The 144179-nt window shown below is 40.0% G+C and overlaps 6 protein-coding genes and 2 long non-coding RNA genes across 13 annotated transcripts in view; 2 read left to right on the top strand and 6 right to left on the bottom strand.

Moving 5' to 3' along the window:
• Positions 1–11244: 11244 nt before the first annotated feature.
• Positions 11245–43602, bottom strand: hace1 (HECT domain and ankyrin repeat containing E3 ubiquitin protein ligase 1). The gene is made up of 24 exons (XM_023331271.1): positions 43319–43602; positions 39204–39258; positions 38959–39048; positions 37585–37689; positions 37198–37273; positions 36945–37076; positions 36147–36229; positions 34739–34835; positions 34545–34646; positions 33895–34001; positions 33007–33157; positions 26469–26746; positions 25628–25696; positions 25383–25470; positions 22376–22487; positions 20731–20828; positions 19954–20041; positions 19724–19873; positions 18865–19061; positions 17508–17639; positions 15859–15957; positions 14326–14396; positions 14135–14248; positions 11245–11691 (listed from the first exon to the last, which is right to left on the bottom strand). Exons 1-24 carry the CDS (start codon positions 43407–43409, stop codon positions 11589–11591), a joined length of 2688 nt encoding a protein of 895 aa, XP_023187039.1. The 5' UTR covers positions 43410–43602; the 3' UTR covers positions 11245–11588.
• LOC111608148 lies at positions 27954–29668 on the top strand. The gene is made up of 3 exons (XR_002752561.1): positions 27954–27995; positions 28860–29078; positions 29327–29668. It is a non-coding gene; the product is annotated as an uncharacterized LOC111608148 (long non-coding RNA).
• LOC111608149 lies at positions 29766–32388 on the bottom strand. Of its 2 annotated transcripts, XR_002752563.1 has the most exons (7): positions 32347–32388; positions 31871–32030; positions 31596–31699; positions 31191–31504; positions 30509–30681; positions 29957–30171; positions 29766–29880 (listed from the first exon to the last, which is right to left on the bottom strand). It is a non-coding gene; the product is annotated as an uncharacterized LOC111608149 (long non-coding RNA). The 2 variants fall into 2 exon arrangements; XR_002752562.1 differs by lacking the exon at positions 32347–32388 and having other exon boundaries at positions 31871–32330.
• Positions 43603–45702: 2100 nt separating the features above from the next.
• bves (blood vessel epicardial substance) lies at positions 45703–72580 on the bottom strand. 4 transcript variants are annotated; one of them, XM_023331419.1, is made up of 9 exons: positions 72459–72579; positions 71557–71814; positions 65885–66009; positions 65279–65466; positions 64868–64976; positions 63164–63331; positions 62936–63077; positions 52567–52608; positions 46417–46479 (listed from the first exon to the last, which is right to left on the bottom strand). In XM_023331419.1, coding segments are annotated over exons 2-9 (999 nt in total). In that variant the 5' UTR covers positions 71780–71814; positions 72459–72579; the 3' UTR covers positions 46417–46477. The 4 variants fall into 4 exon arrangements, 3 of the variants coding, with proteins under 3 accessions (XP_023187185.1, XP_023187187.1, XP_023187186.1); XR_002752570.1 differs by lacking the exons at positions 46417–46479; positions 52567–52608 and adding exons at positions 52980–53125; positions 53202–53447 and having other exon boundaries at positions 72459–72580; XM_023331417.1 differs by lacking the exon at positions 52567–52608 and having other exon boundaries at positions 45703–46479; positions 72459–72577.
• A 4573-nt stretch (positions 72581–77153) lies between these two features.
• Positions 77154–79859, bottom strand: popdc3 (popeye domain containing 3). Its single transcript, XM_005815321.2, has 3 exons — positions 79182–79859; positions 78084–78192; positions 77154–77451 (listed from the first exon to the last, which is right to left on the bottom strand). Exons 1-3 carry the CDS (start codon positions 79685–79687, stop codon positions 77173–77175), a joined length of 894 nt encoding a protein of 297 aa, XP_005815378.1. The 5' UTR covers positions 79688–79859; the 3' UTR covers positions 77154–77172.
• A 12748-nt stretch (positions 79860–92607) lies between these two features.
• LOC102216620 (dysbindin-A-like) lies at positions 92608–103369 on the top strand. Its single transcript, XM_023331251.1, has 10 exons — positions 92608–92842; positions 94276–94329; positions 96346–96396; positions 96608–96668; positions 97876–98008; positions 99475–99607; positions 101628–101650; positions 102403–102549; positions 102711–102839; positions 102986–103369. Exons 1-10 carry the CDS (start codon positions 92787–92789, stop codon positions 103213–103215), a joined length of 1017 nt encoding a protein of 338 aa, XP_023187019.1. The 5' UTR covers positions 92608–92786; the 3' UTR covers positions 103216–103369.
• A 1430-nt stretch (positions 103370–104799) lies between these two features.
• Positions 104800–119227, bottom strand: LOC111608083. Its single transcript, XM_023330571.1, has 8 exons — positions 117730–119227; positions 114037–114149; positions 111342–111445; positions 110664–110838; positions 110484–110592; positions 109073–109158; positions 108119–108189; positions 104800–108008 (listed from the first exon to the last, which is right to left on the bottom strand). The coding sequence occupies exons 1-8, from the start codon at positions 118180–118182 to the stop codon at positions 106819–106821; spliced, it is 2301 nt and encodes a 766-aa protein (XP_023186339.1). The 5' UTR covers positions 118183–119227; the 3' UTR covers positions 104800–106818.
• A 1738-nt stretch (positions 119228–120965) lies between these two features.
• Positions 120966–144179, bottom strand: part of aldh2 (aldehyde dehydrogenase 2 family (mitochondrial)) — an 87871-nt gene continuing 64657 nt past the window's right edge. Inside the window, exons 2-13 of one of the 2 annotated variants that reach the window (XM_023330572.1) lie at positions 143563–143667; positions 142489–142629; positions 141075–141154; positions 139520–139631; positions 138154–138282; positions 137651–137764; positions 136443–136545; positions 136076–136260; positions 130955–131119; positions 129325–129482; positions 123194–123308; positions 120966–121123 (exon numbers count right to left, since the gene is read on the bottom strand). In XM_023330572.1, the coding sequence (XP_023186340.1) occupies positions 121091–121123; positions 123194–123308; positions 129325–129482; positions 130955–131119; positions 136076–136260; positions 136443–136545; positions 137651–137764; positions 138154–138282; positions 139520–139631; positions 141075–141154; positions 142489–142629; positions 143563–143667 (1440 nt within the window). In that variant the 3' untranslated portion in view covers positions 120966–121090. The remainder of the gene's footprint in view (positions 121124–123193; positions 123309–129324; positions 129483–130954; positions 131120–136075; positions 136261–136442; positions 136546–137650; positions 137765–138153; positions 138283–139519; positions 139632–141074; positions 141155–142488; positions 142630–143562; positions 143668–144179) is intronic. The other variant, XR_002752526.1, reaches the window with a different exon arrangement.

Consider the following 144179-nt stretch of genomic DNA (forward strand, 5'->3'; position numbering starts at 1 on the left):
TGTGATGGGTGGCGGCCGAGGGAGGGGGCCCTGGCAGTCTGATCCTCGGTTGCAGAAACTGGCTCTTGGGACGTGGAATGTCACCTCTCTGGTGGGGAAGGAGCCAGAGTTGGTGTGTGAGGTTGAGAGGTTCCGGCTAGAAATAGTCGGTCTCACCTCGACGCATGGCTCTGGTTCTGGAACCAGTCTCCTTGAGAGGGGCTGGACATACTTTCACTCTGGAGTTGCCCATGGTGAGAGGCGTCGGGCTGGAGGGGGCATACTTGTTGCTCCCCATCTTGGCGCCTGTACGTTGGGTTTTACCCCGGTGAATGAGAGGGTAGCCTCCCCCTGCCTACGGGTGGGAGGACGGGTCCTGACTGTTGTTTGTGCTTATGGGCCAAACAACAGTTCAGATTACCCACCCTTCTTGGAGTCTTTGGAGGGGGTACTGGAGAGTGCCCCTCGTGGTGACTCCCTTGTTCTGCTGGGGGACTTCAACGCTCACGTGAGCAATGCCAGTGAGACCTGGAGGGGCATGGTTGGGGGGAACACCATCCCCCGATCTGATTTCAAGTGATGTTCTGTTGTTGGACTTCTGTGCTCATCATGGATTGTCCATAACAAACACCATGTTCAGGCATAAGGGTGTCCATACTTGCACTTGGCACCAGGACACCCTAGGCCGCAGTTCAATGATCGACAAAGTTTCATTGGATCTGCGGCCGTGTGTCTTGGACAATCAGGTGAAGAGAGGTGCGGAGCTGTCCATTCACCACTACCTGGTGGTGAGTTGGCTCCGGTGGTGGGGGAGGATGCCGGTCAGACCTGGCAGGCCCAAACGTGTTGTGAGGGTCTGCTGGGAACGTCTCGTGGAATCCCCTGTGAGACTGAGCTTTAACTCCCATCTCCGGCAAAACTTTGAACACGTTCCGGGGGAGGTGGGGGCCATGGAGTCTGAGTGGACCATTTTAGGTGCCTCCATTATGGATACGGCTTATCGGAGCTGTGGCCGCAAGGTTGTCGGTGCCTGTCGCGGTGGGCAACCCTCGAACCCGTTGGTAGACGCCTTCGGTGAGGGATGCCGTCAGGCTGAAGAAGGAGTTCTATCGGGTCTTTTTGGCTTGTGGGACTCCAAAAGCAGCTGATGGGTACCGGCGGACGAAGTGGCATGCGGCTTGGGTGGTTGCTGAGGCAAAAACCCGGGCATGGGAGGAGTTTGGATAGGCCATGGAGAAAGACTAATGTACGGCTTTGAGGCGATTCTGGTCCACCATCCAGCGTCTCAGGAGGGACAAGCAGTACAGCACTAACACTGTTCATAGTGGGGATGGTGTGCTGCTGACCTCAACTTGGGACATTGTGGGCCGGTGGGCAGAATACTTCGAAAACCACCTCAATCCCACCAACTTGCCTTCCATTGAGGAAGCTGAGCCTGGGGACTCTGGGTTGGGCTCTCCAATCTCTGGGGACGAGGTCGCTGAGGTGGTTAAAAATTCCTCGGTGGCAGGGCCCCCGGGGTGGATGGGATCCGCCCGGAGTTCCTTAAAGCTCTGGATGTTGCAGGGTTGTGTTGGCTGACACGACTCTGCAATATTGTTTGGACATCGGGGGCAGTTCCCCTGGATTGGCAGACTGGGGTGGTGGTCCCCCTGTTCAAAAAGGGGGCCAAAAAAGGGGAGGGTGTGCTCCAATTACAGGGGGGTCACACTCTTAAGCCTCCCTGGCAAGGTCTATTCAGGGGTCCTGGAGAGGAAGGTCCGTCAGATAGTCGAACCTCAGATTCAGGAAGAGCAGTGTGGTTTTCGTCCTGGTCGTGGAACACTGGACCAGCTCTACACCCTCAGCAGGGTCCTGGAGGGTGCATGGGAGTTTGCCCAACCAGTCTACATGTGTTTTGTGGACTTGGAGAAGGTGTTTGACCGTGTCCCTCAGGGAGCCCTGTGAGGGGTTCTCTGGGAGTATGGGGTCCTGGGCCCTTTGATAAGACTGTCAGGTCCCTGTACGACCGGTGTCAGAGTCTGGTCCGCATTGCCAGCAGTAAGTCGGACTTGTTTCTGGTGAGAGTTGGACTCCGCCAGGGCTGACCTTTGTTACCAATTCTGTTCATTACTTTCATGGACAGAATTTCTAGGCGCAGCCAAGGTGTTGAGGGGATCCGTTTTGGTGGCCTTAGGATCGCATCTCTGCTTTGTGCAAATGATGTGGTCCTATTGGCTTCATCAGGTTGTGATCTGCAGCTCTTGCTGGAGCGGTTCGCAGCCAAGTGTGAAGCGGCTGGGATAAGGATCAGTGCCTCCAAATTTGAGGCCATGGTCTTGAGCTGGAACAGGGTAGAGTGCCCCCACCCCCACCCGCACCCCCACCCCGGGTGGGGGTGGGGGTTATCCTGCCTCAAATGGAGGAGTTCAAGTATCTCGGGATCTTGTTCTAGAATGAGGGAAGAAGGGAGCGGGAGATCGACAGGTGGATTGGTGCAGCGTCTGCAGTGAAGCGGCGCTGTACCGGTCTGTCGTGGTGAAGAGAGAGCTGAGTCAAAAAGCGAAGCTCTCGATTTACCAGTCGATCTACGTTCCCACCCTCATCTATGATCATGAGCTTTGGGTCATGACCGAAAGAATGAGATCGCGGATACAAGCAGCCGAAATGGGTTTTCTCTGTAGGGTGGCTGGGCTCTCCCTTAGAGATAGGGTGAGAAACTCGGTCATCCGGGAGGGACTCAGAATAGAGCCGCTGCTCCTTCACATCGAGAGGAGCCAGTTGAGGTGGCTCGGGCATCTGGTCAGGATGTCTCCTGGACGCCTCCCTGGTGAGGAGTTCCGGGCATGTCCCACCGGGAGGAGGCCCTGGGGAAGACCCAGGACACGCTGGAGGGACTATGTCTCTCGGCTGGCCTGGGAACGCCTCGGGATTCCCCCGGAAGAGCTGGAAGAAGTGGCTGGGAAGAGGGAAGTCTGGGCCTCCCTTCTGAAGCTGCTACCCCTGTGACCCGACCCCGGATAAAGATGGATGGACGGACGGACGGACAGACCTGGCTTTCATTAAGCTGCTGTATTACTTCATATTTTTACTTTACATGACAGGCAGCTTATAAACGGCTTTAGTTTGCCATCTGCAAAGTCGTTACTACCGTAAACAAGTCATTGTTTGGCAGTTAATCAGGACAAAATATGTTGTTTTTTGGGCTATTTTGTCCCTATATTTTAAAATTTAGTTTAATTACACTCTTTTTTATTAAACTTTGCTAAATAGACGTTGGTAGCGATGTTATGTAGGATTGAAGCTGTGTAATAGCCATGTAATATTAGTGTATATTAAGTATATCCAATCATTTCAGGAACACAATAATCTGCGCAGTTCGGTGGACACATTGTGGCTGCGCTACATTTGATAAGAAACATGCAAAGTATTAATGCGCAAAAAAAAGTTGTGGTGATCTGTATTTGTCTTTTTAATTTAATTCCAATAAAAACGTGTTTCCCCTGTCCGATAATGTTTTATTCTTACAAACACCTTTGTATCTAAAATATTTTTAACAGGTAGAATATTCTAGTAAAAGGATTAGTGCATACATCTATAGCTTTTCATTTTAACCGGGTAGAATATTCAGATAAAGGAAGTGATCTTCTATTGTTTTTGTCATGTATATAAATTGTTTCAATGCTAAGCTAAGCATAACTCCTAAGCTTCCACTTCAGTCCCGTCGCTCAAATAATGTTATCCAATGTATTTAACATTAATACAACCTGCTCTAGTTTTCTGTTTGTAAACATGACGGTAGCAGTTTTGGACGTGTAGCACTAACAGATAGACTTAGCTATCTATCCGTACTACGGTAGGAAAATCTGACGAGGTAGCACAGATAAACAGAACTGTGCGGCTAGAAAGGGGATTTTTGCTTCTCAGCCTGGATCGCATCTGTGGTCGTCGCCCACCATATCAGCTTTCCTCTTCCTTCTGCCCAAGCTCGTTTTATGTGGCTTCAATTACTCTCTGCCAACACCTGTATGAGCAGCAATTACTGCGCTCCACCTCATTATTAGACGACCAGTTCAGAGAGTCTTTGAGGTGTTAGAGAAAACAAAAATACAAAATGCAAAAATACAACCAAATATCAAAAATCACATTTTCCACTGTGTAACATGTGCACAAGATTGACATGACACTGTCACATATACAGTACATGACATAACACCTGTAATGAACACGAAGTCGTACATGTTTAGGACTGTTGTCATTGTCAGTCGGTAAATAACGACAATGCAAAGTTGACATTGTTTCAAATGTCTTTGTTATGACGACTTGCCATTAACTAAGAAAACATTTTCTTTGATAAATATAACAGGTATAATTATCAAACTTTGAAAAGTTATGTAGCTTTATGTATTGATATTAAATTACTCTGTCATTTGTTGTTAAGTTTTAAAGTGATCCAAGATCAGTTAAACATATTGTCCTAAATATGTTGTAATTTTCCTGCTAACTAAAAAATTGCTCTTTGTGATTCACCAGAACTCATAATTACTTCTGTACTGGAATGTACAGAGTAAACACAGGAAGGCTAGTTTTACCTGAGTTGTTCATCATATTGCGTTTGACCTGTGTAATTTTAGTCACTGTTGACTGTAATTAAAAAACAAAACAGTGAGGTGAATCTGGATCACTTCCCACATGAAAAAAGAAGAGCTCAGTGGACGAGAGCTGAACACAACTTCTGAAGGACCTATTTGAGCATTTCTCGCCAGAACACTTTGAGTCATTTGTGCGAGCAAAACTGAGGAAGGCTCTAGGAGGTGATCGTTGCCTTAAATTAAAAACAAAAGCTGTGTCGACAGTTTTTATCCACAAATGCCTAAACCTCGCCGCCACCTGATAGAGAATGAAAAACACTAGGAGAAACATGAGAAACATGCAGCACTGGAAGCTCTTCTAAATGCTAGTGTAGCGTAGTTGACTGTGCGTTGTGTCTTGTGGGAAATAACAGCCAGACAACAGCTGATCTGAAGGCACTTTTAATGCTCCTGCATTCAAGTAGAAAATAGTAGTCAAAAACAGGCTTTTTCTCATCACAGTGTTCCACAGCGCCTGTTTAACCATGAACAATACTATTTTCAGCACATGGATGTAGCATTTTCATTAGCAATGTTTCATGTAGCATAAGAGCAGCTAAATAACTGCTAACACAGATCTATCGCCGTTTAACAAAGTGCTCCAAAGCATATTACTTTACAAGAACAGTAATCAAACTGTCACTTATTGTTCTTAAAATACACATATTGAACACAGAAAACAAAACTTCATACCATCTCCCACAGAATCTGAACAGAAATAGCCCGACGGAGAGCCTGGGAAAACCCTTCACAGACTATAAAGGTATGATCCGTTAATTTGTCTTTTTAAACCCCGAACTGACACTCAAAACAACAATCCATGAACTCAGTATGTTCAACAGTAAAGATAATAATTTACATTTTCAGTCGCAACACATTAAATTTGAATAAAAATAATTTTGAAACTGGAAGTTACCTGCTGTTTTGCAATGGATATGTCGTATTTTCAAAATAAAGGCTGCCGGTGCTCATATGATTTCCTACCGGAATAGCTTCTCACTTGACAATCTAGTGCAGGGGTCCCCAAACTTTCTCCTGTGAGGGCCACATAACTTGTCCCTTCTCTGATGGGGGGCCGGGGTCAGTTTGTAACAGAAAAAGTGTGACGATTGTAAGAGTGCTAAACATAAAAATGTATTGTTTTTCAGAAAGCACAATCAAATAACCTTTTCTGGATTCTTCAGAGAACAAAAGTCAGGAAATAACACTATTTATGAAATAAATAATAACCAAATAACACTGGGTTCTCCACATAAAAAAAAAGGGTTAGGGTCAATTATATGCATGTATAAAACAGTTACTAACTAGTAGTTAATAATAAATAAAGTTCATTACTAAGGAACATTTATTTTATTGCAAAAGTCCAACTTATCAAATAAAAATGCACATATATGAAAATACTCTGGTATTGTTCAGGGGGCCGGACCAAATGTGGAGGCGGGCCGCATCTGGCCCGCGGGCCGTAGTTTGGGGACCACTGATCTAGTGTAATAACATCAGACTGCTACACTAACAGAGCTATTGGCTCTTTGCACCTGCCGCGCTGACGTCACAACCGCATGTGCAAATGCGGCTCTCTTTTTTCCGCTTTAAGTTACCATGACAGCTAGAAAAGACAAAGTCTTATTTCAGATGCAAATCAAACAATACTATGAACATTATTGTCTTCCTAATATAAAGGGCTTTTAAGTTTTCATGGATTTCCAAACGATCCTGAATTAAGAAGACAATGGCTTGTAAATATTCGTTGCTACCAGTTAAAGCTAACGCCGCACAGCAAAGTTTACAGCCTTCACTTCACTCCAGATCAGCTTCTTCAGCCTAAAGAAGAAGGTAAAAGAGCCTCCTGTGTTATTTCCATGGAATCACTTCTGTATTCAGCCTGAAAGAGAGTTTATGGGAACGAGAGAACAGACCAGAGCCAGACAGCCGAGCTACTGATCCGCCTGTACACACTGCTGTAAACACCGTCCTGCTTCACAAGAAACATGCAAAACTAATAAAGTGAAATAACACAGAGACCTTAAGGAACACGGCCATATTTTTCTAAAAGCAACAACTTTGAACCTGAACCGTCAGCTGAACTAGAACTCCGACACCAGAGCTGCTCTACTGTTAAGCTATGGGCTTGTTGTTCCTCAGGCTTCAGAAGCAAAAAGCCTGAACCGTAAAATCCCCGTTACTTGGTCTCTGACACTAACGACAATAAACGCACGTAATATACTTGAACATAAGGTAAAAACATTGTCTGTTAATGAATAATGAAAAATGTTTAGATACTTAAATAGCACATTTTTACAAGAAAAATGTCTAGCGTAAGCTAAAGCTAATGTTAGCCACAAAGTTTAAAGAAAGTAAAACTCACCTTCGTATCTGTGAATGTATAACGAGGCGAACATCTTAAAACCTTTCTCCAGCTTATTGTCGGGGCATCGGCTCAATGTACATCATTAATTGTTACCTTGGACAAGCCCTGCAAATACCCAGTGTAAAGAGCCTTTTGCAATAGATCGGAAAAGATTGAGCCACTTTTTCCTGAACGCAGAAGCTGAGGTGCAAAGAGCCCATTGCTATTGCCTCTAGTGCTGAATGTGAAACTACAGACCAACATCAGACTAAAGGCCAGAACCTAAACAGCTGTTACTGGACACAGAGCTATAGAAGTACTTAATGTATCACGCAGTGGACCAGAGGTAAGTGTCAGTCATTGTTTCATTTACGAAGCTGAAGGTAGCAGCAAACACCACCTCCTATCTCTGTCCTCTTCCTCTACTGTTTTGTTCCTCCTCACCTTCATCACCTCTTGTGATTTCTACATTCCCATTGACTTCAATGTGCTCCTGTTCAATTTGAAAAGGCTTAATGACATTACTTATTGCTGTTTTGGCTGGACGGAGCTAGTGCAGTTGAACCACGTAGATGTCATTTACCCACAATGCATTGCAGCATGAACAACAGGGCGACGTTCATGTTATTAAAATGTATATAAACTAAACAGCCTACAGTATTGTTATTGTATAGTTTTTACATCTAAAATAAATATTTCTCAAATAAGGTCTATTGTCACAACTAATCATGGATCCCTTTGACTTTCTTCATTCTACAGTCTTACAGCAAGAGGCCTACAAAGCACTTATAAACGTTGCATTTGAAACATTACCTAAGGCAGTACTTCTGAAATAATGGGGCGCGGCTCCCCGGGGGGCATGGTGAGCTGCCAGGAGGGACGTGAGAAGCACGACCCTATAATTGTCTTTATTCACAAGCCTCATAAGAACCAATCAGTCACACGATGCGGTGTTATGTGTTAGGAAAACGGTTCTGCCTTAAATACAAGGCCACACACACGCACTATTCTTATCTTTGCAAGGCATTTGCACTGACATCCATTTGGGCCCCATAGAAAGCAGCGAGTCATCACAATGTAATTTATTTGTTGGAAAAAAATGGGCCTTACAAGATGAGAAAGGCTAAAACTCTCTCTCTCACACACACACACACACACACACACACACCTACACACACAATCATGCTTGTGGACAAAGAAACTAGTAGGTATGGTTTTGAACTGTGGGACAAACAAGGATTATGTAGAGAAAACCCCATAAATAGACTGGGACACAGTCCAAACAAAATGCCTGGATGGGTTTTATCATTTAAGCTATTCATAAATATAATAATGGAACATGATCCATAACAAAATTCTCAAGTGTTTTACTTAAGGTAAGTCATAAAATGACAGGATAATAAAGACAGCTTAACTATGAACACCAGTTTGGTTTTCTTACCACTGAATTTTGGGCTCCAATAAGAACATTTGATATGAGCAGGTGTCCATGTTAGATGTAAACCTGAGAGAATGAATACAGAGGATATATTATGACTGGGAGTGGGAGCAAAAGCACAGGATGGGAGTTTGAAGAAATAAAGTGTTTTTGAGCCACAGCAGTGTGCATTCCTGAGAGAGGACAGTGTTGAACAGATGCAATCAGCAAGTGTGAAAGCAGAGGCAATAACTCCACATGGCAAAAGGTGGAGAAGTGAATCTGTCTCTGTCAAGAAGGTGTGGAAAGTATGAAAAATGAAAACTAAGCCAGCTGATAAGGAAGCAAGAGGTGAAGTACAGAATATTGAGAGCAGGAAGTAGGTATTAACACAGGTATATGACTGCACTCTCGAAAAATACACAGTACTTCAACATCTGTAAAGGTTCAATAACTAGTTACACATCCCACCTCCGACCATTTTTTTAAAGCCTACATCATACCTCAGCACAAACATGAGCTCCACTTGTTTAATATTATATAAATATTAGATTTAAAATTAGAAACTGATTAAACGGACAAGTTACAATAAGTCAGTTGAATGAATTTATTTGAAAAATGTATGAACTTGGAAACTATAAGGTTGTAAGTTGCAGCTAATTCTAAAACCGACTGAGGCGCAGGGATATATAGTTATAACTAGTAAATTAGAATGCATTGTCACATTGAAACATGTATGAAAAACATATTTTTAAGCCCACATTTGTGCATTAAGAATGTTTTTTATAGCTCTGATGCAACACTGTAATCTTAAATATCATGTTTTCATTAGCAAGGGAATAATGATCAAAGTTGTGGCTGACATAGAAAGTCATGTCACTTCTTTCAACCATTCAGAAAATATGATTTTTTTTTTTTTAATTAATAAAATGTATTTCTCTATACCATGCTCAGTTACATAAAACATTTTTCTTTAACTCTACAAAATATAAAGGAAATTTTGTTCAGTTAAAGAAAAAAAAAGCTCTGCATGAAGTCTGGATGGTTACTCTGAATGTCAGAGCTGAGGGAACTCATGGGAATTGAAATCTGAATCTTTCACATGTCGGCCTTCCAGGTGTAATAATAGACTAATGCTATGAATATACTGTATGTACCTTTCAGTAACTGATATTCCAGCATCATCTTCCTCTGCATCTGATACTGTCAATATTCATGTTCAAAAATCTAAATGTTATTTTGAAATAAACTACACTGCGGAACGACTAAGAGAGCACAAATCTCTTTGCTTCCAAAGTGTCATTTTTAAAATAAATGATCTGTTCCTGCTCTGTTGAATTACTGTCTCAGGGAGTTGTTGCCAAATCATTTCCTTTATTTCAGGAAATCTAAGTACAAGTATTTTAAAGTAAAATACATAATTTTCTGCTGAAGAAATGTACAGTACAATATTTATAAAAACTCCTGTTACAACATCCTCAGTTTCTATCAGCATTTCTGGCAAGAACTGAAAACAACACAAACACATGAACCGGTATATTAATGGATGTCTTAATTCCCTTTAGAGAGAAAACAAGGATGTGTCATATTCACAACATCCTCTCCACACTTTCAGGAGGATTTTGTACCAACAACAATAACAGAGATGGAAGAGGTTTCAGTGTTTTGGCACTGCAAGCCAAATGTTTGGGCAAGTACAAACAAAAGACTTTCACTTAGAATATTGGTCTTCATTTCAGACAAAGGCAATAGTCTGAGTCGGCACAGTCAATCACATGACATGATGAGAGAGCCCCAGCAGCTGTGACAACAAATGGAAAACACTTTGGATTCATCAACACAGGTCAGTTCAGCTCTTCTTCAGCACAGGAAAATGAAATCCTTAAAACGGCCACAAGATTTTCAACCAGAGATAAACCAAGAACATGACATGACACTCTGTTTATGGGTGGATGTTTGTGGGCTAAATGTAGACAGCAACCGCACCTCCTGCTTTCAAGTTTAATTGTAGACATGTACAGTAGTTTGATCAGAGCAGTCAGTGCTGATATGGTTTTATAGGTGGTATTGAGTTTTTAAATTGCTGTTGGGAGAATGACTGAATTACTTTTTGAGGAGGAAACAGTTGAATTCTACACAGATGCACCTAAATGAAAATGTCCTTGAATCCTTTTTATGCTCCCAGTGATAATCCTCCTGTGGGAGAGCACAGCCAGTTCACATCCATTCAGACACAACAGGTGAATGGATGTTTTGATAGGCGCTGACAAATAAAACTTGTTAAAATATTTATTCCATGGAATTTTTCGTGATTATATGGTAAAAAAAAAACAAAATTTGATTTCTTTGTGTGGAACAACTCGAATGTTCAGCATCATTTTGGTTTCCTCTAATAGGTCTCATCCTCAGGGGTTCATGTACCATGACAAGCTTTCTATTTCTTCAGACACTTGACATGGGAGCTGAACTCAAGATCAGTGATGAACACACCAATACATGGTTTTTATTAGAAGCAAACCAGTACATGGAGAATAAAGTTGAGTTGGAAATGCTTTCTGACATCAGGAACATGACATTATCAGCTTTTCCATGAGGTTTTGGTGAAAGTTGGTCATGTAGTGCCCGACTTTTTCAGGTAGGAAATGGTTCCATGGAATTTGTGGTGCCAAGAATTCATCAATTTACACACACTTGATGGGCATTTTGTATTTGCTCAGTGGATGTTTCAAAATCAGGATTCAATATATCACGTGGTTGGCTTCTGCCTGCAAACATCTTTACATTCAGCCCACAGTACAGTATAACACCACAGTCAGTGCAAAAACTTACAGATGTGTGGGAATTTATATATATATATATATATATATATATATATATATATATATATATATAATGGTTGCGGCTGGAACCTGAGAAAGCTCCTCAAACTCTGATATGGAATGTTCAGCATTCCCATTGATTCCTACCATTTTTGTGTATCTTATGCAGAAAGTCTTTAAACGTAAACAGCAATGATTGACCAGTAAATTATATGATGAAATATTAAATATTTACATTAACTACCATTTTGCTGATGCAATGCCTAAAACAACTAAAAGTGTGCAGAACCTGTGGTTCAACAGTTTTCCCAGCATTATATTAAAAAATAAGAACAATAACAATGATGATGACAACAACAACAACAACCTCTATTAGCAACTGTGCAGAAGTGGAGGCCCTGACAGCAGCAGAGTGTTCAGGCCATGGTGTATCCATAGCTCCCACAGTGCAGAGCTACCAGCAGTCGGTCTCGGAGAATCTCCTGGGTCGGATATTCTGGCAGTTTCAGCATGTTGATGCTAAAAAATGAAGGAAAAACTGACAGTTAGCAGGTTGATTGTCATGGTAACAGGTGTGGCTCAAAAGAAGTCATGAGGGAAGCTATGGATTGTCAATCCCTCCCAGACATCTTTGAGTGTTTTAAAAAGAGCTGTTTGATTTACTATTATTATGATGATGATGATGATGATGATGATGAAGATCTGCACCAAAGAAAAATCCTCTGTCCACCAAACTGAAACCCCTCCCTATTCTTGGAGGTGTTTGATCAAGCGCTTGCAGACTGTTCAGACCAACAAGCAGAGCAGAGACAGCAGATCTCTTCAGCTGAGCATCAAGTTTAAAGGTATTTCATGGATGTCAGATTTGTGGAAGTAATATTCTTCCACATCCCCAAATTTTTTTTTTTTTACCCCTCCAGGGGGTCTTTTTGTGGGCTCTATTGTCCCTTTTATGAAAGTAGGCTGACAGGAATGGGGAAGGAGAGGAGGGAAGACATGCGGCAAATGTCGCCGGGTCCGGGAGTCGAACCTGCGACAGCTGCGTCGAGGACTCAAGGCCTCCAAATATGGGTCGCGCTAACCACTACTCCACCACGGCACGCCCCACATCCCCAATTTTATTGAGTTATAAACTAATTAGATCTAGAAACCACATGCAAAAATATTTGGTTCTTATTTGCACCAAGCCTTTAGTGATGTGCAGCATGACTTCAGTGTTTGTAATTTAATAAGCGTCTTATTTTACTTGAGGATAGGTAAAAGATGCGGACGCACTTAAAACCTCTCCCATACTAATTCTTACCTATGTTCTTATTTAATAACAATTATTAAAACGTTGATTCAGTATTTTGTTTGTCTAAGGAATTGATTGTTAAATTGGCTTAACTGCCTTTTAGGACAAATTTAGGCTTTTTTGTACTGTAGATACATTTGTTTTATTATTCCATTACTGAATTACAAACAAGTGCTGGCTTTACTGAAAATACCAACGTAAGCTCAGTGGGTCTAAAGGCTCTGGAGAGACGGGTGACCTCTGACCTTTTTCTATAACACTGAGTCTCTCCATTGTGTTGAATTTTCTCATGCAGAGAACAGAAGGTCTCACTAAACAAACCCTAATAATTTACTGGTTGACCTACACCAGTCAATCTGCAACTAAGTTGCAGATTGCTTTAAAAATAATAATACAAATAAAGCTCAGAGGGGCGAGCTACTTTTCTGTGTTATTGTTTGTGCCTCCGAGATTCAGGTCTGGAAGGCAGAGAAACAAAATATATTCATGAGATCTTATCCTTCTCAAGATCAAGAAAAACTAGATGGTATGTTTAGTTTTATCGTGTTGATACTGTAACAGTCTTCACAGGTCTGCCTGAAACGTCAGATAGCTGCAGCTGATCCAAAACGTTGCTAGTCCCGTTCTAAACCTGGAAAATGTTCTGTCATATGAAATGGTTTTCTTTAACACCAATAGCAGGCCTAAATTGTTGTTTACAAAAAGTATACTTTAAAAAAAAATTCTTGGCCACATTTTAATAGTTGGAAGGCCCAGTTTTGTCTTGCCTTTACCATGATAAGAAACACACAGCATAATCATTTCACTTCATAATGTGCATCTCGGAGGTCATAGGTTAAAAGTAACCATGGAACTGACAGAAGTCAGAATAGTTTAGCCATTTTTGTTTTAAAAATAGTTATTGTTGAGGGGCATAGACAGGGTTACACACACCCAAAGAAAAAAAGCCCTAACCTTGGCTGCTTGGGAAAGGAGGAAAGGGAAAGAGGCAGGAGTTCAAGCCCCTGTGTACATCTCTGCTGTGCAGCCATTAGAAACAATTATACAATATAGAATAACACTGATAAATAATCTTACACAATGATAGCAGGACTCTTACAGTTTTCTTAAGAGGGTTCGCCTTCATTAGCAAGGACACTCCTTAACACAACAACCACCAGAATAACTCTGCCTGCTAAACAGGCATAAACAGATAAGACAGGCTAGTCAGCTAGCATTAGCTTTCGTCAACTATAAGCTGCTGGCAGATAGCGGCAGCCATGTAAATAAAGTAGGTTACTACAATATTTTAACTGAATATCAAGCTATAGAAATAATCTGTTTCACCAAGAACACTATGCATTCAAACCATGTGCGACTTACCTCCTGTTGGTCTGCAACGCTGCTGTCCTAACTCAGCAAATCCCCCTCTTCATCTTCCTCTTCGCCCAATCACACATGAACAGGGAATGCAGCTAATCATGTCCAGTGATAGAAGACTGGCCGGATCCGCCCACTTAACCCCGAACGAGCAGAAGCAGGAGACGGCGAGCAAACGGAGACATCCTGCGCGCGCGTGCGTCCATATGTTCTCAATCTCAATTCCGCTCGTTTGGGGTCTCATTTACTTTCTCGACTTTCGGCATAATAATGACACCATAAAGGAAGAGTGAATAAAATGTCACTCACCAGGTGCTGGAAGTAGGCAGCAAGTTGGAGGTATATGGCACTGCAGCAATGGTGAACTTCTGCAAACCACTGCCACCCATGAGAAAGGCAAAGCCACCATGAGGAACCCTGGAACTGATTCAGATCATATACATGTTTTATTTTTTTACTGAAAGATAATCACTCTGTAATCAGAACCACAGCAGACCAACCTTCCAGTGACAAACTGCAGCAATAAGACACGTTCCTCCTGGGTGAGACTCCTCACCACCTTCCAAAACCACTGCAGACATGGAGACAGATTAGCTGCTTGTTAAACAGGAAGTGAAGCCAACCAGAGCCAGCCCAAGGCATAAGCAAACTAAGCAGCTACTTGGGGCCCCAGGGAAACTAAGGGGCCCCCTCAGTGAAGCTGATATTTTCTTTAGTAACAATTTCTATGTTATAATAACAAAAACACACACTTTCATTATGAAGTGATTTGTTTTCACAATAATACATATTTTATAATGTATGCAGAAATCATTATTTTACGGACAAAAAGAAAACAATTGCTCATGGGGGGATATTTTGTTTGTTGCTGATCATTTATGTGGTTGAAACAAACATTATTTTTACATCAACTTCTAAGTTATGTGAAACTTCTGTTAAAATCATTTGAAGGCTCAGAATCAGTTCGGTACCGGTACCGGTCCACATTCTCAGGGGAGAAAGACTCACCTGGTATAAATTACATTTTTAGCTATTGGAGCTACGCATAAGATACATTTATTTAATGAAAGAATGTCATGAATATGTGTGTATGTATTCCATGTTAAGTTGGGCTGCACCGATTGCAGTTTTCTGGCCGATCCCTGGTTACTGATCTTTAAAAAGCCTGACCTGCTGATTTTGATTTTGACTGATAGGAATTTTTTCTGTCAGTCAAACCTCTCACTGCAGAGCAGAAGAGGACAGAGACGGATTTTTAAACCTTTGCTGACTAAGATAAGATTTGTTTCACATGTAAGTATCAGCAGATCACGATCCCCCAAAATTAAGGAAATTGGCTCCCAGAAATCAACTGGCTGATAAATGTATCCTATACTGTACATGCATAGGACATAAAGTAAACAGCACTATCAGAGATGCAAAAAGTTTATAATACATGTGTGAATGATCTAATTGTCTAACTGTTGAGTCCAGCAATCCACATTGTTAGCAAAAATAGAGGGCCCCAAAACCAAATTCCACTTAGGGCCCCATGGAGGCTTGGGCTGGCCCTGAAGTCAATATCACCGTGACTTCAATGTTCAATGTTACCATTGCTGTAAAGTTATATTTTCAGGAAACTGAGACAGTACCTGTGTTTAAGACCTTTAATAGGTTTAAGACCTATTAAAGGTCTTAAACACAGAAGGCTATTAACATCTCATATCTTCTATACTACAACAGTTGGGCGACCTTGTAAAAATCAATATTTGCTTTTATTTTTTCTGCTTTTAAAAAATCAGTGCCTGGAACCAAATATTTATCTGTGTAGTAATAGTTTATGCATTGAATTTTATGTAATAAGATAGCCATGGCTTCCTCTATCAATGATCACAGTGTTTTGATCGATTTTGGCATGATCATGTTGAAAATTGGAAGGTCAGTCAAAAAGGTAATTCTGTAATAAATAATAACATTATGTGACATTGATCCTGAAAGGCATGCATGTTATGTGTCAACATGGTGAAGTTAGCTGAGCGGACAGAGCAGGCCACCTGGATCACAGGATCTTCAGTGTCATAGCCGCTGGTGTACTCAGTGTTTCTGCACCAATCCTCCACATCCATCTCTGGCATCCCTGATAGTAGAAGCTCCTGTAGATACACACACACACACATTTGTGGTTTTGTATCTTGTATATTCATTTTCTACAGCCTAACCCTGACCCTTACAGTAATCATAACCCTAACCAAAAGTCAATTCATATCTTAGCCCTAAACCTAACCCTATAACAGCATTTCCTCTCATGGGGACCAAGAAAATGTCCCCACCAGGAGCAGTGGTCTCCACAATCCCACATCGTAGATAGATGTAGGTCCCCACAAGGATATAAGAACCTGGTTCACGCACACCCACACACATTTATAGTCACCACTCACTAAGTAGCCAGCCACTGCCTCAGCCCTGGGCTAGAGGCCGTTTAGTTTTATCTCAGAGAGGCCAACTTTCTCCTATCTGGATTTGATACAGTTGGGGCTCCCACACTTCCTGTGTCTTCCTATATCTGCCCCCTCTGTCCCTCACACTTTTTTCAGCTGTTACAACATTTTAATCCATTGCTAATATGTTGTAACGTGTTTTCTAACATTAAGCGTTAAGACACTCACACCAATTTTACACCCGTGAGGCAGCAAAGAGCTGCTGTGCGAAGCGGCACCAGTGTGTGGTGGAACCATGACAGTAACCCAGCAAAAGGGAAAGTACTTTGCACAGTTTTTTTCCCAAACATGTCGAGTAAATATCTGGATGCAGATAATATTAGCTAAACGATGACTAGCTTATCCATGACAACATGTCACTTAAGGTTGTTAACAATAGGCTACTAATTTTGTTATGTATGTTCAGAGGTTGGTAGTGCTCTATTTCAATGTAATAATAATAATAATAATAATATTGAGTAATATTAGAATCAACTGCTCTTTTCATTTGAGTAAATTGATTTTGCATTTGTAGAAATAGATTTCAGAGATTGGAAACTTTTGATTCTTAGACCTCTGCGACATGCGAGTTTAAACATAATTACTCAGTATTTTCTACATGTTGCTGTTTAGATAATTATTATTTTTCTGCATTAATAAACAACATGGTTATTTTATTTGACGCATGGCCTTAGGTCAGTATTTGAACACAGGAATCCACATAAAACTATTAGAAACTTTAAATTATATTACATATTTTTGTCATGTTGGAAATATGACACTATGTGTTTATATGAATCATTTATGTTTTGTCTTATATTCATGGAAAAACAATTGTAACAGAAAAGATGTTTTAGCTGCAAAACAAAAACCCCTCACTTCACATTCTGAGCAGCATCTCAGTGCCAAAAGCAGTCAGCCAAAGGGAAAATGGAAAAGCTGTTACCACTAAATTGACTGTTGAGTTGACCTGAAAACATGGCACCATGAAGATATTCCAGGTTAGAGAGTTGCGCTGCACACTGATCCATGCATGATGTGAAATTTTCCAAAAGGAAATAAAAAAAAGAGCCTAATGGAGTTGAAGAGAATTGGGTTCCAAGGTGACACCAGCCGCCCCTCTCCTCCTGGCAAAGCAATCCTTCATCAGATGTGAGGGGTGGCACACAGAGGGGAACAGTAAAAGGTGATACATGAGAGCAGAGAGGGGGAGGAGAAACACGTACCAATTCATATTCATCAAAAAGCTGGATGAGCGACGGGGGGATGAAGGTGTGGAATCCTTGCAAGAAGGCGTTTATCTGAGGCTGGATGGCTCGTGTCATCCTCAACTCCGTCACCAGCTGGACGTACTCCGCCTGAGAAAAACATTCACTCCCTGATCAAAGTCCTTCACAAATACAGACGGACAAGAGAAGGACGGAGTTCATGCATAGTTATTCTTTCCTCAGGAGGCTTTTCAAAGCCTTACAAGACAGTACCACCTACAGGAGAACTGCAGAACTACACGAGGAGGTATCAACCAAAAACAACAATCTTTTGGCTGATGGTAGACATACTGTATGTACTATAACTGATTTGAAAAGTCACTATAATCAGATTCAACCACAATAAATATTATCAAGTTTTAACACTGGAGGAAAAACTCATCAGATCCAAGTGATTCTAGTTTGTTAAAAAAATAATGCAAGAAGCAGGCAGGTCTGGTTGTCTACGAGAGAATGTATTAAATGTTGTGTATTGACCGTCACATGCCAGCAAAGTTTTAACCTGAATACACATTCAGCAAAACAAGAACAGTCAAGCAATAGTTCCAAGAACAGAGGAGAGATACTGTCTGTATACTTTAAATTCTATCACATCAGCCATGTTTACTGAGTGTCCATGTGATCATTAAACAGCTCATGGAACAAGAACAAAAGCCACAAAAATGTATCCCGAATTATTAAACGAACTGAATTAGCTTCTTCCACAGAATTCCTATGGGATTCAACTGGACTGCTCCAAAACATTAATGTTATTTCTTTCAGAAGAAACATGGTAGCTAAATTAAAACATTTTTGTAAACCTACATTTGCCAGTGGTATGAATTATTTTTGGGTTTTCACGACTTTTAATACAAGTCTGCTCATTTTATAACAAGTCAACAGCCAATTAAATCTTACATTTTTGCAAAAGAACCACAGTAACCTTTTATTTGACGGGTTGTGAATAAGACTGTCATGAAACCGTCATAAACATGACATAACGCCTGTCATGAACATGAGTAAGTCTTCATGAATATTTATGACTGTTGTCATAAAGTGTCATTCTGTAAACCATGACACTTTTAATACAAAGTTGACATTATTCAAAATGTCTTTGTTATGACAACTTGACATTAACCCAGAAATCTTGATCTGACATAAATTTGTTATTAAAGTATTATTGATTAAACTTTAGCTTTAATAACATAAAGCGTCAAGTAAAGTGTTACCAGAACCACTTACCTCTTCACACCTTTACAGTGTGCATCACATACAGTAATGGAAACACACGTATTGCAAGATACCAGAGCTAAAGATGTGTTTAGTGGTGACTAACCTTGTTGTCTTGAGTGACCAGGATGCTGCTCCCTCCAGGTTTGAGTGGCACTTCCTCCATGGCTCCAAACACATCTGTCTCCACAGAAAAGGTCAGCTCCAGACCCAGGTCACTGATGTCATTATCCAAGATCCACTGCAGGTTTTTAGCATACTCTGGATCGATAGATGACACATCCTGATAATTCACTGGAATACCTGGCAACCAAAAGAAAATACATAATCAGGATTAGCAAGAGAAATATTTTGCTTTGAAAACAGTATTTGATGCTCCATGATAAAGCTTTATAGATTTTGAATCCTTAATAAATCATATTCTCATTTAAAAGACAGAATTTTCTACTTAATCAAGTTATCTTTGTATATTTAAATTTGTTAGATGATCTGAAACATTTAAAAAATAATAATAATAATAATAAAAGTAAATGAAAAGTATTCTACAATGGTAATATGAAGTTTTTCCCAATAGTTTCATTTGGATGTTTTTTTTCTTTTTTTTTGCCTTCTTCCATCTTGCCTTTTCTGTATGTGTTTGTACCTCACAGGATGGAAGGTCAGCCTGTCCTTCAAGGGAAGTTGGCAGCTGACTTATCAACCTGTTTTGGTTTTGCTAACTATACAGAAAAAGTTGATAAATGAGGAAAACAGTTGAGTTGATCAACTTGAACAAAAGATTCCCAAGAAAACAAATTTCAATCCCCTTTTTTACTTTCAACTGACTGAACAGGAATAGACTTTTACAAAACTGATGCAACTGGGTGCTAATTTAAACACATATGGTTACAAATAACCATATGTTATTTACAAATACAAATATCATGAACCTTTGACTAACATCTAGATATATTTGTGTTTTCTACCCAGTATGTGTTTGTAGAAGGAGCGGGTGAAGTAGATGTTGACCAGCTGCCGGTGGTAGAGAGCCAGACCCAAAATCTGACCCGCAAACTGGAAGTAGTTCAGATGGTCTGGATTCACAGAGGAGTTGCTGTTGGGCTGGAAGGTTGTACCTATGCAGAAGGAAAGCACACCGCACTCCAGTTCAGCTCTTGCCATTTGACGTTATCACTGTAGGTAATTTGCTGTATACCATCAGCTGACTGGGTGAACAGAGCGTAGTCAGGGTTGATGATTTCATTAGACAGGATATCAAACCATTCCCGAACCACACCCTGGCCCTGAAACACACACACCCAACACAACTCACCATGCTGATCAGAGTGCAGCAGACAATGGACTCTTTTTATTCCTCCAAAAGGTGCTGACAAACGGACAAAGTGTCAGAACCAACTATCTACCATCCAGATTTTCTTCCAGCTATTACCCAAACCGGTCTGTCTAAAGGACAGATATGTTTGTTAACACTTTCCTGTTTTAGTGAAACTGAATGTAGGAAGGCTCTAAAAAAACTTTATAATGTGACATATTTTAACATTTGAGGAGCCTTTTCTCTCTCTGCTCCCCGACTCTGGAGCTCTCTACTTACTGACTCTATTTTTACTTTCAAATCCCAAATCAATAAACATCTGCTCCAGCCGGCCTTCATTTGTAGTTTTTTGTTTCATTCTGTTTATCCTTCTTCATCTGGTTTTTATTTTTAGTTTACTCTTGTATTGTTTTTTTCTTGTAATTTGGTGTCTTGAAAGTGGCTGACAAATAAAATGCATTAATTAATCAGCTAATTAATTAAACAGTTACTGTTCAATGGCAGCAGACAATTGTTATGGTTCATCACTTCCTATTTTTTTAAAAACTAGATGATTATGGATAAAATGCTGAACTTGAGGCAGTGAAGAGACAAGTTATACTATTTAATTTTTTTGTAAAGTTTTATGTCTATGAATGTAATGTAAATGTAGAAACTCACCATGCCTTCCTCACCATGAAAGCGGACAGCTATACCCTGTTTGAGCTTCTCATTAGTGGACTTGGAAACCATCTCACAGCTGCTCCTGAATATGGAGTCTGAGTGTGAAGCACAACAGCAGCACAGCATTAACAAGTTTCACCAGACATAAACATTGGAACCTGAAGAAGCACATACTGCTCCTGAGAAGATTGATTTAGAAGTTTTCATGTCTGGCTCACTGTGATTTTACTGGGTTTTAAATCCAAAGCACCTTATTCTGTGTTCCCAGTCCTTCTACTGGCCAAAAACATCTACCATGGACAATTATAATGATTTCTGTATATTTAGGTTTATATTCTTTGAAAAAAAATGTAAGCAACAGAAACATTTGGTGCTTCTAAGCAATGATGTAACGTAATTAGACTTTACTGACGTCGGACAACTTTTTTCAGTAATGAGTAATCCAATGCGTTGCTATTTCAAATCCAGTAGTCAGACTACAGTTACTTATCAAAATCACTTTGCGTTACTGTGCGTTACTATTTTCCTTTGTAATTTTATTTTATTTCTTCTAAGCGTCTTGGTGAGTGATTGTCGTTTCTATGCGACAGTATCAGCAGCGACAGAAACATAAACAGTTGAGGGAAGAGGAAGATGCACATTTTGTTCCTGGAAAAACCGGAAGTATTTTGAGTTTCGCTCGCCCAGTCCGATTATTATAAGCAGTTTTGGGCTCGTTTTTTTCTAAAGTCGCTTGCAGATTTAATGAGTCATGGGTTGCGCTTTATGGGCTTGGAAATAAACAGACATAAACCCCAGAATTTGTCTGACATCCAGTTAGTCTTACTCAGACTCTCCCTGTCCATCATTTCCCGGATGATCTGTCCCACTGTGTCTTTGTTAATGTCATATTAATATATTACCTCTGAATTACCTCAAGCTTCGAGTTGCACTCCACAAAACTGCAAACATCAAGACTAATATGGACAACGCAATAAACGTGAAAACAACCACGAATGAACGTGTCCATAAAGTTTCGCAACTAACGCCTTATAATCATTGACATTAATATAAGTGTCACAAATCTGTGCGGCGGGACATCTGAGATGTGGAGCGGCAGTAGGAGCGCTGTGCGCTGAATTCTGACAGAAACACAGGGCCGTAACGCAGAACCTGGACGCTGGGGCGGAGGGTGGGGGGTGTTTAAAATCCTATTCCAGACAATAGAAACACACAAAAATACGCACAGATTACTAAAGTTTTTTTTGTACTGTTGTAACCATTAAACAATCTCCTCTTCAGTTCAACCTTATAAGTGGATACACAATGTTGATGTTAACATTATAAAATAACTTCCAATTAAGTATTGGTAAAGATCAATGTAGTTTTCACAGGTGGCGAAGCGTTGTTGTTAGCAGCTGCTGAAAGTAACTCCAAAAGTTACTTTTAATGTAACTTAGTTACTTTCCAAATCAAGTAATCAGTAATCTAACTAAGCTACTTTTTCAATGACCTGCTCATTCAGGCTATCTACAGTTCTGGCTTGCACCACTTACGGTACTTAAAGTTTAGATTTGCTAGTGCCCAGAATAACTTAAACTTTCCATTTTGCAACAGCAATATTAAAAACATAAGAGAAAAACTGTGTGAGGATTGTGGGTACCTCTGTGGATGAGAAGGATGTCGCTCTCATTAACAGGACGATGGACCATGTCTGAGTCTGGCTGGCCAGCCAGCAGATGCTCATAGAACCACTCACAGCGATCCTTAAAAGGCTAGAGGGGACAACAAAGACTTCACTGAACAAAACTGCACAGCATTTCCCAGACTAATTACCACTTCGCTGTGCTGTCAACTTTCAGGCTGTGGATATTTCAGTCACAACTGGTGGCTTGGAAGGGCTTTGGAGCTGAAACACTCATCAGTAATACAGAGACAAGGATTGAGTCTATTTGCATAATATATGCCTTTGTTCCCTAAGCGACGGAGGTAGACTGAAGGATGAGCATGAAAAAAAGACAAAGGCTTTTCCCTCAGGGCTGCAGGGCACACTGAAAAACGAATCAGAAGATGAAATCAAATTCACCAGGTTAAAGTCTGTAATTAAAACAAGAGCCTACTCCCGAGTGAGCTATAATCCATGGGTAACGAGGCGCAAATGCTGCAGCTCAAATATAAGTACTAAAAAATAAGTGAACAGTGCACAACTCAGAGCAGCACTTAACATTTATGATACCATTTAAATTAAACTTAAGAGAATTGTTATTGTCATAGAGATAATGCTGTTAAATGATGCTGAAGTGAAAACAAAGGACTTTCAAAGTCACTTTCTATAAAGTCTCTAAGGAAACAAAGACAGAACTGTCACATAAAGAATAAGTTAAGTCAATCTGATGCCCGAGCTCAGAGACAAAAGCAGAGCTGCCAGGGGCCTAAAGGAGTGCACAGCTTTCACACTAAACGTTGGCGTAGGGACACATTTTGAAAAGTGCAGTGCACAAAAAACAATCAGATGTTTAAAATCATGAGCAGGCAAGTAGATGCTCACCTTTCCTTTGTACAACCCAATCTTGTGGACGCCTGTCTCCACCCAGAAATGCATATTTAAATTAGTACAAATAACCAGAAGGCTGCTACCACTTGTCCCAATTATCATTCCAACGGCCCCTGCTTTCCAACTACTATTGAAACTAATAACACGTTTTATTTAAAAGGTGCCCTTCAGGGATCACAAGGTCGTTTCATAAAAAATTTAAGCAAAAAAACTCAAGAAAAAAATATTTAAAATGGAAAACTAAAAGGATTTGTTGATCAAAGTGAAAATTGCCCCCTCTCCACCGGCTCTACTTCAGCAGGCCGGCTCAGCTCTATTTCAGAGACCGAGTTTCCACCGGCCCGACTCGGCTCTGTAGAAGGGTGCCGCCTCCTGGCGGTGGGGGGGGTATAGCGCCCCGCCTCCGGGCGCCATGTGCTGTGCTTCGTTGCTATGCGGCCTAAAGCTAGTTGTTGTTTTTCTGAGACAAAAGAAGAAGACCTGAGCTATTTTTTTAGAGCCTGATTGTGATTTTTCTGAGACTTCAAGAAAATGCGCAGTGGGAGGAATGCTGCCATGTGGTGAGGAGGACAGCTGATGACAGCCACGCCCACATCCACACAACAACCACCCAAGTATCAAAGCCTTGTGCTCCTGTCACATTAGTAATTGCTTATTTCAATCATATAACAATTAAACACTAATATTCAGGCAACTATTGGGACCCCCACGGAGCCACTGCTGCTCCACGTCAAACTGCTTCTTCTTACCAAGGCATGGGCCACCTTATGTCAACATATGTCAGGATGTTAAGTTTGAAAACAGCTTTCCTTCAAGCTATTCACACAATTCTTCTGAATTTCTTTTGTAAAAGTGTACTAGAAAAAGAGTGACAGGGTTATAGGGTATAAGAGATTCCAAGATGGGTATTAGGAAGTCATTGTGTGATAGTAAAGGAAGAAAACTTGTCTTTCTTTATAAGTCAATGATTTTTTTGAAAGTACAGTTGGGAAGCTAAGAGTAGCATGTCTGTTACAGCACCAGGATTCAGGCTAGCCACCCAAGTAAGTGGTCTGTGTCAGGATATGTGTTTTTATCTGTGTTTATTTTGAGTTTTCTGTGTCCCTGAGTCTCTGTGCCATCCTGTCTCCTCTTGATCATTCCCAGGTGTGTCTCGTTTCTGTGATTACCCTCTGTGTATTTAATGCCACCTGTGTGTCTGCGTCCTTGTCGGGTCCTAGTCGTTTGTGCATGCTGTCTCTGTCTTCATGTCCATTCGTATAGCTAGTGCTACCTGAGTTGAACCCTGGTCTCCGCTCTGCAGTGCTGCCTGGTTTTGGACTTTATGTTGGCTTTGTCTTCATTAAATCATCATTATTCATCTAACCTGGTTTCATCGCGTCTGCCTCACCACTCATCCACACCGCACCTCATGACAGTCTGACTAATTAATCAAATAATATCATCTTATTTTTTCCAGGGTAACTATATAAAAATTTGTTTGATTAACTATATAAGGATTAGTTTGACACAAAGGAATAAGCTGCAAATTAAGTACTTTTATTTTAACAGGCTACAGACACCCAGCTTTTTCACCACTGTGTACTTCTGCTTAAAAACAATAAATCTTCTAAAATGACAAAAACAATCAGGCAACTTCATATTTGATCTCAATATTTGTGAAAAAGAAAAACAATTCTTAGTTTTTTGTGATTTTTTTGCTTACATAAACTGGTTTGTAAAGTCCATAAACTAAGTACCCTGATGTTAAACAGACTGTCACACACTCACCTGTGCCTTCACACTTTATGTGTGCTAAGTATCTAAATAAATTCAAATAAATCTGCAGATGATCATCACTGTAACCATAAAAACTAATGTAATATTCTCATAGTAGCAGCAGAAGCAATTGTTGCTGCTTGGTTTTACATACAATTTGTGATGAGATCATAAAATTACATTTGTTTTCATATTTATGTTCATATTGTGATAGTTTTAAGGTAATACCATGAGAATCTCATACTGTGCCATGCCTATTGTCACTATTCCAAAACAGAAGGAATATTTAACCAGCCAAAAATATAAAGGTATGTACAAGTAAGTCAACAAATTTGAAAGCACAAATCTTTTTTCATACCTGGTTCTTAATAATGTGCATAAAACGTGACATCAACTCTGGACACTCAAGCAGAAAATGGAAATGGTTAAAGATGATCTTTGGATTCCTGGAAAGAGAAGGCAGAGGGGAAACATGCACAGGGACACAGAGAGAACAAAGAGACAGCAGTGGAAACAAATTAGGAGCAAAATAAGCAGTGTGATCGATATTTCATCTCTAATGTGAGAGGAGCCTGATGTATAGCCAGGGGCATATCGACTCACCTGGTTACAAAACATTTCAGCACCTCGTCATGCTTGCAGACAAACTCTATAAAGCGTGGGGAGGTCATTCTGAACAAGCAAATAGAAAAAGAAGAAGAAAATGTCTCAAGTAAAAACTGAACATGATGTTGGATCACGACAGAGGACATGTTGCTAAGGATACAGCACAGGGGAGCCCACTGTTCTGGATTAAATGCACATCACATGAAATATAATAATAATAATGGGAACATTTGCCAAGTATTTTAGTACAACAATGTTTGTATCAAAGCAAGGATAATTATGGTGGTTAACTTATTTCATACTATTGAGAATAACTAATTCTGTGTTTTTCTTCTACCTCTTGTAGCTAGTTGCAAAGTTAAAGCTAAAGGAAGTGACATGTTAGGAAACACCCTCAAAGCTAAGATTTGAGGGTGTTTCAGGGAACGCCCTCTTTAGGGCGTAGCTTAGATAGAGGCTAACAAGCAGAACTGCATACTGTTGCTTGATGCCATTTTGTTCACCTAGCTCTTCAGGAGAGCATGAACTATGGACCAGCTGTACTTTGGTATTAATAGATGGAATTCATGATTCCAACTCACTGACTCTTATTCAACCTTATACATTAAGAACTTAGCCTGGAGAATGGATCAATATTCCCTTTCATGGCTCTTTATCATTTAACTGAATTTATTGCCATTTATAAATGGAATAAGTTCCTATTTATTCCAAACAATATCACTTTGCCGATTGGTTTTCAGATTCAAACAATGGGATTTTCTAAGATAAGGGTGGTGCAAAGACAGGAAGAAGTGGGCGATTCTGCTCTGTCAGGTGAACCAGGATGCTGAGCACTAACCCCTGTGGCATCTGACACGAGCAGCTCATGTAGAAGGCCTGAATAACGGCACTGAGCCGGTTGGCTGTCATGGAGATCACATCCTCCCCGTCAACATACGCTTCTCCCTCCAGCAAGGAGAGCGTGGTCCTGGAGGGGTCTGACTCCCGCTGCTTGAGCAGGAGGGACGCTATCTCACTGCTGGAAGAAGACAAAGATGGGTTCTTCGTGGATCTTTCCAGCTCTGTAGAGATGAGCATCAGCCACTCATCAAGAGAATGCCATAGCAGCTCCAACGGCTGCAGAGACACAGACAGAGAGAGGGATGGAAGATCAAAAGCTACTTCATCCACTCAGGCAATAAAAGACAGAGGCTTCTTGGAACATTTGCTTCACATTATAAAAAACACATAGTTCATGAGTTAAACATAATATACAGAAAACTGGATCACTGCATGGCGCAGAGTTTAGAGTGGGGCCCTGTACATGGAGGCCACAGATCTCGACGCAGACGACCCGATAAAAACAACCACCAGACCAGCCTTACACTGTATTGATTGATTTTCACACATTGATGTTTGGAAGATTTTTTTAGCTGTTGGTGCATCCTTTACTACAAACATTCAAGAGTTCTCTGAAGGAATGTTGTTACTGCATTTTAAGCACAAAAAAAAGTTTATTGTATTTAAATGAGGAATTGATTTGTTTGTTTATTGGAACTTCTTAAGCATTTCTAGTGTTGTATTAAAAAAGCTTCAGTGATTTAACAAAATAGTTGCAGAATGTTCCAAATTTTTCAATCAGAATAATTGATTGTTAGAATAATCAATAGATTAATCAATTACTAAAACAATAGCTAGTTGCAGTCTTAACTCAATCATTCAAATTCAATTCAAAAATAATTATTGATCCCAAAGGGAAATTAAATGTTGTTATAACTCATATTAATTAAAAGTCTTAAACGAGTTATTGTAGACAGTGATGGATGTCAGCATGAAAGATCTCCTGTAGCAGTCTGAATTACAGTGAATCTGAAGAAGCCTCTGACTGAAGATGTTCTGTTTTCTCAAGATAATCTAATGAAAAGCAGGGTGGTGCAAAAATCAAGACAGTCCATAATCTTCTTGATTTTATGAAGACTCTTTGTTTCCCTCATCATGTCCAGAGGTTCCACAGTTGTCCCCAGAACAGAACCAGAGCAAAACCAGAACTGAACCAGAACAGAACCAGCCTTCTTCATCAGGTTGTTGAGCCTTTTTATGTCCCTGGTTCTGATGCTGCTGCCCCAACTACGGTGGCCGACAGGTGCAAATGCGCAGCAAAAGAGAAAACATGCAAACAAAAAAAAAACCACGCGTACAAATAAAATGCAGCAAACAAAAAGAGAGACGCAAACAAAAAAGAAGACACCCCCGAATGAAATGCAGCAAACAAAAAGTGTTGAAAACGGAAGTGCTCCAGACCACTAGGGGGAGTCAAAGAAAATAGTATTCATTTCTATGGGACCAGATGCAAGATTCAGAGAAAGAAATTTGAAAGAAAGTAAAGGTACGTATTACTATATTTCTTTTCAGATACGTCGTCTTTTATAATATTATAGAATAACAGAATAATTTATGGGTAGCGTGATAGACTTTGTGTCAGTCATATCAAAATAGTTCCTGTTTTCCCACCAACAACATCCGCATCTCCCTCCTCCCCGTATTGTTTATGTTTCTGTCGCCGCAGATAACTGTCACATGTAAAGGGCGGTCGCTCCCCAAGACGTACATAGGGATTAAATTAAATTACAAAAGAATATAGCAACGCACAGTGATTTGGATAACTAAGTTTAATATGGTCTACTGGATTTGAATTAGCAACGCGTTTGATGTCGCACATATTCATGAAGTACTTTTGGTTTAACAAGCCACACTTTTTTTTAGATATATATCCCAGCTGTTTATCTCAATAAATATGGTTTTATTCTATTTTTTTAAATATTTTTTAAAATTATCATGCCTAACTGCACATAGTTTTGTAGAGTAGACTATTTATAAGCTACTTTTAATAACAGCACAGAACTTTTGCCCTTACTGTACTGTATGTTACTCAGTTTTTACACAGATTCTATTTTGGTGTGAACTTAATTGTTTGAATTGTGTAACATTTTTACTGTGCCAACTTAATTTCCCTGGTGTTGGGCAGTAAAAAGATATTATTATGTTTTTGTGCCATATACAACTTAATTTTATAGTGTAACATTTGAAATGGATGAATCAGAAGCTCAACATTTAAAGTATAACAGTTGATGTCTGCTTGCATTATATTTAACTTTGTAGGTCAACATATATTTAAATATTTTCATGACATAGAAACTAGTCCTATTACTTTCTGCTGATATAATTATCTTATAATTTTGGTTTATTGTAGATCTCAGTTCTGGATGGATCTCATGAACGATTTGAAGGAAAGACATCTCTTCAATGGAAGTCATGACCACACATGCCTTGTGCGGTTTGTCTTCATGGATATGCTACAGAGAGATCTTGATGAATGCAAGGACAGGTGGAATAAACATACCATAAGACCTGTTAAACAATCTTGCTGTCCATCTGGTAAACCAGATGTGATGTATCATCTACCTCACAGGTAATTTTTTGTAGTTTTTGTCTTCAACATCTGGTTAATTTAAAACCTCTTTGCCAAAACAAAAATAATGAACAATGTGTTAACAGTATGTCACTTTTTATTCTAAACATTTCAGATGACAATTTCTAAAATGTAAATTTAAATACAATTAATCATTTAGACAGGTTACAACAATAGTCACAGCAGTAACAGTTTAGTGAAGAAATGTAAATATAACTAAATGTTTACTGTGCTTCTTCTATTCCTAGGTTTGGTGGAACAGACTGTGGTTTCCCAGTCTCCCAGGAGCAATTGGGACAGTTTGTGACAGAGACTAACAACATTCAATGTGGAGATGAACACCTTCAGGCACATTTTGAGAACCTCCAGAGACAGTGTGGCCTAGCACATCCACAGAGTTGGGAATCATGTGTCGAAAACTATATCAAACTGAAAAACATGGCGGACTTATAAACAAACAAGAATCCAAATTTGAAGGTCGCACACAAACACTAAACAGTGTCATAACTGAACAGGTTTGACAAGTTAAATAGTTAGCATTTTGTTTTGTTGTTATGCATTTGACCTTAATAAAGCCCAAACCCAGGGGAGTTTTGAATCCCAAAGTCCATGTCTTCTTTAAACTAATGATACGTCTTGGACATTGGTATTTTGATAGTGTTGGAGCAGGTGCTACTGACAGGAAAATGAGAAGTGGCCTGAAAGATCAGTTTTGGTGGTGGCAGAATTGAAGATGGAGGTAGTGTGTTCAAGCCGGTGGCAAACATCAGGATGTCCTGGAGAGAGAGACCCGTTTTTTGTTCTAGAAAAGAAGCAACGAGTTTATGTATCAGATATTACAATAACACCAGAATATAGCAATAAATCTTAAAGTCCACCTTCTGTGTCAAGGAGAAAGTCTCTCCAGAATCCTAGCACTCTTGTTTCCTCATGTCGTCTGCTGCTACCCTTTTCACTGAGCTGAACCTCAAATATTTCCTCCAATATTTTGGATGTCAGCTGTTCCACTCTTGCACACATAAATGGCCTGAAGACGGAAGCATGCTGCTCCAAAGCATTCTGGAAGTTCAGTGTTGAAAGGCCATCCTTGAATCTATAAAAAGTTTGAAACAGAAATCACCTTAATTATTATCAAAAGAGCTGATATTTTTCAGTAACACAAAGAACATTAGAACATGTCTAATCTTTTTTTATTATTTTTATTTAGCATAGGTAATATTGCTGATGCACTGTACACAGTGAATTAACCTACAGTAACGTTAATTTTCTCCAGCTAAGCCGTCCAATCAATAAGGCTCCTACTTATTTGGCTGCTGGGTGCTGTTGATTGATTGATTCTTGCACTATTGTACATTTGCTTGTATTAACTGCAACAAAATAGTAACTAAATTAGCATAGTTATTTTTTAAGTTAAGGAAGAGAAACATTACCTTTGAATAGAGAAATGGTTGCGGTAAATGATGTACCAATCAATGAACTCCTTTACAATTTTCAATTTGTCATCAACAGTCACAGGGAACTGCAAGCAACCAGCAGTTTGCAAGATGCTTGCATGTCTTTCAACTGACTGGTGTAGTTCAGTCAATGTACCTGCACTGGATATCTATGGTAGAGAACAATAACCAAAAACATAAATTAATATTTATGAAATCATTACTGATGTAAATTTGTTATAAAAGTATTACTGATTGCACTTTAAAAATTAGGTAAGTTTATGTTATTAAAGTTATTTGAACACAGTAAGTCTTCTATTACTATGAACCACACAGTTTTGTTCGTTGATATTAACCAAAGGAAAATGGTTACTATCATTTCAACAACCAGTGAAAAGAAATATACTATAAATGTGTACTATAAATAATAAATTTTCTTTTGCAAGGCTAAATTTTGCAATTAATAAAATGTACGTTTGTACATCAGTCTTTACAAAAGGGAGGTAGGTTTTGTAAAGAGGAAAATCCTTTGGCTTCCTTAGATAAAATATATGACATCATAGCTAGAATTAATCATGCACAGAATTCTGGATATAGGAGGAAATTTTGCCATTTTAACTATAAGACTATAGCAAAATTGATCTTCAAACTATTTGGAATGTAGATCAAAAGCACTTACAGCTATTTGCAAATTCCTCAACAGGGCAAATGTAAAGCGTAATTCTTTGGTAAGGCTTTCCAATTGCCTCCTTGTACTTTTGCACTGTGAAAGGAATGTCTGTTCCTGGGATGTTCTTAACCTCCCTTGCATCAGGATACAACAAGACATGGGCACAATCTCTCAGGTCTATATTGACCTATATCCTTTTGCTTCTTTACAGCAGCAGCAAGCACTTGTTCCGATGCCCACTCAGGGTGAATCTCAACTGGAAGTAACTTCCCTCTCACTGTCTTAAGGGAATCTCCCTGCATCCTCATAAGCCCAACATTAATCTGGGGAGAGACAAAATTTAATCAATCAAATTAAATTATTTGATGAAGTATGTAATTTCCAGTTTGTGTTTGCACTAAATTAAAGGCATACCTTCAGTTTATTTCCCTTCTGTGTTTTGTTCTGATGCTTCTTGGTAAAAAATTTCTTTCTTTCCCTCTCTTTTATAGCTCTAAAGTTCATGAAACACTCTACACCTGAAATTCGTAATAAAAAAATACACGATTGGCACTTTAGTTATAATTTAAATGCATTAATTATTAATTGCAGGTACGATCAATACTGCAATGATCGTACCTGCATCTACAGATGGTCTAAAATGCTAACACTTAAGCATGCTGAAATAAATAACCCATGCTTCGGTTTACCTGTGCTGGTGCTTGGTTGAACATCGGGAGTTGCAGTGGTAGTGTTCCTCTCATCTTGGGCTTTGTTTGCATGATCTTGGACAAATTTTATGTTTCTGCCACATTGACAACAAAAGTCTGCAGAATTTATGGCGGCAGTTCCACAAAATGGACAGTACATCTGAAAGAAAATTTGTTTTTTAACTCTCCAAAATACGTCAGGAAATAAATACATTAAAAGTGGAGACATTGCCTACTAAAACGCTGAAATGAGTCATTCTCAAAAAAGATATTTAATTATACGAATGTGTAATTTATCTATTTTTTCTTGCGGTATGATTAGCATAATTGCTTTGCTAATTCGGGCAAGCATCTACGAGACCGAGCCCAGAACGGTATGACTGACACAAAGTCTATCACGCTACCCATAAATTATTCTGTTATTCTATAATATTATAAAAGACGGCGTATCTGAAAAGAAATATAGTAATACGTACCTTTACTTTCTTTCAAATTTCTTTCTCTGAATCTTGCATCTGGTCCCATAGAAATGAATACTATTTTCTTTGACTCCCCCTAGTGGTCTGGAGCACTTCCGTTTTCAACACTTTTTGTTTGCTGCATTTCATTCGGGGGTGTCTTCTTTTTTGTTTGCGTCTCTCTTTTTGCTTGCCGCATTTAATTTGTGCGCGTGTTTTTTTTTGTTGTTTGCATGTTTTCTCTTTTGCTGCGCATTTGCACCTGTCGGCCACCGTACCCAACAGATGAAGAGATGATCCTCTCAACAACAGACTGATAGAAAATCCGCAGCATCTTGCTGCAAACCTTGAAGGATCTTAGCTCCAGTCCAGTCTGTTTTCCAGATAAACACTGAGGTATTTATATTCCTCAACCACCTTATTCCCCCATTCACACACATTCAGACACTGATGGTGGTGAGTTACGCTGTAGCCCCAGCATCCCTGGGGCAGTCTGACAGAAACAAGGCTGCCACATCAAGACACCAGGCCCTCTGATCACCACCACCATGAGAGGGACTGAGCGAGAATTGAACCGGCATGCATTGTGTAAAGTGCCTCAAGGTGAGGTGCAAATGGAAATGAATTGTCAGTGTGTCAAACTGATCATTCTATATTAGATCTGCACCTCATACTAACCTTAAAGACCTGGCTCCGAGGCGTCTTGTTCCCATTGTAGCCCATATCGTTGCCATTGTTGGGAGAAGAAGGGCCGAGGCGGAACACGTGGCAGAAAATACGAACTATTCTCAGAAGACTTTTCATCTGAGCTTCATAACTACTGGACAGACTGACAGAAGGACAAAACACAGTTGTTTCAAATCAACATGTACAACCATAAAAATACATGAAAACATTCAGCCTTAGAGCAAGGTACATGGTGAGGGTACATGTACTTTCACCATGACTTTATTTACATCTTTGTTATGGTCTCCACAGAGACAGACCAGCATAAATCTTCAGGTTTGATCTTCAGCATAAAACCTTTTACATCTTAAGCTATGTCACAAACCAACACAAAGTGGTACAAAGAAACCACTTTGATATCTTTCATAATTAAAATTCTGAAAAGTTTGGCGTGCATATATGTTCAGCCCTCCTTAGTTAATATGTTGTAGAACCACAGTTGGCATTTGAAAAGCATTTGTCAATATCAAAACTAAAACAGACTAAAAACTTTAGCTGTGGATCTCTGCAGCTCCTCCAGAGTTACCATGGGCATTCCAGCTGCTTCACTGATTAATGTTCTTTTCTCCTGGCCTAGATATTTACATGCAGCGCCATCTTGGTAGGCTTGTAGTAGGGCATGCTGCCATACTTTTCAGAATTATTCGTAAAACCAAGCATAATTTTCTGTCAACGTGTTGGTCTGTCACTTAAAATTCCAATAAAATACATCGAAGTATGAGATTGTAGAAAAGGTTCCAGGGGTGTGAATACCTTTATAAGCCACAGTGCATGCAATATATCAGAAACAAACCAAAAGTAAACCTTTTCAAATCAAATGCTACAAATCTGTAACTTCACCTGAGAAGTTTGTGTCCATTAGTGGTCGCCACTTCTGCAAGACTGGTCAAAACCTTCTGATAGTGACTGTCACTCTGCTGAGACACATGCTCCAAAACCTGCCTGAGCTACAAAACAATGCAAAAATATTACTTATAGTTCATACTCTGTTTGCGACTACTTTATGCTAATAAAGGAAAGTTTCTGTGTCTTGGTCTTCCTTAAACCTCAACTGGCTTTTATTTGACCACGACAGCAAGGCTGTGTGTGTTAAGGCAAAAAAATGGTCAAAAGGAGAATTGATAGACTTAAAAAAAGCTTTCTACAAAGATACATCAAATGTTAAGCTATTACTTCAACATTTAGCAGAAATAGAAAGTTAAGTCATTCTTCTTGTTTTAGTTAGAAGCTCATTGGTTACAAAAAAACTCTTTTGTGTGTCAAAATAAGTTAGATTTTCATATTTTATCATCAGAAATTGGAACAAATTGACTTTTTTTTTCTTTTGTGATAAAAGTACTTTAAACAACTATGAAGAATTTTCATTAGGTGCAAAGTGGAACTGAAGGTGATTCTGATTAACAAACACAATAAACAAATCTTTAAGTCCAGCACTTTGGAAGCATTTTATAGAGAATGAAGTTCCAGTTATGTACATAAAATGTTATTACCATATTCTCTTTAACATCCTCATTCTGTGTCATCTGGATTAGCATCTGGAACAATCTAGCATGGTGCTGGATGAGAATCTCACAGGTCTCCCCATATCCACCCTGAAAATAACACAGCTGGGTCAAAAACAGCAGCAAATGAAATGAAAAGGTAAAACATGTTCTGCTACAGTAAATGGAGCTGAACTAGCCACCTGCACACAGAGATCCAATGGAGTGATTCCATTTTTGTCAGCAAGGTATTTGGCACCACGAGAGAGCAGGATCTGCGCAGTGTCCCTCTGTCCATGGCTGAGGAACAACACAACACAAGCTTTAACCCACTGTAATAAGAAAAGCTGGCTCAATCTAGGCTCAACATTTTGAATTGTCAAAGATGTTTTGGAGTAGAAACAGAAAAGTGTGGAGGAAAACGGGGAGAGGCTTGCAGCAAAGCGTGTCCTGCACCAGCTGTGGCTGTGATTTACACACCAAACCAGGACATGCTGCTGCTCCCTTTGCCTCCCCCTCCCACATTTCTGCATCTAGAAGTTAAGCTATTACTTAACTTCTAGAGAAGAGGCAGCTGGAGAGACTGAACCTGAACAAGGCTGCAGGCCCAGATGGTGTCAGCCCCAGAGTCCTAAAGGCCTGAAGCTGCACAGCAGCTCTGTGGGATTCTGCAGGATCTCTTCAACTTTAGCCTGACCCAAGACAAGGTTCCACTGTTATGGAAGATGTTCTTCCTGGTTCCGGTACCAAAGAAAACTCACTCATCAGTCACCAATGACTATAAACCTGTTGCCCTGACAACCAACATCATGAAGGTAAAGAAGAAACTCCTGCTGGCCCATCTGACTAAGCAGACAAAGACATATCAAGACCCCCTGCAGGTTGCTTATCGCCGTGGATCTGGAGTTGATGATGCCATCATACACAACAAACCCACTGTCACCTGGTCAAAGCGGGCAGCACTGTGAGGATCATGTTCTTTGATTTCTCCACAGCATCTAACACAATTCAGCCTGATCTTCTCTGTGAGAAACTCCAGGAGACACAGGCGGAGTTCTGAACAATCACCTGGATCTGTGACTGAGTCTGGCTGACCCTAACCCTGAAGGACTGTGTGTCTAACCAGGTGGTCAGCTACTTGAGGAAGCTAAGATCCTTCAAGGTTTGCAGCAAGATGCTGCAGATCTTCTATCAGTCTGTTGTTGAGATCGTCATCTCTTCATCTGTTGGGGCAGCAGCATCAGAACCAGGGACATAAAAAGGCTCAACAACCTGATTAAGAAGGCTGGTTCTGTTCTGGTTCTGTTCTGGGGACGACTGTGGAACCTCTGGAGAAGATGAGACAATCAAAGAGTCTTCATAAAATCAAGAAAATTATGAACATCCCTGACCATTATCTTCTTGTCTTGGGTAAACAGAGCATCTTCAGTCAGAGGCTTCTTCAGAGTCACTGTAATACAGACTGCTACAGGAGCTCTTTCCTGCCGACAGCCATGACAATCTTCAATAACTCTTTGAAGAATCTGAATTAATCTGATTTACAACACATTTTGATTTCACACTAAACCAGGTCAGTCCTGAGGACCCGTGTGTCATGTGGTTTTTCGTTACCTGCAAGCAAAGTACAGAGGTGTGGCTCCAGAGACATTTGGTCGGTTGATGTCAGCTCCACTGTCCAGAAGACACAACACCGTCTGTGAACATACAGCTCCTTTTCATGTCACATTATCAGGACATTGAAAGAAGAGGCCCTGAAACTGATTACTCATCAGTTTTTAGAACTTAAACTTAGAACTTTTATGCCATCCTGCATCTTTCCCATGCAGCTCTGCTCCAGTTGTTCAGCTGTGAAGAGGAAATGATAACAAGCCATCCACCTGGTTGAGACACTGTGCTGCTCTGAAGAATCCAGGTGGAGGGAGCTCACAAGGAAAGACCTTAAAAAGATAAGTGTTGCTGCCAATCAATCTGATAAGAGTTAGATGGTCATTCCCCAAAGTACATGAAAACTGATCACTAAACAGTGATAAATATTGCACTATAAAATTTGAGGCTGCTTTACGATCTCTGGTATTTGTAAAGTTTTGACCTGAAATTTCTTTTTAATCCGAGAAGAAAAATCAGAAATATTAAAAAGGTAATAAATATTTTTCTAACCCTCCTGCTGTTACAAATTATGATTTATGTTAGAAGCAGAGGTGACCACTCCCAATTTTTGCAGAAATGCCTCATCATTACTTCTGCACTGTATACTGTTTTCAGCCTGAACTGAGTTTCTAACATGCCTATCATCTGATTGTAGTCACTAGCCCCTTTCTTTACCAGATACCCAGAGAGTAGACATTCTCTGGGTATTTCTATTATTGTCCCTATTTCACCTATTTATAAGACATTTCTTAATTGGCTTACTGTTTTGTGTCCATTCTGACATGCTACATGTAACGCAGTTTGTCCCATGGCATCCTCCACATCCACATTAGACACATGCTGGACCAGATCATGCAGAAGCTCTGTTCTGCCATTAACTGCCAACCAGTGGATCTGCAGCAGAGGATCACATCAACACTTTCATTCTAACAAGCAGAAAATACAGCAGCAATTTGTTTGGAAAAGGCAATTTTATGCTAACAGAGTCAAACATCATTAACTGTAAACTACTCACAGCAGTCAGGCCCTCATTGTTGCAGATATTGACATCAGCATTATATTCCAATAATTTGCCCATGCACTTCTTCTGTCTGAGGGAATAGTGGAGGAGATGGTTGGTTACACTTCAGTCTTAATGCACATATAATGACTCAGGCCTGAGAGTCTAAACATGGTCCGTTCTGCTGAGCAACATGTCTAACACAAACCTATAAAGCAGAGCTGTCAGAAAAAACACAATAATCTTTGTTCTCCTCTAAGGGAAATTGCTTCAACAATTTAAAGTCTGAACGTAATTAAATTCAGAATTTAACTGATTAAATCAAAATCAGTTGATTTTGACTTCTATTAAATAACATTTAATAGAAGGAAGAAAAGATGGCAGCGGTTAGTCATGTTTTACCCATTCCTAGCAGCTAGGTGCAGAGGGGTGCAGCCAGAGATGTCCTGATAGTTTGGATTGGCTCCTCTCTTCAGCAGCAGAACCAGACACTCCACTGACCCACAGCTGCACAAGAACACAAAAGTTTGTTACTAAACTGACAAGACAACTGTTTAAAAAAGAAGAGTCAAAATTCTCATGTGATATGACCGTACCAGGAACCAAGGCTAAAATCACAACAGAGTGCAGCTGGGAGCCGCCTATAGAGATGATGTCTTTAAACTTCAGCTTTAGCTGCATAGGAGCAGCTCACATGTGGCTGAAGGTTCACCTCAGCAAGTACCAACAACACCCAAAATGTTTCTGAGACTTAGAAATAGAGATTTCAGAGTTCAGACTTTTTATTCCAGAAGATGGATCCAAAACTGTGTTGAAATAAATAGCTTCTCTTTGTCATTGTCGCCGTTCTGAAAACACACCTGCTACTTTTTACCTGACAGTTTTGTTATTGACGTCATTTATTAGCATTAAGATCATTGGTAAAGTCATCTGCTTCATAAATGATAATCATAAAAAAAAAGTAAATAATAGGTGAGAAGAGGTGAAATTGGTCCTTGTTTTTTGGAGAAGTTAATGGAAAATTAAAGAATAATGACAGTTATATTAAGATCATCTAAACAAACTCTTCTCTGCAAAAGTAATCCAGCCATAAGTATTGAAGAACTGGATGATTTAGAATATGCAATGATTTTCATGCATCTGTAATTATTTTTTTTTAGGACTTCGAAGTTTGAAAATATCTGTTTTATCAGACTTATGGGAATAATGAACTTAAAAAACTATGTCAAATTAACTCTGCAGTAGAAACAAAGCTTACATGTTGGACTGTGTCTGAGATGGGAAAATGTTTTCAAACCCAATAAGTTATCAGCTCTCTGGGCAGGAGAACAGCCACAAAGGGTATTGCAGTAAAAACTGATAAATTACCAAACATCAATGGATGAAGGATAAAAAGCAACTGCTGCAAAGGGCCATATATGAGGCAGAATCAATATGGGAATGATATTGTTGGGTCCTCCAAACAGACAACAACCCAAGATCAAAAATATTTGATGTGGATTTGATTGTCTGTATGTCCTTTTATGGATAGAAATGAAACTTACAAGTCAACAGAGGGAAAAAAATAACTTTTTTCTCAGTGTTAACACTGTTTAAACTATTGACTATCTTACTTTTTTTTTTAAAGTAACCTTGTTCCTTGACTTGATAGTAAATGGCTTATCAAGTCAGAGGATTCCAAAAAAAGCTTTACACTACAATCAGTAGACGGAGAATCAAACCGGCAACACATCACACTAGAGAGAGGAGCAGAAACATCGCCATACAGCATCTTACTTGGCAGCAATGTGTAGCAAGCTTCTCTTTACTCGTCCAAAGGCGTAGTTCACATCAAACTTGGAGTTGAGGAGCAATTCTGACACAGACCTTTCAGAAAATGAAGCAAAAGTAATAAGACAGAAAAAATACATTTTCTATGGAACAAAAAGCTATAAAATCATAACTTTACTACATTGGTGAATCATGTTTCAACTCATGATTTCTAAAGAAATTTTACAGGAGCACATAGATGGGACTCTCACCTGTGCTGGTCAGCCATGACCATAGGCATGAGTGTGTAGACTGCCGTCTCATTGTCTGCAGAGACAAGTGAAGGGAACAAAGACAACATTAAACATTTAAATAGAGAAAAATCTCATTTAAGTAAGCTAATGCCAGACAAGTGGCATGTTTAGTATCTGTGCTAAGAATATTGCAATAGGGCAAAGATTCAATAAGTTCAATTAAGACATGTTACGAACATTATGCTTTAAATTTAAGACCAACATGGATTATGAAACATAACTTACTTTGTTTAATAGTTTTGGTTTGAGTTACTTGATAGGACAAACAAGCTAGGACCTCCTGGTGGAACAGTTGGTAGCACTGCTGCCGCGCAGCACCAGGGTCTTAAGTGCTGGTTCAAGTCCGGCCAGGGTCTTTCTGCATGGAGTTTACAGTTTTTACCCTTGACTAAGCGGATTTTCTCTGGGTACTCAAGCTTCCTCCCACAGTCCAAAAAACATGACTGCTAGCTTACCTGGTCTCTCTAAAGTTGGTATGAGTGTGTGTTCTCTGGACGTGGCGACCTGTCACCTTACTTTACCACAATCTTACAGTATAAGAGGAAGCTTCTAATTAACAGTTACTGATGACTATAGGTTTGAGAAAACTATTAAAATTGAAGTTTTCAAGCAAAGCCATCTTAAAAATACCTTTGACCATGCTGAAGTACCAGATAGCAGATAATGTAACCAGAACATTTGGATTACCTTACACAAATTCTTTTCAACACTTAAAGTTTCTGAGTCAAGTGGTTTGTAGTTCTGTCAAAGTTTTATAAATACCTGAATTCCTCAACCAAAGCTCCAAATTAAGTAACAAATAAATGCCACCAGCATAATTCTCCAAAAGAAAGAAAATGTTGATAGAAGATTTAATAAAAGATACCTTCATGTATTCAGTACCTGGTATTAAAAAAATGAGTGTATAAATTGCTTAGGCCGAAAATTGAAATAATTACATTTAAAAGTTTCCAGAAACACTGATGAACACCTTGGCTGCCACTTCTTGTCTGTTCAAGTACAGGAAACTCAGGTACCATTGTTTATTAAACTTGGATCATTGAGTTTTGAAATGATTGACACAATTCTGTGAGATGTGATTAATTCTTGTGTTATTATGTACTGTGGCTTTCAAAAATGTTATACCCCTTGGACGTTTTTATATTTTGTCACTTTACAACCACATATATAAATAGAATTCATTGGAATTTAGTGTGAAAGACCAACACAAAGTGACACCGCAGAGCATCCTTTGCGGTGAGGGGGTAATGTGGAGGCGTATTTTCAATTTTACCAGGCCAACGTCCCACTACATTTATCAGGCACTTTGCTCATATAAATTGCACATTTACAGAATGGAGATGCTTTCTATTCATAAAAGCACATTCACAAAGCTGGCATGACTTGACTGAGGGATATATTATAACTCTTTGTAAAATTCAAATTATATGAGTTACAACATCATTTAATTTCCCTTTGGGATCATTAAAATATTTTTGACCATAAACCATAATCAACATGTTCCAGCAGATCAATATGATCTCTGAACGTTCTCTCTGAATCCTTTCCATTGGCAAATTACTCCAGCAGTGCCAAAGTGTTTCAGAATTACACCTCTTCATAGCTGCGTATATACGTGTGATTGTCTACACCTCTTCCACGTTAAGTCATCCATCCTGACCTTTTTGGAGTTAAACTGTTTTTCACATCCTTTAATTTTTATTTTATTTATTTTGTGTGAGTGTTAGTTTATTGCTTGAGGATAGATGTGGTTCAGTTTCATTGTTTAAGTTTAACAATAGAAGATTAATGTTATTCTCCAGTGTGTTTGGATAATTGGACAATGTCAGAATGTGTGTATCGTCTCATACTTTCCTACATTTTCTCCTGCAGCATGCAGTTGAGTGGTCCTTTACAAAACTAGAAATGATAAGAGGGGTGTAAAAAAAAACCCTAACTTTCAATTTCCAGTAAAATATTTCCCATATTTGACTGTTAATCCCTCTTTGACTGTCTTTCCACAGGCTGTCTCATACTTCATCATCTATCAAGATATTTAACTCCAGTTCCCATTACTCTTTGATACACCAGGTACTCTGGGTAATACCAAGTGCCTGAGATTTGTTATGATTTATTCTCTGCATATGTATATAAACATAAACATAAGTACTAGAATACGTAGATGTCTGTGAATGTTTAATAAAATGCAGTACATCATCTGCAAACGGAGTCATTTTGTGGACTATTCCTTCTCTATCTGCTATTCCTGGAATCTGTAAACTTTGCCAAATAGCCTCCAATAATGGTTCGATCCAAAGAGCTAAGCGAAGAGGTGACCTTCAATCTCCTTGTCTTACTCCTCTTCACACTTCAAAAAAGTCACAGCAGTTACTTTTTTATTTTTGACCTACTGTTTTCATAAAGAAAATTGAACCTTTTAACAAAGTTCCCAGCAAAGTCCATTTCAATGAGAGTGTGTTCTAAGAACCTCCAGTCTACTCTGTTGAACACCTTTTCAGCGTCTAAACCAGCGGTTCCCAAAGATTTTCTTCTGGGATTACAATAAAATCCCCCCAAAAAAGAAAAAAAAATCAACTGGACACACACATTGTTCAAACAGACATAAACCTATAAAGATATTTTGTTTTCAAACTCCACTGAAGTTTATTTCACACTTCAGGTTGCAACAAAACACACTACAAACCATCTTTACAGTGAAACACTTTTGTGTAACTGTTTTTTTTTTTTTTGTTTTTCATCCATACCGGTTCCCGCCCCCCCTCTCCCTGCAATGGCACTGCGCCCCCCAAACTTTGGGAACCACTGGTCTAAACTAAGAAGCATCGATGGTTCTTCTCTTGCCATTCAACTTTAAAGTTCTCCTCACATCATTTAAGTATTGATGTATTGTTTGATATGTTGGTTCTGTGTGGAAGACTGAACTACAATTTCCCTGAGGGTAAATTCCAAAGGGATGAATAAAGTTGTTATCTATCTATCTATCTATCTATCTATCTATCTATCTATCTATCTATCTATCTATCTATCTATCTATTTTATACATTATATTTATAAATCCCATCTGATCCGGCTTAATTAACTGTTTTATATAATTCTGCACTCTGGTCGCTAAAATTGAAGTTTCTATCTCATAGTGAACATACAGAAGGCTTATGGTCAACAACTAGAACTTTTTATTGAGTCCTTTGCATCTCTAAACAATACTATAATAATAGCTTCTGACCAATCATCAGGCAGATTTCCCAAAGCTAATACATAATTTTAAAGTTTACATAACATAGCTAAGAAATCATTTATTAATGTTTTATAATATTTCCTGAATATCAATCTGTTCCTGATGACTTATTTTCTAATTTTCTTATAGTTTCTCTAAATTTACTTTCTTTAATAGGTTTGGTTAAACTCATTTTGTTCATATATCCAGTTTAAAATTTGTAAAGGATTCTCCTAGATTTTCTACTCTTGATAACTGTTCCTGTCTGTAATATTCAGCGAAATTAATTGATATTGCTTTGGGGCTTGTTTGATTGTGCATTTTTTATTGAAAAGCTAACAACGTGCTGTCTTTGTTTCCCATTTCATAATATTTTCTGTGTATGATTTCAGAGTATCCTCTGCTTTATATATTACTAACTCATCCAGCTTTGTTCTGATGTCCTTTAGTTTATTAAGACTTTCCTGCCTTCCATGTTGTAAATGGTTCTTTTTCATTTCCAATTCAAATTCCAGCTGCTATGTTCTTCTTTCTAACTGCTACTTCATGTAGTACTCCAAGTTAACTGTCAAAATTATAAAAGAGGATGAGACATCTGTCCAACCTCCTTCAGCTTGGCAGGGACTCGTCTTCCAGTCAGCAGCATTTTTACACAGCTCAAAGGAAAAAAAATAATGAGTCCATCTTATGAGTACAAACCATGAAAACAAAAGCACTTTTGCACTGTTTCAACAGCTAATCGCTAAAGCATGGTAACTTATAAGTCAGCACAGGAACCCATTCAGGGATCTGAATCATAAACAGATATTTGTATGTAACTAGGCCCCACCATGCTGTTAGAATGAACAGAACATGTTACCTTCTGGAAGTTCCACGGTTCTGGCCCGGCGGAGGGAGCGGGTCAGACGGCTGAGCTGTACATTAAGCTGCTCCATCGCCCGTTCCATCATAGGTGAACTGGCGATGCCTCTGAGCCTAGTTCGCCGTACCTATTGGCTGCTAATAGAGTTGTGTTGTTCATGAATCACGTCCATTGACGCCGACAGAAGATAAACCGTTTTTCTAAAAGACAAGCTGATTTACTGAGCGTTTAAATGGTTCATTCTGCCAGTAAACCTGCGTTGTTCCCCTGATTCTCATGCTTCCTGTTGTGATGACGTATGAGTGACGCAATCTTAAAGTCAGAGAGCTAAAAGGTCGGCGCGAGGCTAACTGGTCATTAAAGGGGCAGTTTTATGTATTTTCAAGGCACACTCAAGAAAATGTGTCAGGATTGTGTGTTGTTTGAGTTCATTTTGCGTTTTGTTATTATTTGTGCTCTTTAGTTCTTTCAATTATTACTACATCGTTTCTAATTTTACTTCTGTTCCTTTCTTCTTAGTTAATCTACTTATGTTAATTTCTTGTGTCTAGTTCTTTTCTTAGTTACTCTAGTTTTCACTTTGTTTCTTATGTCAAGTTATTTTTTGACTAGGATTCATTTCCTAGTCCCTCACCCCGTGTCACTTCCTCTTTCTCTCTCTCCTCAGGCTGCCTTCTGCTCTCTCCCCACACCTGCAACCCATGACCTCATCAGCCCAGGTCTTTTGTTCAGCATTCAAACTCCAGGTATTGACGTACGTCATTCTCAGCCTCTTCTCACTGCTTGCTACCATTATACCCTGTAACTGCCCTGTCTAATCCCGTGTACTGTGGATCTCCTTGTTGGCTTTTTTGTTTCTACCCTCTGTGATTTTTGTTCATAATGTTTTATATTAAACATTTATCATGTTTAATATAAACATGCTTCTGCTGCTCCTGCATTTGAGTCCTACATTAAAACCACACCTTATTAATTGTTATAAAAATGCTCTATCCATCAAACATGACTCCAATGAAATTCGACTTGGAAAATTAGTGTCTTTTATATGGATCTTTGTCTTTTTAAGAACATCCTTTGCTTTCCAACTCTCGCATTTAGTATCTCATCACAACAATGTCCTTCCAGTAAACCTTTAACATTGTTCTTAGGAAGTAGTGAGCTTGTATGTAGCTATGAGAATGGATATAAATGATGTAAATTTAAAAATTTGTAATAATGGAATGGAATAATGGAAGCAGCAGATAATTCTATAAAGATAGCAGGGTGTAAACATGATAAGAAAATGGCACCATGGTGGACAAATGAATGTAAAGAAGCAATAAAGTTAAGAAATAAAGCATTAAAGTACTAAAACGTAAACCAATTTATAAGAATTTAACCAATTATAAAAGAAAGCAAGCAATGGTAAGGAGAACTGTTAAGAATGCAAAAAGAGAATATTGGAGAAATGTTTGTAGCACAATAGGGAAAGAAACAAAAATGGAACAAATTTGGAAAATAATTAAATGAATGAATGGCATAAAGAAAGTTTGAATATCCTATATTAAAAATAGATCATATAAATATGATAAAAGATGAAGATAAAGTTGAAATATTGGCAAGAACATTTAGTAAAATTCATAGTTCAAATAATATTAGTGAAGAGGAAGAAAAGGAAGAGAAAATACAAAACTTAAATATAAAGATATAAAGATAAAAACGAGCCAAACTGATTTCATTAAGAAATTCCTATTTATGATGCCAAAAAGAAACTATAAATTAAAGTCATTTATTGATCAACAACAAGTATTTAGACCTTTTCAAGAGTCAGACTGTAATGGATAGATCATTGGTTCTAAGCATCTGCAAAACTCCAGCTCTTATGGGGATGTTCCTAGTCTGCAGAGGTCAGTTTGTATTTACTAAGGGTTTTCCAAAAACAGAACAGAGGTCAGCTGGTACTATGATCAAGGGCGGTCATTGCTCATGGTCATGGATGCATGATGGGAGTAAAGGTGGTATTTGTTCTGATCCAACAGACAAGCTATAGCTTAGACTCCTATTAATGCTGGTTCTGATAGAAAGTTGTAAGGACAAATAGCATATAGATTTGTTAATGTACATGGCTGCATAGTCAAAGACAAGAAAGGTTCCCAAAGTAGTCATAATATTATGCCTGATGGTAATTATCTAGCGACCATAGCTGTTTTTATAATGCCTTTTATTTACCCTAATCTGTATCTGGAACTCCACCCATCCTGTGCTTTTGCAAAGAAATAATGTGTGTGTGTGGGGGGGGGGGGGTGCAGGGGGGTGCATGCATGTGTGTGTGTGTGTTCAGCCCAAAGATTGTGCCACGTGACTACGTGCCATAGCACTTACCCAAAAAACTTCAGAGTTTCCCCATTTTTAAACATTTATTTATTCATAGAATTACAATTGTTAGTGTCAGTGATCATTTCTGACAGTTATGATCGAACACAGTATATTTCTGAAATGATTCAGTCATGTATTTAATCAAATGAACACAAGAGGGCACTATTATCTGACTTAGCAGGAAAAAACTGAGTAGATGGCAGATGACAAAAATGTTACATACTACAGCAGTGATTGCCATAGGAACAATGACAGCAGGTGCCAAAAATGAAAGAATACAAATGCAGCAGAATATAATAAACCTCAGAAGCATAAGGAAAAACAGCTACACTAAAATACATGGTTTAGTAAAGTCTTAAATACAAAGACCTAGTGACAAACATTTGTATTCTCTGATAATATTTCACATAAATTCCCTCAAACCAAGAAGTTGTCTTAATTTTGCAAAAAATACATATTTTTGCAAAGATTAATTTTTAAACAACACAACACTGAAAAAGTACAAAGGAAAATAAAACTCATGCTTTCTAATGAACAAACATTGTGTATAAAGGATGCTTACAAATGAACACTTGAACACTTTCTTTGTTTACTGGCACTGGCAGGTATCAGTAAAGTAGTCAGGCTCTAAAGGAGGTGATAAAATACTGGTGTTGCTAGTTGATCTTCACCTGATCCCTACACTTCTTTGGTGGAAGCTGTGTGCTGCTGCACAGAGGAGACGGATTCTTCAAAAACATCGTCCTCCATGCCTTCCTCTATAGGCCTCATCTTAGTCGAAGATTTGGTTTCAGGTGATTTTTCTAGAAATATAAATATTACAGTTACATCAATAAGGAAGAAATAAAATGCACATTTTTTACCAGGGGTTAGAAAATGTAAAACTGAGAACTACTGATTATCAGCCCCAGGGTTCCTCGGCAGCTCTGGGAGTGTCTGCATCACAACATGAAGAACCCTTTCATGGAGCTGGGTGTAGCGCATCTGACATAAAATTTTGAAAGTATCTTCACCACATTCACTTATCAGATGGTTTGTTTCCTTCTAATGCAGATAATGGTTTCACACTTAACACAGCTTTTTCTCAAAAAATGAAAGAAAATTACACATTATATGCTTTCCATGTATGCCATCCTTTCACCTGCATGCAGAGTTATAGTGAGTAGTTTCCATTAAGACATTATTCCAGGCACGTGCAGAGGGGGGCGGGGGGGAGGGGGGGGGCAAGGGGGGCGTGAGCCCCTGCCATTTTTATCCTTGATGTCCCTAGTGCCCTTTTTGAGTTTTTGGGGGGGGGTTCAGAATTTTTTATTTTTATTTTTAATCTATATGTCAGAAGGCCTGTTTGTGCCCCTCAGCGATGATATTGAGCTAAATATAATAATTTAGTAAAATTAAACTAGTCTGGCTGCCCTCAGTCTAATAATGACTCTCAGAGCCTCCATGTTGTTCAGACTCCGGGTCCATGGTGAGGAGGGGGCGGATCTGTGTCCTCTAACTATCAAATTATGGGCAAGAATATTTTTTCATTCAGTGGTTTGTGAATAAAAACGTAGGTCTGATGTTGACGTTAGAAAAACTGTTTCTATTTATCTTTTTATAATCGTCCTTGCAATAGCGGGACAAAACCCGCCTCACCCCTAAACACAGAAATGTTGCAGAGAAAACTTCTGACTTTAACTTCATCATTCTGCTAAAAGTCCGGTTCGCTACAAGCAGCTTGAGTTGGTCCCACTGACAGATATAAAGAATATGTGTCTTATATCAGACATCCTGATATAAGACACGGTACCGACTGTCACCACGAGTCGCAACCCAGCTCAAAGCCCCAGTACCACCCAGTACCACCTGGTACCACCTGCTCTCTGTTTGCTCTGCTTCTCCTTAACGTTTCTACCAGGCGGTTTAAAGCCGCTGCTGGCTGGATCTGGGCTGGAGGTTCGCAGCTGTAAATAGAAGTTATTGCAGAACCTCAAGTGTTAAAGGAAGATTTGGCCCAGAGCATTTAGAGTTCACAAAATAAACATCAGAGAAAATATTGTAGCAATAATTAGAACCGCAGCAAAAAGCCAAACATGACACAATGAAATGAATCAAAATGTCTCCAAAGCATCGGGGGACTGACAGGGGCCACCGGGGGATTCCAGGTAGATTCCAGGTAGATTCCAGGTACATTCCAGAGATGTGCATCGCAGCAGCTGTTCCTCCAGGGCCGGCCCAAGGTAATATGGGGCCTTAGACAGAACCCCCCTGCCCCCGTCCTACTAAGAACCTCAGCATCACTAACATGTTTAAATATAGATAAGGTGAATCTGTGAGGGGGAGGCCAGATTTATTGGCCGAGTTTTAAATCAATCACTGATTATTGGTTATTTGCTGTGATGTATTTGTGAACAAACCCAATTCAAACACAAAGATTACACCATATTGTAGCCATGGTAACACAACAAACTATCAAGATGATTCTTTAAACTTTTACAAAGTAAACTTCCTAATTAAATCCTAAATGTACTATTTATTTTTCTCAGCTGATGCATTAAATAAAATGTAATAACATTGTCATTCTCTATAAATGATGCTACAGGTTTAGATCTATGGTCTGTGTTACAATTAAACCATTTAGAATAGAATAGTATAGAATAGAATAGAATAGAATAGAATTCAACTTTATTGTCATTGCACTGTCACAAGTACAAGCAACGAGATGTAGTTTACATCTATCCAGAAGTGCTCTACGAGATATAATATTTATTTACAGATGTACAAGACTATGTATGTATGGACTATAAGGGGTTATAGCAAAGAGATATAGATATTGTGTATAAATATAAATATGGTAGCTATATGCTATATTTCTAGGGGCCCCTGAATGTCTGGAGGCCCCTGAATGGCCCCTACCAGCAACTACTGAGTTTTCTTTGCCTTGATATCCCAGTCTTATAATTTTAGGTCTCAGAGGTTTAACATCAAACTATTATGTAGAGTTTGAGTTGAGTTTTTTGATCTATAAATCAGGTTGTTGTAGAGGTTAAATAGATATTATTAGAATAGAATAGAATAGAATAGAATAGAATAGAATAGAATAGAATAGAATAGAAGTACTTTATTCATCCCAGCAGGGAAATTACTTCGCAGTTACAGCATAGAGATAAGACACAATAACAACCACCACAGAGTAGTAGTTGTAGATAAAATAAAAAATAAAAATAAAATATAAAATGATGTTAATATAAGAAACAACTTAAGAGCAGTCCTTGCAAAGATTCAGAAAAAAATGCAGATATGTATATGTAAATATATGTACAGCAAGTGTGCCACAGTGCAGTTGTGCAAAATCGGACTGATTAGTGCAGAACAATGATTTAGCTTTTATTGTACAGTGAGATTATTGTACAGTGAGAGGGCTTCATTAGTAAAATGGCAGCACCTTATTTCATAACTTTATAACCAGAGACCTTCTCTCATCTGGTCTGTTTAACAGCTACAGTCTCAGATCAGCTCAGCCCTCCAGGACTGTCAGCAGCAGAAACAGAAACTTTATACCTGTTGGGGAAAATATAGACTACATTTGCTTTGAATTTTCCCGCATGATGACAATGATATAGTAGGATCCAATTAGATTCTTGATTAATATGGGTTGTTGCTATGTTGTTGTACGGAGTTTTTGTTCAATGTGCCCCTTTTTAAATTTGAACCCCTGCCCCTCCAAAGGTCTCTGCATGGCCCTGCATTATTCTAAGTATCTGTGACCCTTGAATCCTTCATTATAATATTTTTATTCATTGCGGAATTACTTTATAGCACTTTAAGATAATGACTTCTAAGAACTGGATGTACAATTCTGAATGTATGCATACAGGCTCAAATATATGTATTAATTAGTGTCATCTGAAGAGAGCTGCTTTAATGTTACTTTTGCTTTCAAGTAGAAATATACAAAAAGGTGAACTGAATAAAGAGCTATAGTTTTGTCCTGCTCTCTGAAAGACCCAAGGAACATAACATTGATTTGCAGTGAAGCTGTACATTGATTTTTCTGATTGAAATGTTTGTTTTTAGAATTTGCTTCTCCCTTCCTAAATGTTTCTATTATGTCTTCCTTTTTGTGGTTTTTAAATGTTACTATCCACTATAAAGATAACCTTTAACCAGTCAGCATTAGGTAACAACAGTTCCACCTAAAATTATTCAGTTGTCAGATAAAAATGTTGGTGTTTGGTGATGAGGTCCAAGTTTCTGGGGCTAGACGGTCTCTTTGCCATCACCTAATCTTTAACTCCTTCCACATATTGTGTAACAATTCAGAATATTAACATTACTTGCAGCTAAAGAAACAAATTGGTAAAATTAAATGATTATTTTAGAGTAAGTCTGGCAGGGAGTATGAATAATTCTGGGTTCAACTGTATCATGTACCAGTCAAACTCATTTTTAAAGTCACTGAATTCTCAGTAGCATTTGCACAATATGAGTATTAGGACTTTGTGAACAGAGATGTTATGTTTTCAGTCCAGTCTCTTTGATTTAGTTTTAGACAACAACATTATCTTCACAGTATTAATCCACCACATGTGGATTAATACCACAGCTAAAGAAAGTCTAAATGGTGAGAACACAAATTATCAATGTTTTAAAAATGATCTAATGCACAACATCACCTTCATAAAAAAACATATTCAAAATTCAAAAATAATTTTTTGATCCCAAAGGGAAATTAAATGTTGTTGTAACTCATTAATTCTTCATCATGTTATTGTACAGTAGACAGTGATTGCTGTTTGCAGGAAAATTCTCCTGTAGCAGTCTGTATTACACTGAATCTGAAGAAGCCTCTGACTGAAAGCACTCAAAATTTCCAAGGTCAGTCTCATGAAGAGGTTGGTCAGTGTTGTCCACATTTTTAATGATATTATGAAAAATCCTTCTTTGCCTCATCATCTCCAAAAGTTCCACTGTCATCCCCAGAACAGAACCAGAACAGAACCAGCCTTCTTTATCAGGTTGTTGAGCCTTTTTATGTCCCTGGTTCTGATGCTGCTGCCCCAACAGATGACAGGTGAAGAGATGATCCTCTTAACAACAAACTTATGATTTAGTAAAGTCTTAAATACAAAGGCCTACTGACAGCAGTTCTAGGTCTTTGTAGCACAGAAAACCATACCACATGCCACTCCTGTCTGCTAAGAAGCTACAATTAGAACAGGCTCATGAAGTCTTAGCTTCAGCTGTAACATTCAAATGTTAGGAAATGGGTACAAAAGTATGAAAGCATGTACTAATGCTCCCTTGCATAAATTGTTTCAGCTGCTGAAAGATGTGTAATGATACAGGGAATATTTTATACAGTTCCATTAGTGTCGACTGAGCACTATTTAAACACCACAGCCTATCCTATAATTATTAGTCACCTCAATCCAAAAGAAAATAATTGAAATCTTTGGACAAAGTTGTTTGTTTGCCTTGCTCTGTTTGGCATACAAGATGGTTACAGGATGCAGAAGAAACCCTGCATGGTTGTTATAAGACTACTGAAACTATGCAGCCACATGGAGAGGAGATCTATGCATTAACTGAATGTGTTACTGACTATAAGAGCTTCTGTACGCTGAGTCACAAAGCCATGATCCTCGGTTTAACTTAAGGTTAGGCCTGAGCACATGGTCGAGTTTTATCACTCTTTGTTCCAAAGTGGCAGGCGGGTCAAAATCTGAACAGTGTCTCTAGACCTGATCCCCTCCACCTTTGCTTCTTCCTCCTCACGTCTCCCACTGCAGGGAGGGACACACTGATTAGTAATGCAGGGTTTTAGTTGCTGTTGTGGTTCTGCTGATCTTTCTTTCTTTGTCTTCTTGTTTCAAATAATTGTGAAGTTCATTGATTTCTCTCTCTCTCTTTCCGTTTCTCTGATGACTCCAAAGATTCTTGGATATAGCCCTGATTCAACTACAGAAACCAAAACATTACTAATTGTCTAATTAGTAATAAATCATTAATAATTAATAATTACATAAGCCAAACATTGATGCAAATTTTGATACCCAACACTGATATGTCTTTGGACTGCTTTGAGTCAGTTGAGCTTTCTGAGTTATCAAAAACATTAACATCTTCCAAACCTTCAACATGTTGGACTCTGTCTCAACCAAATTATTTAAAGAACTGTTCCCTTTGATTACCGCCCACTTTTTAGATATGATAAACCTATTCTTAGTACATGGGCACATTGGCTTTTAAGCTGCAATTACACCTTTACTTAAGAAACCTTCTTTTGATCAAGATGACTTAATAAATCACAAACCTATGTTTAATCTCCCTTTCATATCTAAAATTCTTGAGAAAATAGTTGCTAATCAAGTGTTTGAGCATTTAATGACCTGTTGGAAGAGTTTCAGTCAGGTTTCATCAAAGCACTGAAACTGCAGTTCTGAAAGTTATAACTGATATTCTCTTGACTTCAGATAATAGACTTGTGTCTGTTCTGGTTATGCTTGATCTCAGTGCAATTTTTCATACAGTCGACCACAAGATTCTCTAAAGGCTTGAACATGTAGGTATCAAAAGTAACAGCACTGGGCTGGCTTAAATCCTAGAAATGAAGCTCTGGGTATTTCAACTAACAGGACCACATCAGATGTTACCAGTCCTCAACACTGCCTTAGCCTTTCAATAATCTTATTTTGACGAACCTCTGACTATATAAACTGTTAATAGCACCCAACAGTTAGGACAAGACTGTTAAACAAGGCAAATGTAGATTTGAAGAGGTTAAGTCATCTAATTGTGAAGAAGTTGAAATTTTTGATGTCAAGTGAAGAACTCTAATCAGGTCAGTAGGTTTGTGTTTGGTTACAGAAAGTTGAGTTAGGGGGGAAATAAAGAGGTGCTCTTACAACATTTCCATGGAAGTGCTGTGTCTGAGGGAGTGGTCACAGCTGAAGGTTGGACAGGAGGACAACTGTCAGAGAAACACTACATATCGTCTGAGTGGGAAAATTAAATACACTACAATGAGCTTACAGTGGGGGACCTAATTATACTGTAGTTTGTAAATAAATGATGACAATGGAGAAGCGAAAACACTAGTATAATTCCACACACTGTTGCAGGTTAAAGAAAATGGAGACTATTCTACTTTGATATTATAAGAAGATTGTACATAAAGGCTCTTTCAAATATTGAGGTGAAAAATAACATTCAATGAAAGTTAAAGCTAGAGTCAAAGAAGCAGTATGGGAAAGTTTGAAAGTTCAAAATCTGCCAACTATAATTCTAAACAAGTTGAGACAGTGAAAACGGCATGTTCTGGTTTAATTTTCTAATCCACATGCAGAATCATATACGAGAAGCCACATAAAGAAATTGTATTTATTTTCAAATTGAGATCAGATTGTACAGGTGAAAAGATCTTCTTGTTTTTCTGGAGTGGGAAGATCACAGGAACGGTTCCATCTGGAAAGAAAGTGGCGTTAATAACAGCCAGAAATGAGATGATCAAAGAGGGATAAAGCAGAATAACTGTGCTTACTCTTGAACGGATCTGAGTGGTGCACTAGGGAGGAACAGCCAGAGTCCGGTGTGGTGAATGGATTATGATCATTCCAGAGGTGAGAACGAGATCGGCGGTCATATTAGAGATCTAGAAGTCTGATGGAGCGAGGCAGAGAGGTAGAAATGGTATCCTGCTTTCAGGCAGCTGAACTTCCCACTGGGATCCACAGGAGGCAGTGATTTGTCCGGCAACACGTCGGAGCATGTGTCAGTGTGCATATCGCTATAAGAAAGTCATGTGACCAATACAGGAACTGTTTCAAACTCATAAACATGAACACGTAGGCCCTGTCCCAATACTCCCACTCCCACCCTAGTTCCACCCTTGTGTTCTTCTAATGCGCGTTCATATTGAAGGGTTTGAGTGCGTAGTGTGTCCCACATTCTCCACATCCAACTGGGCGCCCTTCACCTCGCCCATTTTGGGTCCTATTTCCACCTTTAAGTCCGCATCCAGGCAGACTTTGACCGAATCTATTACAATTCACCTTTTAATGCAAAACGTCACATGCAGCAATTCGTTGCTGCATGTGACATTTTGCATTAAAAGATGAATTTATGGCAATGTTTTGTTGTTTTTTCCAGTCTTCATTGAAAATTCTAAGAAAATAGCATGACAAGGCACACATTAATAATAAGTTTGATAATATTCCCTTAAAAGTAGAGAGAGCCTTGATAATAGTTAGTAGTTTTGGTAAATTCAAGCTGGTGACGTCCTAGTCCAAGTTAGACGACAACTCAACTGGACAAGAACTGGATGGAAATGAAACGTGGGTCATGAAAGGAGCCTGAAGGGACAAAGGATGCTAACTTTTTGCTAGCTGGTAGTAATCTTAAATATAACTTAATCTGGTTTTACTTAAACTCAGTATGTCAAGGAGACTTTGTTGTGAAGCTGTTATCACTCGTTTTTATCTTCAACATATTTTTGCAGTCTAAGCAAATCAAGATGAAAGAGGAAGCGAGGGACCAGGTATTACAAAACCTAAAGACTTTCCTGTCTCAGAAGGGGCCCGGGCCCCAAAAGAGCACCACCACAGTTCTTTGGATAAATCTCCACATCGTCTTCATGGGACAAGTTTTTTTCTTACTGAGCAGCTGGCTACATTTTAACAACAGCAGAAACTAGTGTATTTCCAACACTACAAAATGCTTAATAAACATGTATTGATTTGAAAATAATTTGACAGAATGTATTCCCTTTGTTATTGTACCATTTCTCTTTCATACATTTTATTCATTGTTAGCTTTCAGAACCCTGTGATGGACTGGTGACATGTTCAGGGTGAACCCCACTTCTCATCTGATGGCTGCTGGAGATGGGCACCACCAGCCCCCTCACCACCCTGCAAGGACCAGCGTGTCAATGGATGGAAAGCTTTTCAGGTAGTGTGTCTCCATACTTACCCCACACTTTATAGCTAATGCCAGCATCAACTGACTTTATGTAATTGCTGACTATTTTTCTACTTTTAACAATGCCAATCAGAGGTCGCGCTAGACTTTTTTGTTATCCGTCATCTTGACTGACCACATTAAAAAAATCGGTCATATACTATTTTTACCTGTCAAATTATAGTCATATTAACATCGGCTACTTAGCCGCATTTTTATGCAATGTGAATATTGTTAATATTCACCTAATTGAAGCGTGAAACCAGATCCCATCACACATACAGCAGATAAATGCATCTACATTTTTCTCCATAGTGACATAAACCACTGATTGTGACCCCAATAACTTATAATAAATGTTGGGAACCGAAGTTTGGCTCTTTTGGGGGATTTTCTGTTGCCTGCTGCTTCCCTCTTCATCCACTAGATCAGTGGTCCCCAACCACCGGGCCACGGACTGGTACCGGTCCGCGCAAGAAATAATGAACTACTTTCGGATCTTTTATTTTGAAAATCCTAAACCGGATTTTACCGGTTACGTCTTGCGTGTCAAAATTGAGCCAACTTGCAGCAGAATGAGCAACAAAACAGCATCGGAGTACTGCGCGCTGATAAAAAAAGAATTGTACATTTAGGATTTAAGCAGGGATTTTACCCTGTAAAAGTTTAAAGAACCATCTTGACAATTTGATTGCTGTGTTGCCATGGCTACAATATGGTGTAATCTTTGTGTTTGAGTTGGGTTTGTTCACAAATACATCACAGCAAACAACCAATAATCAGTGATTGATTTTAAACTCGGCCAATAAACCTGGTCTCCCCCTCACAGATTCACCTTATCTATATTTAAACATGTTAGTGATGCTGAGGTTCTTAGTAGGACGGGGGCAGGGGGGTTCTGTCTAAGGCCCCGTATTACCTTGGGCCAGGTGGTACCAGGGCTTTGAGCTGCGTTGTGACTCGCGGTGACAGTCGGTACTGTGTCTTATATCAGGATGTCTGATATAAGACAGACATTCTTTCTGTCAGTGGGAGCAACTCAGACTGCCTGTAGCGAACCAGGCATTTAGCAGAATGATGAAGTTAGTCAGACGTTTTCTCTGCAGCCGAAGCATTTCTGTTTAGGAAAGAGGCGGGTTTTGTCCCAGCTATTGCAAGGACAATTATGAAAAAATAAATTGAAACCGTTTTTCTAACGTCAACATCAGACCTACGTTTTTATTCACAAAACAAGGTAAAAAATATATATATTCTTGCCCATAATTTGATAGTTAGAGGGCGCAGATCCGCCCCCTCCTCTTCATAAAATTCAAAAAGGGCACTAGGGACATCAAGATAAAAGGGGCAAGGTCTCAAGCCTCCTTCCCCCCGTCTGCACGAACCTGCATACATACAGTCATATGAAAACATTTGGGCATCCCTATTAATCTTAATTGTTTTTATCTCTAAATATTTGGGTGTTTGCAACAGGTAGAATTGTTTTTCTTTGCAAAACAATTCCTGTTCAGTTAAATTTGATGGTCGCCGAGAATGGACTGCCCTGCTTCAAATCATCTCACAGATGTTCAATGATATTCAGGTCTGGGGACTGGGATGGCCATTCCAGAACATTGTAATTGTTCCTCTGCATGAATGCCTGAGTAGATTTGGAGCGGTGTTTTGGATCATTGTCTTGTTAAAATATCCATCCCCGGCGTAACTTCAACTTCGTAACTGATTCTTGAACATTATTCTCAAGAATCTGCTCATATTGAATGAAATCCAGGCGACCCTCAACTTTAACAAGATTCCCAGTGCTGGCATTGGCCATGCAGCCCCAAAGCATGATGGAACCTCCACCACATTTTACAGTGGGTAGCAAGTGTTTTTCTTGGAATGCTGTGTTTTTTTGCTGCCATGCATAACGCCTTTTTTATGACCAAACAACTCAATCTTTGTTTCATCAGGCCACAGGACTTTATTCCAAAATGAAGCTGGCTTGTCCAAATGTGCTTTTGCAGACCTCAAGCGACTCTGTTTGTGCCAGGGTTGCAGAAAAGTCTTCTGTCGCATCACTCTCCCATACAGCTTCTCCTTGTGCAAAGTGCGCTGAATTGTTTAACGATGCACAGTGACACCATCTGCAGCAAGATGATGCTGCAGGTTTTGGAGGTGGTCTGTGGTTTGATAGTTCTCACCATTCTTGTTCTCTGCCTCTCTGATATTTTTCTTGGCCTGCCACTTCTGGGCTTAACAAGAACTGTCCCTGTGGTTTTCCATTTCCTTACTATGTTCCTCAAAGTGGAAACTGACAGTTTAAATCTCTGAGACAACTTTTTGTATCCTTCTCCTAAACAACTACAGTCCTGCTCACCATTATTGGCACCCCTTCATGTTTTGCATAACTGAGTGAATATCTTCAGAAATAAATGGAAATGTTCAAAACTTAAATCAGCAGTATCTTTCAATTTGAGGTCCAAAGTAATTTAACAAAGACAATTACCATTTCAACATAAATATTTTAATTGCAAAGGACAAAACAGAAATCCAGCATGTGCATTAATATTGACACCCCTCCTTAATATTTGGTTCCACAGCCTTTGGCAGCAATGACGGCCTCCAAACGTTTCTTATATTCATCTATAAGCTTCTTGCACTTCTCGGGTGGCATTTTCTCCCAGACTTCTTTTGCAATATGCTCAAGCTCTTGTACATTTGCAGGGTTCCTTTCTCCAATGGCAGATTTCAGCAACCTCCAAAGATTTTCAATTGGATTGAGATCAGGACTCATTGCTGGCCATTTTAAAACAGTCCATTTTTTCCCTTTCAACCATGCCTGCGTGCTTTTGGATGTGTGCTTTGGGTCATTATCTTGCTGGAAGACCCAGGATCTTCGCCTCAAACCAAGTTTTCTTACGCTGGGCAAGACATTTCGCTCTAGAATTGCTTGATAATCTTCTGATTTCATGATGCCTGTGATACAGTCAAGGCCTCCAGTACCAGATGCCGCAAAGCAGCCCCACAGCATTATGGATCCTCCACCATGCTTGACTGTTGGTATGGTGTTCTTTTCTTTAAAGCAGGGGTCCCCAAACTTTCTCCTGTGAGGGCCACATAACTTGTCCCTTCTCTGATGGGGGGCCGGGGTCAGTTTGTAACAGAAAAAGTGTGACGATTGTAAGAGTCCTAAACATAAAAATGTATTGTTTTTCAGAAAGCACAATCAAATAACCTTTTCTGGATTCTTCAGAGAACAAAAGTCAGGAAATAACACTATTTATGAAATAAATAATAACCAAATAACACTGGGTTCTCCACATAAAAAAAGGGTTAGGGTCAATTATATGCATGTATAAAATAGTTACTAACTAGTAGTTAATAATAAATAAAGTTCATTACTAAGGAACATTTATTTTATTGCAAAAGTCCAACTTATCAAATAAAAATGCACATATATGAAAATACTCTGGTATTGTTCAGGGGGCCGGACCAAATGTGGAGGCGGGCCGCATCTGGCCCGCGGGCCGTAGTTTGGGGACCACTGCTTTAAAGGCTTCATTGCGCCGTCTGTAAACATATTGTTTGTGTGAATTACCGAAAAGCTCCACTTTTGTTTCATTTGTCCATAAAACGTTGTCCCAGAAGGCTTGAGGTTTGTCCAGGTTCTCTTTTGCGAAGATCAGGCGTTCTTTTTTTATGTCTTTTCTGCAGCAATGGGGTCTTCCTTGGCCTCCGCCCATAAAGCCCCACTTTGTTTAGTGTGCGCCGTATGGTACTTGTTGAAACAATCACACCAGACTGCTCCAGGTTGGTCTTTAGGTCTTTAGATGTTTGACGTGGTGTTTTTTCCACCATTCGCACCAACCGTCAAAGACTTCTGTCATCAATTTTTCTCTTCCCCCCATGTCCAGGGAGGTTCTTGACCGTTCCATGCCTGGAAAACTTCTTAATAACATTACGCACCGTTGAAACAGGGATACCGAGGTCTTTGGAGATGGCTTTATACCCTTTGGAGGTCTTGTGCTTATAAATAATAGCATTTCTGGTGTCCTCAGACAGCTCCTTTGTCTTTACCATCGTCACATGTGAAGATGGAATAACAGGTGGCTTTTAAAGTACCAACATGATCATTCATTGGTTAATTCATGTCACATGTGTGGAGGCAGTTCGTCACAAGTGATCTTTATTTGTGATTTGCAACAGGTGAGCCGAATTGGGTTTTCATACTGATTTGCTGGAAAGGGTGCCAATACCATTGACATGGTAAATATTATGTTTTTCTTTGTTTTCCTCATAATGTTTATCTTTTCAAATGTTTTTTATCATTTGCTGTTTTGCATCGAGCACAAGCTATCAGCAGTAAAATGTTGTTTCACTTGATGAATTTCCTTCAGGAAATATTCCATTATATGTACTTAAACTTCATGGGTGCCAATAATGGTGAGCAGGACTGTATGTTGAAAAATCTGTTTTCAGATCGTTTGAGAGTTGTTTTGAGGTCCCCATGATGCCCCTCTTCAGAGGAGATTCAAACAGGAGAACAATTTGCAATAGGCCACCTTAAATACCTTTTCTCATGATTGGCTACATCTGGCTATGAAGTTCAAATCTTAATGAAGTTACCAAACCAATTTTGTGTTTCAGTAAGTCAGTGAAAAGTTGTTAATGGTATTCAAATCAATAAAATGATAAGGGTATCCAAATTTTTGCACCTGTTGTTACGGCCAGTGGCCTTGTATGTTTCCTTTGTCTCTTTCTTTTCTGTATATCTGCAGCTTCCTAATGAAATGAACTCCATTGGGAACTGGCTGCAGCCCTAATCCTCCTGTGCCACTCCCTGAGGTCTACAGCAGAGCTGATTGGCTCACCAATTATCAGCTCCACCAATCCCTGATGAGGCCTCCCTTTTTAAACCCAAGACTTCCTGGGAGAAGGTGCGGCTGATTCTTTACTGAGACAGCTTGCCACTTTGCTGGGTGTTTGTTGATTGCTGTATACTGCATTGTCTTTTTGTTAGCTTTTGTAAATCTTTGTTACCTGTGATAGTCCCTCTGGGGGGGTTGTATGTAAGCTTATAGTAGCCTACTAGAGTTTTGTTGTTAGTCTTAGGTTTTGGTCCTGTTTTGTTTGGTTAAGATCTTTGGTTTCCAACTCTGGTTGTTTTGTGGACATTGTTTTATTCAGTATTTTTCTTTTTGGTTATAACACCTTACCTTTTGACTGTAGGTTTTTTTATTTTTACCTTTTATTTTGTTAAACCCAAACAATAAATTCCAAACTGATAAACCTTAACATCTAGGTTTCTTTAATGTTACTTCTCTTTCCCCCTGGCTGAGTTGGGTCGCAACACCTGTCAAATTTTGTTTTAATGCATATTGCACATTTTCTTTTAGTCCAATAAACCTCATTTCAATACTGAAATATTACTGTGTCCATCAGTTATTAGATATCCATCCATCCATCCATCTTCTTCCGCTTATCCGGGGTCGGGTCGCGGGGGTAGCAGCTTCAGAAGGGAGGCCCAGACTTCCCTCTCCGAGGGCCACTTCTTCCAGCTCTTCCAGGGGAATCCCGAGGCGTTCCCAGGCCAGCCGAGAGACATAGTCCCTCCAGCGTGTCCTGGGTCTTCCCCGGGGCCTCCTCCCGGTGGGATGTGCCCGGAACACCTCACCAGGGAGGCGTCCAGGAGGCATCCTGACCAGATGCCCGAGCCACCTCAACTGGCTCCTCTCGATGTGAAGGAGCAGCGGCTCTACTCTGAGTCCCTCCCGGATGACTGAGCTTCTCACCCTATCTCTAAGGGAGAGCCCAGACACCCTACGGAGAAAACCCATTTCGGCTGCTTGTATCCGCGATCTCGTTCTTTCGGTCATGACCCAAAGCTCATGATCATAGATGAGGGTGGGAACGTAGATCGACTGGTAAATCGAGAGCTTCGCTTTTTGGCTCAGCTCTCTCTTCACCACGATGGACCGGTACAGCACCCACTTGACGGCAGAAGCTGCGCCAATCCGCCTGTCGATCTCCCGCTCCCTTCCTCCCTCATTCGTGAACAAGATCCCGAGATACTTGAACTCCTCCACTTGGGGCAGGACATCCCCCCTGACCCGGAGAAGGCACTCTACTCTCTAGATATATCAAACTGAAATAGCTGTTGCAAACACCCAAATATTTAGAAATAAAAACAATTCAGATTAATAGGGGTACCCAAACGTTTTCATATGACTGTATGTACATATACGGAATAATTTAACATAAAGCATGGACACCTTAACAGGGTTGTAGTGCAATAAGTTCATTTGAAGTAATTACTAACGGCAAACTTTAACTACACAACCCTAATATTCTTGCAATAATATGTTGAACATTTCCAAATTTTGGCAACAACTCTCCCTGATAGTATTTATTAAAGATGTGTCTAGTCATTTTTACCATATTTTTAAATTGTATCAAAAGCTGTTTTCTAACTGTTTTATTTGTTTTCCCTTACTTATTACATTTCCTATTGAATTGAACAATTATTACTAAAATATCTCAGAACGTCTTCATTATCAATTCCACGGGACATCATCATCATCAAGCCTGTGTTATTCCAGAGATTTTCTGACTACCTGGAGCTTAGTGTTAGCTTCCCCCTCACACACACCTGCCTTCGTACCTGCATGAAACGTTTTCTTTATGAACATTTTCACGCCTTACCGGGCAGCAGCAGCTAATCTGAACTCTTCCTCAATCTGTCCCTGGTCACGTCTCTCTCATCATCCTCCTCGAAGATAATAAAACCCCTGAATCGCTCATTCCTTCTCCTTGTCCGCTACTGAATCTCCTCCAACGGTCAAAGCTAGTTGACACATTTTTCTGAATGGGCTTATGTGCTTTTAAGCATTTGTTGTAGTATTTCTGACCTGCCCCGTCTCGTATCCGCTCATTTTCTCGGACTCCGGTTAGCTGAAATGGTGCTATTTATAAACATAGAGGGGAGGGGCGGGACAAGGAGAGCTGAGGGATTTCATTGGATAAGCCCAATGTCCGTCAATAAAATCAACCAATGGGCTGTCGCGGTCGATAAAAATTTGATTTAATTTATTTATTTTTTGTTAAACTATGACAGCGTAGGGCCGCCAGATATAGTTCAAACTGAATGCAGCATTTTTTCTTTTTCTTTTCAAATTGTCAACCCGCCACAGTGGCAGTTGCGTTGCTCCAATTTACATGCCACTTCATACTTTTACCTGCTTGGCCAGTGGCTGGTGTTAATTTCCACCCTGATTATAACCTGTCAAACCTGTTAAATTTTCCAGTCGTTTAAAAAAATAACCGGTCAAATACGGAAAATATTGTTAACACGACCTCTGGTCCCAATCATCATCAGTTCTGATGATACCACATGTAACAACGTCCTAAAATTGTGAATCATACTTTTTTCTTTGCCGTTTTTCTGTACTCTCTAAATCACAAGTGCGTTCTCTGTTTAATTGCTCTATTGTTTTTTTTTGTAGGTTTCTGTTAAGTGCAGTGGTGCAGTGAATGGAAATGTTAGGTCGTTGACTCTCCCTGGAACTAGAAAAGCCAGTTTGTCTGGAGTAATACTGGAATACTGTGACACTAAATTCAAACAATACTCTTTTGATTAAATATTTTTCACATTTCCTCTAAAGTGTATCTTTTTTTATTGTGCTAATTTTCATAAGCATGTTCCCTGTAAACTTTTAATACATTGACAGTTTGTATAATTCTGTGACAGTATATTGGCAATGTACTCTTGAAAAATGTGAATATATTGAATACAAAATGCAATTTTCTTTTAATCAGAAAGTGTGTAGTAACTGATCCTTCTGTGTACTGTAGTGCTGTAGTGTATATGAAGCATGTAATTTACAAAGTGGCAAAGCAGAATAATAAGACATTGAAAAGTAACTAAAAAGTGTACTTCTGGTAATAGCACACTTAGTGCACTTCAAATAGTGGTTTTCTACAATTTAATTAGTTGTTCCAAAATAACATGCTTCAAGGTAAATAATCCTTAACAAACGTCAAGCATAATGATGATTAGCCTAGCTTCCAGTGTGCTCAAATATGCTAAAATGTTATATACTTAGTATATTTATTTTTCACAAGGGTTAAGTTCATTGTCCATTCTCCTTTTTTAAGTTTCTCAACACGAACTTGTGGTAGAGTGTAAGAATGAGCCCAAACTCTATCTAACAATACAATAAATTCTAGAGAAGTTCAGTAATCTACTGTTACCTTAGATCTTCAGGCATATTGCAGGCAGAACTTATAGCCATTTAAATGACCAAAAAAATTGTTTTGAATTGAAGGGATAGTGACACTTACGGAGAGATGATCCAGCAGATCCTCCTCGTAGGATCTGGTTAAGAACATCATCTGTGTCACTAGTGCTCGCCATGCTGTTCCTCATCTGCATCATAGAAAGCTGAGAGCACAGGCTGGGCTGACGGTCCATCTTTTTCACTGCCTAGAACACAACCGCCACCAGCAGCAAAGTTCTGGTAACACAATCGGTAAGAAAACATTGTTGTGTCTTCACAAAGTTATCCTCACCTTATCACTGAGTGTGGGATCATTTAGAGTGTACAGTTTGTTGGTGATGTCCTTGCCGATGAGGTACTTGAACACCTCATTCAGGAAAGTGTCTGATTCTAGGAAGTAAGTGAGCCGTTCTCGAGACCAACACAGGAACTTGCAGTTCTCCTCTGCCACTATTGTCACCTATCAGTAAGAACACATCAATACAATTTTCACTCATTTCCAAAGTTGGTACTGTAAGCATCGACGGTGCCCATATGAACATCAGAACTGAACCAGTGTATTGGAAAATGGTGGGCTGGTTGGGGAATGAGAGGGTCAGGCAAGAAAAATTAAAGCAAACTTAATTTTTTCTAAAGATTTTCTTGCCTCTACTGGCCTGTATTTGACAGTGAGTAGTCAGGAAAGTGGGTTATGAGAGAGAAGGAAGACATTAGGTAATGGTCAAGAGGCAGGGACTCTTGGCCGGCAGTCGGATCTCTGATGGCCGAGTAGAGGACAAAGGTCTCTGTACTTCGGTGGTGTGCTTTACCCTGTGCCACTGCCATGCCCTCAAGCAAACCTTCATTAAAAGTTGATTTTAGTCATAACTTGAATTTTGGCTTCCAAATTCTGCAGACCTCAAGTCAGACAACTCTTTATGGGATTTGCTGAGTAATCAAATCCAATCCATGGAGGCCCCACTTTATTACTACCAGTATTTAATGGACGTACTGTGAGCAGTACGTCCATTAAATGGACTTTCTGTCCATTACTGCATGTAATGAAGAGATCTTCATTACTTGAACTATTTTTACTTAAATCAGTGTAAAGCACTTTTAAAAGTAATTTTTGCACTTTATTAACAAGCACTTTATTTAGCACTGCACTTTAAGCATAGATTTGCACATCAATAACAATTTGCACATAAGAAGTTTTAATTGTATTTATTGAGTATTTTTAGAGATTAGCATGTAGCCTTTTGTTCTGGGCTCTGCACAGCTGCTCCTCATTGCGTAGTGAGGTGGTTGCCTGTGAAGAGAGGATAATTGTTACTCAGAGCAATGAGCTACTGGTGGGTAAAACTGAGCAAATGTTTGTGCAGAATCTGTTAAGTGTGGAGTGCTATTATAGATTGACTCACCTGTCTTTTTTGTGTCCTCTCCAGGGTGTTTGGACAAGTGCTGCCCTGGGGGTCCAGACACCATATATGGTTTCTGGGAGAGGCCATTGAAAAGTGTGTGTGTGTGTGTGTGGGGGGGGGGGGGTATGGGTTTTGTGGTGTTTCATTATGGTGTAATGATAAAACATAAGATATTTATGGAGGATAGGTGGAGATGTTTGTATTTAGTAGAAGGTATTTTATTTAAATAGGTGGAGATTGATGAATTGAGATTCCCCTGTGAATTAAATGTGGTTTGGTCCGTCACAGCTGGGACTATTTAAGACTGCAGTTTCACCTGTGAAGTGTTGTTGATTTTGTGTGAAGAATAAACCACTGCTGTTTCCACCTGACTCTGCCTCAAGGTTTTCATCCTCATTGTAAAATCCAACCGCAAAAGGCCGCCTTGTTACACTGCATTTTGGTTTCTTGCAAGGGCCTAAACTAGTCCATGCACTGGGAGATTAGAGCTTATCTGGCTACAACACAGAGTTACTCAGTCTAGGATTGAGTAGATCATGATGTCATAGGCTGGTGCATATGCATATTTATGTTTTCTTTGACTTTCTGCTTTTTACCTGGAACTTCTCCCCTCTGTGCATCTCAGTAGACCTGAACTCTGGAGAATCGATGAATGAGTTGGTATAGATGTTGTGGAGGAAATGACCTCGATATGACACCTTCATCCTGTGGCAAAAACATTCAATTCACAATTCTTATCAATTTTATAAATTACTGATAACAATCGTCAATAAGTGTTACTATTGGTAAAACCTTGAAGACTTAGCCTCCCTATATGACGAGTAGATGCATAAAGTAGATGCAAACTTTTCTGATGCTATAAATATTTATAAATGAAACTTTAAAAAACCTGAAGTTGTTAAGGTAAGTGTGGATGCGATAGTTTTCTGCCAGAAGCCATGATTATTCAGATTATGCTTCAGTAAGGAGCATAATCTGTAGCTAGCCATGCTGCAAACATAACTTACTTTCCTTTGAGCAGGATACTGAGGCGTTCATCCACGGAGGTCTTGTCCTCAGCAGCATATGCTTGGCCTTTCTTCAGAGTCTGGATGGTGCAAAACTGTCCTGTTAGCCTCTGAAACAAAGCCTCCTGCACATGGAGAGGCTCAAACATCCGCTTGTAGACAGTCCGCAGCTCCCTGTCAATCTTAATCTGAAAGAGCACAGTCACAGCCCCAATTCATCCTTCTAGTAAACTAAAATCACTTAAAATAATCACTAATGAAAACAAAAAAGCTTTATTGAGTATATTGCTTGTAAAAACCAATTTGAGAGACAGTGACTAGATAATACAACTGAGGGCGAAGAAAGGTTTCTTTGCATCTTATTATGAATCTTGGTCTCATTCTAGTGATTTGATCCATTATTTGAACACTGAGTCCTGATGCTGCTTGAATATTCTTAGCATACAAATGGGTCAAATGTCAGAGGACATGGTGATCATTAGCTTAGGTAGTGATGGAAAAACTAAAGACTGTGCTTCAGCATTAATATTTTGTTTCCATACTGTAAAAGGTAATGGTAACAATATGATGAAGAGAGAGCATAGGGCATGGAGATGCAGAACTCACCGGCCTGCGCTTATACAGGAGAAAGAATAAGTGCATGAAGTTGACCACCAAGAACACCACGTTCCAAACCATCACATCAAGGTTGCAACGATACAAAGTGGCCCAAGCAATGAAAAGACTGCATCCTGTCAAAATAAAGCAAACAACAAAACTAGTAAAGGAGTACAGGTCCAGCCAATTAACCGCTGCATGATTGAAATTTTTAATTTTCATACAACTTGTAATAAAATTATTCTGTGCAGCTCACCTCAACCCAATGCAATGGAAGTGATGAATGAGGCAATTCCAATAACCTTCATTGGTATACTGCTTATTTAAGAAGAAGTGGTTAAAGGTGTACTATAATGGTAAGTAATGTTCATGGAATGAGCTAAATTTCTCTTCTATTTTAGTATGTCACTTTATAAGCTATATGTTTTAATATATTTATTAAAATTGTCACTGCATCCTGACAGGATAATATGAGACAGAATCTGTGAAAAGAATCAAGCTCATCTGCCTCCTCCCTGCCATCTGAAAAAATACACCACTCCTAGTCAGAAACAACCAATCAGAGCCAGAAAGAGGGTCTCACCTTGTGTATGCTCTACTCACACCCTCCACCAGGATCTCTGCTGAGCTACAGCTGGTTCACCACAACATAACCAGCCATGAATGCCAGGCTAGTTAGCAACGATGGCAGAGAAATTGTTTTCCTGGAACGGTGAGTTGTTTCTCCGGCCATGAGCACATTTAGCAGTGAGTACACAAAGTTGATTAATAGCACCAAGACCCTCCTCCTGGTTATTTCTGACCTGGAGCAGTGCATTTCTTCAGACGTCAATAGTAACTTAGGGAAAAGGTGGAGGAGATACTGTACATTTTTTTAACAAATATGTAAAAAATGTGTTATTTATAAAAGTTACATAGTGGAGCTTTTGGAAGTGCACAACTTACTCTCCCATTTGAGGTGTGACTCTCTGCAGCTCCTCCAGAGTTACCATGGGTCTCTTAGGTGCGTCTGTGGTTAACGCTGTTCTTTGATGCATTGTCAAGTCAGATGGGTATCTATGTAGGTCTATGTGGTCCATGTTTCATTTTAATATGATTAACTGACCAGAGCTCTGTGAAGTATTCAATCTAGGAATATTATTTCAGAGTCTAGCCTGGCTTTATGCTGCTTCACAACTTTCTTCCTAACCTGTTTGGCCTTCAGAGAGCAGGTCTCTGTTTATTCTATGTACAGGTCCTTCTCAAAATATTAGCATATTGTGATAAAGTTCATTATTTTCCATAATGTAATGATAAAAATTGAACATTCATATATTTTAGATTCATTGCACACTAACTGAAATATTTCAGGTCTTTCATTGTCTTAATACGGATGATTTTGGCATACAGCTCATGAAAACCCAAAATTCCTATCTCACAAAATTAGCATATCATGAAAAGGGTCTCTAAACGAGCTATGAACCTAATCATCTGAAGCAACGAATGAACTCTAAACACCTGCAAAAGATTCCTGAGGCCTTTAAAACTCCCAGCCTGGTTCATCACTCAAAACCCCAATCATGGGTAAGACTGCCAACCTGACTGCTGTCCAGAAGGCCATCATTGACACCCTCAAGCAAGAGGGTATGACACAAAGATATTTCTGAACAAATAGGCTGTTCCCAGAGAGCTGTATCAAGGCACCTCTGTGGGAAGGAAAAGGTGTGGCAGAAAACGCTGCACAAAGAGAAGAGGTGACCGGACCCTGAGGAAGATTGTGGAGAAGGGCCGATTCCAGACCTTGGGGGACCTGCGGAAGCAGCGGACTGAATCTGGAGTAGATCCAGAGCCACCGTGCACAGGCGTGTGCAGGAAATGGGCTACTGGTGCCGCATTCCCCAGGTCAAGCCACTTTTAAACCAGAAACAGCGGCAGAGGCGCCTGACCTGGGCTACAGAGAAGCAGCACTGGACTGTTGCTCAGTGGTCCAAAGTACTTTTTTCGGATGAAAGCAAATTTTGCATGTCATTCGTAAATCAAGGTGCCAGAGTCTGGAGGAAGACTGGGGAGAAGGAAATGCCAAAATGCCAGAAGTCCAGTGCCAAGTACCCACAGTCAGTGATGGTCTAGGCTGCCATGTCAGCTGCTGGTGTTGGTCCACTGCGTTTTATCAAGGGCAGGGTCAATGCAGCTGGCTATCAGGAGATTTTGGAGCACTTCATGCTTCCATCTGCTGAAAAGCTTTATGGAGATGAAGATTTCTTTTTTCAGCACGACCTGGCACCTGCTCACAGTGCTAAAACCACTGGTAAATGGTTTACTGACCATGGTATCACTGTGCTCAATTGGCCTGCCAACTCTCCTGACCTGAACCCCATAGAGAATCTGTGGGATATTGTGAAGAGAAAGTTGAGAGATGCAAGACCCAACACTCTGGATGAGCTAAAGGCCGCTATCGAAGCATCCTGGGCCTCCATAACACCTCAGCAGTGCCACAGGCTGATTGCCTCCATGCCACGCCCCATTGAAGCAGTCATTTCTGCAAAAGGATTCCCGACCAAGTATTGAGTGCATAACTGTACATAATTATTTGAAGGTTGACTTTTTTTGTATTAAAAACACTTTTCTTTTATTGGTCGGATGAAATATGCTAATTTTGTGAGATAGGAATTTTGGGTTTTCATGAGCTGTATGCCAAAATCATCCGTATTAAGACAATAAAAGACCTGAAATATTTCAGTTAGTGTACAATGAATCTAAAATATATGAATGTTAAATTTTTATCATATGCTAATATTTTGAGAAGGACCTGTACTTGTAAGCTGACATTGGATCCACAGGATTTCATTGAGGGTTATTAAAATTTGTTAGCACACGCACACCACAGCTTTCTGGTATATTTCATTCACACACAGCATATTTTATTACTTCACATCATACCCTTGTATATCCCTTGTTTTTTCTCATTTTTTTCTCTACCCATTTTCTGTACACCCTTGTCCCTTAGAGGGATCAGGAGGGGTGCTGGTGCCTATCTCCAGCTAACGTTCTGGGCGAGAGGCGGGGTTCACCACAGGTCGCCAGTCTGTCACAGGGCAACACAGAAACAGACAGAACAAACAACCATTCACACACACTCACACCTAGGGAGAATTTAGAGAGACCAATTAACCTGACAGTCATGTTTTTGGACTGTGGGAGGAAGCCGGAGTACCCGGAGAGAACTCACCATGCACAGGGAGAACATGCAGAAAGACTCTGGCCGGGAATTGAACCCAGGACCTTCTTGCTGCAAGGCAACGGCTCTACCAGTTGGTAGCCACTGTGCAGCCCTTCACCAGAATGTAGTGATTTTTATTTTTACATGATAAAATGTGATTAAATGTATGTGAAATACAAATAGTAATTGAACAATCTGACCAAACATTTGTCCTTGATGGACAATCTTGACTTGTTTGTTTGGGGAATCTTAACATGCTGTAAAATATTTCCTTTTCATCTTTCCTAAATTACTTCCTTTTGTACTCCAGGACATTAAACATTTGTGAACCTTTAGGATCATAAATTATGAGACCTTACATTGCCAAGTGCAGGTCTTTGTTCATCTAAATCAGGCAAATTCATCAGGTAGGAATGGACCACTGCCTCTCAAAACCAGTGATGTGCAGTCAGGGGAGGCAGGTCAGGCAGTGCCTCACCTGTAATCCTTACAAGTTAAATAGGTGCATGAGAAGTAAAACAGATTCTAACAATTATAAGAGAAAGTCAAGTTTTACACTTGACATTTATTTAAATAATTTTTTATTGGTAATATATCAACATTTTTATGGTCAAAATCGCTGAATTTATGAATTGGCAGTTGGAAATACATGGTAGAAGACCAGGGTGAGGCAGTGCAGTGCTGTGCTTCACCCTTGGTGGCGCTGTGTCACAAAAAGTGAGTGAAGCAGTTTGTTGCTGCATGCTTATTGCTGTTCTCCCAATATTGCCAATATACTTCTAAAAACATGTTTATTTTCATGTTTCATATATGCTTAGGTTCTACTGTCTGTCTAATATATTTAATGAATGTGAGTGAGAAATTAGTCTTTCTGACCCGTCTTAAATGTGCAGTAAAAATTTGCGAGGTGAGGCAGAAAGTACCGTGCCTCTCTGATAGGGGGCAGTACTGAGCATCGTAAACACAAGAGGCAGCAGGTGCTCTTCTTCTACTTACTGAACAGATTGAAAACAATCAGAAAAATAGAGAAAATAAAGTTGGAATTGAACCATTTAATTGAACTTTCTTCTTTGGCTACCAGATTTTTAAAAATGAAAGGGAAATGAGGCAGAAACAAAGACTTTTTTTTTACAGCAGAGTGATATTTCTGGAGAACGATAGGTGTATGAACAAATTAATTAAAATAAAGGCAAGATCATACATGATTAGTCATTTTAATCTGAAACGGGAAGATCAGCCTAAGTAAACATTTCAAATCAAGTCAAAGGTGACCTTTTTATTTGATCTTTTGCTTGCTATTATGTTGTTGAGTTATTGATTAAAGTATAATTAAAAGCTTTAACTTGAGCTCAATCACAGATTTGGTATAGCTTAAAATGTGAATGTCTGTATACTAACATAATGTACAGACATTTCCCACTTTTTGTTTGGTTTCATATTTTGAAGCAAACACTCTGATCCCACCTGAAGCTCCATCAGATGCAGTATTTTATTTTTACTGTGTTAAACAAAAAAAAAAGAAAAGCAAAAACACAAAAATAGGGAAGTATGGTCTAAACTGGGATCACATCCCATTTTGCCATGTCTTTCTTTCAACTGCATTACACAAGATTAGAGTATAGAGTATCCAAGGTTTTAAGCACAGCACACAAGGTGGACCTATCATTCCATGGGCTGAGTGGGGACATCTGGACCGGTGGTTTGGTTCGGTTGTGGACTGAGTTCACTGAGCTGCGCCCTCTGATCTCTGGTGGTCTGCTCAGGGGCAGACAGCTTCAATTAATTATCGCTAATATTGTTATTACTTTAATATTATTAGTTTTCTTTCTCTTTAGTAGTAGTAATGTAGTAATTTTAACATCATCTTCGTTTTTCCTCTATCATATCAACAAGCACTACAAATACCCAAGCACTGTAGGACTCTTGTCCTATGAATGTTTTTTTCTCTAAAACAAAAAAGAAAGAAAAAAGGACGCAGTAATGCCGTGACATGATGACCCATTTTACTGAAGTCGCATTGGCAACATTACCATTTCAATATTTATTATTTTAATTTTTATTCATCTTGAATCCAGCAAAGCTCTGCTAGTCCTTAGTAGGTGAAAATAAAAAAGAACTCAATTTCCCATAATTCTTGCTGTTTCCTGTCTCCAGTCTATCCAGGCAAAGATAAACAAAGTGGAGAAGGTTTTTCCATGCCACCCCCCATATTCTCCAGAGTGGAACTGACTCAGCCAGAGTCTTTTAAGGCCTCAGCTCTGATGATGAGACATCAACAGTAGAATAAAACTTTTAAACAACATATTGAAAAACAGTAAAACCTCAACACAACTTTATCTCAGTGTTATGTTGCCCAGTACACTCTGAATTAAAGTCTAAATATTGTGAAGTCTAATACTATGATAGGTGCAGTTCTCTGCTGTGTCTGATGCAACATTATTATCAGTGAAATGCCTTCAGAGGAGGTTTTGGGGGGGCTGACCTGTCATCAGGAGGAGGCGCAGCAAAATCATGTGCAGCCCCAGGGTGGTGGGAATGAGCAGGCCCAGCAGCAGGGACAGGTTCCCCAGATGGAACAGCATGTGATGGACCTGCTCCCACTGCTGGCAGGAGGTGGCGTTGGCCTCCACAGCTGGAACCTCTGGAGTGGATGAGGTTAATGTGGGCAGCATGGTGAGGAAGAAGGTTGAGTCAGGTGTAGACATCCTGATGGAGCTTCAGCCAGAGGACCAGGACACGGCTGCAAAAAAGGTGAGAGAACTGCATGAATATAAGGTTGACAGTAACTGACCACTTCTTTACTGGTGCTGATGCTGGACTCCATCTTCTGGTCAGCTAGCAAACCCACCATGTAGCAAAGCATGAGAAAGCTTTGCCTCCGGACACTTCTGGAACAGATGCGGAAGTGGAAGAAATATTTGTGTCTGTTTGAACCTGCCTAAATCCCCAGAATTAACTTACAAAAATGTGGATTTTATACTTCAGGAAAATTTCTCATTCGAACATACAAACACAGCAGGTGAGTTATGTTTCCCCTGCAGCAGGTACAGGGTAGAGACTGGAGGAAAATGCAACTGTTTACTGTTCATGTACTTTACTCTGGGATATTTTACTAATAAAATCTTCATGAAGCATAATTATTTTTGGATGAATCTCGCTGCGGAGCTGAACCATCCCATCATGTCCTCACACACAGTGAAGTGTCAGGGAGAGCTGATTTAGCTGTCCTGGAACAGCTGCAGCCTGCTCTGTTCCCAGCGCTGCCAAGGCTCCCATGTAAAAATAGAATCGGAAATAGTTCTGCACTCACACAACAATTCCCCCCAACTCTAACTTTCCAAAACGCTTTCCTAATGACGAAGAGGGAAACAGGAGGCTTCTTACCGAGTATGTTCAGGGCGAAGACAGAAGAGCGCTTTCTGCAAGCGGACCGGAGCGCTTCTAGTGACCGCAGGTTGGACCTTCTTTCGGTGTCTGCGTAATGTGCATCGCACATTCCACAGAGCTGACAGGGGAAGGCTAAATTGGGCAAGCGAATAAGAGCAGTACCGGAAAGCTCCCGATAGGGGGCGACATGTCACATTGGGACCTGAACAGTGTTGATTAGTGATGGGATTTTCGGCTCCTTTTCGAGATGCGGCTCTAATGGCTCTTCTTACTGTGGAGAGCCGGCTCTTTCGGCTCCCAAACGGCTCCCCATATATATTTTTGACATTATTAATTAATTAATAGCTTAAACCTAATTTTATAATATTTTGTTTCATTATTGACATTGTTAAGCACTTATGATGAGTAAAAATGCCGCATAACAATGCTATAGCAATACCGATGCGTGTGATGTCAACATGTGCCTGTGCAGGTTGTTTGTCAAGCCTGCACGATAGGAAATGCTGACTTTGCTCAGTCTGCACTCTGCCCTGGAGCTTGATGTAGCATTAAAATGAGTCCAAATCTTGCTCCGTTTTCTGTCACTCATTTATTTTCACCTATTCAGTTCTCACACTGACTCCCCTTCTTTCTGTGCTTCTTGACCGCTGAGTGAGTGTCTGTACATAAACACCTGCCGACGAACGCTATACAGCTTGATCAATTGCCTGCCGTTTCCACAAAAAAAGTGGAGATAAACTTTTTTTTCAGTGTTTTCCCGCCACATTATTAATTGAAACTATGTGTGATTGGTCAGATGTGTGGAGCACACGCTTGACATGAGGGCAGTGGACCGACCGAGGGAAAAAACTCTCTGCTCTAGCGCTGGCAGAAGAGCAAAACGCGCAAGGAGAGGGAGAAGGGGGGGAGAGACAGCGAGGCACCGCAGGACAAAAAAAATGATGTGGGGAAAAACTATCGGCTCTGGCACTTGCAGAGCACAAGCACAACGACAGGGAGGTGGAGAGACAGCGATATACTGTAGAAAAAAACCGGCTCCCAAATAGGATCCTAAAACGGCTCCCATTGTGGAGCCGGTTCCAATCGTTCACTTCAAAGAGCCGGCTCTTAGAGCCGGATCGTTCGCGACCGACACATCACTAGAGTTGATTTTTCGTAAATCTAGACTTTAGACAACCGTTTTATTTTGCAGCAGTAAAATCACAGATATGATACTGTCTGCTTGTTTCCACAACTCAATATTTTGGATTTGTAAAATATACCAGAAATAAGGATTTCAACAAGTATTCTTTCTGTTGCAATATTTCAAAAATTCTCCATTTCTGGAATTAAGAATCTAGGGAAACTATTTAGATAAGTTCTATTTTTTGGAAACAGAACTCTATTTCAGAACTCTATTCTGAAATAGCATACAGTTCTATTTCAGAATTCTATTTCAGGCAACCAAATTATTTTTTGGTTGCTTGTTGTTGGAAATATTAATTATGCTAGTTTTAATGATGATGACTTTAGCGCATGTTGAAATATTAGACTGATCATGATTGTTTTGAGTTGCCCTCAATTTAGGTTAGATTTAGACTAATGATTTAATCAATAAATAACTATCAGTCAAACATTTTTTTTAGATATAATGAGCACAATTTGATTAAAATGAGTAGTAGCTTTTATATTAGACCATATTCTTACGAAGTGTATGTCATAAATTCTTCTGAAAAATATTTCAGTTCATTATAACTAAAGACGTAGAAAACTAATCATAAAATATAAAGTGTGATAGATGTTTTAGTCCTGAAACTGCTTAGGTCTGTTTTATAAGGGTTTGAAGATATTATATGAAATGTGCTAATTTTTAGAATCATATCTGCTGTTTGATGCACTGGGTCAGAGGTCAGGAGAGCTCTGTGTGGTTCAGGAACCAGTTTCAGGCAGTTTGAAGGGATGAAAAACACGGATAGCTGATAAACTTTGGTCCCTTTCTCGAGTAAAATGTTTCTGTATGAAATGAACACATCTATTCTTCGTACCCTGGGAAAATGCGCAGGGAGGATAGCTTAGACAGTGATGAATTCATTCCTTGGTAACAGATGCATGGTCTCTGGCTTGCAAACAGCAACATGTCATTACGGGCTGTTTGAGTCCACCTCTAAACTGTACGTTATAAAGCATCAGACAGTAAAAAACCTTTACTTTTATATTTGATATAAAAGTAATGGAACTAAAACATCTGGTCAGATCACTGGGGTGGAACTGTCTTAACTGCCACACACAGTGGTCTCCGAAGGCGCGTCTTCGCATTTCTTCTTTGTGGCTTTGGTTTCTGATGATTATGTAGAGTTGTTGATGTGATTTTATGCACTTGATTATTTGATCATTTCTGGCTGATTGTGAAGTTGAACAATGACTGTTGTTTTTGTGGTTTCACTTTTACACACAACATTAACGGACCTGGGGAGACGAGATAATGAGCAACAGGTAGAAAATATCTCGTTTCACAAGACTGTCTATGTAACTGTTACAGTTATATAGACAGGAATTATGTAACTGTCTATGTAATGATGGGTGCGATTCAGAATGAAACAAATAATCGCTTAGGGCCCAATGGAGGCTTGGGCCGGCCCTGAAAATAGCTCTTAGTGAGGAGTCGGCTCCCATCGTTCACTTCAATGAGCCAAAATATTTGCGACTGATCCATCATTAATCTTTACACTCAGATGCGGTCCTAGCCTGTTTGGTGCCCTGGGCAAACCAACTTTCCAGTTGTAAGAGCAGGGAGTGGGTGGGGGAGGAGGTGGAGGCCCTCATGCTACTCTCCACAATATCCCTCCCTGGGTGGTTGCCCATGTTGCCCATATCAGAAACCGACACTGTTTACAGTGCCAGATTTAACAGCATGTGGGCCCCTGACTTTCTTTTACACATGGAAATTTAAACAATACTTATTAACTGAGTCATTTAATCGACCACATCTTATCTAAATATTACATCGACATTTGACAAATGCTTCCTGGTGCAACTTGATGCTCAACTCTTTTTGTTAGTGAGCAGACTACAAAACATCTAGATATTTTTGATATCTACACGGTAGGTCATACGTTTCCATACATATGAGACCTTAAAATGTGTATTTCTTATATAGTTCAGACACCCAAGAAGACGCATTTGACAAAAGAGCAAAGAATTGAAATTATACTAATGGCTGGATCAGGAAGCAGTCGCATGGTTGCACGAAACTTTAACAGAAAATATGGAAAGAGCATCACAACGAGCATCACACACGACACTGTGGGAAAACTTATTTGCAAGTTTCAGAAAACTGGAAATTGTCATGAATTGGTGTGGTGGAAGCGGTGAGGGAGACGCAGCAGATCCAGATGAGATGAATGATGGAAGTTTAATGATGACAATAGACTTAAATAAGTCCAAAAGTCCACAAAACCTGGCAGCACAGTAGAGCGGAAGGCTAGGGCTCAGCACTGGTAGCAACAGGCTACATGCATGGACAAGACACATTGACAACGACCTCACAACACACAGAGACACAGGTGAGACTAAATACACAGGAGGCAATCAGACAACGAGAAACACCTGGGAGCAATCAAGGGGAAGACAGGACAACACGGAGACTCAGAGACACAGGAAACTCAAAATAAACACACAGAAAAATACGGAACATGACAAAAATGTTGCAGCTCAACCACGAAGTAGTCCAAGACATGCAGCGATTACAGAGTCCCACAAAATAAAAAGGGTTGTCCAATATAAAATGTTTATTTTTTCTATGTATGAAAACTTATGGCCCACCCTGTAGATGTAGACATCTACATCTACATCCACGGACCTGGGGAGACGAGATAACAACGAGCAACAGGTAGCAAATATCTCGTTTCTCAACACTGTCTATGTAAATAGTAAAGATGTAGACATTAATTGAACATGAGTTGTTCAGTTAAAACCCTCTTTCATCTAACTTATTATTACATGACTCAATCAGGATAATGAAAACTTGAGCAGAAGGTTAAAGACTGAAAACACCAAAATGAGAAGCTGTTTATATTCTATCTGCAGTTATGTACAATCAAAGAGTTTAACAGTTGCAAAGCTGGAGTTAAACCCTTTAATACAGAGTGAAACAACATTCTATATGTATTTTTTTACAGATTCTGAATCAATAACAATTAGACTTTGAGTGCACTATTGGGAAAAACATTCAACTTTTTATTGAATATGTGTCTTTATTTGCCTCTGCGAAGCCAAACCTGATTGGCTGATTGCAGCTGTAACCACCAACATCTGGCAGTATTCCTGATTGACTGAAGTGATGCCTGCTGACGTTAAATCTTCAGTTCAGTATATTCCTGGAACGGTTTCATGGATTCTGTAACAAAAACTCCAGGATAGCCTGTGATTTATGCCTGGTATGTCTGTGGTCATGGATCAGTGAGGCAGCCAGATTTCAGTTTGACTTGTTTTCTTTGGGGTTTCCATCTCACAGGTGATCAGTAGAGGAGAGCACAGGGTGGTTAATTCACTTAAACATCAGCCCAAGTATGGACAGATTTTACCCCAATGACATTTTGTAATGCAGAAAGAAAGTTCTAAATGTAAAGGCCTGACTGTGTGTCTGTGTGCGGGGGGCGTGTGTGGTGGGTGGGAGGGGGGTGCGGGCGTGTGTGTGTGTGTGTGGGGGGGGGGGGGTTGTGTGTGTGTGTGACTAGGCAGCCCTTTCCCCTGGCACAGGAACTTCTAGGAGGTCATGTGCTCTTTCTAATTCTGGCCCTGGCATGTGGCAGTAACTTGGTAAGCGAAGATCATAGCGGTGTCCTGCCATATCAAAAGCCTTGTCACTAAGTGAGTACACCTTTTCAGCAATATCACTGCGCACAATCAGGGCAAAGATCCGGGCTATGTAGCGGTGCTTAGCAAAAAGCAGGTACAGCTTCTTCCTCCTCCAGGCTATGTATCGGCACTGATCGTCAGCATGCAGAGTCACCTGAAGAGAAAAAACCAGACAACGTCGTGTTTTTCTGTGAACTTTCAGTAAAACACAGTTCAAGGTGTTGAAAGAGTTATTTGTAATAAAAGTAATTGATATTTGTAATTTAAATATCACTTATGAGAAATTCACCATGCTCAAAATGACAGAATGTGACTCCCAATAGAGTCTCAAAAAAGTTAAAGGTTTGCCATTCTATATCAGCCCAAGAGACATATGAGGTAAACTTACAGCTACACAAACATAAAAACAGCTTAGACTCAGTGACCTCTGCATTTATTTCTAATGTTTTTAAAGGGTTATTTCAGCCAGGATTTGAATGAAAACTGTCAATAGAGTAATCTGAGCTCAGGTGCTAATTAAAATACTCTACCACTGGACCAACAGCAAAGAATTCTGAAGAGATGGGGAGAGGAACTGCATCACACATGAAAAACTGAAACTATAAAGAAAAGTGTACATTTGTGCTCAGAAATGTGTGGGGCTTCTCTGCTGAAAGGGTTTAATAAACCTACAGTAACACACAAGACCTTGAGGTAAAAGTCAGTTCCATCCTCCCTGACCTTCATCTCAATTAGACATTGAAAGAAATGTCATTTTATTCATGACATGCAGAGAAGTATAAACACCTGGAATATTCCCTCCTCTGAGGGCCTGAGAGAATCCCATTCAGGAGAATCCAGGAACTGGAAAGGGTAGATGTAATGCAGGAACTCTCCATTCACTGTCACATGGATTCTGGAAGAGAACAGAGAATTAAATCCATAAACAATATTATAACCAGCATTGTGCCAGTCAGTCGGTTCATCTGTGATTCCTGTCTGCAACAGCTGCTGCTGACATCAGCACATGGAAAAGGACTAAATCAGCCAAAAGGCTCAGGGACAGCAGGTGAGGCATTGATGAGGCTGACTGTCCTTTTTTCAAAGAACACAACTGAAAACTTCTGTCATTAAACCTTTAGGAGCCCCATCTGGGTCACGGTTACACAGAGTCATGTCAGATGAAGTGTAGGCCTCAGACTGCTGGACAGAGCCAGTTCCATCCTCCCTGACTTTCACCTCAACCAGACATTGAAAGAAATGTCACTATATTCATGATATTTTTGTTATATTGCCGCATGTAAATATTTATTCACTTTTCCAATTGAGCATTCTTCTGTATTCTGATTTATTAACAAGAATCTTTTTAACAAGTTCACTAACACTGTTATGCTGTACAGAAGAAAAGACTGCATGGTGCTTGATCTCCGACTACAGACTTGTTTTCCTCTCAACGCATTTTAAGAACCAGTCATGTTAAAATGTTAGAATGAAAAGGGGGAAACTGCTGTTTCGGACACTGTTAAAACTCAAAGAATGCTTTGGGCTTTCTTTAAAAATACATTATATGAATCATGTGATTTGCTTCATAATCGTTGTGGACTGTTATCCTCTGCCAGTTGCAGTATAAAGGGCTGGAACCTGGCTGATTTACTCCACACTTGCAACTATTGAAGCAGTCATAGAATCCAGATTAGCTGCAGAAAAGCTGGAGAAGTTTATAATTTGTTCGTTATTTTTAAAAAGCATAGCTGAAATGGGAGATTTTCCAGACCAGCTGCAATAGTGGGCCAGATTTGAACGTTATCTCTTTATTAAACAGAAACAACTTAAATGTTTAACTACTAGTGAAAAATGTGTCTTGCAAGTTTTAGTCCTGTAGAAATTAAGCAACCATGCAGTCACCTGCCAGACAGAAGAACAGACAACTTGTCAATAGCTGTTTTTCCTTCTACAGCAAAGAACTGGCCCTTCTCCAAGGTGTGGACAACTCCGTCACTGGAGGTCACTATCTTCCCAAAATGTGGAAGGGACACTCCGAGTCTTTTAAACATGCAGTTATACAGTTCCTGAAAGTCCTTGTCGAATGTGAGGCTCCTCAGCTTGTAGACTATATAGAGAGCCTGAGTCAAACATGCCCCGAACAGGGCGAAGTTCCAGAGGAAGGTGTCCGTGGTGCAGGGGTCCGACCATGCCCACACAGTGCTGCAGAAGAAGCCCACAGTCAGGAAGGTAAAGAGGTAAAGATGTCCGTAGAAACCGCTTCCTCCCATGAAGCCGAGGAAGAGCAGGATGTTGGCGAGGTGGAACAGAGATCCCTCCGCAGCCTCCTTCCATTCGCCACAGAGCGGGAACGCTGGCGGCGCCGGCTTCACTGTCAGGTTCATGGCTTCAAAGTCCGGAGGCTCCATAGAGGTGGAAGCGAAGAAAGAAGCAGCGCAAACACAGAATCAGCTCCGACCTGAAGGACCTGCGGCTGCGCACTGCCTGCCTGGCTGTCGAACTTTTCCTGTCCTGTTGGGTTTATGAGGCACCGCCGCAGACAGCCCGAGGGAGGGGCTGATCACATTTATACTTTAAACAGGTTCACCCAACGCAATCATTAAAATGCAAGTTTAATGATTGCATTAAATCATTAATGCAATCATTAATTGCATTAATGATTGCAATTAATGCAATTAATTGCAATTAATGATTGCATTAATGATGCAATCATTAATTGCATCATTAATGCAAATTAATGCACACTGAAGTTTATTTTCAGTGTCAGAAAATAAACTTCTGACACTGATATCATCCTACGACCAGATTGAGTTTCAAACTCTTTCAATATTTGATATTGTACACAGCTATCTAAACATGTATTCAATAGTAATAATTGTACTTATTCAACTAAATATTATTACAATATTATTACAAGATGCAAATATTATTAACCACTATTACTACCTACAACCTTATGAGTCACATTCCAGACTGGTAGAGAACATAAACTCATTAAAAAGAACGTTTTTGAAGTAAAAACATGATCGTTCAAATTCAGTAAACAGTGAGAATGAAGAGACTCATCTACGCAAGGAGCCATTTAGATGTATGTTTCCAGTCACCATCACCCTTAAGAGACAGATTCACTGGAGCCTACAGGATTCATGAATTAACAAATAAAATCGACAAAGCTGTCAACACGTTCATCTTCAAATAGAGAACTTGATGATGAAGATTAGGCCAGTTTTTGGCTTCCAGTAGAGATCCACAGAAATATAAAACATGAAAAAGCAATCAGAAGCAGTGAGTTGAAATAACAAACTTTACCAGTTCATGATGAGAGTAAAAAGGGGTATTGCTGAAGGTGAGAACAATTTAAAAGATTTTTAAAGAAAGCTGCAATTGACTTTTAAGCTGTAATTAAACCTTTACTTAACAAACCTTCTTTTGTAATAAATCACAGACCTATGTCTAATCTTCCTTTGGATTGTGGTGGTGTTGAATATTTCCTTAACTTACCTTCTTATGTTCTCCTTCCAAAGTTCCATGGTACCTCCTGGATTCCGTTCCTCCTGATTGTCCAATTGTTGAATTGCTCAAGATTAGTACCTCTGATTCCTGTTTGCCGACTGGAAACGCTCCGCTCCTCTTCCTCAAGCTTGCTTGAGGTTGGAGGGAGAAACCTGTCCTCCCTCCAACCTCACCACCATCCAGTGGCTTCACTCTGGTATCCACAAGATCTCCCTCATTCTGGCACCTTTCCCATACAGACCCAGCTTGAACCTCTCTCCACCTTCCCTCCCTCACAGACTTTTCTCCACCATAATCAGTAAGAAACCTCATTCCTCCTGTACTTTCCAGCCTGTTTTTCAGCACTCATAGTCTTCCATTCTGTTGCAGAGATCCCTTTTCCTTCTCCCTCTCCAGATTCCCCTGACAGAGACACACACTCAATTCATTGTTTGTACAATAAACTTTTTAATATTTCCATCTGAGTCCTGAGAGTAATCTACATGTGGATAAAGAAATTATCCCAAACCATGACACATTGCTCAGTCAGAAACAACCAATTAGAGCCAGGAGAGTCTTATGTTGTTAATCACTGTCATGCTCACCGCTTGCATGAGATCCACTCGCCATTACAGCTGCAGCTGGTTCACCACAATAGAGTAAGTTCAGTTCATTTATATAAACTTTACTATGTCTGCTTTTCACATACATAAAATCAAAAAGTACTGGACAATAAAATCAACCTTAAAGAATAAAGCATGCATGAGAAACCAAAAATTGACATGAAAGCCTGAAAGGAACAATAAGAGCTCTGTCCATCAGCACAACTTATGACTGGCCGACAGTTCCACACTGCTGATCCTGTCCTGGAAAAGACATTGATGCCAAATCCAGTCCACTTAAAGGATGCAAAAGCAAAAGATTCTTACAGATTTTTCTACAACTGCAGATATTCAGCTCGCCCACTGCCTGAACTTCACCCTGGTCAAAACGTGAGAGTGAAACTTGATGGAGAAAAAAAGTGGACAAAGCCTGCCACCTTTGTCCAGGCTTTGTAGATAAAGTCTAAGGACTTTAGACTTCCAAAGGACTTACAAGGAGCCCAGACCCTACCTTGTGAAAATGGCCAATGTTCCCATGTCACAACAGACATCACCTTCAGGTGGTTCCTGGGATGGATACTTCTGCAGAACAACATAGCTCTGAGCCTGCGGTGGGGGAGAACTCAGAAACTAGACATGTAAAACAGGTTTGAAGAAGAAGAAGTAGCTCATGTTGTTACCTTGTGCTCTAGCTAAATAAAATTATACTGAGATTACCTCTCATGTCTACCCTATTATGACAAAGGAGTTGTTAATTATCTTTGATAATACCCTAACCCTGTTCATGAACATGAAAAATAAATCTAAACCAGTTCATCTGTTCTTTCGTGCTCAGTATCAAGAGTTACTGTAAAATGAATAACGCAAAGTGAGCAAATATCTGAGAAGAGGACTGGAACCATCTATCTATCTATCTATCTATCTATCTATCTATCTATCTATCTATCTATCTATCTATCTATCTATCTATCTATCTATTATTAAGGAAGAGTAATTAACATTAACTTTGGACAAAAAGTTTGGCTCCTTCTTCCTTAAAGTCCCGGGATCTCTGGCAGGCGGGCTCCGGCTGGAGGAAGTGAAACCACGACACTGCGCGTTGACGTCACAGATCACAGAGTTTAATTCCACACAAAACAACGCATGAATCAATTAACAAAGCTGCAGAGGTACAGAGATATATATTCATTACCTGTAACAGGAAAAATAGAAAAAGAAACACAAAGAAAACAAAGGGGGTGGGGGGCAAAGACGCGTCTTTGGAGAAAGCTTATGCCAAAAAGCAAAACAGTGGTAGCATTCTGAATTTCTGAGGCTTGCGTGAAATTTTATACTGAGTGGGTGTTTCTCCAATTTAATATATTCAATTAAGGCGTTCCGCTCTTTAACCAATTAGAAACTCCCGTAGGGACTAAGGGAAACTTGAGAAGTCTCCTAATTTACAGCGAAGTTCCAAAGACGTCTGGTTTCTGTCGAGAGACAAGGGCGGACCAGTTAATCTTGGAGGATACCAGGTACGAATGTCCCCGGGGCCAAGAGTCTTAAGATAAGATTTCGCAGACACCCTCGGAATCTGACGTCTCTTCCATTATCTCTCCTAACGTTCTCGAAGAGACTTGCATCTGGTATTTTTTCAAGAAATGTTATCTTTGCAAACCCCAGTTTTTGCTTTTGCACAGTCAGCCCCCCAAAAGATTGAGTTCTGCCAAAATAATACATAAAATCCACAGGACAAAATAAAGTATAATTCCTGAGCGATTTTCTAATAGTAAGGAAAACATTTTCATTCAAACAATTTCCATTTGTTTCTAATATCGTCACAGATAATACAGTTTTCAAATACATTCATCATTTAGTAATTTTAAAATGAGATAATACAATCTTCAGTAAAAACATGGTATCAATACTTAGAAATTAAATGTTAAGGGGTTTCAATCTTCTATTTTGCATTAGTTTTACACCATCGCAGATGCTGGCCTCCAGCAGGTCTCCCCCCAACTGCCTGCAAGAATGTGAATTTATGGCTCTGTGTTCTAGACAGGCAGCAAAAGGCCCCATTTAGTGATCCACATTCTAACCCCTGTCTGTCCGGTTCAAAACAAGAGTATCAAACCTACCCTTTTTACACATGCGTAAGATTAACTGCATTAAGCACCAAAATCAATCATTTTCCTCAACACTATCTATCTATCTATCTATCTATCTATCTATCTATCTATCTATCTATCTATGTCTATATGCAGCATTTACTGGGCAAGAAGTGGGTTACATCCTAGACAGGTCACTGGTCCATAAGTGTTGGAACTAATGTTTTTGTTCTTTGTTTTTAGCAAGAAAATGTAACATTTTCAAGACACAAATTAAAGACACAAATTAAATATGTATGTTATGGTGGTGGTAATATTAAAGGAGACCACAAAGGATTTTCTGACTAAATGAAAATTTGATTTATCAAATCATACTAAAGAAGCAAAACCTGAAAAGTGAATACCTGAAATGAGAAACCAAAATAAAATTATGCAAAACCTCTAGCTAACCAGAAATAAACAAATGCAAAACAAACCTAACAAAACCCAACCATAAGATACAAACCAAACCAAATGGAGTTCTGAGGAGGGAGAGGGAAAAGCCTCCTGTCTGCTGCAGCATGGCAGCTTTAAAACAGCAGAGCACCAATCAGGGAAAAACACCACACCTGCAGAAGGCCTGGATCCAGAACCCTGCAAGGAAAAAGGGCAGAGACCCACTGCAGCCGTAACAATGTCATTTATACATTTATTGAATCATTTAAAGGCGTTTCATGGTAATCATTCATAATCCTCATTTGACTAAGTGAAGCATGTGGACTGAAAACTATGGATAAGAAAGGCAGCAACATTAACATGTAAGCTCATATAAAAGAATCAAAGTTAATATAGTGTATGTATGGTATATGGTATCTTAAAAGTCATTTTTATTGATTTATTGTCCTGCTAATTAAATCACAGAGCCTGAAAAGTCATTTAGAATACTTGGTCAACATGTTGCAGGTTTTCTGACAGATAGAAACCTAGAAAAGATGATAAACTGGCTCTTAAAATAATTAGTACTGGGTTCTGAAACTGCATATAAGTGAAATTTATGGTGATGTTAAGGTAAGGTAAGGTCAGGTCATTTTATTTATTATATAGCACATTTTCAGCAACAAGGCAATTCAAAGTGTTTGACTGTTCATGTAAATACATGTTAGATCAGTGGTTCTTAACCTTTTTTGAGGTACCGAACCCATCTGTTTCATATGCGCATTCACCGAACCCTTCTTTAGTGATAAATAAAATAGATTTTTTTTCCAAATTCAAGACATAGGTATATGTTTTTTTTGCTGATGCACAAAACGAGCCGTGCATGAACGTCACTTTGCTCAAAGAACAAAACCATGAACTCACAGCAAGTTACAGTGTTACTTTATTCTGGCCCCCCAAAAATATTTTGGCCCCATAAAAAAATTTCAGCCCCCCAAATATTTTTTTACTATTTTACTAATTAAAAATAAATGTGGATTTTTTCAAAGAATTATTATTTTATTAATAACTTAATTTTTTTATTTTAAATTTAATTTGTTTTTTGTCGTTTTAAATCCACAAAATACTTTTTTGGGGCCAGAATAAAGTATTGCACAAATGACATACCTGTAAATCAGTGTGACTTCTGCTGTTGTTTTTGGGAGACCAGTTCAGAGAGGCGTGGCTTCACCTTGGCAAGGGCATCTTCAGAGCAAAGTCTGTTCATTTTCTTCTTTTTTTGCTCGACATATTTAGTATGGATAAAAATATTAAGAAAGAAACCACGCGATGTACAGCTACAACAGCCGCTGATACTGCGTGCACTAAATTCCCCGCAGCATTGATTGGCCGAGCAATGTAACATGATCCTCTGCAGCAAGTGATGGCCAGGCGCGGCCTGTCATCACAGCTTTACACAAGTGTGTCTTTACCTCCACGGCAGAGGCTCCGCCGAACCCCTGAGACCGACTCATCGAACCCCTGGGGTTCGATCGAACCCAGGTTAAGAACCACTGTGTTAGATGTATTTTCATTATTTGCCCTGGGCCTCTTTATGTGTGTGTGCAGTCTGTCTCTGTATCTCATGAAAGTTCATCCCAGCAGATCACTGCTCCATAATAATGCAGTAAAAAATCTTATTTCAACTTAATCATAAAGTTCTCTTTTAAACAGTTTATAAATAATTCTTTTAATTTTTTTATTGATCTCTGCCATGGACTGGCGACCTGTCCAGCTGACCCTGCCTCTCGTCCGTTGACCTCTGGAGTTAGGCACCAGAAGCCCTCCTGACCCCAATGGGATAAGGATGTAAAGAAAATAGATGGATGGATGGATGGATGGATGGATGGATGGATTCTATTGATCTGATATTCCTCACAATATATTTTAAAGTTTGAATTGTTGTCATTGGTGAAAAGATCATTTAATTTAGTTGATAAATTCTTTTTTATATAAAGATCTGTTTCCTCATTACTTTCTCAATTTATTGGCTGTTTTGATGCTTCAGATATAATGTTTAGAGTTAAAAGCATCAGCTCTGATTTTTCTGTGTTATTTAAGCTTACTTCCTCTTGGTTGTTCTGGAAAACAAATAGACCTGCCTCTCATTTTAGTGAACTTCTGGCTCACAGTCAACAAATATTCATCTTCCTTGTGGAAATTCTGCAGACTGACAGAGTTTCTACTGGCCGTGTATTTTCTCTGTTTTGATTTATTCAAAATCTGGACATTTTATTAGTGAATAAAGTTGAATTAGTTTAAAGCTGTTGTTTTTAGGTGTTGCTGCCATCGCTTTGATATGTTTTTGGGAAAATGATTCAGCCAGACTAGAATAGAAACCGTGTGCACCTTGACAAGGTGACCTTGACTATTTGCTGGACTGGAGAACAGGATGTATTTGGGGCACCGACGAAGGACTGAACATCCCTGGGTGTTTTTCACATTAGGCACCAGAAACAGACTCAAAAACATTTCTACAAGGTCTATTTTGTTCTCTTTTTTTACTTGAAGGGTCAGTGATTAGGAACCAGGAGACTTGAGGAACTGATCGAATAGTCAACTAATGATCATTTTCTACAAAGGATGACGAAACAGGACAGTGTCACGTCTGTGTCTGGAGCATAATGCGGGGATCTTCTAAAATCTGCATCTATATATATCAAGAGAGGCAAAGTAATTATTTTTAGGTGGATGGTCAGCACGAGTGTGTTGGGTCGTGTGCAGAAGTTAGTGTGTGTATACAGTATGTATGCTTGCTCAAAAGTGTACGAGAAAGCAGGAGAGATCAGATATCCAACGACGGCACAGTGCCAGTTAGAATTAATGTCGGTGTGTTTCAGTGAGTGTGTGCAGGAAAAGACTGTGTGGTAGCCAACATGGGGAGCAGATGTGTTCATTCGCATGTCACTTCATCCCAAAACACTCTCCTGGGGGACGAAGAGAAATAATTAATCTTTCTCAGACGACAAGCTGAGGTGTTTTTTTTAGTGCTTGATTATTTTTAGCTGTCCTTGGACATAGAGCTACATGGTACATTTGCATTTTCCTCCCCTCACCTCCCCTCAGGGCAGCATATCTAATGCTGTTTTCTAGAACATGTGGAAAATGCCCCTTTCTCACAAGAAGTGGTAATAGCTATTGAAGGCGACGTTGATTTAAGTTTCAAATATAACTATAGATAATAGATCTTGAAGAATCTACTGGAACACAAAATTTTCAGAGCAAAATGAAAGAAGTCTTTGGACACAAAGGTGTGGTTAAAGCTTTGACGAGAGTCGTAAGCACAAAATGACTTTATACACAGAAGGTTAATAGCAACTGGTAGAAAAAAAGGTGTGCAATAATGTTCATTAAATACACTCACTGGCCACTTTATTAGGTACATATTGCTAGTACCGGGTTGGATCCCCTTTTCCCTTCAGAACTGCCTTTAATCCTTCATGGCAGAGATTCAACAAGGTACTAGAAACATTCCTCACAGTCTGGTCCATAATGACATGATAGCATCACACAGTTGCTGCAGATTTGTCAGCTGTACATCCATGATGCAAATCTCACGTTCCACCACATCCCAAAGGTTCTCTACTGGATTGAGATCTGGTGACTGTGGAGGTCATTTGAGTTCAGTGAACCCATTGTTGTGTTCAAGAAACCAGTTGGAGATGATTCATGTTTTATGACACGGTGCGTTATCCTGCTGGAAGTATCCATCAGAAGATGGGCAATGAGGTCATAAAGAGAAACCATGTCTTCAGTGTTGTATAGTAACGAAGTAAAAATACTTCACTACTTTACTTAAGTATATTTTGGAGTACTTCATACTTTCCTGGAGTATGAACATTTTTGATGACTTTCACTTTTACTTCACTATATTTCCGAACTTAATTGCGTACTTTTACTCCGATACATTTTCAATGTGTGGTTTAGTTACTCGTTACGAAAAAGCGAGAGAGAGAAACAAAGTGTTTTGATCCCACCTACTGATTAGCAAGTAGCAAGCAGGCTACCGAACAAAGTCGGTAGCCTACTTAGCTGGGCTTGTTCATCACCACCAATAGGATACACCTGTTTTGCTTCTCCCATTAAACACAAAGCAAGTCTCGCAATCAGCAGCAGCCACATGGAGGAGGAGACGGAGACCACAACGACTGCAACTACGTCGGACATGGCTCCAGGGGAACCACCAGCTGGTGATGAGAGCCCATGGCCTTATTTAAACACAATATACTCTTTCGTGGGTGTTAAAGATTCGTCGTACGACATGAAATGTATGTTATTCCTGCCCGAAGATGTGGAAATTCTATCTTACAAAAACTCCCCGTCCAACTTGAAGAAACACATCGAGGTAACTAATTATGAAATGGTTATAATCCTCCTGTTTCAGTAACTATAGCTTGGTCACTAGGCACTACTGTATTGTGAAACGTTGACCATAAATGAACTTTGTTTGGCATTGTTTCAGTTCCACACGTGGTGTATTTAGCTTAGGCCTAATGTTGACTGTAGCAGGCTACCTAGACTCCTCTGTTCAAGGGGGGACAGAAGCCATAGCGATAGCAATTTAGACTAAATTTAACGAATATAGGAAAGGCATGCAAGTTCAAAACCAGGTTTACAGATGCCAATAAGCTGCATTTCCCTCCCAATTCTTTTTTTCTTTTGCATAATGACCAGTTGTGTGCACCACCTACTGACTGTAGCATTGACTGATTCACTGATTTGTGAAGTAGAGTAATCGTAACAGCTCTTTTTCTTCATGTTGGCCGCATTTTCTGTACTATTTATTTTTCTCATTTTCAGCACTGATCTTACTTGAAGGGAAAACTTGAGGCTTACAAAAACTTTGTATTTTAGGGTATGCTAAGAAGCTGGTTCAGTTGTAAAGCAGGTTAAGTTAACCTTGTGCTATAGGTAAAGCACCTAATTTTCTTAACTAAATGATGCCTGCAGGTATATCTATTAGCAGGTTTAATTTTGCCTGCACTTGGTTGTGTACATTATTTTAAGTGTATTTGACAAGTTTACCAAAATATAAAAAATGTCATTCAAACTGCATTTGCTTTGTTTTACTTTTTACTTGTACTTTTCATTACATTACTTGAGTACATCTATTTTTACAGTAATTTCCATACTTAAGTACAAGACGTTTCAGATACTTTAAGACTTTAACTCAAGTAACATTTCAGTCAGTGACTTGGACTTTTACCAAAGTCATATTTTGGAGAGGTACTTGTACGTTTACTTGACTCTGAGATTTCAGTACTTTAAACAACACTGCATGTCTTGGTGATGATCATAACGCAGCTATTTAACCTGCAGGATGCGATGCATACCTCATCTCATCTAGCTTGTTGGCGAGATATCTGGTATTGGTGATGAAAAGGCTGGAAATAGCTGGTCTGTGTGGATTAGTTTGTAACCTAGTGTGTATGCTCCGTTTGCCCTGATTCTGCTTTCGGTTATATCTTTTAGTTTTTACCATTACCCACACAGGGGTAATGGTAAAAACCTCATCTGACTGTCGTAGCTCTGGTGGGATAAAATCCTACTTTGAACATATAAATCAGGATGTCTGATTCTTAATTTTCAGTAATTCTTCCCTGCTGTACTGCTTGAGAGTTTCACAGGGTTTCCATGTGGTACTAAATTTTTCATCACCCCTTCAAAATATTTAGAATTTTTCATTGATGTTCACTTCGTGTTTTAAGTTTGTTTAACTATAAAATCTGTATAAAAATTATAACTATTCACAGGACCTGAGCTGAGGTTTTCCAATCAGTTGCTTCATAACAACCTTGCAGCCATCTTTCTAGCAGGTCTCTTAAGGGGTTCATATTTAGAGCAGAGATAAAAAAAAGAGAGTGAGGTCTTGGTTTGGAGGTGTATCCTTGACATTAGCATAAAACAAATCCAAAATCTTGTTGACAAACTGGTGAAACACTGGCAGTGTTAAAGAGAGTGAGGCATGATTAAAATCACCAGATATTGCCACAAATGGATTAGAATGTTGTGTCTGCATCTTGCATTATCAGCAACAGCTGAGGGTGGAATGTAAACTTACTGCCGAAATAACACTGGTGAATTTTCTTGGTAAATAATATGGTCAGAAACTCACTGCCAAGAGTTGAATGTCTTAATTTCAGATACGACACTTCACAGGAACATGTTCTGGATGACACAAACACTGCTAATCCAACTCCCTTCTTTTCCTGCTGCTCTTTCAATCGCTGTCTGCTCTTATAGATAGAATATACTTTATTTATCCCCAAGGAATAATGGCTTATTAGTTGACAAGCTGTCCATTAAATGTCTTAAATATTATTAATAGAGTATAACCATAAGATATAAAGTTTATAATATAGATACAGGCACCTAAGAGAGATGTAAGTAATTCAATATGACAGAATATTAATAAATAACAAGCAAGCCTTGCAAATATGCTATAAATAATCTATAATTGAGTGCAGAGAAAATTAGATTTAAGCTACTCAGACTTGGGCATTGTAAAGGCCTGGCAGAAATGATAGTATAGTACCATCATTGATAGTACTATCAAATGATAGTATAGTACAGTCAGGAAGCCTGGCAGAGAGATGTTGGAGTCTTGGATACAGTCCTGCAACCATGTCTCCGTAAAACACATAACTCTGCATTCCCTATACTCCATTATGAGATAAAATCAATACCAATTGAGTAAAATCAAATCTCAGTTGGGTTGAAAACCAATGGATTAAAACAGGGGCGCTGCCAGGAATCTTGTGCCCCATGACAAAAATTAATTTGGACCCCACCTACTGTTACAATTTCTTGAGTCTTTTTGACCCATAAAAGGCATCAAATTTTAAAGGCCTGCAACTGCTTTGCTTCTTTGGATAATAGCACAATATTTATTACTAGTGAAATTTGCATACAACAGTCCACATGTTGTATGCAAATAGGCTGCTTAATTTTTTTTTTGTATTAGTTTTAGCTTACTGAAATGTCTCTCTCCATGAGCAACAGTCATAGACAACATGCAAAATATAAATAAAGCAATCAAGACTTCTAAAAAAATGCTATGTAGTTAGGGTTAGGGTTTGTAGTTAATTGTCACCATGTAGTGACAGTTTGTTATGAGACAGCTAATCTGTGAAAATATCAGTCTCCTCCACCTGCTCCCTGAGCTGCTGTTGCTAGCTAAAGCAAGACATTTTTACTGCTAAAAACAAGTTTTAAAAACGGAATATTTTTTATTTTGTAATCAGCAGGGCCCCACATTTTTTCTATTTCTATAAACAAAAAAAACAAAATAATTGTGGGGTCCCCCTGTCAGTTGAGGGCCCTTGGAATTGTCCTAACTTTTCCCCCCTGGACACCCCCAGGTCAAAATAAGTTTTTGGTGGGTTTTAAAAGTGCATAGGGAAAGGGCCTGTTGAATGTGTGAAGGTAGGGTGTTTCATAGCTTACAGGCACAGAGAAGGCCTTGTCATTCCCAGTTCCCAGGCTTAGAACTGGGAATGACCAGGAACAACAGATATGAGTGATCAAGACGAAGTGTAGCAGTGGAGAAGCTCTGTTAAATAAGGCAGGGGAAGGCTGTTTAAAACCTCCAAAAGGTTTTTAAAAGAATTATATGAACTCTAAAATACACTGGCAGCCAGTGGAGCGAAGGCAGGATGGGGTAATATGCTCTATTTTACATGTTCCTGTTAAAAAACATGCAGCAGTATTTTGATGTGTGAAGACTGACTTAGAGAATATGTGTTACCACATTATAAATGCTTCTAAAACTGAGTTTTAATAAGAGTTTTATTGTTTCACTTGAAATTAAAACAGTCATCCAACTCTTCAGATTATTTGTTTTAACCATCTGACATTGTACCTTTCATTAAAATCCTACTGGACTACAACGGATTGTATAAAATTGGATGTGATTGCAACAAAACCTGCAAACATATTGTGAACCACTGAGTACTCCTTCACTAATAAAGGACACCATGTCACCAAGACAACCGTGCTGTCGGCCTTTTCACATAACACTTCTGTCTCATCAGTGGCTCATCAAACATTCTGCCCACACAGGTAGAGGGATGTTTAAAGTCAAATTGAGACATTTCATATTTCATATTTAATACAATATACATAGTGATGTAATTACATACATAACATAATGTACAAGTATAAAAACTTTCTTAAAATGAATAAGGAAATTGCTTAAAAGATGAAAAGAGAACTCAGCAGAATGAACTTTGCAGTCAGTCCTGGCTACATCAAAAGCAGTCATTTAACAGTTTTATGACTGCATTTTAATAACTGACTTAATATGCACAATAAAATATTCTAAATAACACTATAAACTGAGTAAGATATCTTTGTATTGTGCAATGTCCTGTCAATGGGAAACAGCAACAGAAGTTACTGATCCATAAGAAGAGTAAGCATTCAGATTAAAATCCAAACAGCACAAAGCAAACAGTAGAGGTTTGAATCTTGAAAAGTAAAAATAAAATAGAAAACCAAAGTAATATTATTAACAAGCTTCTGTCACAGTGCCAAAGCAGGTGAGAACTCAATCTGCAACAGAGAATGTTGTTCATATACAGAGTTCAGTACATAGGTACTGAATCTAGTCATGCGACTTGTAAATCTTTATTTTTGTTTCAGTTTGTTCATTTAACTAATTGCACTCAAAGCTTTTTACCTATAAATACATGAACGACAGTGATTCCAGAGATGAACACAGGGCAGCAGCAGAGCTTGTTTTAGCATTGTTCCACAAGATGGCAGAAGCGTGGTTTTTAGGATACAGAGAGTAGCTAAACGGAAAAGAAGAAGGATAACAGCTTGGGGCAGCTTCCTCCGAGGAACAAATCTGACCCTGAAATTCGGTAGAAATGTTTGGAAATTTTAGAGAAAGACTTCACATGGTCCAACAGGACTTCTCAACCAGGTTTGTCGCTTTTTGTGGACCACAACATGATGTTTTGGATATCCTAGCTAATGTAGAAACAGCTGCACTTACTATAGTAGTTAAAGTAGCAGGTGTGCTTTTATCCCGTGCTTGAGGTGCACCGTCAGCATTACACTGAAGGGAATGTTAGCTAGTTGGATTTCTTTTTGGTGACCTAATCTGCTAGACACCCGTGTTTTGATCGCAGTCTGTAGTTATTGGTCTCAGCTGATGATCATGTGACGCGTAAGATCGTGAAATGACGTCACCCCCAGCCCTGTACGAGTCTAGCGGCTGAACCCCCGGTGCATTATGGTACATTTTTACATTAATTCCGTCTCTTGCTACCGAAGTCCGGGGGTTTTATTCCCATACGATTCAACAAAGCTGAGTCTTAATTTGTCATACTATTTTTAGGGATTAGAGAGTTGTTGTTTTTATATCTCGTTTTTACAAAACATTTTAGATTGTAAGTGAAGGCTGGAGCTGTGTGGCGTCGGGACATTTTGCATTTAGAAAGTTTACAGGGGACCGTTTGTTTTGTTTCAGCTGCTCAGCAGCACGTTAAACATGCAATATTTTAGTGAAACAAAGTAGAAAGTACAGATTAACTGGTTGGTAAGAGGGTATTTCAGAGTGTAACTTCACTCTAACCACAGGGTCGATTGTTTTTTTGTTGTTGTTGTTGTTGATTGGTCTAGAAAATGTTTTTAGTCTGTTCTCAGTAACCAAAACCCTCCCTGAATTTACCCAAGTTAAACACAACATCAAGCACAGTTTTCTCCTAGTTTTACAGAATACTGCGGGGCCTGTACTCTACTGTACTCTACTGTACTCTACTGTACTGTACTCTACTGTACTGTACTGTACTCTACTCTACTGTACTCTACTGTACTGTACTGTACTCTACTGTACTCTACTGTACTGTACTCTACTGTACTGTACTCTACTGTACTGTACTCTACTGTACTGTACTGTACTCTACTGTACTGTACTCTACTGTACTGTACTCTACTGTACTCTACTGTACTGTACTGTACTCTACTGTACTCTACTGTACTGTAGTCTACTGTACTGTACTCTACTGTACTCTACTGTACTGTACTCTACTCTACTGTACTCTCCTCTACTGTACTCTACTGTACTGTACTCTACTGTACTCTACTGTACTGTACTCTACTGTACTGTACTCTACTGTACTCTACTGTACTGTACTGTACTCTACTGTACTGTACTCTACTGTACTGTACTCTACTGTACTCTACTGTACTGTACTGTACTCTACTGTACTCTACTGTACTGTAGTCTACTGTACTGTACTCTACTGTACTCTACTGTACTGTACTCTACTCTACTGTACTCTCCTCTACTGTACTCTACTGTACTGTACTCTACTGCTGTCCTCATCTCACTCTGTTTGCACTCTGTTTCAGTTTCAAGACCCTGGGAGACATGTCAAAAGAGACCAAAATCAAGAGGAAATCCAGGTGACATGTAATCTGTGTGTTTGTGTTTGTGTGTACACCACAAACACACTGTATTGTTTACACATAATATTACTGGTCCAGTTTTGTGAGCTTCACAAATTGTCTAGCCAACTTGTATTAATGTCCCTCAAGAAAATATTTAATAATAAAATCTTTTTTTGAAATAAAATCTCTTTTTTTGCACAATCTCACATAGAAGAAAACAGAACAATCCTGTCTTTAGTTTCAGTTCTTCTGTTGGGAAAAATTATTGCATATTAAGAAGTTACTTTACTTTAATAATGGGGGTCAGAGGGCCCGGTGGCGCCGGGTCATGGCAGCCTCGCTTCTGTCAGACTGCACTAGGGCAGCTGTGGCTACTGTCCAGCAGGTAGCCACCATCAGCATGTGGGCGTGTGCGTGAATGTGTGAATGACTGTAGTGTGAAACACTTTGGGGTCCTCTGGACTTGAAGGAGCTCTATACAAGTACAAAGCCATTTTACTTAAAGTGGACATATCATGCTTTATTTTCATATGTAAATCATTCACTTATGGTCTGCAAAGTAGAACTGCAATGTTTTGGTCTGAATTCCTCGTTATTATAGCTCCACAGACCTGTTAGCCCTGTTCTGAAGTGTGTTTTGGAGCAACTTGTTTTGTTGCATTTTATTTTTCATGTGAATGAGACATTTCATGCCCCGATCCCTCCAGGTCTCAGAGCATTCCTCTAGATAATCATACCGCTGATGATTATCTACTGGCAGAGAAACTATTTATTTTAAAGTTTATTAAAGATGTTAACAACAGAGGACTTGTCCATCCAACCTTACATGTTGGAACCAGAGTCTGACACAGAGCAGGAGAATGAAGAACCACACATTCAAATAAATGCATCACAATGGTGTTACTGTAATTACAGTCTCTCCATCCATACTAACTACCTGCATTGTGGAGTGGAGTTTAGCTATACTGCCCATGTATATCCAGATATCTTTTAAAATATTAACGCTACTATAAAATGAATGAAGTAAACAAAGCTTCACATAATTAAGGAGTTCACTAACTCAAGCGTCAAGAACGTTACTGAATTGGGTCTTGTGTTCCCCGAGGCAAAAACGGTAAAAACGAAACCAAATAATTATATCCAGAACATGCAGTACAGTATCAAACCAATTGCCTGGATGTCATTATCAACACACAAAATTAATGTCTAAAATAATCTTTGTTGTAATTTTAGCGTTATTTGGAGCTTTGCTTTGTCCCTCGTTTTAGTAGAGAGGAGGAACTGACCCTCAATCAGACAAAGTCAGAAAATCTCTTTGGATACTGGCAGAGGTTGCTGAAGCACTCGTTGTTAAGTTCTCCAAAAACTGACTTAAGCCGACACTTCAAACAGGATCTGATGCTGATCTGATGCTGGGGGTGATGTATGGAATCTTGTGCATTAGTACAAGCTAAAGCTGAACCTTTTTTCCTGGACTACTTGTAACTTCAGCATAACTGAACTTGGACTACAAAATTGCTGTGAAGAAAAAAAGTGGCAAATTCACAAAACTGATTAGTCATGACCTTGTTTTAACAGTTCCACAGAAAATGCAATGACATCACAGACAAGAAAAATGTTATAGAGAAAATTTAACCCAAAGAGAATATAAAGATATCTATGCAGCACTGCAAGAGAATAAATTTACTTTTTTTGCACTCATAGACATTCAAAGTACACAAAAATGCATTTAAGGGCTAAAAAGGTAGATCTCATGTGTCACAATTGTTGGTTAAAACTACATATTTCCTAGAATACATAAATGTAACTGGAGAATTTGTCACTTACCTCTGAATTTGTGTAAGTATACCAATGTCTCCAGAAACTTTTTAAGTAGTGATTCATAACTACAAACTTCCATGAGGTATGACTATGATTTGCAACACCATTTCTACCAGTCAACCTTGTTGAAGTGTGTGTTGGAATCAGTAGTAGCTCCCTGGACTCTTGTCACTAAACTTCTCACTAAAACATTGTCAATCTTTCTTTCAGGTTGGAAGAAGGTTTTCCATTTTTAGGTGGTGGACTTGACATTTTGAATAGGTCAGTAGAGATTCTATGCTTTTGTAATTCCCTGGTTGTCCCTCTCTGACATGCATAATGTGTTCACTAGGCTGTTTATTTTGCACTGATCTGATTGCACTGATTGTCTGGGTGAAAGCGTTCTGACCCATTAGGACTTTGATTTGGTTGGTCTCAGTAAAGCAGATCCAGAATGCTTGGATGGAAAGAAACGGTTCTTATCTTTCTTTAGGTTTGAGAAGAGTTGGTTTCTGCTCCATAAAAGAACCAAAGCCTGTACCCAGACAGCCGAGGTACGGACTGTGTTTTGTTGTGTTTTTTCAGGTGTGTCCTTGCTTTTCAGTCCAACTGATTTTAATTGATGGCTGATTAACAGTCGTTTGCTGAACTGCCATTAGCTGAATCAGGAGTATTAAAGCAGGGAACTTCTGAAACATGCAAAGCAGCATGCTTTGAGGACCAGGACGGGAAAACACTGATTTAATCAAGGCTTTCAAGTTCAGAGTTTTAGTTTCAAAAGTCTGTAGGAAGTGTGACACTTTAATGAAGTCTTTCTCTGATATTACCCCTGACACAAACCTCAGACATCTGTTTGATAACAATATAAGTCATCAACGGATGTTATGAATGGTGATGAGTATTTCTCTGTTGCCTGAGCTGTAGTTGTGGTAAAATCTGATGTTTGGACTGGCCATGTTAATAATGCCATCCAGCACTGTCTGTGATATCCCACACCTATGGAGAACTTTGTACAATTATGTTGTTCCTCCAAGTGGCTCCAGAGAGTTACCTATTTTTTTTAACCCATTCAAATACCTGTCTGCTAATTTGCCTTGTAGGAGCCAATTGCCAGGAGCCCCAGAGTGTTTAACACCTGTAATTGGACAGGGATGGATTGGTTCCGGTGGCTCTGACCCAGTTTAACACATAGATCCAAGAGCAGCGCTATGGAGAGTCTAAATCGACTTATAAGCCAGTCATCATGGGCCAGAAGATTTTGATGATCTCTGAAAACTGGTTTCCCCCAATTCTCCCATTTACAGCATCTTTCATCAACGCCAATCCATCCATCACGCAGCATTACACAGTATTTAGATGTTTACAGGAATTACGTTGAATGCTTCACATCTTGACATAATTTATCCGTTAGTTGGGTGTGCTGTGGTGGCGCAGGGGTTAAGCACTACCCACATATAGAGGCCTTAGTCCTCGACGCGGCCGTCACAGGTTCGATTCCCGGCCTGGCGACCTTTGTCGCATGTCTTCCCCTTCTCTCATTACCCGCTTTCCTGTCAATTAACTATCAAATAAAGGCCACAAGAGCCAATAAAACCTTTAAAAAAATGTATCCGTTAGTCAGTTGTAAAAAATAAATAAATAAAACTGGTACGTTTAACTCTTACCTTTTCATAGAAAGTAGCGTTCGCACATTTCAGGCCCCGTTTTGCGTTTATGATTAGAAATGAAACCTCTGATCTTTAATCCTTCTTTATTTTTTAGTCTGTGGATGGTGACATAGTGATGCTGTCAGCACACTGGGAGAGGAGAAAAGCTGCTCTGACGCACCTACAGGAACAACTGCAAAGCCTACCAGATTTCATCACCGAACTTGATGCCATTACTGCTAACATAGGTGTGTATGTGTTCCAGATTAACTCTATTAATCACTCACTCTTGTATCCATTATGATGGAGTAAACAGTGAATGTGGGAGTCCAGGAAAGCAGAATTTTTAAACATGACAATCCAGTTGCTTCTGTCTTTTATTGACAGATATCAACTTAGTTTGATTGTTGTGGGACCCCACAACAATCAAACTAATGACCATATGACCATATGACCTAATAGGACAAACTTGCAAACAGCGACACAGAGGGAGAATTGTTCAGAGATGAAAGTTGTAAGTGGCATAAAAGACTTATTTTTTGTTGTTCAGCTGTTGTTCATGTTTCCAACATGCAATGCTAGCGACATGGGAATCTCTTCAAACAATGCAAGTAAAGCAGTAAGACTTTCTGGTAGTGTTGATGCACATGAATTATTCAAGTAGGAGTGCCAATAAAATGTTAGAGAGAGCTAGCGCTTCTCTAACCTACCCACCCACTGCCCTACCCACTTTTTCCCTGCTTTGCTTTGTCTTTGTGCTGCTTTTTGGAGCCTCTCTTTGCACATCCTGCGAATCTACAAATTATGGATCCGACTAGTGAACGCTCAAACTAACATGTGGGACCAGAGCCGCTAGCTGGATGTGATTCTTGCTGAGATTGGCAGACCAGCTGTGGACCCTTGTGCTCATCGGGGGGATGGAATCAGTCTTGGAGAAGTCGCTAGTTTGGTCCAGCGGGATGGCCACACTAATTTGGATGATTGGAAAAACAATGGAGATGTAATAGTGAGACTTTAGGGTATATGAAAATTAAAAGTCTTACCAACTGAAAAATATTGTCACTATCTGAACTGTCTCCCCTGTGTCAGCCTTGGCTGGCTGGCTCTCTCAGATCTCCTGGATGATATGTAAACATGACGCTCTTCCCCATCCTACAGATACACACTCCCTGATCTCACCGTCTCACTCTAACATAAAGAGCGCTGCATTCAGTGGCAGCAGCCCCAGGTTTTTGTCTGGTAATTGTCTCCTCTGGATGAATTTATCCAAAATGAATTTTGTTGTGCTTCGGTACAATAACAATAATAAAGTGTTCATTCATTCATTCATTCACTTTTGAGATACCACACCAGTTACGCCTAACCTGAGGAACTGTTGTTGTCTATCAAGCACACACTTCCTCTAAGGACAATGACCTCTTACTGCTGCACTAAAGGTTCACTGAACAGAATGAACTGGTTCACTGAACAGAATGAACTGTTTCCTGCTGAAAACGAGATGCAATCTGTCTTTTGAATCTATTAAAACTATTTACATAATTTGGATTGTATATGACACAATATGAGTTATGTCTCATGAAAAGTACCTTGAGGAAATGTTTTGAATTTAGACTATTTGATTAAAATTAAGTCATTTACTAAAACAGATGAGAATATAACAGGTGTGTATGTATGTATAAATGTGTTTTATTTTTTTATTTTGAATGTATTTTAGCTCAACTAGAAGGTGAATTTGCAGAGATGGAGAGCAGACTGCTGCATCTGGAAACTCTGTGTTGTCAGTGTGAGCAACAGACTGTAAAGAATCATCATATGAGTCAACTTGAAGAATATAAAAAGAAGAAAAGGTAGGTGATTTTATTGTTTCTGTTGTCAGTCATTTATCTTTAAGCTATGTTCATTTTCTTTTATCAGAAAATAAACAGCTTATCAGGAATATCACATACACTATATTACCATGGTATTCATCCATGTTAACAGACAGATTTACCTGAGTGCCATCTTGTTCTTCAGCACAAAGCTTATGATATCTGTTGATGCTTTGTAACTTTGACAGCTTTAACTCTTCTGGGAAAGCTTTGTTCAAAGTTAAAAAGTGTGTTTATGGGATTTTTTTAAAGCATTTTTTCAGAGGTACACTTGTGAGGTCAGACACTGATGGTGGATGACAGTCTCCACTATAATCTAAATCATTCTACAGGTTTTCTGTTGAGGTCAGAAGTCTCTAGGTCCTTTTGACACAGGAGAAGTTCAATTTGTCCAAAATGTCTCTGTATGCTGATGCTTTAAGAATTCCTCACAGTAGAATCACGGGGCTGAAGGACGGACACACACCATCAGTGTGTCTGAATTCAGGGGCTGCTTTGTTTATTCACAGCCTTTGAAGGACCCATCCTACATACACCAGATCCTTCGAAGGCAGCAAATATATGGAGGAATTTTTCTGCCATAATCCAAGATCCAACAGCACACATTTTCAGGCTGAAAGCAGGATTTCATGTCTTTTGTTCTCAAAACTTTTAATACTTTTGTTTACAGTTTAATATTGAAAGCAGGACTTCATGTCTTTCTTCTCAAAAACTTGTAATGCTTGTTCTCAAAACTTCCCGCGCTCACACTTAGGCTGCATTCACACTGCAGCCTGAAGTGACCCAGTTCCGATTTTTTTTTTTTTTTTTTTTTTTTGACGTGATGCGACGTGTTTCTGATCTTTTTATGACAGACAGTCTGAACAACAGAGGTTTAATTCTTTTCGAGTGGTACCCAGGCCACTTGGGTATCTGATACGTATCTGATTCAAATGTGACCTAAAGTCCAGGTCGCATTCATCCGACCTGAACGTCACTGATACTCGACAAATGTCCCTATTCTGCGTCCTGATACGCGCAAGCAGGAAGAAAAACAACAACCATGATGGATTAAATTGTTAATATGGTGGCTCTGGTCGGACAACAACTTCAAATATGTAAGCTATGCTCCACCGTTAGCATCCATCGATATAAAGTCGTGTTTTGTATACCAAGTATTTCTGTGTTTTGTCTTGTTTCAGTTTCACACCTTTTGGCATTCAATCTTCTTCAAATACAACACCAGCCTTTTTTTTAAGGAAGTGATGCAACACACAGTTTAGCTGACAGTGAATGTCAACAAAGGACGTTGGCTCTCATTGGTTGGAGCAGTTCATTTATTTTTAGGATTATTTAAAACCTTTAGGGACAAAAAAAACTCCTGAAAAATCGGGTCGACGCCTGCAGAACACCAGCAATGCCGAGGCCTTTATACCAATATGTTAATAGCTTAATTTTTTTTTTTTTTACCCCTCCAGGGGGTCTTTTGTGGGCTCTAGTGTCCCTTATACGACAGTAGGCTGACAGGAAATGGGGAAGGAGAGGAGGGAAGACATGCGGCAAATATCGTCGGGTCCGGGAGTCGAACCACGACGGCCGCGTCGAGGACTCAAGGCCTCCAAATACGGGTCGCGCTAACCGCTACGCCACCACGGCACGCCCCGTTAATAGCTTAATTTAAGATTTGAAATTCCTCTTGCATTTTTTTTTACTGTCCTCACAGTTAGTTTGTAACTATGTTTCTATATTTCTTCTTTTTCTGCTCAGTTTATCAAATCAAACTTTTTGGTTTAGCCTTCTTTCATAAAATGATGTTCAAGTTTGTCCCTTTGTTGAAGGACCTTAATGTAGATAAACTGTGACTTAGTTTGGGTTATCGAAATATAATGAGGGACATAATGATGAATAATAAGGAAATAGTTTGGTTATGGTCAGAGCATTTCTTTCTGCATAAAAAGCAAATGAAAGGAACAGACTGATATTACTTGAGTTTTAATAGAACCTGTCTGTTTTGGTGCAGGAAGGAGACGGATTTACTGGAAGGTAAGCAGCAGAGTCTTTGACACACCTGTTCTCTCTTTTTGTGTAGAAATTAAAACCTGAAATGAAAATGAGTTGGCATTGTAAAGAAAACATTATTCCCCCCCAAAAAAACTGTATTAAGAGTTTATTATTGTTATTATTATTATTGCTGACAATATAAACACACGATGTAAGTAATTATTTATTTTCAGCTCAATTTATTATTAATACATTATTGAGAATTTATTCTCTCCATTGAAACAACCTTCTTAACCTGATTATTTGCCCTGAATTCACTGTAACCAACTGTTGAAAACATGATGTAAGCCTGGATGTCATAATAAATGAATATCTTTAAGGTTGGCAACCATAGAAGCAGTCTTCATGGAGGTCAGGTGTGTGTGTGTGGGGGGGGGGTATTAATAAAGTTTTCAAGTGATATTAAAAGGAGGTTTGCATGATGGTGAACGAGCAACAAAGTAAACAATCCTAAACTGGATGACTCTCATACTGATCTCTCACTTCACTGCATCAACTTGAGCTTTGATTCATCAGTAGCTGATAGAAACACATGGACACACTCTGGGTGGCCTTCAATAGACTGCTGACCTGCCTTTGTTTGAAGCATCAGTCTGCTGTCTCAGTTAGACTGACCTTTATACGTAAAGGTGAAATACAATATGAAGACAACAGGACTAAAAGTCAGGTTTTATGGTGGCATGGAGTGGTTTCAGTTCCGCTTGCATATTTAATAATTGTTTTGTCTTTTGTAGCTGAATTGAAGTGTGAGCATGCTCAGAGAGTGGCAGAAATGGAGCTGGTTATGCAGCAGAAGCTGCGAGAGCGACAGAAGGTCTACGAGGAAGCCTTCAACCAAGACGTAGAGAAGTATCTGTCCACTGGATGCCTACAGGGCAAAGGTGACTTCTTTTTCTTTACACATTTATTTTAAGCACCACTGAGGACACGATTAATCAGATAAACATAAACTGTACCAGGTTTCATCTTGCTACATAAATAAAATTTAATGGACAGTTTTGGTGCACCAGAATTCTAACTATATGCTGATGTGTGTTGGCAGAGTCTGCAGGGGTCGATGTGGCTGTTCTGGATCAGATGACATTTATTAACTTATCAGACCTGGAGGCCCTGGATGATTTTCTTAATTCCACTGGTGAAGATTCCAGTTGTGGATCCTCTCTGACGTCAGGTTTGTTTAGATTTGAGGATTTAAAGGAATTCCTGTCTCTATACTCAGTCCTCTACAACATCAGATGTAGCTGGCTAGAGTTAGAGCTGAGACACAGCAAAAACTATGAATGATACAAGTTAACCTTCCTTACCTTCTTTCAATAGGTCCAGACCTGACTTCTTCCTCTTTGGAGTCCTTGAATCAAGCTCCTCCCATAAACAGCAGTCAGCCAGACCAGGCTGCAGAGACGCAGCAGGAGGAGCCACTGGTTCAGTCAGATGAGGAGGATGTCCAAGCAGACATGTTCCTGGCTGCTGTGCAGGATGTTGGCACAGCGTGGGACTCTGATGAGAGCGATGGAGCAGATCCACTAATGGAAAAACCTCAGAATTGAAGAACTGCAGCTCAGCAATAAAAGAATTTTGTTCCTGTAAACCCAGGCGTTCAGCTACAGTCCCTCATGTTTCTGTGTCCCTGCTCTAATATAGCTGATTTAGATAACTGGGTTAGCTCCTTTGTGAATGACTGATTAAAGTGTGTTAAAGAAATGCTATGGAGTGGACCTTCACAGTGATTTACCTCATTGTGTACACAGTTAAACTTTAAGAGTTGGTATTTTTATAAAGTGAGTTTTGTTCCAGTCAGCTGAGCAGAGTCTGGCAGATCAGCCCTCTGCAGCTGCGCCAAGATGGAGGAAATTTTGGGTTCAACTGCAAGTTGTGAATCAACTGTTGGGCTAATAATTTCACAGAACCTCACATCAAAAAACCCTTTAACAAGAGTTGTTTTGTTAACAGTATGGCATGTTGCTTCACTTGATTCCTAATTAGACAATCCTTTATCTCACAGGTGTCAAACTCCAGTCCTCAAAAGACACTGTCCTGCAGTTTTTAGATGAGCCACAGATTCAAAACAGAATGAAATGGCTTAATGACCTCCTCCTTGTGTAGATCAGTTCTCCAGAGCCTTAATGACCTAATTATTCTATTCAGGTGGTGCAGCAGAGGCAAATCTAAAAGTTGCAGGACTGTGGCCCTTGAGGACTGGAGTTTGAGACCCCTGCTCTGTGTAAACAGGCATCTGAAGCAAAGCTGCCTTGGTGTTAAATTCATTTGAACCACAAAAGCGTTTGGGATTTAATTTCTTAGAAATGAGCCTTTAAATAGGCTCTGCTTTAAGTAGCGTTTAAACTTCACTTGTCCAATAAAACTGATTCTCCAAACTCAAATTGTGTTGACTGCTGCTGAGTACTTCATGGATAGATAGAAACTTGCTGGAAAGGTGTAACTATGTTCTGTAGTTATGTTTTGTGTGGAAAATCTTGTGTATGGTCTCTGCTAAGAACAAAGAGCAAAGCCTGGCTGTGTGAAAAGACATAGAGCTGACAATGAAACCTAGTCCAGATATTATGCATCAATATAAATATGGGATTAGTTGATGTTTCACACATCTTGTTTGGAGTTATAGTTGCTTTCCATTAAATATGGATATGGACTGCAATGAGAATTTGGAGCAGACCATCAAAACACCAGACTGGACATACAACACTTAACCTCTAATTAACTTATCCAAAGCTCTTTCAAATGCATTACTTTCTGATTTCCCTTTTCTATTCATAATAACATGCATTGGTTTTTGTTACTATTCTTGTCCAGTAGGTTACTTTTGTACTATATTCCATCACTTAATTTCCTTAAAAACTGTTAATGGGACCATTTAAGATCTGTAACACCACCTATGATCTAATAGGTGGCATGGCACCTAAAATCTATGTTTTAAATGTGCAACTTTATTTTCTCTGTGTGGCAATCAGTGATTAATTTTAATTTATCGCCCAAAACACCACCCAAGAAATCAGTTAGGACAAAGATGCGTTTTTGCAAAAACCAGAGACACGGTTTATTAAAACAAGGTGTGCACATACTGTCTATATATATACAGTATATATATATATATATATATATATATAACAGTTGTGTTCAAAATAATAGCAGTCCCACATGACTAGCCAGATAAATCACTGGTTTTGTTTGAATTTCTTCTACACTACAAAATATTTGTAGACAGTTTAGCAGAGGTATAGAAAACCAACACACCCAACAGGCATGATGTGCATGGTGCTGATTCTTTGAAACTGAATCATTTACTGAAAGGGATGTGTTCAAAAAAATAGCAGCCAAGTTCAGTTAGTGAGGTCATTGATTATGTGGGAAAAAAAAGTGTTAGCAGGTGACCCTAAAAGGATAAAGGCAACTGATTTTGCATATGCTGGATGTGCATTGGTCTTTGAAAAACTGAGTAGAAGGGGTCGCTTAAGACACTGTTCAGAAGAAGAGTGTTTGATTAAACCATCAATAAAAGAGGGGAAAACTTATAAAGTACAGAAAATGACAGACTGTTTGTCTAAAATGATATCAAACACTTTAAAATGGTAGCCAAAACCAGAAAGGCAAGGAAGAAAAAGAAAAACTAATCAGACAACATCTATGTAAAGCCAAGATACCAGCAAGAAACCCCACTATGAAAAAAATGCTGCGCTGAAGAGGTTGCAACTTGAAAAAGAACATTGACTGGGATAAAAAAAAAAAAAAGGCATAATATTTTGGGGACTGATGAGAGTAAGATTGTTCTTTTTGGGTCTAAAAAGTAATTTTTTTTCCTTTTGAAAAACGTAATTAAATATTTCACAGGAAGTCAAGAAATACAATGTTCAAAAAATTGCAGTGTTGATATCTTTCTTTACAAACTCAAAAAGATACTGTATAAACTTAGAAATGCTGTAAGATTCATCTTTCCTGAGAATCATAAAATAATATTTAGTTGCATAATCATGGTTTCGATAACTGCTTTACATCTGTGGTCCATGGACTTGACCAACTTCTGGCACCGGTCAGCAGGTTCTGCAGCCCAGTACAGTTGTACTACATTCCACAATTCCTCTGTACTTCTTGGTTTTGCCTCATGAACAGAATTTTTTGTCAGCCCACAGGTTTTCCATGGGATTGAGGTCCAGAGATTGGGCTGGCCACTCCATTACTTGAATTCAGTTTGTCTGGAACCATGATTTTGCTACTTGCTGAAACATCCATTTCAAGGGCATGTCCTCTTCAGTATACAGCAACATGACTTCTGCCAGTATTTTGTTGTACTCAAATCAAATACTGATCATAATCTTGCTTAGCAGTTTCACAGCAAATGAACAGACTGAAAAATAAACCAAAAAGAACAAGATATCTATGTAGCACCAGGAGGTTATACATTTTATTGTTTTGCACTCCTAGACACTCAGAGTGCACAAAGAAATCTCTTAAGGAGAAGCCAACGTACCTCTTGTGATTTCTGTCGTGATTCTTTTTAACAAACTAATCATAACAAAAATGCATTTGGGATTTGGCCCCAAACACTCATGTCTAACTATATTTATACCTCTCATCTCACTGAGGCTCATAGAGTTCTTAAGCCAGAATTATGCAGTCTGGATGAAGAACTGTTTGGTATTACAGTTCTTCAAACAGAGCAATGACAGAGTCAACTTTCTTTATGAATACAAAGCATTTAAACACTGTAATAAATCAGTCAAACTCTGGTAGGGACCAATCAGCTTGAAATTTAATCAACATTTTGTCCACTCATACAGCTAGTAAATGTCTTATTTATCCAGTTTCTCTGTTGGATCCAGTTCCAAGAACGTTTTCATGAAAGACTACTACAGGTTTTACCTTATAGTCTCATATCTAAGTTAAGGAATTTCACTAACTGAGATATGGGCTCCAGAGGGAAGAAACATTTATGGACTCCTCAGATTGCTTTAATGCAATATTCCAAACTCTAGAGAACACTGACTGGTAACAAGGTTCTCTCAAACCAAGGCTTCTACACAGTTAAATATTTATCCTAAAATGACAACCTAACTTTTCATTTTGTGTAGAAATTTTATTTGTCAACAAGATACCTAAAAACTCTGTGGCAATGATAGGACTGACGAACAAGTCTGTGACTAATTCTGTACAACCCGATTTGTATTTTGCACAAGAAAAGACAAATGTTGCACAACCCATTCTGGCACTACCTCAGCCCAGCCTTTGTCAATCAAAGGACTGTTGTTAGAGTCCTGAAAGGAAGTGGTGACCGTTACCATGGCAGAATGCTTGGGGTTGAGATCATGAGTTTGCTCTGATTTAATGGAAAGAGAACCAAAACTAGGAAGTGTTGTTCTGGTGCCAGAATCTTTCAGCTTTCCTTCAGCTGGTAGAGTCTGAGGAAGAGTTTGGTCTGTAGAGCCAGAGGTAATGTCCGACTCCCCATCATTACAAATCAGATCCCTGAGCAAACGTGGATGAGTGTGTCCTGTCAGTAACCCTTTAACCTGTAGATCAGCATCTCCACCCAATCCATTACTGCTTACGGATTCTGTTGTGGAGCGAGTTGTGGTCAGAGCCGATTTATCAGCACATTTGACCCATTTTGACCACAAGACTAAGTCCACCTCAGGTATAACCTTCTCTGACAAACTAACAGAACTATTTTTGACATTAACAAAGCTAAGGTCCTCAATACCAACAGCACTAGATATTGCGCTATGCCCTTCATTATAATTATGTTTTTCCTTGTGGGTGGCACTATAAGCAGCTGGACAGCTAACACTGTTACTATGTGGACAACGAGTAGTGATGGCATCTTCAGAAGTGGAAACATTACCAGAAGAACTTTGAGTGCTTGGATTATACTCTATGCCAAAACTATTATTTCCTTGTGTACCTGACGCATCTGAGCTTTTATAGACAATGGCTAAACTAGACACAGAATTTCTCAAATTTAACCCATCCTCCCCAACCTGAGCAGTTTCATTGTGTGATCTAGCATCATCTGACATGTGTGTTAGAAGCATTTCCAGCTCACTGTCTTCATTTTTCAGGTTCCTGGCTTTTTTCTCAGTCTGCTCCTCTTCTGCCTTTTCCTGTTCCAGGATCACCACCTGTCTCCATTGTTTTCTGCCAGCAACAGACTCTTTATCTTTAAAACCACTTCTGTCTTGTGGAAAAGTCTGACTATCCTCCACATTGTCTTTACTGATCACTTTTTGATCCAAGTACTCTCTTTCCTTAGCTTCAAAAGATCTCTGTCTTGCTGTACTCTCCAACTTTTGATCAACGAGCCAGCCTGAACTTCTGACGTGGTTCTTCACAGCTGTGAGAAAGAGGACAACCAAATAAGGTCAAAGATATAGGGTCATGGGTCTCGATCAATAAATGGTAGAGGAATTATGCAATATCATAAATCAGAATTTGCAAACTTACACATGTCTGTGTCGGTGCACACAGAATCACAGCAGGAACACACTGTGGGGGAAGTCAACATTTCTTCCCACCTACATATCAAACAGAAAATTCTGTTCATTAGTATGTTTGTTAAGTATATTTTACTCAGTGAAATATGGTGACAAAATACTTTTTCTGAATTTCATTGTGGAAACAATGAACAGACAACATGTCTGCTGCCATGATGTTGCAGCAGACAGATGAATCAACAGGTCATGTCACAAAAAATGTTCTGCTTGGAAACACTAGAGTCAGAGGTTCACATAAATCTTTCAACACAACTTACAAAATTAAAACAGTAACATGACTCCTAGACAGTTTACTCTAATGGTGAATGGCTTGTACATGTATAGTGATTTATCCCAACACCCTTCACACTACAGTCATTCACGCACAGTCATACAGTCATCCTGGTGGCTTGTTTGGGAAGCGAAGCTGTCGTGCACCGGTGCCCTCTGACCAGCAGGCAAGGTGGGTGAAGTGCCCAAGCATAAAACAACAGAGGGTGGAGCAGGGCTCGAACCAGCAACCCGCCGATTGCAGGCCAAGCTACCACTGTTGCCACCATCGTCTCACCAATTTCCAAACATCAAGACATTATGAAGCCTAGGCTTAAATTCAAATCGGTAGACTCTTTACACTTGCTAGCATCATCAAAACTTTCTAATTGGAGCTAATCTCTCCAGGTTGAATTGATAGTGAAAGGCACAGCTTCAACAGATTCTAAATAATTGGGTTCAGTATTTTTTTTGCGTAGCTTCAGTGTTCAAGAGAAGGCTCAAGAACTTCTGATGTTCAGTACAATACTGTGTTCCCATGCCATACATTAGATCAAGAGACATACTAGAGCAATTTTTAACTATTAGCAAAATTGTCACTGTCAGTATAATAAAAATTTTTAGATTAAATGTAATTTCCTTCAAAGTCACTAACCTGCCAGTAGCCTTGTTGAAGTTACAGGACTTTGCGATGCTTGAAGTGCTCAGACCGACTGACAGTGTACAGTGGAGGTGCTGCACCTGCAGACAATGTGGGTGGAATCAATCAATCAATCAAATTTTATTTGTATAGCACATTTCAGCAGCAAGGCATTTCAAAGTGCTTTACATCATTACAAACACAGAATCACAAAGCAATATAGAATCAATCATTAAGTCAAGTTACATCAATAAATTTGTAATTGATTACATTTCAAATACAATTCTAAACAGGTGGGTTTTCAGTTGAGATTTAAAAGAAGTCAGTGTTTCAGCTGTTTTACAGTTTTCTGGAAGTTTGTTCCAAATTTGTGGTGCATAGATGCTGAAAGCTGCTTCTCCTCGTTTGGTTCTGGTTCTGGGGATGCAGAGCAGAACCAGAACCAGAAGACCTGAGAGGTCTGGAAGGTTGATACAACAACAGCAGATCTTTAATGTATTGTGGTGCTAAGCCATTCAGTGATTTGTAAACTAACAACAGTATTTTAAAGTCTATTCTTTGAGCTACAGGGAGCCAGTGGAGGGACTTTAAAACTGGTGTTATGTGCTCTATCTTCCTGGTTTTAGTGAGAACGTGAGCAGCAGCATTCTGGATCAGCTGCAGCTGTTTGATTGATTTGTTGGACAGACCTGTGAAGACGCTGTTGCAATAATCAATACGACTGAAGATGAATGCATGGATGAGTTTCTCTAGATCTGGCTGAGACATTAGTCCTTTAATCCTGGAAATGTTCTTCAGGTGATAGAAGGCCGACTTTGTAACTGTCTTTATGTGGCTCTGGAGGTTCAGGTCAGAGTCCATAACTACTCCCAGGTTTCTGGCTGATCGCTGGTTTTCAGTTGTAATAACTGAAGCTGTGCATTGACTCTAGATCGTTCCTCTTTAGGTCCAAAAATAATAACTTCAGTTTTGTTTCTGTTCAGTTGGAGAAAGTTTTGGCACATCCACACATTTATCTGTTCTAAGCATCTGTTCAGTGATTGGATGGGCTCTGAGTCACCTGGTGACATCGTAATGTAGAGATGTCACCAGGTGTCACAATGAACCTACTCAGGAGAAAAGAAAGCATAGGATTCTCCAAGATCTCTGATGACTACGCTGCTAGATTCTGTGCAAACATCTACATGTTCCAGATGAGAACAGAAGTCTATGGTACTCATTCAAAGCTTTACAAGTGTAAAAGCATGCTCTTTAGAAATGCAAGTTTAAAGTTTCCAACCATTGATTTCAGAAGGTGTTCCATCAGGAAAAAGGCCATTTTTAATTCCACACGTCTGTGTATACTTAGTGACATTTTCTCCTGCTCCTTTCATTTCCTCAGAATTGACCTGGAGAATCAATACATTAAACAGATTGTGAACCTTACTTGTGAGACTCCTCTAAACAGAAAGGTATCCACTGAGAACTTCACCACACTGCCACCTCCTGACAGGAACTGAGAACTGCTCCCCTCCCTCCTGCTGTCCGTCATGCAACTGCAACGATAAACTAAAATCAGGAAATAGCCAAGCAAATGGCTGTTATGTGTATGTCGGCTGGTTCATACCCGTAATTGGTGATGATATCCACTTTAGGCAAGCTGCTTGGATCTTCAGAACTTGTGGCTTGACAGGAATCAACATAAAGCCTCTCTCCAGCCAACAGAGTTCCCACCTGAGCCAAAAAATAAACTTGCTCTCCCAAATAGAACGTATGACCTGGAGACAGGGGCTCCCACTGGGCTAATACAAACAGAAGACAATTTTCAATTTACAAGTATTTCAGATCATTTGACAGACATATTTCAGCTTAAGTAAACATATTAAATTTGAATTTTTGCACAGACATGTGAATCTGAAAGCTCAGACATCTATTCACCAAAAGAAAGCAAGCAGAAGCAGTTATTCAATTTAGATGTAATCGTACACATTCCGACCAGCAAAAGGGAACAAAATGATATTTACAAAGAGCTGGCAGAGCTAGACTGGACCACAGGCCCAATAGTGGAACCAATAGGAAGAGTTTTAGCCTGTTCCCATTATCCCACAGGGAGTAAAGAGTTCTCGATATTTCCTCCTATAGGCGCTTCACGTTTTTGCCAGTGAGATACATTTAAAGTTTGGAGACAGACTTTAAATGTACATGTTAGTAATTAACAAAATCTGCAACTTACTTCAAATTCCTTTCAAAATAATCTCAGAAATCAAAAAACTGAAAGTAAAATTCTGAAGATAAAGATACTCACCATTACAGACAGTAAGGCTGAAAGTTAGTTTACTTTTGATGCTCCTCAGAAAAGTTGTGTGTTGGACTTGTGGTCTATAACCAACTTTGTAAGAGTAATGAAACCTGAAGCACAAGAAGATTCATATGATGTCAGAAGGCCAAATGGGAAATAATAAGTAACAAAGTTGTTTAACTTTATGTCTTGGACACTCGGGTGAAGAGAGGTGCGGAGCTGTCCACTGACCACTACCTGGTGGTGAGTTGGCTCTGGTGGTGGGGGCGAAAGCCGGTCAGACCTGGCAGGCCCAAACGTGTTGTGAGGGTCTGCTGGGAACGTCTGGCGGAATCCCCTATGAGACGGAGCTTTAACTCCCATCTCCGGCAAAACTTCGAACACGTCCCGGGGGAGGTGGGGGACATGGAGTCCGAGTGGACCGTGTTCCGTGCCTCCATCGTCGAGGCGGCCGATCGGAGCTGTGGCCGCAAGGTTGTCGGTGCCTGTCGCGGCGGCAACCCTCGAACCCGCTGGTGGACACCTTCGGTGAGGGATGCCGTCAGGCTGAAGAAGGAGTCCTATCGGGCCTTTTTGGCCTGTGGGACTCCGGAAGCAGCTGATGGGTACCGGCGGGCGAAGCGGCATGCGGCTCGGGCGGTTGCTGAGGCAAAAACTCGGGCGTGGGAGGAGTTTGGAGAGGCCATGGAGAAAGACTTCCATACGGCTTCGAGGCGATTCTGGTCCACCATCCGGCGTCTCAGGGGGGGGAAGCGGTGCAGCACCAACACTGTTCATAGTGGGGATGGTGTGCTGCTGACCTCTACTCGGGACGTTGTGGGCCGGTGGGCGGAGTACTTCGAAGACCTCCTCAATCCCACCAACATGCCTTCCACTGAGGAAGCGGAGCCTGGGGACTCTGGGTTGGGCTCTCCAATCTCTGGGGATGAGGTCACCGAGGTGGTTAAAAAGCTCCTCGGTGGCAGGGCCCCGGGGGTGGATGAGATCCGCCCGGAGTTCCTTAAGGCTCTGGATGTTGTGGGGTTGTGTTGGTTGACGCGACTCTGCAATGTCGCATGGACATCGGGGGCAGTTCCCCTGGATTGGCAGACTGGGGTGGTGGTCCCCCTGTTCAAAAAGGGGGACCGGAGGGTGTGCTCCAATTATAGAGGGGTCACACTCTTAAGCCTCCCTGGCAAGGTCTATTCAGGGGTCCTGGAGAGGAGGGTCCGTCGGATAGTCAAACCTCGGATCCAGGAAGAGCAGTGTGGTTTTCGTCCTGGTCGTGGAACACTGGACCAGCTCTACACCCTCGGCAGGGTCCTGGAGGGTGCATGGGAGTTCGCCCAACCAGTCTACATGTGTTTTGTGGACTTGGAGAAGGCGTTCGACCGTGTCCCTCGGGGAGCCCTGTGGGGGGTTCTCCGGGAGTATGGGGTACCGGGCCCTTTGATACGGGCTGTCAGGTCCCTGTATGACCGGTGTCAGAGTCTGGTCCGCATTGCCGGCAGTAAGTCGGGCTCGTTTCCGGTGAGAGTTGGACTCCGCCAGGGCTGCCCTTTGTCACCGATTCTGTTCATCACTTTCATGGACAGAATTTCTAGGCGCAGCCAAGGTGTTGAGGGGGTCCGATTTGGTGGCCTTAGGATCTCATCTCTGCTTTTCGCAGACGATGTGGTCCTTTTGGCTTCATCGGATCGTGATCTGCAGCTCTCGCTGGAGCGGTTCGCAGCCGAGTGTGAAGCGGCCGGGATGGGGATCAGTGCCTCCAAATCCGAGGCCATGGTCTTGAGCCGGAAAAGGGTAGAGTGCCTTCTCCGGGTCAGGGGGGGTGTCCTGCCCCAAGTGGAGGAGTTTAAGTATCTCGGGATCTTGTTCACGAATGGGGGAAGAAGGGAGCGGGAGATCGACAGGCGGATTGGCGCAGCGTCTGCTGTCAAGCGGGCGCTGTACCGGTCCGTCGTGGTGAAGAGAGAGCTGAGCCAAAAAGCGAAGCTCTCGATTTACCAGTCGATCTACGTTCCCACCCTCATCTATGGTCATGAGCTTTGGGTCATGACCGAAAGAACGAGATCGCGGATACAAGCGGCCGAAATGGGTTTTCTCCGTAGGGTGGCTGGGCTCTCCCTTAGAGATAGGGTGAGAAGCTCAGTCATCCGGGAGGGACTCAGAGTAGAGCCGCTGCTCCTTCACATCGAGAGGAGCCAGTTGAGGTGGCTCGGGCATCTGGTCAGGATGCCTCCTGGACGCCTCCCTGGTGAGGTGTTCCGGGCACGTCCCACCGGGAGGAGGCCCCGGGGAAGACCCAGGACACGCTGGAGGGACTATGTCTCTCGGCTGGCCTGGGAACGCCTCGGGATTTCCCCGGAGGAGCTAGAAGAAGTGGCTGGGGAGAGGGAAGTCTGGGCCTCCCTTCTGAAGCTGCTACCCCCGCGACCCGACCTCGGATAAGCGGAAGAAGATGGATGGATGGATGGAAGTTGTTTAAAAGCAGCTTATTATGCAACAGTCTCTTTAGCACATCATAACATGATATGCACCATGTCCTTGCTTATAACTGTTGTACAAATAAAACTGAGTTCAATTAAAATACTTGTTCTTCATTGAACTGATCATCATTAATCTTGAACTACTTTGTGGTCTGGAAAAGTGTTTTTCCACTTCTGTTTCCTTAATGTAGCTTTTTAATAGCACAACAAAAATTGTGGATATCAATAATTACCTGTTATAATAGCAGTGGATGGGAAGATTAATTGGAAAAACTCTGATGACATAGCCTTGTGAGGGAGGAGTGTAGTTCAACAGGTAAGAATACACCAGCTGACCACCAGCAACCTGGAAAGAAATTTAAAAAGATCTTAAGATCTTTACACAACGCGTTTTATATCCAGTCAACAAAACAAGCAGGAGAAAATGCCACCGAAGAATAGAGGTTTGTGACATGTGGGGTCTTTGGTTTTGAAGAATTTATAATTGTGTAATATTCCAATATTACTTTGAGTTGAAAACTGGAACAACTAATGTGCTAAAGAAACAAATAATCCTTTTAGAAATGGCTAAGAATTCATATCAGTGCAACCATAGAACTGCAAGCTGACATGTAGCTCATTTAAGTGTATCTTAGTGTCTTGGGTAAGTAATCTTTAAGTAATCAATAAGTAATCTTTAAGTAATCAATTCAAAGAATGAAACTTGCACATTCATTATGCCGACATTTTAATTTTGTGCTTTAGACTGAAAACAATTTATTAGGCCAAGTGAAAAGGATTTCATGTAAGTTGGTCTATATAATTATGGAAAGAAATGTGGTCAATTTTTCAACAGAAAATCAAAGACAGCTACAACAGTGGCAAGATGGAAAAGGTTACTGCTTAGGAAGCCGTCTGTTCAGAGCCATCCAATCCAAACATGTCAATAAAATGCTTAGTGGAAGAAAAAAAGTGTGATTGGAAAGGATGCACAGGCAATAAGCCACCCTTTGTGTAACACAACCTATTCAAGAGTTTGATGGAGTTTTACCAGATGTGTACCGCAGCTGCAGTCAGTGTTTCAATGACTTCTAGAAACGTTTCCAGTACATGAACTAAAATTGGTGCATTCCTTGTTTAAAGCCACTCTTAAACCAGAGACAGCATCAATAGTGTCTAACAGCTAACAAGCTCTTCAGGTTGTTCTAGAAAAACAAGACTATTATAGAATGCTCCATTAAGATGGAAATCAATGCCCCAAACTCTGCAGCAGAGTGGAGAGGTTTAAAATCCAGGTTACTTTAGGTCCACTACAAAGTTTTTGCAGGATTTGGAGAACAACGTGACCTGCAGGCTGTCCTTTCACCAACTCCAAATTCAGCACTGTGCAGTTTATGCTTCACTCTGCTGACAAATGTTATTTTCAAGCAGGACCTGAAACCTGCCAAATGAACCAGTAGCTGATTTAATGACCATAGTATCACAGGGTCAGCAAACACAAAGTTCATTGAGAGAATTTAGTCTACAATCACATGTTGCAGTCAGCATTTCAGTCACCTTTTTACTCAAGAATGTTTAGGCTGACTACTTTTTGCTTCAACTTGAGCAAATAATGAAGTAATGCTATTTACTTCATTATATCAAGTACTTTATGTGTACTGAGCCCTCTGCTCTTCACTCAGTCCACCACAGTAGCATCCTTGTTAAATTTGCAGATGACACAGCTGTAGCAGGTCTCATCTCAGCGGGGATGAATCTGCCTGCAGGATCGAGGTGGAGCGACTCAGCGTGGTGCACATTTAATAACTTGATCCTCAACACAGCCAACACTAAGGAGTTCATAGTGGATTTTAGGAGAAGTGAGGGAGACAATCTCAATAACCTAGAAGAAGTAGTCTACTCGGAGCAGATGGGTGTGCAGAGCTGGAAATAGACGGAGAAGTTTCTTTTCTGACAGTCAAAATGAAATCAGTGGAGGTTGGCAAGGTTTACATGTTCAACAGGGTAAGAGGAGCGACTGTTCAGACACGATCTGTGTCCAGCCAAAATCTGTTCTTTGTTGGGGGGGTTTGATCTCACCTTTCACTTAAAATGGTCTGTTTGGAAGTTACTTTAAAGATGGTCAAGTCTCAAGGTGAACTTAATATTTAAGTTGCTGCAACATTTTCTGTTAATCAGCTTTGAGGACTAGGTACTGTAACTGAATACAGAATCCTAATGTTGGTACGAACAAATGTTTAAGTAGTATGAGCTTTCTGTTTTCATGACTTTCGAGCATGCCCTTACAGATTTTTTCCCCAAAATATTTTTATTAGAATTTTCTGTTATACAAACATCCAAAAAAATAGACAAAAATTAAGTGCAATCCCTCCCCCAACCCCATAAAAATAACCTCAGGGCTCACTCTATCTGTACAAAAATAAAAGAAAAATTAAGCTTACGTCACAGTGTTTGACAAGATGTAGGAAGGGAAATCAAATATCTTTAAAGTCTTGAAGCTTTCCTTTTGTTATACAAGTCAGTTTTTCCGTTGCCATGTTGTTGTTCAATAGCTTGATCCATTCATTTGTCTGTGGTCTTTCTGTGTTCCTCCACTTCAGAGAAATCATGTTTAGCCTGCAAGAGGCAAAGAAGCTTCTTTCTCTTTGTAGTTCTTTTAAAGCCATCAGGAGAAATGTGCAGAAAGCTAAGTTTACTGTCCATTTGAACATCCTGCTCAATCAAACGAGAGATGAACATGATAACCTCCTTCCAGAAAGTTTGAAGCTCCATTGCCACATAAAATGGAAATGAGTACTCTTATCTATATTACCTTTAACATACTGTACACATCAGGAGTATTTTAATTGAAATGGTGAAGTTTTACAGCAGTGATATACACGCTAAATAACCATTTGTATTGTAGTAATTTAAACCTTGCGTTAATATTTTGTGTTTGTGATAATAGACATGAGTTATTCCATTCATTCTCAGGGACTTCCATTTGTAGATCAGTTTTTTATGCTGGTAAATATGAGAATATTTTCTTCCAATGCTAAAAGAAAAACATAAAATTTGGAAAACAGGCCTCTACTCTGATGATGGTGAATGGCTATATCCTCTATGGTAGAAAGTGGAGGTTCAGCAGTAGATTTCAGTTAGACAGTAACAAAGCTTCTACTCTATAAGTACTAAAAAAGTGCTTTTGGGGCAGACTGTATTTATTTACCAGTTGGTCAAAGGATATCAAAACTACAGTACTTCACTATAAAGATCCCCTATTTTATTTAAGTCATATTATAAACCCTGTGGTTTATCTTGGACGCCTCATCTAAGCCCGTATGGGAGTGATGCCAAACTGATGTGTTTTTGAGAAAAGGATTTTTGGTGTTTTTTAACTTGGTTAAAATTATGTTATGTTTAAGATCTCTGGTGTTAAATAAATACATTAACAAAATTATATTAGACATAGTTCATTATTGTGTGTGGAACCTGTTGACAAACTTGAATTTAGTTAATATAGGAAAAAATTGTTGAATTAAAAAACATTAGTTGGTGGAAAGCAAATTTTAGTTGTTAAAATTACATCATTTGCTTATATTTAGTGAACAAATGCAAAATAAGTTCACTAAATGAGCGTTTGCTTTGTCAGACTAAAAGTGTAGTTAATTCAACTAATTTCTCTTTTGTCTATCTGAAGTGATTTGATGTAGTTGGGTTAATTCGTTAATTTTATCTTAGATAAACATAAGGTTATAATGTCAGATTACTATATCGTTTTTGCTTTCACCTGAAATACAATTATGTGGAACCTGTGAAATAAAAAAAATGTTAAAAAACTAGTGTTAGGTCAGAGATGAATTTCTTTGAGTGTAAACAAGGACATGCAGGGTTTGGTGGAATCACTTTCTCTAGTATTTTTCCTCTTTCACAAACATATCAGTTCACAGTAAGATGAACGTTCTAACCTGAACTTGTCCGCCACACTCCAGCAGTCCGTACTGGAAGTACAAGTACCGGGATGTCACTTCGCTCGGCGTGCACGAGCCTATCCGGAACAGGGATGGCACGCTCCAGGCACGCAGCAGGAAGCGGTCCACGCGGACTGAAACTTTCTCTGTGCCGCACCAAGCCTCCACAGCGTGAGCCACCTGATCCGGGATGCTCTTATGTTGCCGCAGCGGGGGGATGAGCAGCCCGGCCAGCCCGGCGGGCAGAGGCCCTCCGTACGGAGCTGGTCGGAACAGCTCCGGTGGAACCAGCGGCATCGATGAGTGCAGGAAAACTGGCAGGCGGTAGGAGGAAGGGATGGGGACGCTGTTCATAGCAGGCATCATCTCTTCTGACGACGTCGGATGCAGAACCGGGCCTCCAAGTGTGACATGAAACAGCCTCCAGAGAAGCCAGAGAAAAGCCGACATGACCAGCCAACGGGAAGAGCAAAGCCGGAGAGGAGTGGAACCCAGCAGGAAAACCCGTGGATGTGATGTCACAGCTCACCTGCCAGCTTCATTATCACACCTGCTGCAGGCTGATTGGCTCTGCTCTACAGAGCTGTCTCCCCTACCTGTTGGGAAGATTTGATTTTCTTCTTCTTCTCGCATTTTATTGGTGGTTGGGAAGAAACGTAAGATTTGATTTTCAATCTGTTTGTTCCCTTTAAATGAATAAACTTTGACTAAGTAATTTATATTTGTAGCAGAGATAGCCTAAATAATAAATTAGAAGGTCTGGGGATGCAAAAGGCTATTTCCTGAAAGCAGAAGTGGATGAAAAATAAAAATCAGGCATTGTCTCAAAATAATCACGGAACCAAGATGTTGATTACTAACCACTAACGTCATGGTGACGTCATGTCTGACAATAATGTAAAGTATTCAAAGTAAGTCATTTAAAAAACGCATCTTGACGTTTGGGAAGAAGCCCTAAAACATAAATACATTCAGTGGCCAGTTCTTCTTCTACAAAGAAGAAGACAAATTACTTAACAGATGAGAAACTAACAGCTCCTCAAACTGACATGTAGCCAAATTTACAGATTTTCCCATTTAATATGAGAATAGCAGCTATAATACGTTTAATCTGTAAGCTACACTGACTCCTGAAATAAACTCCACAGAAGCAACAAGCAAATCCGTTGATTCATCTTTTAACCCAAGTCTGAGAGAGAAGTGAAAAACGCAACCCATGTTCAGTTCTTTCTTTCCGTTCCACGTTAAATCCCCTCTGAGGTCAGTTCCTCTGCGCAGAAATTCAAAATGATGTAAGAATTTTTTCCTGTAATACCTTTCTGCAAAAGACATTCAAAATAAATATCAATTCTTGGGTGTTTTGAGACAACTCATCTTTTTAAAGAGCAACTTCATTAATGTTTTTACAAAGATTTTCAAAACTAGATCTTGAACAAGAAATTTAATCCGCTTCTAAGTTTTGATAGAATTAAATTCTGTCTTCTAATGGGATGAAGAGTTAAATTGTGATATTAACGATTTAATCTAGTGGCTAAGTTTTTATTCAGAAATGTGGCTTTGTAAAGCTCACCTCCACTTTGAACATTTTCTAAGTGAAATCATTTTATTTAAGGAAGTGCTTGCAACAGCAAAAATGCCTGATCTTTATACCAATAGTTTAGTGTAATATCTTACACTAAACTTATATAAACTATTGAAATTCCTCTCGCATTTGTGACATTTCTGTTTTACTTTCCTCACACTTTGTGACTGTTCTGTTATTTGTTCTTTTTTCTGCTCATGTCAAACTGTTTTAGTACTGATGTGCGCCTTATCATACTATTTTCTTTGAATTTTCAAGAAAGACAAAAAAAAACATATTTCCACTTTTGAATTTAAAACCATACATGCAGCAATGAATTGTGGGTAATATACTTTGCCGAAGTCCGCGAGAATGTACCTGAGTCCAGCAGATTTTGCAGCAACACCGGTATGTTCCTGATGTCTGCCCCCTTTAGCTTTTTGTTAACACACTCGCGATGAGGTTACATTTTGATAGAGTTATGCCTGTGATAACAGGTGTTATGCCGAGAAACGCATACCTGCCAAGAATTGCGTGCCCTGTCGCGGGAGCGCGCATCGCTCTAAACTCTCGCATATTGATAGCTGAAATATGACCGAAGAGGAAACTTTTAAAGATATTCCTAACATTATCATGTTTCTTAACCATGTAAATCCTAAAACGGTGGGTTTTATTTTGCATATGAATTGAAATAAATACGGTTTTGACACCTTTATTGAGTCATATGAGTCGAACGTTTTACAGTCTGAGGTTCTCCGCTTTTTCTTTTAACACCATAATAGCTTAACGCATGAGAAAATAGAGGCCCATTACGTAGAACATTTTATATCACCATTAACTTTCCAGTCTATTAATACAGGAGAGGATACATTTTAATTTCTGAACCTGCCATTATCTGCATCCCTTGACATGAAACTTATACCACTAGCTCATAGAACAGGTGTGATTATGTAGAAAAGCTTACATCTTTCTTAACTCTCTATTTGTCTGAGTTAGCAGGGGAGGCATATTTTGGCACAGCATATTATTAACCTGCCAATATTTGCATGCCCTGTTTTTCGGTTCAAAAGGTGTCATACAGATACACAAGTATACCAATCGCTCAGAGGATATGTGTCATTATGTAGAAAGTTCCATATAACACATTACCATCCAATATTTTCATACTGCAGGGCTTGCATTTTCTGGCAAGGGACATTTGGAGGCTGCTGAAGATCTTCCTCATCTGGCGTCACTGGACTATTTGAGGTTATGTAATCATTATGTCACAACAAAGGGTAACACAGCAAAAACTGTGTTCATTTTTTGTTGTTCATAAAGAACCCACTTTACTCAACTCTAACTCTTAAGTAATACACATTTATCAATCTGTGTCTGCTGGGCTTCTTGGCACAATGTTGGTGGTGCCACTTGTTGCAGCTTTTGTAGGCAATCTGAAAATTACGTACATCATTGAGGAAGTTGCACTTCACTCAACTGCTTTCACAATAAACATTTGCCAAGCAAAGAGAAGCATAGTGTTATTCATTACCAAATCTGAATTACAGTTAGTTTCTCTGATTATAGGCTTCCTCATTTTATCACAAGTCATCTGTTGTAACGTTTCAGTAATGAATTGTAAAGCTTAGCAACAGAATATGCATTTTTGCTAGATGAGAGAAAAAGAAAAAGATCCATTGTACAGTTTTTATTTCATTTCTGTGCAAATATTTATTAGAAAGCAGAATAATCCAAAGCAGTTCAAAAATCACAGTTGAACCTTTCCTCTCAGCATGCCTCAGGTTTCCAGGAAAATGTTTAAGAAGTCTTCTGTGGCACCTTGATTGTCACCTGAAACAAGCAGAACATTTCATCTTTCACTCGTCCTGTAGCCTGGAAAACACCAGCCCCTTGTTCTACGCTTTGCTTCATGCAGAGGCTCCAGGCCGACGGCTGGAGGTGAAACCATTAGAACTGATTTTACCCAATCTTAATTGGCCATGACTTATGTATGGCAACAGCTCACCTATGAGCTCTACAAGTTGTTTGAGTGCATGTCAAATTGTGCTCTATAAAATGAATGATATTGCTCTGGTCATACATTGCTTCAGTAAGGTTAAATGCATCCTTGTTTTATTGCATTTTAGTGGTGATCTGCTGCTCCAGAAAGCAAGACTCAGGCTTTGTTTTGAGGCTGTGTCAGTCTGTAAACATGAATTAAAAGATTTGAAAGAATCATTTTTAGTAAGATCTTCTAAACTCCTTGGCCTGATGATGTGGCAACTTCTGTGTAGACTAACATAGAGATGGGCAGAACCAGTGCCAAGCAATGGTCAGTGGAGTTAAAGGAGCAGTATTATGTACACTGGCTAAAAAAAGAAAGAAAAAAAGTTCCCACCAAAGAAAAAGGTCAGACAGTAATATTTTGTTGAACTGCCTTTAGCTTTGATAATGGCACACACTTGCTGGGACATTGTTTTGATAAGCTTTGCAATGTCACAAGATTTATTTGCATCCAGTGTTGTATTCATTTTTCACCAATGATGATGGTAGGGTCTGACCACTGTGCAAAGAGTTCTCCAGCACATCCCAAAGATTCTCTGGCCAAACCATGTGTGAAAATTATGTCTCACACTCCCTGAACCACTTTTTCAATCCAAGCCTGTTGAGTCCTGGCATCTTGATTCATTGTCATCTTGTGATATCACCGTTCCATCAATGAAGAAGAAATCCATTGATGAAATAACCTGGCCATTCAGTATATTCAGATAGCCATCTGAACTCAGTCTGAACACATACTGTTGCTGACCCCAGACATGACTAACTACAGCAACCCAAGACTACAGCACTGCCCCCACAGGCTTGTACATTGGCCACTAGGCATGATGGGTAATCATTTCACCTGGCTCTCTGCTTACCCAGATGTTCCCATCACTCTGGAACAAGATAAATCTGGAGCAACAGAAAAGGTCACGTGGTTTGAGTCCAGAGTTGAATCTTTATGCTCCCTAGCAAATTGAGGCCTTTTTGTCAGGTTAGCCTCAATGATTTGTGGTTTTCTTAAGGATACACAGCTGTTCAGTTCCAATCCCTTGAGTTCTTTACATTGTGCATGTGAAAATGCTCTTTCACTATTAAACATAGCCCAGAGTTCTACTCTATTTTTCCTTCAATTTGATTTCAAACGTTTAAGTGATTACAAATCACAACCATACAGGATATTTTTCTGGCCACATTTCTTCCTCAAAGACGATTGGTCCCCACTATCCTTCCAGTTTTTGCAATCTCCTTAAAACAGATTGACATCATTTCCATGACCATGGGATGTGTCTTTCAACATTTTACCTTTTGTTTTGATAAAAGTATTTAGTTACATTTGAAATCATATCCACGACCCTGCTGGACCCGAGTTTACCTTTCAGAAAGAATCACTGATTCTGATGTTATAAAGTTGGATGTTTAATCAGGTTCATGTGAACATTTAGTTTCACTTTCCTTTGAAATTCCTCCTCAAGTAGATTCCATGTTTGTTACTTGACTTGTTTAATCATCAAAAAATATATCAGTGTGGTTATTAATATTTTCTTAGTGACTATATCCTGTATAATCAGTTTTTATTGGTACTCTAAGAATGAAGACTGAAAGAATGACCCTTCAGATAGACTTGTTAGATCAAGACCAAGAGATTTTTTGTATTAATAAGACTAAGATTTTTATTTCTGAGGTAGCTGATGAATTGCTACAGTTAATGGTTCACCATTTATAAGTCTATAAATTCTCTACCTGTTGGTCAATCTGTTGCTTCATTTCTAAGACTCCTCCCCTCCGCACCTTGTCTGCTCCAACCACTGCCAGGCCAATTCAGACTTGATGCAGTCATTGTTAGCTTTCAGGATGTGAGGCGCATGTTTGGGTAATTACCGTTTTAACTTCTGTGTAGGCTTCCAGTCCATACTCTCCCAACTCTCTGCCATTACCTGAGGCTTTGTAGCCTCCAAATGGAGCCTGGGAAGCAAACACGTTGTAACAGTTTATCCTGCAGAGAAAGAGGGAAACAAAAGTCATTTTAGATGCATATTATACACAGAGCAGTAGTAAAGTAATTCCACCCCTTTTCACCTACATTTAGTAGCAAGTTGAAGGAATTTCTGAGGCGCTCCATTTTACAATGTATTTTTTGTTTGCCAAAATATGTTAGCATGTATCGGTGCATTCAGACTGAGCTCTGGACTTTGACTGGGCTATTGAAATTTATTTGTCTGACATCAAAGACTTGCTGTGTTTGGTGTCATTGTTCTGTTGATGACCAAGTTCACCTGGACGGCCTCCCACTGGACAAGTTATCAAAAACATTTGGTGTTTTATAGTTGATCTCTGAACCTATAAATGGACTATCATCCCAAACTGATGACCAACACAAACTATTTGTCTACATTTAATACGGTTTCCCTTTCATGTTGTATCACGAAAGATTAAAACATAAATGAGATTTTACAGCAACACCTGCTTTCCACTGTAATAACAACAGAATCATTAAGAAAAACCTGATGAAATAGTGCTGGACGAAAGTTATGGGGCCTGTAACTTAATATTTTGTTGATCAACCTTTGAAGATAATCCCTGCAATCAAAGGATTTCTGTAACCGTCAATGAGACTTCTGTACCTGTCCACAGATATTCTGGTCCAATCTTGGTGGACAAACTCATGTCACCATTTCAGGTTTGAAGGGTGAGTTCTCCAGGCGAGAGTAAACTATGTTCTTCTCTTGATCTGCTTCATTTTTGCGTCTGTGAACATAGAGCTGATGTGCCTTGCCAAAAAGCTCCAGTTTTGTCTGATCTGTCTCATGGACATTTTCCCAGAAGCTTTGTGGTTTGTCAACATGTATTGTGGAAAATTTCACCCTCACTTTTTTATACGTTGTTTTCCTCCTTGGTCATCTGCCATGACGTTTACTTTGGCTCAAACAATGATGGAAAACCTGATGTATGCGATCTTACTCTAACGTACCTTGACCTTGGAGTTCACCTTTAATTTCTTTGAAAGTTGTTCTGGGCTCTTTGGTCACCATTCATTTCATCCTTCTCTTCAGTTTTCCTCCCACAACCAGGGAGGTTAGCAACAGTCTAGTGGCCCTGTAACTTCTGAATAATCTCTGCAGCTGTAGTCAGAAGAGCATCAAGCTGCTTGGAGACGCTCCGATAGTCATTACTTTTAACAAGCTGCTCTATGATTATCTTTCTAATCTCCTAGGACAGCCCTCTCCCTTACTGCCTGTGGTCCATGTTCAGTGTGGAACACACCATGTCACCAAACAGCAGACGGACAACTGATCACCATTTAAATAGGTCGACTGACTGATTATAACCTAGAAAACACTGGGAATGCTTAGTGGTCACGGCTTAGTTTAACATGTCTCTGTGGTCTAATCATTCTCAATCTTTTCTAGAGGTACCATCATTTTTGTCCATTAGTTGTTTTTTTAATGAACCACAAATCAAAACCAACGTCTGAATATCACCGGTTCATTTTCAGTACATTTTATTTCATTGCCTTTTGTCAGTTTAGTTATTTCAGTGACTTTTGTGGGTTTTTCATTCATTAACAGAGGCACCAACAACTTTGTCTACATACAAACCACACTTTGTAGCCAGCCTTCCTTTTGATTTATACAATTTTTTTCTAAATATAGTTCACACTATCTGATTGGCAACAACTTCATGTCCCCCACCAAGCAGAATAGCTTGAGTTAGTCCACTTTGACGTATACCTATTTCGGCTTCGATAGTCCAACTGGCCTGAAGGATTTTATCTAGCAGGTGCTTTTGTTCAGTAAATAGGGCCATTACCTTATCAGTACCCTGGTAATGGCCTCAACGCATCTCACAGTTGCACAATTGTTCCTTAGACTTCGACTTCGACTGACTTTGTTGTCATTTTCAACAGTATAAAATATGAATATAAATCTAAATATAAAATATAAAGTGCAGGACTGACCTTGGTCACCCCCCGCAAGATTATGACTGAAATAAATGCCATTAGTTCTTGTGAACTAAATAGGTGAAGCAGTCACCTATTTATCCTCCACAGCACAAAAGGCTGCATGCAAATTTGCATGTGCAAAGTCTCCCAGATTTCTTTTGCTTACACTTTTTGCATGATTTTTTTGAGGTGGATCAACACAATTAATTTGGTTAGTTTATTTCTAAACTGTCATTTTAAACCCTCTTAGCTTTATTTCAAAGAGAAACATTACTAATTTCTTTTAGAAAAACCTTTGCATATTTTTTGAAACAGATTTTATGTTTTGCAAACTCTATGTACATTTGGCAAAATGACCTGGATAATGCAGCACAACATCATGGATCAGCTGCAAAAGGTCACATCTCTCCAAAAACACTTCATGTATGCTTCAAAACTAAACTGAAGAGCACTACCTACAGGAGACCTGATCTCCTGCAGGTATCATAGATACCCACCCCCAACATGGACTATTCACACTCCTACCTTCTGGCCTGACGGTCAACGACCACATTTACAATTGAAGAAGGGATGCTAATTTGAGCCATCAGAGTCGTCAGGGTGGACTCCGGCCTTTTGGCCCTGTTGAGCCGATATGGGAAGGACTCGAAAACTGAGCTATCCTAGTTAAATTAAGGTTGGCTTAGATCAGGGGTCTCCTCCTTGGACTGCCACCTTATCGTGGTGGAGGGGTTTGAGTGTCCCAATGATCCTAGGAGCTATGATGTCTGGGGCTTCATGCCCCTGGTAGGGTCACCCAAGGCAGACAGGTCCTAGGTGAGGGATCAGACAAAGCACAGCCCGAAGACCCCAATGATGAAGGAAAACCTTGGACTTGGTGTTCCCTCGCCCGGACGCGGGTCACCGGGGCCCCACTCTGGAGCCAGGCCTGGAGTGGGGGCACGATGGCGAGCATCTGGTGGCCGAGCTTTTACCCATGGAGCCCGGCCGGGCTCAGCCCGAAGAGGAAACATGGGCCCCCCTCCCATGGGCCCACCACCCGTGGGAGGGGCCAAAGGGGTCGGGTGCACTGTGTGATGGGCGGCGGCCAAGGGAGGGGACCCTGGCGGTCCGATCCTCGGTTGCAGAAGCTGGCTCTTGGGACGTGGAATGTCACCTCTCTGGTGGGGAAGGAGCCGGAGCTAGTGCGTGAGGTCGAGAGGTTCCGGCTAGAAATAGTCGGTCTCACCTCGACGCATGGCTCTGGTTCTGGAACCAGTCTCCTTGAGAGGGGCTGGACATACTTCCACTCTGGAGTTGCCCAGGGTGAGAGACGTCGGGCAGGAGTGGGCATACTTGTTGCTCCCCATCTCGGCGCCTGTACGTTGGGGTTTACCCCGGTGAACGAGAGGGTAGCATCCCTCCGCCTACGGGTGGGGGGACGGGTTCTGACTGTCGTTTGTGCTTACGGGCCGAACGACAGTTCAGATTACCCACCCTTTTTGGAGTCCTTAGAGGGGGTACTGGAGAGTGCTCCTCCTGGGGACTCCCTTGTTCTGCTGGGGGACTTCAACGCTCACGTGGGCAACAACAGTGAGACCTGGAGGGGCGTGGTGGGGAGGAACGGCCCGCCCGACCTGAACTCGAGCGGTGTTCTGTTGCTGGACTTCTGTGCTCGTCATAGATTGTCCATAACGAACACCATGTTCAAGCATAAGGGTGTCCATATGTGCACTTGGCACCAGGACACCCTAGGCCGCAGTTCGATGATCGACTTTGTCATCGTTTCATCAGATCTGTGGCCGTATATCTTGGACACTTGGGTGAAGAGAGGTGCGGAGCTGTCCACTGACCACTACCTGGTGGTGAGTTGGCTCTGGTGGTGGGGGAGAAAGCCGGTCAGACCTGGCAGGCCCAAACGTGTTGTGAGGGTCTGTTGGGAATGTCTGGCGGAATCCCCTGTGAGACGGAGCTTTAACTCCCATCTCCGGCAAAACTTCGAACACGTCCCGGGGGAGGTGGGGGACATGGATTCTGAGTGGACCATGTTCCGTGACTCCATTGTCGAGGCGGCCGATCGGAGCTGTGGCCGCAAGGTTGTTGGTGCCTGTCGCGGCTGCAACCCTCGAACCCGTTGGTGGACACCCTCGGTGAGGGATGCCGTCAGGCTGAAGAAGGAGTCCTATCGGGCCTTTTTGGCCTGTGGACTCCGGAAGCAGCTGATGGGTACCGGCGGGCGAAGCGGCATGCGGCTCGGGTGGTTGCTGAGGCAAAAACTCGGGCGTGGGAGGAGTTTGGAGAGGCCATGGAGAAAGACTTCCGTACGGCCTCGAGGCGATTCTGGTCCACCATCCGGCGTGGAAGGGGGGGGGGGGGGGCAGCACCAACACTGTTTATAGTGGAGATGGTGTGCTGCTGACCTCTACTCGGGACGTTGTGGACCGGTGGGCAGAGTACTTCGAAGACCTCCTCAACCCCACCAACTTGCCTTCCATTGAGGAAGCTGAGCCTGGGGACTCTGGGCTGGGCTCACCAATCTCTGGGGACGAGGTCGCCAAGGTGGTTAAAAAGCTCCTCGGTGGCAGGGCCCCGGGGGTGGATGAGATCCGCCCGGAGTTCCTTAAGGCTCTGGATGTTGTAGGGTTGTGTTGGCTGACGCGACTCTGCAATATCGCATGGACATCGGGGGCAGTTCCCCTGGATTGGCAGACTGGGGTGGTGGTCCCCCTGTTCAAAAAGGGGGACCAGAGGGTGTGCTCCAACTATAGAGGGGTCACACTCTTAAGCCTCCCTGGCAAGGTCTATTCGGGGGTCCTGGAGAGGAGGGTCCGTCCGATAGTCGAACCTCGGATTCAGGAAGAGCAGTGTGGTTTTCGTCCTGGTCATGGAACTCTGGACCAGCTCTACACCCTCGGCAGGGTCCTGGAGGGTGCATGGGAGTTCGCCCAACCAGTCTACATGTGTTTTGTGGACTTGGAGAAGGCGTTCGACCGTGTCCCTCGGGGAGCCCTGTGGGGGGTTCTCCGGGAGTATGGGGTACCGGGCCCTTTGATACGGGCTGTCAGGTCCCTGTATGACCGGTGTCAGAGTCTGGTCCGCATTGCCGGCAGTAAGTCGGGCTCGTTTCCGGTGAGAGTTGGACTCCGCCAGGGCTGCCCTTTGTCACCGATTCTGTTCATCACTTTCATGGACAGAATTTCTAGGTGCAGCCAAGGTGTTGAGGGGATCCGTTTTGGTGGCCTTAGGATCTCATCTCTGCTTTTTCCAGACGATGTGGTCCTTTTGGCTTCATCAGGTCGTGATCTGCAGCTCTTGCTGGAGCGGTTCGCAGCCGAGTGTGAAGCGGCCGGGATGAGGATCAGCGCCTCCAAATTTGAGGCCATGGTCTTGAGCTGGAAAAGGGTAGAGTGCCTTCTCTGGGTCAGGGGGGTTGTCCTGCCCCAAGTGGAGGAGTTCAAGTATCTTGGGATCTTGTTCACGAATGGGGGAAGAAGGGAGCAGGAGGTCGGCAGGCGGATTGGCGCAGCGTCTACCGTTAAGCGGGCGCTGTACCGGTCCGTCGTGGTGAAGAAAGAGCTGAGCCAAAAAGTGAAGCTCTCGATTTACTGGTCTATCTACGTTCCCACCCTCATCTATGGTGATGAGCTTTGGGTCATGACCGAAAGAACGAGATCGCGGATACAAGCGGCCGAAATGGGTTTTCTCCGTAGGGTGTCTGGGCTCTCCCTTAGAGATAGGGTGAGAAGCTCAGTCATCCGGGAGGGACTCAGAGTAGAGCCGCTGCTCCTTCACATCAAGAGGAGCTAGTTGAGGTGGCTCGGGCACCTGGTCAGGATGCCTCCTGGACGCCTCCCTGGTGAGGTGTTCCGGGCACGTCCCACCGGGAGGAGGTCCCGGGGAAGACCCAGGACACGCTGGAGGGACTATGTCTCTCGGCTGGCCTCGTTAAAAGGCCCAAGAAGAACACTGACATGCTGATAAGGTTGTTCGTACTACCAAGGAGAGAACTAAAACATGCAGGATGCCAGCCCTTCAGGACCGACTCTAGGCACCCCTAGCTTAGATAAATCTTCAGAAAAGGCCCACATACCAGACTGTGCCAGCCCGGAGCCCACTGGAAACATAGTTCGCTTTGTCAATGTCAGTTGTGAAAACTGAAGCTGCAAGTCCATATTTGGTGTCGTTGGCTCTGGTTATAACCTCCTCCAGTGTTTTAAATTTAAAGATCTGCATCACTGGACCAAAAATCTAGAAAAAAAAAACAGAAAAATAGAAGTAAATGTTCACCCAGGCAAAGTAAATCATAACATAGCCTCAATGAGCTATGTGGGTGTGGATGGATGATGCTTAACATTGTAGGGGGGAAAAAACTTCAGTAAAACATCCCATAATCCTGCACTGCATTATGATCCCATCAAACTTATACCACATGACTAACCCAACCAACCCACTTCCCCCTCCTGAAACACATATCCAAACAGGAACAAGATGGAAATAAACATTGGTTAATGTTGACCCAGTTTTAATTAGTGGACTGGTACAGATATGTTGGCTAATACAGAGTTTGATGCAGAAACATCATGCATCCCTTGTTCCCTAAATCATTGAAGAACAGTGGCTCTCATCACAAGTGTTGTAGAGATTAACAGAGTAAGGGGACACAAAGAGGATGTGATTATATCCAAGTGGAGGTGGAGACCAGACCAAGCCCACACCTCCACCTCACAGCCCAGTGGAAGGAACATGTGGCCAGTCATGTTTGATCTGCTCTATTACTGACACTATTTTTTAGAAGAATATAATGGAAATATTGACTGTTTGTTAATCAGTAAAGAAGCTAATGTTTGTAGTATAAATTAGAAGCTACACGTTCTCTATTCAGTGCTGTTAAATCTACAATTCTTAAATATGAAGATCTGGTGGAATTTAAAATTGCTCAAATTATGTTTAAGGCATCTAATAAACTGCTACCTGAGCTCATACAGAGCATGATTTTTGTAAAAGAAGGAGGATATAACTTAAGGGGTTACTCAAACTTAAGTAACTCCTAAGGTACACACACAACATGAAAGCTTTTGTATTTCAATTCATGGTGTAAAATTATGGAACAAGTTAAATGAGTTAAAACAAAATCAAAATTTAATACAATTTAAAAGGAAATACAAGGATGTCATTTTAACAAGATATAGAAATATGGGTGAGAGACAGCTCTAAAGTGCACATGTAAATTGAAGCTAACGCATGTGTGTGTGGGTATGGATGTATATACTTAGACATACGTAAACCCAGATAAAATGGAACATTAATTAACCTATGTTTTTTTTTTCATTTTATTTTTTTAATTTGTTTTAATAATGAGGGTCCATCTGAAAATATTGTACGAGTTTACGGGGTAGGAGCTTATAAGTTTCTTACTTCTTATTATGGTACAAAAAATATGCCTTTTGCATTCCTTGTTCATGTGTGTTAACTTATACTTCTATCATGTTTGAAATAAATAAATAAATGCTCCTCCTCCTAAAGGAGGCAGAACTGATGAAAGCAGGTAGAGGGTGGAGTAACACTTTCACCACTAGTGGCAGGGCTTGAAAATACAACCGCTTGCCTGCATCTCTTCATGCATGTCTAAGCAGACCATGGAGATCTCAGAAAACATACAAGCCTGGAGGAAAAACCCAAAGCATTGTACACCGTCTAGCCAACCATCCACACCACTCTACCTCCTCCCTGGCAATGATCATGTTGTCCTGGACATCTCCAAACACTGTAGGCTGGATGAAGTAGCCTCTGTCTGCTGCCACTCCTCCTCCACACATCAGTTTGGCACCTTCTCTCTTCCCACTGCTGATGTAGCCCAGAATCTTTTTGAACTGCTCCTGATCTATCTGGAAACATCACAGAAGGAACAGCATGTCAAGTTTATACTAAAGTCAGTGAACTTCAATAGACCCTGAATGTACCGGAAAAAGTCACCAGGACTTTGGTGAACATTTTGGGGAAAACTCGGTCTGATCCGGACAGACGGCATCCATCCCACTTTGGATGCAGCAGCTCTTTTCTAGGAATCTGGTTAAACAATGACAATTCTGGATCCAGACCAAGAAAGAGTCTCAGTTTAACACACCTCTCTACAGCTTCTGAACATGTTAATAGCTACAGTTCAGGATTAACATTGAATCCCTAGTTTTCCTCATTCTGGTTGCAACTTGTTTATTGTTTATCCTCTATCAGGCCTTTACTCTCAATTTTTACATCATATCTCATTATCTGATCTAGTGGCAAATACTGATAAGATCATAGTAGTGGGGATTTTAACATGCATATACTATCACTGAGGGTGATAGCCTAAGGATAGCCTTTAGCGCCATCTTAGACTCAGTTGGCTTTACTCAAAGAAGTCCGACTCACTCTTTTCGTCATGCTCAATGCGATATGTTAGCACAAGGCAGAGGCGCCGCCAGGAATCTTGGGCCTCATGACAAAAAATTAAATTGGGCCCCCCCCATGCAGCTGCTGTTACAATTTCTATCCATCTGACCCAACAAAATGTCACAATTTTAAAGGCTTGCAGCTGCCTTGCTTTCTTTGGTCCTGTTATGGCAACAGATCCAATATCTGTGTCATTCCTTAGACACTGGAAGTAAAGGACGCGTGCAAACCGTGAATTTAACAAAAATTCTTTATCAGTAAAAAGTAACGAAAAAATGCAAATACAAAAATGACGATACGTCAGTTTTACAATTCCTCTTTTTCCTTTTCCAAAACATACACAGCTTACACGGTCAAAAACTATATTGCTCCTTGTCTGGGTAATCCGTCAAGCTTTTTTAATACAATATATGGTCCGACAGGAAGCAAGCCTTTCAAAATAAATCTAAATTTCACAATAAAAATGGCCTGAACAAATATCAGTCTTCTTACTAAATATAATAAAATAAAAAACAAATTATCATACAAATAACTTAAATATTTCCTATTTATGACTAACAGGTCCAATACTGATACTAGCACAATATTTAGTGCTCATGATTTTTACATGCAACAGTCTGCATACAGTAAGCAAGTAGGTTGCTTAAATTTTTAGCTTACTGAAATGTCTCCATATGAACAACAGTCATAGGCAACATGCAAAATATATATGAAGCAATCCAGACTTCTCAAAAAATGCTATGTAGTTGCATTTTGTTCAGCTGCAGTATATAACTTTAATTTAAAAAAATGTTTTCTCCATATTTGTTAAAGTTGTCACCATGTCATGCCAGTTTGTTATGAGACAGATAATCTGTGAAAACAATCAATCTCCTCCACCTGCTCCCTGAGCTGCTATTGCTGGCTAAAGTAATGCACCGTTCCAACCAAAACAACCAATCAGGACCAGGAGGAGGGTCTTAGCGCTGTCAATCAACTTAATTCCCTCACTGCTAAATGTGCTAATGGTGGAAAAACAACTTATCATTACAGGAAAAGTTTTTATCTGCCGTCATTGGTAGCTATGCTAACTAGACTGAGCATTCACAACAGGCTGCGCTAGCTACAGCATAGGGATGAGCAGCACCACATGAGATTGTGATTGACATCGATAAAACCCGCCTCCTGTCTCTGATTAGTTGTTTCTAGATAGCACTGGGAGAAAGCAGAGGAAATAGATTTTCACAGATTATCTCTCATGACATACTGTCAAAACACAATGACAGTTTTAACAAATAGGTAAAAATATATATTTTTTTAAGTTACATACTGCAGCGTTAATTTCACTTAGGAGAGAACGGGTCAGGAGGGACGGGGGTTAGAGCTGCTGCTGACTGACTCATCTGTTGTTAAGTGGTAAAAGCTACAGGGACACGTTAAATATATGAATATGTTGCTAATTTTTTTCCTTAATTCATTAAATGTTAGTGAAATGGAGGCAAGCAATAGCCTGTAGCTAAGCTAACTACGCTAAATGGTTGATAATCTCAGTCTCCCCACTTCTCTTGGAAAAAAACTAGGTTACAAATTGACACTTTTACCTTTTTCTCTCTCTGTCTCTCTATTTTTTTAAAACCTAACTTTATTATTTTTCTTAGCATAGTAACAGCCACAGTCGTTTCTGTCTTCCACTGTCTGCTGCTGAACACGTCACCTCAAGCGCTCCAAGCAGGAACAAACCATTCCCTGCAGATCCAGGGGGGTTCAGGGCAAATGTGTGCTTTTTGGTCAGGGAGGGGGAACATTTATTTTTTACTGCTAAAAACAATCTTAGAAAATACAATATGATTAATTTTGTAATTGACAGGGCCCCATTATTTTGTAATTTCTATGAACAAAAAAGAATGTGGCAGGCACCCTGTTGGTCAGGGGCCCTTAGAATTGTCATAACTTTTCCCCCCTATACGGCGCCCCTAGCACAAGGTCTAATTCAAGAGACAACATTTCCCTATCATCCTGTTATTAAAGTTATTTATTTCAATAAATAACTTATTTTTCTGTTATTAAAGTTAATCATTTCAAAGCACATACATAACCCCTCCCACAACCCCTCAAAACAAAACAAACAAACAACCAAGTCACTGTATATCAAATAAATAATATAAAAGTTTCACAGAAGATTTACATATGCAAATATCCTTGATGGCAGAAACAACAACCAAATTAAACAAAAGTAGTCATTTGTCAGTGTTTTCCAAAACAACAGTTCATTAAAGAAATGTAGTTGTTCCAGTGTTGCAGGAGAGAAAACAGTTCCAGGATTTCTTTAAGTTTTTGTATCTCGTTATTTAGCTTGGCCAGCATTTGTTCAAATGACACATGAACATTAATTCCAACCAGCTCTAAACATTTGTAACAGATGTAGATTTCCAGTCTGGAGATTATTCTGGCAGCCGTGATCATCCCAACCTGCATCAACTTGATTTGGTGTTTTGATTGGACCCCTTGCAGCGTGACATCAAGCGCGAAAGACCCCGCCCCCATTTCCATTGGAGGTTGACAACGACTACTTTTAGTTTTAGCTGATATATTTATTAGGAAAAAAAAAAGGATGCAGTGCTTTGCTACTAATTGTTAACACTAGACAGCTAGATAACAAGGTCAGGAAAAAGTTAGTAGCATAGAAATATAGATTTATATATGGGATAAAGTGGGCGTGGTAAGCTGCTGCTCCCACGACATGGCTCGACCAAAAGGTGGAAACACTAAACGCGTTTTGAGCGTCAGGCGGGTCTGGTTTACTTTCACAGTCTAGTGGAGATGTCGAGGGCCCGCCGCGGCGCGACTTGAAGCGTGACAAACAGTTGTTAGAACACCGGCAGTGGAAAACGACGGCTGGAGCCATTTTAACGCATCTGACGCGCCTCCACATAGACTCTGAACGTAAACCAGACCCGTGAAACGCTAGGTGTAGGGTTAGGGTTAGGCAAAGTGTCAAGTGTCTGCATTCAAAGTGCACATGCGTCGAACTTGAAGCATTGGGCGCGTTTTTGACGTGCGTAACGCGTTTGGTGTGAACACACCAATAGCGTGATCATAGCAGGGTGAACGCCACTGCACTGCTCTCCTCCTCCTCCTGTGACTTGCTTGTACGTCTGCGTGGAATGGCAGGTATGCGTCAACTCTTACTGTCAGCTCCAATTTATTGCAGTTTGAAGACTAATCAAATTTAATAGGTCTTTCCTGTATCTGTATCGCTGCTGTTTTGTTTCTGAACTTCTGTGCGCTCAACTGTCTTTACGTCCAGACTCCGGTGGCTGTCTGACGACTCATTAAGGTTGGGTTTAATGACAGATGGGTTTAGTAAACGGCCACAAAGCCGGGGGCGCAGACCACACATCGTTGCTGTCTGAAGTATACCTTGGTGCACGCCTCCTTTCTCTTTAACTGGACACATGATGACCTGTATCAATACTTACATCAACCTCATCACGAACAGTTCAGCCCGTGGAGGAGCTTTCGCGCTTGCATCACTCTGGTTTTATTTTATTTTTTCCCGGTGACATGATGCATCAAACCATATCAAATGCTTTGTCTACTTAAGTCAGACTCTGTTGATACCGCGGAGCTCTGAAAAACTCGTCCCACAAACTTGAGCAACCAGAACAGTTTCTGTGGCGATTATTAAAAACTCAATAGACAAAAAAATGGAAGAGCTACTAAAGCCACATTAGCGGCATTGAATTAAATCTCCCATTTGTTGAGCATCTCTGCAGCGGATTTAACTCATCATACAGGGCCGGTCCACAGCTGAATGAGGCCTTGAGCAGAATTTGGCTTGGGGGTCCCTCTTGTTGCTATGATCATCAGCACCTCATCAGCATTTCAAAATGAATTCAGTGAAATTTAGGAGAGGGGGAGCAGTTTAATTGGCCAACCTAAAAAGCAATCAGTGATAATTGTGGTTTACTGAAATATATTTGTGAACAAACAGAGCCCAAACTCAAAGATTAAACTCAAAGCATCAGATTTTAGCTATGGTAACTAAAAAAAAAATCTAAATATGAAGATTATTCTTTGAACTTTTACAAAATAAATTTGCCAGCTCCTTAAAATCTTAAATTTTAAACAATTTAAAATCTTTTAACTTATCTATGCTGAAACCATTAAATCAAAGGAAATTTAGCAGCATTGATATTCTGCAAGTCAATGACTTGATGCAATCTGCTGTGTTTCCTCAGACACAAACTGTTTAAACCAATTTGAATATAAACTGAGCTTAATGCACTGAGTAACATTAAGCTCAGTTACTTAATGTTATTCAGCTGATGTGTGACTGAACTGAAATGACTTACTAAAGTGCTATAGAGACGACATTTGTTGTGAAATGTGGCCACATAAATAAACTGAATTGAATTGTGAGAGTTTGTTACCTGAGGGCCCTGCTCAGTCTTGAAGTCAAACGGGTCTCCCACCACTCTTCTTTCAGCACGTGCCACACTGCGCTCCACAAACTCATCGTAGACATCTGATTGGACGAAAACTCGAGAGCCAGCACAGCAACACTGGCCTTGATTGAAAAACAGGCCAATGTGGGACTGCTCCACAGCATTTTCCACTAAAAAATCATTCAAAAAGATTAGGCAGCAACTTTAATGTTATAACAGGCCGTCAGAAAAAAATATTATGCAAAAAAGTAAACGGTGAATATATTTGAATTTAGCACAGAATGGTTTAAAAAGATAATTGTGTCAACACACTAACAACTTAAGTACAACACAGAGTAAAAAGGATACATACAGTTGGCATCAGACAGAATGATATTTGGACTCTTTCCTCCCAGTTCTAATGTGACTTTCTTCAGGTTACTGTTGCCTGCTGCCTGTTGGATCAGATGACCCACCTGACAGAAAAATCTGTTTTAAGATTAAACTGATTTCATTAAATGAAAGAAAAAAATTACCTGCAACATGTGAACCCATTAAACCCTTCTCCTTTACCCTACACCGAAATAAATCTTAGCTGATAGGTACAAAACCTTCCTACAGAAACTGATTCAAGTTGATTCTTATTAGGAGGCAGAATAAGACTAACCTCAAATACCTTTACTGAAAGTTGGTGGTAATAATATTCTCAGTTTCCCAAATGAATTCAAGAATGACAGCACCCTGTTTTAGGGTAGCCTACTCACCACTCTGCCTCTGCATGGATGTCCATGTGTGTGTTCAAATACATGCTGAAAATATGAAAGTACAACTCACCTATGACCCATTCACTGGGATTTTGTAGAAAGTGAAAGTCGAATAGAACTCCACCCATTGACCCGAGTCATTTCATCTTTGGCCATTAGGACCAGCTGTGACTAGTTTAGGGTGAAATCTCTTATCCAAATAAAGACAACACTTACACAGCATACGGATTTATTTAAACACACACTGGAACTTGTTGGATCAATTCATGCTTTCAATGTTGAGGAGGTGATTTATAGAGCTTTTAAAGGGGATATATCATGAAAAATTCATTTGCCATCTATTATGTTTTGTCTATGATGTCACCACATTTGCTATGGAATTGCTAAACAAGGTCATTGACTTCCAGCTAATCAGTTTTGTGAATCTGCCATGTTTTTCCTTTAAAGTGATTTTATAGTCCAACTTCAGCTATACATAAGTTGCAAGTAGCCAAGTCAAACTGTTCGGTTCTAGGGTGTCACAGTGCAGGCCTTTATTGTAATTCTATGGCCAAGCTTAAGTAGAAGAAACAAAATAATCTAAAAAAAAAAGTTCAAATACAGAAGCAAGGCATGCATGGAGAGTAAATTAAGATTTAGCCCATGCAGAAGCAGCAGCCATTATGTGGAGGTCTCCTCATTGAGGAAAGTCTGTCTGTAACAGAGTAGTTCAAGTCAGCTGCCAGATGTGAACTATTCTACCTAAAGCTGTGCACCTGAGGATAGGACCGGACTTTCCTTAAATCCAGATGTGAACAGAACCTTCTGACAGATGTACCTCTGTGGACCCAGTAAAGGCCACCTTGTCAACATCCATGTGGTTGGCAATGGCTGCACCAGCTGTTGGTCCCATTCCAGGCAAGATATTGACCACGCCTTCAGGAAATCCAACCTGAACACAAATTCAAATAACCACTTGCATTTTTATTTTTAGCACAGAAGAGAGAAAAAAAGTCTTAGTCTTTAGTAGGTCTACATGAGGTGCCACGTTCCCATGTTCTTTCCTCTCCTAATTTGTGCGTCCTAAACTCAGTAACGTTTAGCATTTTGGGCAATATCATTTCTACATGGTGTAAGACTCTGTCTAACTGACTAAATATTACATTAGTATTGAAAATGCAAGTTTAAAACTCTTGGAATATATTGGCCAACAAATATTGCACTCCAAACAGTCCTTCATGATATTAATATTGCGATGACACCATTCACAATGTTGTGCAGCCTTAGTCTTTAGGTTGTGTTCAGGCAGAGGTGACTGTAAAACAATAAAAATTGGAATACCTCTTTAATGAGACTGGCCACATAGAGTGCTGTGAGTGGTGTTTGCTCAGCTACTTTCATCACGACAGTATTACCAGTTGCTAAGGCTGGCCCAAGTTTCCAGGCCTGCATCACCAGAGGGAAGTTCCACTGCAGCAAAGAAGAAAAATACAGAGTTCATTACAGTATTGTTACCTTTTGTCTCATGCCAGAACTTCACTGCTGCTAACTCAATGCTGCAGTCATAAGAGTCTTTGCAGACAGCACCAAATTACCTTGCTGACATTCTTATTGGTACCTTTACAGCTCAATGAAACAAAATGTCATCTCAACTGGAAAATGACTCAATTAAAATCACCCACTATCCACCTGAATCTCTTTAGTATGCAAGAGGAAAATAAAGGATTTGATGTTTATTTCAGAAAGATGTTAAGATGGTACAGGGCAGAAGGAAAAAACAAACATGCTATAGGACATTGTTGTATCAGATGCATACTAAAGGAAGAATTCACATGTCAACATTTTACCCTTCAAGTACATTTCTGTCAACAGTTCATTTAGTTATGGGTTAAAAATACAAATGTGTTATATAATTGGAAAAGACTCGGTATTGACAATTTCAGTGGACCTCCAAAATAAGAAACTGGTCACATACAGTAAGTACATTGTTCAGGGGTGATTTTGATAAGACTCTTTCATGCCAAACATCTTCAAAGTTCTCAGGGTTCTTTCTATGTACTGGGATCTTCAGTTCAGTTTTTCATTAGATTACAAGTCAGGTGCTTTACTCTGCCATTCTAACAGTTTTTCTCTGAAACCATTGCAGAGTTTTCTTGACATGCGTTTTGAACAAGTTTTTTTTCTGAGTCTTATCAAGAATGTCCTGGAAAATTTCTCCATTCATCTTTATTTCAGTCACAAGAAGTTTTCCAGTTCCATCTCCTGTAAAACAACCCACATCGTCTTTCTCCATCATATAAACTTAATTTTTGACATGGTATTTATAGGATATTGAAACATTCTTCCTCCAAATATGTCATGCCCAAAGACACCCACAACGTTCGGTTGTTAGAACAGGTGTACCGCGTACAGAGGCTACAGTCCTCAAAGTAGCTGCCACAGAAAGGAATCTGGGTCTTAGGCCATTTTAGGCCCCTTCTTTATCTACCATTTTTCCTGTTTGATTAATGTTCAATAGAGGCCATAGTGCCAAACATAAGTAGTGTTCTTTCCACTTGATTTTTCAAAGTGTCAAAAGGATAGTGAAATATACATAATATTGTCAAATATTGGTGATTAGCCATAACATTAATATTGGCCCAATTTTTCATATTGGTGCATCCCTAGTTTCAAATACACATAAATAAATTATATAAAACATACATACAGGTATTAGCTGTCCACAGACTCCAACAGGTTCATGTCTGGTATAGGTGAAGTAATCTCCATCAACAGGGATGGTCTTCCCCTCCCACTTGTCTGCCCAACCTGCATAGTACCTAAACACAGCAAATACTAAATTGCAGTATCTACCATATGGTGCAACACAGATTGTCAGTTGTTTTTTTTTTGTTTGTTTGTTTTAATCAGATGTCAGCTGTGGAAGTCAAATTTGCACAAACACTCAAAATGACCCAAAATGTCAGCTTTCAGCTTATGTACTATGAAATCCTTCATAGAACACACTACACAGAACAATGATGTTCCAAATGGATTTTTCACAAACAGACATGTCCAAACTTCAGCAGAGATTTTGTTTGATGACTGTCTACATGCTCTGTGACACAGTCTGCCAGACTTTTGACTAAAAAACTCTAAGGCCTACATGGAACACACGTCTGTGCCCGACTTTGCCTTCTCAGTGAAATCACAAGTGGATTTGGAAACAGATCCTTATTACAAAGAAAAGAAGACTTAAAGGAGCAGTATTATGCATTTTCCTGTAAAATGGCTCCATGTTAGCTTCAGCTGTTAAAAGAAATGCTGCATACATCAACTCTAACATAAAAAAAATTTACTTTGTAATTTAACACCTTGAATTTGGGCCTGTGTCTTTTTAAAAGTTCCTGCTCTTTCTGAAACCTGGCCTTCAGGAAGTCATCACAACATGGCTCCTCTATTAACCCTCTAACAACTTTATTAGTTTGGCACTGAAAAGTAGCTGGTATGAGATCAGCAGACACACAGTTCCACTAGGAGACTGCTGTGGAAATTTCTGTTATCAAAGAATAAGAGTCTGTTTTAATAATTAGAGAAAGATCAATCTTTGTGTTTATGTTTCTTTATTTAAAGGCAAAAAAGTGTTCAAAGACCCATGTCACTGAACACAGTCAGCAGAAGAGCCCTGAACAACACAACACATGATTATATAGTTACAGCAAAACAAACCCAAAGTCTGAACTTATCTCATGAGGTTTTGTCCTCATGCTGTCACGAAATGGTGCGGTGTTGGTGATGGTGAGGTGGACGCTTGTAAACCCAGGTAAAGATGAATAATGAATTTAATAAAGAATGTCCAGAAAATCCACACAACCAGGCAGCACAACTGAGCAGAAGCCAGGGCTCAACGCCGGTAGCAACTGGTAATTTGAATGGACCAGACGAAGGACTGAACGCACATTCGACGCTGACAAGACAAGGACCCGACGAGGTCTCTCACACTTACACAGTAACAATGAAAAAAAAAAACATAAAACATACATAACACTATGAATCCAAACTTGGGTAAAGTTAAAATGAAATAAAGAAATAAAGTTAAGTAAGGTTAAAATGAAATTTTCTATTACACAACTAACTAGTCTGAAGGAGCTGCATGGGGAAAGCTGCTCTGTGAGGCAGAAGCTCTGATGGTTACAATTATAATGACACCAAAGCAGCTTTAAAATGACCAGTCTTAAAAATAAATAAATAAAAAACCAACACATTGTTTGGGGGATTCTTACCTGAGACATTTCACAACCAAGGGTAAATCAGCCATATAGGAAATGACATACGGCTTCCCGTTGTCCAAGGTCTCCAGTTCCTGAGGCAAGAACATAGTTTCAAATACAAAGGTGGATTTTTGTCGAGTAGAAGCTCACTATCTAAAAGCTTTATTACAATTTAATTAACTGGTGTAAAGAAAAAATGTATTAACAATGTTTAAATAATTTTAAATGTACACTTTATGATGTTTTTATTAAAGGTTTGCACTCAGTTGCAGCTCAGCAGGACATATGCTCTTCTGACCCTCCTCAAATAAGTGAAGAACATGGCGTTGAGCGGTTAGAAATGTTAGACATGGCTAAGGTGATAAGCCTAGTTTGTAGAAGTTCAGTTACTAGTATCTGTTTAGCCATCAGCAGAGAGACTTTTTGGAGAAACGCCTATTTGGACACAGAAAGAAAGTAGAAGTTATCTACTATGTTTCGTTAGACAAACCTAAAAGGGTGTCTTATCCACAAGAAACACGGAGAATATGGCCAGAGTTGAGCTGTGAATGTGTATGCAACCCTGCTCAACTGAAACTTACAGATAAGTAACTTATAGATTTTTGTCTGACACTTGAGCCAAGGGGTGTGGCTACGTAATGTGTGATGAGGGGACGTTCAGCCCCAAGTCAGAACTCATCCAATTCTCACTGAGATGTGAGCTTTGTATGTTTTCTCCATTTGCAAATGTTAATTAAAGCTGTGTTTGTTCTCTCCTAAAGCTGAAGTTTGGTCTCGAATTTTGTGCAAGAGTGGTTGGCAACAAGGTCAGTTTCTGAACAACATACTGACTCACTGTTCAATATGGTCCTCCCATTTTCTTACAATGAAAGGGGAACCACTTTCAAATACAAACGGTGGATATTTTAGTATTGAACCCAAATCTTGTCCAAGTGCGAGAAAAAAAAAATCTAAACTATTTACCAACAATTAAAATTCAACACCAAACTGCATTCTGCTTAAAACACCTTCATTAGAAATTTTAAAGAGCATATTTTCCAGTAGTCACATGACTACATTTTATTAAAACTAATTTGGTAAAAACAAATAGAGAGGCTGCTAACTGATCTGATGATGGCTTCACTGTGTTGGCATTGTGATTTTAGGATTTATGACTTTAGTCTTAGCAAAAACAGATTACATCCAGAGAAACTGTAATATGGCAAATCAGATTATTTATATACTAACAGAACAACAAATTCAATCTATGAGACTGAGCCTGCTTGCTGTAGACCCTTATGCCAATTTCATACATATTCAAAATTTAAATTAATGAAAAGAAATGTAAGCATGTTATCTACTGGACTGGACTATTAAAAGTAAGAATGTCACCAGACATTCGTTCAAAAGCTGTTTGACTCTGTTGTAACATTAAATATGAACTCACAGCGAGGTAGGCAGAATCTCTTTCAATAGCGTCGGCTAATTTGTAAAGAAGTCTGCCCCGATCAGATGCATCCATACGGCGCCAAGGTGAGCCCAGCCTAAAGGCGTTACGTGCGGCCTTCACTGCCTTATCTACATCTGCCTGAAAAAGAAGAAGCAGTTCATTTTTACCACAAGGCTTGAGGTACCGTTTAACAATAAAATACAGTAGACAAAAACTGTTTGTGCAGTGACATTGTCACTTTGACCGGCGGAGGCTCTGCGTTTAAAGAAGGAAGTGAGGCAACAAATGTCTTTGAGGTGGATTTATTTGGGAGCTCCAAATCTTCATTACACCAGCACCCTCTTAATGGAAGTTGGTATGCTCCAGGAGCATTCGTCTCCCTCTCTGATCCACCTTGCTGAGACACACCCAGAAAGGCAAATACTCAATTAACTCAAATTGAACTAATCTAAATCAAAACGAACTGACATTTTCCACATTCTCCGAACAGGAAAGATGGCCAGTCTCCCCACCCACAAAGAATGTTCACTAAATGTCACAATATAACTAAACAAAGAACTAATACAAACACATTTGAACTGAAAACAACATAATATCAATAATCAACATGGGATGGAACCCGTGGTCTCCATCACAGACATTTTCTGCTTTCTGCCAGGAAACACAGAAGGATTACAAGAACCCCAGAAGACTTTATCTAAAGGACTTCCCCTGATCTGAAACCGAGTTGCCAAGGCAACAGATCCAGCTGCCTTGGCAGTTCTGAGGCTTTTGGGATAGATGGTTTGTTCAGCAAGTTCTGGGTCCTCTTCCAGTTGGACATGTTTGGAAAACCTTCAAACAGGGCATCCTGATCACCAGCCTGAACTATAACTACTGAGCTACTACTATAGCTCTGCTGTAGCTCCTCATCCCAACTCTGAGGCCGAGTTCAGTCACCCTGCAGAGGAAGCTCATTCTAGCTCACTTAATATTTTCTGTATTTTTAGCAGTATCTAATTAAAAAGGAGAACAAAAATGAAAAGCAAACCTTGTAACTCACACAAAGTGCATCTTCTTCCTGTCATTTACCTTATCAGCCTCTGCAACCTGGCAGATGATTTCTTCAGTGGATGGATTGATCGTAGGAAAGGTTTTCCCACTCACAGCTTCCTGCCATTCATTGTTAATAAACAGCTGAAACACAAAACACCATTTAGAGAGATTTCCACTTAATTCTCTGATAATATTTCAATAAATACAAAGTAACTAAATAGTCCACAAAAACAAGAAAATTAAAGCTTTCACATCCTCCATAGGAATGGTTTCCTCAAAAATGACTTGATTATATATCCTGCTGGTCAATGTTGTTTTGTATAGTAATCTGCAGGTCACTGCACCCATCAGCTCAAAGTAACACATTTCAATTTTTCTCCTTTGATGAGCATAGTGTAGATTTATTTAACATTGTTTGCAGGCTTTTATATTTGAATTCTGGTTTAATTGGAGCAGCAGCAGTTGTTTTCTCTCAGTGAGAGTTGAGCCTGTAGTTGATGGATTTGTTTCTAGCAGCAGTCCAGCCTTTCCAGGACCGTCGTCTTCTGTTCTACTTACCTGATACAAACCAAAACGAAAGCTTTTTGTTCTTCTGTGTTTTTGTTTCAGAAAAATTGTTTTGAGAGCCTGCTTAGAGTTGCAGGCTCAAAGTA

Source organism: Xiphophorus maculatus, chromosome 3 (genome assembly GCF_002775205.1).
Source record: "Xiphophorus maculatus strain JP 163 A chromosome 3, X_maculatus-5.0-male, whole genome shotgun sequence".
Lineage (NCBI taxonomy): Eukaryota > Metazoa > Chordata > Actinopteri > Cyprinodontiformes > Poeciliidae > Xiphophorus > Xiphophorus maculatus.

What these genes read in the sequence shown, in the direction of transcription:
- hace1 (XM_023331271.1), bottom strand. Translation starts at nt 43,409, where the DNA reads ATGATGGAACGGGCGATGGAGCAGCTTAATGTACAGCTCAGCCGTCTG. An exon ending in AACCGTGGAACTTCCAGAAG is followed by an intron (nt 39,259 to 43,318) that starts GTAACATGTTCT and finishes TTGTCTCTGCAG; the next exon opens with ACAATGAGACGGCAGTCTAC. An exon ending in TTGCTACACATTGCTGCCAA is followed by an intron (nt 37,690 to 38,958) that starts GTAAGATGCTGT and finishes GTTCTTGTGCAG; the next exon opens with CTGTGGGTCAGTGGAGTGTC.
- bves (XM_023331417.1), bottom strand. Translation starts at nt 71,779, where the DNA reads ATGTCTACACCTGACTCAACCTTCTTCCTCACCATGCTGCCCACATTA. An exon ending in TCCTGTATAAGCGCAGGCCG is followed by an intron (nt 65,467 to 65,884) that starts GTGAGTTCTGCA and finishes GTGCTCTTTCAG; the next exon opens with ATTAAGATTGACAGGGAGCT. An exon ending in ACAGAGGGGAGAAGTTCCAG is followed by an intron (nt 63,332 to 64,867) that starts GTAAAAAGCAGA and finishes TCTTACTGATAG; the next exon opens with GTGACAATAGTGGCAGAGGA.
- popdc3 (XM_005815321.2), bottom strand. Translation starts at nt 79,687, where the DNA reads ATGGAGCCTCCGGACTTTGAAGCCATGAACCTGACAGTGAAGCCGGCG. An exon ending in TCTGTTCTTCTGTCTGGCAG is followed by an intron (nt 78,193 to 79,181) that starts GTGACTGCATGG and finishes GTTCTCTTCCAG; the next exon opens with AATCCATGTGACAGTGAATG. An exon ending in CAGAGGAGGGAATATTCCAG is followed by an intron (nt 77,452 to 78,083) that starts GTGTTTATACTT and finishes TTTTCTCTTCAG; the next exon opens with GTGACTCTGCATGCTGACGA.
- LOC102216620 (XM_023331251.1), top strand. Translation starts at nt 92,787, where the DNA reads ATGTTTGGAAATTTTAGAGAAAGACTTCACATGGTCCAACAGGACTTC. An exon ending in GAATATAAAAAGAAGAAAAG is followed by an intron (nt 99,608 to 101,627) that starts GTAGGTGATTTT and finishes GTTTTGGTGCAG; the next exon opens with GAAGGAGACGGATTTACTGG. An exon ending in TGGATGCCTACAGGGCAAAG is followed by an intron (nt 102,550 to 102,710) that starts GTGACTTCTTTT and finishes GTGTGTTGGCAG; the next exon opens with AGTCTGCAGGGGTCGATGTG.
- LOC111608083 (XM_023330571.1), bottom strand. Translation starts at nt 118,182, where the DNA reads ATGTCGGCTTTTCTCTGGCTTCTCTGGAGGCTGTTTCATGTCACACTT. An exon ending in ATCCACTGCTATTATAACAG is followed by an intron (nt 111,446 to 114,036) that starts GTAATTATTGAT and finishes CTTGTGCTTCAG; the next exon opens with GTTTCATTACTCTTACAAAG. An exon ending in CAGCCTTACTGTCTGTAATG is followed by an intron (nt 110,839 to 111,341) that starts GTGAGTATCTTT and finishes TGTTTGTATTAG; the next exon opens with CCCAGTGGGAGCCCCTGTCT.